This window comes from Ornithodoros turicata, chromosome 4, assembly GCF_037126465.1.
Source record: "Ornithodoros turicata isolate Travis chromosome 4, ASM3712646v1, whole genome shotgun sequence".
In the NCBI taxonomy this organism is placed as follows: Eukaryota; Metazoa; Arthropoda; class Arachnida; order Ixodida; family Argasidae; genus Ornithodoros; species Ornithodoros turicata.
The window spans coordinates 28,291,942-28,436,120 of record NC_088204.1 but is presented as its reverse complement, the minus strand read 5'-3'; the positions used below and the strand labels follow the sequence as shown (position 1 = coordinate 28,436,120).

The following is a 144,179-nucleotide window of genomic DNA, read 5'->3' as shown; positions in this document are numbered from 1 at the left end:
GATAACAAAGCGGAGCGAAAGCAGGAGATTACTTCTACTTTTGATGGGAGCGCCGGGAAAGTCGCGAGTCAGGACCACGACCTACTAGATTATAGCGACCATGTCATACGGACCCCTTCCCAGCTCCGCATTTGGAGGCTAGCGGTGGCACTACTCATCGGCCCGTTTATTGCTCCCTCAATTGGTACGGTACTCTGTACTTTAGCTTACCTTGGTAGTTTTGTACAGGCGGTGGATGTCCAACGAGAGATGCTTCTTTCTAAAGTTGATTATCATCACCATTTTCATAGGAACTGTTGCTGTCGGCTGCTACGGTAATCGCGCGTCCGCTTCTGCGTGTTCAAAATTCAAATTTCCATCGTCCAATCGTAATGCCTCTCGGACCGATGAATAGCGCCCCAAGCGGATTGCGCGGACGGGCTCCCCATTGGGTTTGCCGATTATGACATGATAGCTATAATCTAGTAGGCCGTGGTCAGGGCCAATCAGCGCGCACCTTGGGTGCGAATTAGAGCTTTCTATTAAGCGTTTAAACGTCGACACGTTTAGATGTTTTCTTAAGAAACGCGTTTTGCAGCACGTTTCACAGATTAAAGGTTTTCTTAAAACACGTTTAAACGTGTTCTGTTAGATATACGTTCAACAGCACCAACAGTACGTTATATGTATTTAAACCCACGTTATATGTTTTCCCAGGATACGTTTAAGCGTTTTCGTTTGCATAAACGTACAGCGGCACCTATATCTATATAAACGTTTTCCTAGGAAACGTTTAATCGTTTTCTTTCCTCCTCTAAACACTACAGCTCGCTTTCCTTGAAAGGCAGTGCAGGGTATCGTTAAAGTGGCATGTTACTTTGTCCCGCTCATTTTTGATCATCATAAACTTAATAAAGAACAGCCACAGTGCGGGGCGCATTTTATTCCGTTCCTTGGTGGTTATAAAGAGCGTTCCCACGACCCCGTTCGCAGAGTACACCGAACTCCGCTCCGCGTGCACTCATGGCATTGGGATCGCTGACACTCCAAAAACGGAGCTTTATCTCATCGACGTCGTCCGACAGAATTACAATTCTGGGTGTTATCCTTTTCTCCATCCCAATTTGTTCATAACGGGAAGTGTACGGCTCTTTGCGGGAATTCGCGTCAGTGCATTGTGCCACAAAAGTCGTGCTCACTCCTTTTTTCCCACACCGGCGCGAGAATTATATCATTCGGGACAGTGATTGGTTCTTAACGCGTCATTGGCAAATGTTCCACCACCATCCGGTTTTAGAGTGCAATAGTGGGAACCAGTAGGAAACAGCAGGTTACATGCTTCAGGCTTAAGTAGTCGCTCAAGGTCACAATCTTCCCCGTTGCTCTTTTCACCAAAATCCTACTCGCGTAAAGAAGATAAATACGGAATTTTTAGTATGAACTACCCAAAAGATTCAAACGTCATCACCGCCATTACCAGCTCGACATGTTTCAAACTGCAGTGAAACACGTCGGTTCATAATGAAATGTACGACGAAAATGAACACAAATAAGGGGGGTTGCTGAAATGCCAAGTATGAACTGGAGTAAAAAATACTTATAAGACAGTGAGAAACTGGCGTAGGTGGTATTTAGTGATGGGAACCATGGACGCGCCTGGCATAACGGGGACAACTTCTGTCTCTGTCCCCGTAATGCCTGGTGCGTTCATGTTCCCCATTAATAAAGGTAAGAAGTTGCTTAAATTTGTGATCCGTGTGTGTATCCCTTTCGAAAGGCGTTGCGTTTCGTATTAACAAGACGTTAAAACACTTCACCTTGACATAACGTCCAACCGCTTCATTTTAACGAAACGCTTAAACGTTTCACATTAACGACACGTTTAAACGTTTCGCATTCACAAAACGTTTAAACGTTTCTCATTACACAAAACGTTTAAACGTTTCATAAGGAAGGTTTTCCAGACTATAGGTTAATCTAAACGGCGTATACAACGTTTAAACGGAAACATTTTAAACGAAAATCGGAAAAACGTGTTAGATCCCGAGCTCTAGTGCGAATGCTGGGAAGGAAGAGCAGCTGAGAGGACAACAAGCAATGCGGACGCGTAACCTAGTCTGCGAAATTATAATCAAGGCTCTAAGGTATCAAGAAATTTTGCACGACAGAAACGCAAGAGGAGCAGAAACGTAAATATGAAGGCCGCATCACACCAGCTGCTGAGAGAAGACGAGGTAGTAAATGCATGTCACTGTGTGGAGACATGTGTAGATGCATGAAGTCTGCTGCTCGCAGCGGGCATCGCTTTCAGGTCTCTGTATAAAACGGAATAAGTACGTGTTGTGCAAGTGATGATTTATCATAATGTCTGTATACGTACTACGTGTAAGTAACTTGAGTACAGTTTGAAGAATGAAACGGATCAGTTTTTGAAACGAAGGACGGGTGTGCCGACATTCCCGGCGTTCGGAGCATAGTGTGGACGTGAGGGTCGCGAAAGACGTAAAAGCGGTGAAGGAGTTCCCGGCTTTCACTGATGTAGTGTGGACGTAACATTAGCGTCCGAGATCATCGGCACAACCACGTCCCTCTTGGGAAGCGGCAGCCCCTCGAGTTTGGGAGAATGCATGAGGCGATGCCTTGTAACTTCTTGTAATTCTTTGTAATTGTTGTAATTCTTTCGCATCTGTAGACCGCCTGTTCAGTATTGGGTGTCATGTGTTAAAGAAAAACGCTGCGTCGGCAGTGCCGTCGGACGGCGCGCGAAGTCCCCAATGTTGACGCGCCGTCCGACGGCGCGTCAGCTCCCCGTGGCCCTGCGCCGTCGGACGGCGTTCGAACCTCCCAATGCTTCTGCACAGTTGGCCAACTCATCTACCACCGAACCTCGATCATTGAGCAACGCAATAAAATGTACATCCTCATGGTTCGCAAACACAACCAAAAAAGCTGATTCTAATTCTGAAATCGTTTTTGTGATGCTTCACATTACAGTATATATATTGTAGCTCCTCTAACTATTTCTGTTCCTATACAGCCTTGTGGTTTCGCTAAGTACGCATAAGGAAAGACAGTCAAGGCAACATCTACGCCAATATAATTATCCGCAATAACAAACTCGTCTGTCCTCTCTGCGGCTTTAGGTATTCGCGCAGATTTTCGGCATAGTAGCGGCTTTGTGTACTGCGCCGTAAATGCTTCCTGTCGGACGGCGTTCGAAGCACGTAATGGTTCCACACCGATGGCCAACTCATCTGTCATCCGATGTCGATCACTGAACATCGTAGTGAAATCATCCCCATTGCTACTGTACCAGAGCAATGTAATGTAAAGTACACAAAATGGATTTCAGAATCAGAATCAGTTTCTGTCGTCTTTTTTTGTGAACCACGGATATGTAGATTTCATTACGTTAGTCAGTTTCCGAGATGCGGTGGCAAATGGGTTTGCCGACAGCGCAGAAGCATTGAGGGCTACGAACCCCATCCGATGACGAAGGACCATCGCGTCCCCCCCCCCTCTCCCCGCGCGCACATACCGAAAAATAGAAAAACGTACAGGGTTTTGAAAAAGGGTGGTTCCTGGGAGCTATAAAGCTTTTTCGTAATGCCAGTTCCAACTTCACGCTCTTAGTATTTATTGGGCAGCGAATTCCAACTATGATGTCGAAGTACCGTAAAAAGATCGAGTTACTTTCAAGGGCATTTAGCGCTCTGCCCTGAATACTTTTCACTGTCACCTATTTAGTACTCTACCCTGTCACTCTTTTTTTTTTGACCCGCTACTCCGTAAATTAAATACTTTTTGTGAGTTCCTTGTACAAGGAAACTCATCCTCCCTGAAAGGAAACTCTTCCAAAGAAACTCATACTCCCGAAAACAAAAAAAAGCGTATTAAACGTACTTTTTCATATAGACAAACTCATTCTAGGAGGAGCCGTCGAGTGGCCGGAGGAATGGAAACAAGGGCTAGACAACAACAGTAACTCCTAATTACTGTGAGACTTAAGCTTTGGTGCAATATGGCAGCTGTACTCGGAAGGTTGTCTATCTTTCTTGTAAGCGTTAACCCTGGCGAAAGCATCAGCAAAAAGTCCGCCATTCGTTTTATCTTTCTACCACCTTGTAGCTATGTCGCTTAATTATGACACTTATGCTGGCAGCAACTGAAAACCGCTACTACTGTTCTGGTTAAAAAATAGCCTCGTGTTCGAAACGAGAATATTATTGATCGCAGATATGCGCTTTGTGCGTTAAATTATGTCTTAAATGTGCAACATCTCAAGGTCAATATCAATGTGAAATAGTATATATTTCCTATATATAGTAGGGTACTTTATGCTGCATGTGGATACGTGAGGGAACATAAATAGTGCATTGTCTCGAGACAGGTTCGTCAACAAGATGCTAACGGTAAGGTGTTGCTTAGAGAATTGTACGGTAGCGGCACAGTATTTACGTGACTTTTATTTGGCAGCAATAGCGGTACCGCGGCACTTTTTCAAATATGGAGCGACGCTAGTATTGTGCTACGCTTTCCTGGAGTAGCGGGTAGCAGCACTCCGTTACTTCGGTTTCGCACGGTCTCATCGAAAGCGTTGTTCATAAGTACAACGATGAAGAAGTACACGACAACTTTCAACGCACATCAAGGAATTTTGAATGTTAACAGATTATTGTAAACTAGTTCCGCACGCAATTCAGACTGTTGGTCCGATCGTGCGCGTGCGTCCCCCCCCCCCCCCCTACCCTCCTTGCTATGCTCAACGGCTGCGTGAATGTTCCAATAGTAGATAAAGATCGTGAGCTGTCCAAATTTGTTCCAACTACTCCAAATTTGCTCACAACTGCTCCAGCATTAGAAAGGTGAATTGTTATGCCTTCCGCAAGGTCACAAAGTGCAACCGCAAAGACGTTTAATACCGTTGCAAAAAGGATTGGAGCGCTCTCGCTCTGAGAAAATGCAGAAACAGCAAGTAAACGGACAGTGTATGAAAGTTCAACAGAACACATATGAGAGCAATAGACCTGCCCCTCTACAGGGTTATTCTAGCAAATGTTACACATTTCGATCGCACTGTAAAAACAGAAGACTAGGTTTGACCTACCCGAAACTCTGCAGACTGATAGCCATTTATCTGAAGTTTCATTCTAATTTTTTGTAAGCGTTATGGTCGTGTAGGAAGAAAATGAAAAATAAAGCAAAATCTCGCCATATGCGTTTTCAATGGCCTATCCCCCACAAACACCGCTAGTTTTTCTTGTGTCTGCTTCACATTCACATCACTTCACACAGGTAGCGCTGCCTACAACGACGTGACATGCCGATACTGACGTTGTGCACCAATCCTCTTGTTCCAGTCTTGTTCTGTATGGTGATGTCACCTGTGTGTGGTGAAATGAAAATGAAGTGCATACAGCAGAAAATGGCGGCTTTTGAGTGAGATAGGCCATAGAAAATGCATAGAGTGAAATTTTGCTTGATTTTTAATTTTTCTTCTACAGGGCCATAATGCTCACAAAAAATTCCAACAAAACTTCAGACAAATGGCTACCAGTCTGCAAAGTTTGGTGTTGGGTAAACCCCGTCTTCCATTTTTATGATGCGATCAAAATGTGTAACGTTTGCGAGACTAACCCTGTAGTTGTTGTCCATACTCAGACATATTATTGTGTTTGCCGACCAGCTGACCTGTATTTATACGGTCTGTTCTGCAGGCCAAGCGGACATACTGTCGACGGGATTGTGTAGCTGATTGGCGACTAATTACTTAAATTCATTGATTAACCTGTCAGTATAGGTTTTCGGGCAAATGTGTTACAGCAGAAAACTGAATTCATGTCAGTAATCAATGCTGTGGTGCTGCAACACGGTTTTCTGTCAGAAATACCCGCAGTCTTCAAACTCGAGCTTTTCTCTCAATTTTGTGTCACGGCATTGCTGCACGATTCTTGTGTCTTCCTCATGAAATATATTTCACCGGAAAGCATGGCGAAGACTCATTGGACTCCTATAGAACAGTACAACATTATCGTTTCTTGACGTCCAGCTTGAAACGATAATCGAATAATAGAAGCAAAAAACACTGTTCAATGGCAATGTTACAAGTGACGTTGTGCTGTGCCAACATCAGCTAGATTGAGAAAGCCTGCGCATTATTCTCCTCTCTCTCTTTCAATTAAGAGTCAGAATTCGTCTGCTACTGCGACTCACCGTTCTGTAAATTCAAGAGCCCGTTAATAATTGCAGTTCACCTGCCATATAGCAGACCTAAATATTTAGACAAAAAGTGCGAGACGCTTTCCCAAAACTCAGCTTTGAGAAAGGTTGAGACCGTTTTGCGCTTTATTTCCAAGTTTTTCTATTTTGCGGGGACGTTCAATCTCGCAGACGACGGTGGTTCTTCTCCATAGGCACTACCGCTGATAGCACGTTCGTGATTGGCTACTACTGTGGAAAACACGATCCTCATTGGCTCACTCTTAATTGCTACGTCACGCCGACGAGCGCGCAAGCTTCCTATGTATCTACCTGGTGTTGCCCCCCCCCCCCACCCCCCCGGTGCCTTCCCATAGTTTCTCACTGTCGTCTCTTACATAATGCTGATACACGAAAACAGCGAAAGTCCAAACGATTCCGGACGACGAAATTCCGAACTCCAAACGATTCCCAATCCGCAACACCTGTATTAAATATTTCGCGCGTTCTCCGAAATATTCAGATGTTTGTTTCAGCACGGGTTCGTTCGTTTCACGAGTGCTATAGCAACTGCTGGCATGCGTTAGAGCCCTACCACCTCTGCCAGACGCGGGAGTCTTTTCTTGTGTCGTTTTGTAGCATTTTGTCACTTTTGTCTGTAGATTAACAAAATCAGAGGCGCACAACCAGGAAGCCAGAGAATGTCATTCCGTCCTGCATGCTACGGAACAACGAAAGAAGAAAGCCGTTGTTACGAAGACAACTAAACCTTAGAATCGAGAATTAAAATGTTTGGCAATCAGAGGGTGTGTTGCTTCGAATTCCACTGCTGGTGCCTTCTCTTCAGCTGCCACCAATCAATGGAAATGTTAATTGTGCAAGTATGACAAAAATTAAATTGTCGGCATGGTCCGAGAACCGTGACGCGAAGAACGCCAAGAAGGGCCGGCATCTCATAATATACTTTTCTGCATGGAGCAGACAGTCTAGATATTGTACCAATGTGGCCATCACCTTTTGCTAAAGTAACCATGTCATACCTTTATGTGGGACGTCTGGTTGTAGTCTCAAAATTTATACGCTTTCTTCGTGACGCCTATACGTTTATTCAGGCTCGCACGATATCCTTCATGTTCCGTGCTGAGGGGTGGTTAATTACAACGCTTGCGGCTCGAAATAAGACAGGTTTGGTAGTATTGTGCCAATGGCAGTCGCGGACGTGGATAATTTAGTAAGCATTCCGTAGATACTGGCTTCACAAAACGACGCGCAGTTCGAACGCCATATTTCATTCTCCAGTTTGACAGCTCGTCAGCCTGGGCCTGGGAATACATTTTCAATTTATGAAGTTCTCGCTGACAATGATATGATTTCTACGGTTGAAAATGATCGAACGATATCAAAGAGCAAGGTTCGACGCTGACAAGTGCACCTGCTTCTTTTGTTAAACACCTCGCACAGACACATCGCAGATGCATTCGATACATGTTACAACGACGTCTTGTCGGGAGAGACGATCGAGAGATATGCAAATATTATGTTGAAAGGTGAAGCCTACCTTCTAGATTGCTTTACTTTCTCTTGATTTACGTGCTTGTGAAGGGAAATTATGCGATCAATCAGGAATGGGTAGCACGTTGATATATATATATATATATAGCATCCCCGTGATACGAACACGGCGTCAATCATGAGCCGACACGTCTCAGCGCTGCTGTACGCACACATCATCGTGTTGCTATGTGTTGAGTTTGAAAGAACCTCGGGGCAGACTCCACCACATGGTTCAGATTACTCGGTACTGGGGGTGTTCGATGCCGCAACCCGTAAGTAACGTAGTACGTGAAAAATGACATCCCCCCTCCCCCATTGTTACATACTCAGTAACCATGATAACGATACGATAAGAATGCTTCAGTGCACACTTTCGATGCTCATTTCACGAGAACGGGGAGGCTAAGTTCGTTCGGAGTAGAGACAACCCATCTGTTGGACAGCAGGTAGCGCCGCGCGTTGTCCAGTTGTCCCATAGGCGCGATCCGGTACTTATCTAGACGCATCAAGTTATATCTACACCGAACAACTTCGCCTCCCAGGCAGACTTGTGCCGGTTACGCGAAAAAGTAATTGGTTAGCGTTACTTCAACGCAAAAAGTAATTAATTACCGTTACCAATTACTCTAGTTGAAATGAGTAACTAGGAAATTAGTAATTAGTAATTGAGTAATGAGTACAAAAGTGACTCGTTACTCTGCGTTCACGCAAATTATACCCGTTTCAGTGCCTCAGAAAAGAAGAAAAATCGAAAAAGTTCAAGCACTGTTGAACTTGACCTATCAGCATCGTCAGCTCAATATTTCCTATGCCAAATGCAGCGGAACAGCCACAACACGGTCAGGCCGCGTAGTCAAACCAAGCGAGGGGGTGTACACTTCACTACCCGAAATTTTGGGAAGTGCTGGTAGGGTGACATACGACACTGGCTCTACCTAGGTGCTGCAAGGAGCGGATAGTGCAGTGTAGTGCGTATTGCACGCAGAATATTGTATAGATGTGTGAAACATATGCGTTTCTAGACGCAGTTCGTTCTCCGAAGCAGGGCCGGTGCTAGGGGTGTGCCGGGCCTGAGGCAAATGCACATCGCGGGGCTTGTTTCACTCGATTAAGTGCATACTTGATATTTTTAAAAAAATGTAATCGCTGGTTGAGGGCTTCGTGCGCGGAGTATAAATCGGTCGCCTTACTCGCACCCCCCGCTCTATCGCTGGCCCTGCTCCGAAGCATGTATTTCTTGTCAGTCTTGGGAAGTAACTTAATCACACATAATCACTTACTAAGCAATTAACCAGTCACTGTAACCAATAACTCTTTCTCAGGGAGCAACTTTCCCGTTGAATACCCATCAGCGAAAGGTAATCACGGAAGACCCGACTAGTTTCAGAAACTAGGCGGAAAACAGGGAATTCCAAAGTAACTGTAACTAGATTGGAAGTAGTTTACGTACTTTCGAATTTCATTTTTTTTTCTCTTGTTTGAAAAACTATATAGTAACATCTTCGTAGATTGCGTGTCGCCGAATGGTATCCAACATGAAAGTTGGATGCCCTCTCTCAGAAGCGAAGTTAATTCACAGCAGCTACTGCTTAATAGCCCAGTAAGTAATTACTGGTAACTAAGCTACTTCCCAAGACTGATTTCTATGAATGATGCGAACTTTGAACACTTGGTCACCTACTCTTCCGACGTATCAATATACAATTATCCAGTTAAATTTTTCGATATCCACAATTCATGAAGCATTCTTGGACACTATACGGTCTGCTATGTCGTTTTTATATATTACCATGCAGGCACCTTTATGCCAATGGCCACTCGTTACTGAGAGAGGAACGAGTACGTTTGCCATTTGGGCTTCAACATCCACAAAAAAGGAGAGGTGCAAAACATTCTTTTATTTCGCAGTGACCTGCAAGACGAACATCACGGGCTCGACGCCGCCTCTGAATGTTCGAGTTGACACCGAAATGTTTCTCACGGTAGCGAATGGGACATGCTACAAATTGCTGTGCTTCCCACCAAACGGAATCATCTTTTTTTACAGGTATCCCTATACTTACTATATCCCTTCGTGCCCGCGATAATTGCATTTTGTATTAGACGTAAGGTTTGTGTCTCTATGTGTGTGGCGACGTTTTGCACGTGCGACAGGGTAGGACTGCAGATCATTTCATCTTGGAGGGAATGCGTAGTTTCGTAGTAGTAGTAACACTGTGACGATGGTTATTTTGCACTGAAAAAAGTGCATTGCAGAATTAGCTTGGAAATATTACCGATGCCCGACGGCTCGATAGAATAGAGCATCGTCAATGCGTAAGTATCGTCCTTCCAGACCCCAAGAGTATTGAGGGACCGTGGCTTAAGAAAGACCATTATCATTATTATTATTATTATTTATTCATTTATTTATTGTCGCTTCTACAATACAAAAATGCGGGTGCGGGGTATAAAGGCGCAAGCCTGACAAAGCACCCGCACCCTTGTTCCAGTACAGCGCTAACTATTCATGTCATCTACTGGTATATTGTGCCTCTAACAGAAAAGGACGAATGGAAACATAAGCCGAGGGACAGAAACAGTTCTTGTTACCTGATAGCATTAAGAATTTGCAAACAACAGATGGTTGTAAAGTGATTTCTAAAAGTTATTAACAGAGGTGACACTATTAACAACGCGATCACAATTACTCAAGAAGGTTGGAATAAGATATTTAGATGATGGCGAGCCACAATTGGTTCCTATCGAGGGAACCGTGTAATGCAGATGATTTATGATAACATAACGTGGTTGAATATTAGGAGAAAACGTATTCAACCCAGCTCTCAGCTCGTCGCATATATACGCGCCTAATTCATACATTAAAATTGTATCTATTGTCACGTTACGATTATCTCGGAAAATATTCGGTGTGTGTGCACGTGGAGCTACTTGTGGAATAGAGCGAACAGCCTTTTTCTGAAGTATGTGCTGTTTATCATGGTTAGTCGTAGCTGTGTTCCCAGAGATTAAACAACAACAGTAAAGTCTAGAGTAAATTAGAATGAAGTACATATTTCTTTTTGCCCTACGGTTGTAGGTTGTCTGTACAGACATGCTCAACGTGTAAATTCGAAGAAAGGTTTTCTTGGAACCAAACGCCGAGAAATTTTATTGAACTCACGTTTTCTATGTTGATGGAATTTATTTTAATTGAGAACGCGGGACGAAGCACTTTACTGTTAGCTCTAAATAGATATTATTGTTTTTCTTCATATTTAAAGTTAGTCTATTTCTAGTTAGCAAGGCTGATAGCCCATCGACATATTTACTCCTTCCTGTGGATGCGTGTTTTAATGAATGGGAATTTCAGAATACAGTTATGTCGGCGTACATAATTATATCGGTTGTCCTTGGGACCAATACTATATCATTTATGTACAGTAAGAATGAGTCCGGACCCACTACTGTGCCTTGCGGGACACCGTATTTTATTTCACGAGATTGAGACCTGTATCCATGCAGCCTTATTATTTTTGTAATTATGATGATGATGATGGTTGTTATGATTATTATTTTATTTTTGAATTTCCTTATTTATGTATATTCTAGTGTAACAAATTTGGATTTGGAATATTCCCGCAGTATCTAATACGGAGCACAATAAATACCACACTTTGTGTTGAGTGACGGGTGCAGTGAAGAAAATACATTTTGGGTGGTATACTATGCATTTTACGGGGCATGATAAGATAAAATCATGCACAACTAACTTGACATCTGGTCTGATAGTTTGGCACTATAGGTACTGAATGGAAATGTCGCTCCCGGAGGGCCGCTTGCTACGTATGCATGGGAGTTTGTGCACTTTCGTGCCGGTCATAACTTTCTCACTTTCATTAACCATTTTCGGTGCCCAAGATGCAGTTGGCGCGTTCCACGTAGCGATGCAAAAATGTCGAAATTTTCGGCATTGATAACTATCGCGATCGTATAAAAATAGGCTATAAAATCGATGAACATATCGATATATCGGTATTTTTAAGAGAAGTATGTATCGTTGTTTGAAAAGCCGTCGCGCAATTACTTGAGCAATTCTAAGAGTTTCCCTCGTTTTATTGCCTTCCATGCGTATTACCGCTGAGGCGCGTGATGAGGATGGCTACGGACAATGTGTGTTACGGGGGCCAATACTTCAGCGGGTATTGTGACAAGAAGATTGGGGAATAATTAGTGCAAGAATTTAGGAGAGTGCAGAGGATGTCGCCGTCTTTGGGTCCGCATCAACTAGCCTACCTCTTCCTTCTTTGTTCCTCGTAGAGCGCATGTTTGCGAATACTGAGCCACTACCAACACAACATCCTGGTTTTCGACCGCCGTGTACGTTGCGAGCTCGGTGCACTCGTGCTTCACATTCCAACGCGCTGTTCGGCATGAAATGCAACCCGGAACGTTTCAGAACCTAACAATGTTTTCCCCTCACGTGCATTACATATTTACAGGAAATATAAAACCAAATTAAGAGGGAGACAGGGAGAAAAGACGTCCACCTTGGTTAACAGCTCGTTCACCCGCTCCCCACAAATCCTGAACGCGCGCAGGAGCTGCCGAATTACTGATATTCCTAACAGCACGCATATCGATATCTATATCGATGCAATATCGATATTCATAGCAGTGTGAATATTGATATTTTTTTATCGATAATTATGGATATTTCAAAATCATCGGTAATATCGCAGGCACAAAATACTGATCATTCCATCCCCAATTCCACGCCGATCCAGCGATGCTGCGCGGCCATCGCTGATTATCACTTAAAAGAATCGGAGTTCATTGTGATGGCAGACATACACCAAATCCCAGATATTAGCCTCAAACATCGCCAACACTGCCGCAGTCCGACTACAGACGGCTCTCAAGTTTGTTCTGCGAGCAAAAACCATTTCCACCACCATGGAAGCATGTCGTGAGTGTCCTGCTGCACCGAAGATGATCAAAAATTTAAACCTGGTTTTCAGAAGGACCATGTCAAGTAACTGACCGAGTCTTAGTATAATATGCCGCAATGTATTGCAATTCTGGGAAATACTTCAAAATTTTTTAAACTTAGATATTTTCTAGAAAAATAACTTCAGCTTCTAACAGAGCTAAATTTTGCAGGTGTAAATTCCATCAGGACTACCTCCTAATAAAATAATTCCGAACTCTTTCCTTAGCGATTTAGGTGTAGTAAATTTTAAACTCGTGGACAACCCTCAAAATGCATATTTCATAAGAAAATTTTGAGCGGTGATAACAAGCTAGAAAGACCTGCCTTAGATAGAACTATAGAAGAACACCTCATTTATCTGTGGAGAATAATCAATTACAAAGCTATTTTTTGTTAAACTGAATAAATCTTTTTTTTTTCGGCGGCATGCTTGCAACGTGGGCTTCGTAGCGCGGACACCGAGTATGAGCGCACCTTGCTGCCATATGTTGCGCGGCGAAAACCTGAGCGCTGCAAACATGCTCTGGCACAGTGAAGTATTCTTTTTCTGCACTGCTCTTGGTATTCACGTACAACTTGGTTGATACTTTTATCTTTACGAGTCATTTGCTGATACATCTGAGACACCAGACAGAAGCTTTCTTTCGCAGAGAACACCCATAGTGGATGCTTGTCTACGCCGCATTAGTACGGTGATATTGTTTACTTTGCATGAGGTTTGAAAATGCATACATGTCAGCAAGACAAAGACATGCCGGTCCCTTGTTCTGTATTCCGATGATTAATATTATGATGAAACCGCGGCGACACAGTCGGTCACGAAAGCGTGCGATGGGTCAACACATATGAGAATTCCGTTCTTCTTGATTAGGAAATGATGAAAAGAAAGCGTGGTGTATTTCCAACATGCTGAGAAGAAATTACTGCAACATCCCTGTTTTCGATTTCGATACATTCTTTGTTGCCGGCTCTCTGTCCATAAGCAGGAGAAACGCGTTCCGCTGTGCTGCTTCCCTGCCCCGACGCGATCTCGAACCTGGACTCCCAGCTTTTCGAAATCTCCGCCAGGTGGCTACGGCTTCGCTGGAGTCGCGAATAGGTCCTGCATAGAAACTAGAAAATCATTCTTATTGCCGGCTGCGTTTCCCGTCGGCGCAGGGTGCGGACCACCACCGCTCCTGTGGCTATGTGCGACCGGCACTCGGTGTCGGGATAGCTGGCGATGGTTTTCTCGTCGGTAGCTGGATTTTGAAAACCGTGGGAGTATTACTAGGATTTATGTTAACACGGTTTATTTCGACACGATTTATTTCGGAACGATTTATTTTGGACGGTTTACTTCGGTCACTACCCGAGAAGAGCACGCATAGATTGTTATTTCGGTAGCGAATAACAGTCACTAAAAACATTCCCTCCAACTGGTTAATATATTACTGCATTAAGGACTGTGTTTCTTATTCAAATTACTAGAACTAGACCAGCACAATCTCCACACCAAATTAATGTGGCGCTGCACGTTGCGCATGCATGGAGCCAGCCCCGTACTATACGATTAGCTGATGCGATCAGTGAGTTACACTTGGTTTAAACGATGGTATAGACAGTTGAAATAGGTACAAAAATGGTACTTCCGGCCTGGTTTACCTTTTGTATACATACGCTTTTTATACCTTTTCCTCTGACAGTGTAGAAGCAGCAGTTCGTCAAGTGCAACATTAAAAAGTACTAAACGGTAAATGTTCACGTTGCCCGAAGTGATAAGTCAGAATATTGCTATTATCATTTGTATCCATGTTCATACATGCACATATCACATGTATTAGTTGTTCTTCAAATGTACGGAACAAAAGCAAGTAACACATGTCCGTATTAGCTCTATAGAGACTGTATAGAAAATCAAGCAGGATATTAGCTCGGAGAACTGGTCCACAGTGTACGCTGAAAATGACGTGAGTGCTTCTTATTCTTTGTTCATCAGCAAATTATCAAGCGTATAACGAAAACATTTCCCTGACGTGAGTAAGGTTATCCCTAAGAAAATTAGGAAACCGTGGATAACATCTGAGCTCCATAAACTTATAAAGGAAAAAAAATGGCATGTTCCAAGTCTTTTTGAAGACAAGAGAAAGCGAGAAGTTGCAGCAATTTCGGCGCTTTCGGAATAAAGTAAACGCAGCGTTAAGGAAGGCAAAGATGGACTATTTTTGTAAACTCTTTGGCGATACATCGAAGCGCAGTGATTTACTGTGGAAGAACTTGAACGATATTTTGAACCGAAAGTCATCTCAGCAGAATATCACTGAAATCACTGTTGATGGTGCTACATTATCTGGGAAATCGCTAGCGAATCGGTTTAATAATTTCTTTGTTAATTTAGTTACTGAAGATCCAGCACCTGGTGCGCGAGAGTTTTTAAGGAACTCTGTAAGCGATTCAGCTTTTCTGCACACGACAGACACTGTAGACGTGTGCAGTAACTATTTGTCACTCAGAAACTCAAAAAGCTGCGACATCGATGCTACATATTCGTCCCATTAAGTATGTTATTGATGTAGTTGCCCCAGTTCTGACCTACATTTACAATCTATCACTGCAAAGTGGTGTTTTCCCTAATGAGTTGAATAATGCTAGAGCTTCCATTATATATAAGAGCGGTGACAAAAATGATCCATCTAATTACCCCCCGATATCTGTCCTTCCAGCATTTTCAAAGGGCCTTGAGAGGATTATACTATATACCCGTTTGATGAAATTCTTCAGTAAGCACAATGTAATTAGTGACGAACAGTTTGGTTTTAGGAAACATAGGTCAACGGAAATAGCACTGTTAAAACAAAAAGAAATAATTGTACAGGATCTAGAGAAGAAGATGTTAACCCTCGGGGTATACATTGACTTACGTAAGGCCTTCGACTGTATAAGCCATGATGTCCTGGCTGAAAAACTACACTGGTACGGAACCCGTGGCATCGCGCTAGACCTGGTAAAGCCTTATTTGTCTTCTAGAAAACAGGCTGTAATTCTGAATAACTTTCGATCCGATTTTGGCAACATAAGATCTGGCGTTCCCCAGGGCAGCATTTTGGTTCCTCTGCTTTTTAATATATATATTAATGACATAGTAAACATTGCACCAGTTATTCACAGCTCTGTACAGTTGAACTTCATTATATATGCTGACGATACCACTCTTCTCTGTTCGGGAACTTCAAAAACAGAACTAGAGCTCCTTGCCAATGAGACATTGCGGACACTAAAAACGTGGTGTAACTCCAATACTCTAAAGGTTAACACACATAAGACTAAAACTATGTTATTTCGTTCGTTAAACAAGAAAGTCGATGACGATGTTACGGTTTATTACAATGATACGATACTCGAGAAAGTCTGCTTCTTTAAAAATTTAGGGGTAATTTTCTCCGAGTACCTCACTTGGAATGCACATGTAGACCATGCTGCGAAAAAACTAGCCGCAGTGAATGAGATGTTGTGTAGACACCGGCACACGCTACCAGAAAAGGTGAAACTACAGCTATATAGTTCACTATTCTCTTCTAGATATAACTATTCCTCTTTAGTGTGGTCAACCACAACAAAGAGAAATATACATAAGCTACTGACTTTAAGATCTACTACTACTGACTAAAGATCACTGCGACTGACTGCCAATGTCGGCCGTTCTTCACATATTGCAGATTTATTCAAGCGCTATGGCATAGTTTCTATTACTAACATTTACAATTACAATTTAAAATTAACTTACTCAAGGAGTATTCGCAATGGCAATACGGCCTTCTTGAAATTGTGCAATTTGAGAACATATACACCGCCGTATGAACTACGTCATGAATGATGGCTTGTCCCGCTGTGCAGAACAAATTATGGCAAGCAATTACTTTGTTACACGTCTGCCTCTGTTTTTAACCAATATATTGGTAAATCCCTGAACCCTTTGACTATGAGTAGGTGTAAATTAGCGCAGTACTTTCAAGACCATAATTAATTCTCAATTGACTTATTACTATTGATAAGGTGTGTGATGTATTTATTTCTGTCTGACTTCTCTCCCTTTTTGACTGTATTTATGTTTTAAATGTTTTGGCTTAACTATATTCTTCTATGTAAAATTGTAGCTGTTGTTGTACACTGGGAAAGGAGCCTTGTCAAGCCACTAGGCTTTTTGTTCCTTTTCCATTCGAAAGATAAATAAATTTCATTTAAAAAAATGTATACATTCTAGAATCTGAATCCTGTATAGAAACTGTATAGAGTTTACCAGTTGAAAACCCTATACAGCTTCTGTCTGTTTCCTATGCACAAGATTGACACTAGACACGATGGATAGATTCTCTATAGGTCCTGTATAGAAACTAGAAAATCATTTTCATAAGGGCTGAAAGAGTGAAGGAGCCCGCATGCGCCAGCCGCTAGGGTGTCGCAGAACAGATACACCACTCGCACGTTGCGTAAACGTTTGTCACAAGCTGTACAAGTGAAACTCAGATCAGCAAATAACCTTTCCTGACCTGACCCAAGCAGCACAATGTACGGAACGTTTGTCCCAACATGTACAAGTGAAACTGAGACCAGCAAATAACCTTCCTTGACCTGACCCAAGCAGCACAATGTACTGAAAGTCGAGTGCGATATGGGTGGACCTATGTGTCTGATCAATGTTCTTTAGTTTCACGAGTCTGTTCGAGGCCTTCCACCTACACGTCCACCCCTATTGCACTCGACTTTCAGTTCATTGTGCTGCTTGGCGAAGGATCATGGGAAAAGGATGCCAAAAAGAAGGGCGGGATGTCCTATACAGTTGGGTTACTGACACGACATGGCCTGTTTTATCAACAGGGCTTCTTGAATCACTTTTTTCTGGTATCCTTGACAAAGTTCACCCGAACTGTATTGCCAAAGGTCGCCGTACGCCCATTACACTGCTCCACGTGTTTCGCTATCTCAGAGTTCTTGTCTATTATCACGATAGCCCGACAATGCTTCAGTATCCTAATCACAACATGTCCTAGCTCTCTGCCCTATATTGCGCCGCATGAAAGTGTTACCTTATGTACTGCGTTTTTCTTGCATGCATGTTACTATGTCCTATGAAGCACACTGACTTGAGTTGTTGTTCCTCAGGAAGGGTGTAAAGGAACGCAGTTTGTTGTCTACGCTGTAGACAGCAGGTAGTCCAAAATCGTTCACTTCTTCCCCACGGCATGGGATATCCCATGCGAAACCGACAAAACCAGGAACCTTTCTCCTGAGCTGTGATCCATTTTTCGTGCTTCAGGAATAGACAGTTCCTTGAGCTGCTTCCATATTAAGCCATCCGAATATCCGGCATATTGTAATATTTCGTATTCTTGATGTAGAGATATATAATGTTACTGAATATAATGTTCTAACGATTTTCTGGAGGTTTATGTGAAACACGATTTGGCCAGGCCTTTCTTGAAAATTTCGGGGTGTGAACTGTAAGCACTTAGAAGGGCTTTGGGTTCAGATCTACCGTATGACCAGCACAAGCCATTGTTGGCATATAGGGTTGGATCTAAATACCTAATCTTGCCTTCACCGGGAAGTTTTGATGTGAGCATCAACTCTGGGCACCAAGTATTTGCTATATGTTGCTATGTTGCATGTTGCTATATTCCTCGCTCACCAAATCACTGGAACAAATACAGAACAGGGCTGCACGTTTCATACTAAGTAACTTCCATCGCACGTCGAGTGTGACTTTAATGAAGCAACATTTATCGCTATTGAAGCTTGAAACACGACGAAATATCGCCACCCTCGCAATGTTTCACAAGATCTACTTTCACAACCTTGCACTTAAACGTGAATTAATATCTCCCCCGCATTACACGTCAGCTAGATTAGATCATCTGCATAAAGTCCTTGTCCCGTCTGCTGTGACGAACACGTTCGCCAATTCATTTATCCCCCGCTCATCAGCTGCTTGGAATCACCTTCCCTCAACAATCTGTAACATTACTTCCATCACGCAGTTCCATGTCGCAATAACGGATCATCTCGCTTACCTCACTTAATCATCTTTAGTTCTATTTCGATTTCTTTTGCTTATGTATGTGTACAAGTAGCGTGCTCCTATTGTATTATTGTATTATAACCCACTCCCCTCTGTAGTGTATACCTTGAGGGTAACATAAATAAATAAATAAATAAATATGTAAAGCCCTGTTAGGTACATTCAGATTAAGGACAACTGCTATAGCCCAATGAACGCGTTAACGTACCATTCACGACTCTTGCTTTGAGGGACTTAGCCCCCGAATTGTCCATAGGTTCATCGAGTGCCAACACGCAGAATGAGGCTTGTGCACGTGACGTCATGCGCAGCCTTTCAATGCCTTGGAGCCACGTGACATGGGAAAACATGGGGATGCGTCACAGGCGTCCTACTGTGTGTCAATGAGGCAGCAACGTATGATTTTACAATTTCATCTCGTAATTGCACGTATACCGCAGCAACTTACGGCATGCCCTCCTACTGTGACCTCGGTCGGTAGTGTGTTTCTCATGTCACGTGACCAAATGTGACGTCACTACAGAAGCTGCTGAGCTGCACTTTACTGAGCTGTGGTGCCGATGCGAAACCTATACAGACTCCACCTTGTGTGGAGATCTCCTTTCTGGTTTACCGCTGTTGAATCCAAATACAGCCGTACCCACAGAAGGAGAGTGTCTATTCAGGTCCCTATACTTTAGACTGAAAACTTGACAGATGTTTTTCCATTAGTTATCTCAGCCGGCTGAGCTGGATTGTAGGCTCCAACAAGAAATATAAGTCCTTAATGTCGATGGTAAGAAGGAAGGCTTTTTATTTTTTTACGGTTTCAACAGTTCTTTAGAGCTCTTGAGGGAGGGTTATGTAAGCTTATCTAAGCAGCTCAGCATTTTCACCAAGTAGGATGACTGCACCCGCTGTCATGTACAGTTTTCGCCCCTACTTAGCACATAGTAAGTTCCGAGAACTGTAACTAGTATAAAAGTTAACTTTTGAGTTCATTGCACTTCGAAGCGGTGGCGGAACGAGCATCACGCTTTCTGGGAAGGCAGCCAGTGTATACGAAAGGTTGTCTCTGTGCACGCGATGAGGTAACTATTGAGGATTGTATTTTTACCCGTGTATTTATCCTTATAACTGACAATTGCAGATAGTTTTTACGGCAACTTATTTGTTTCCTGCTTAGTCACGGGAGAATAATATTTTAGCGTCAGACAGAGCGTGGGGAGCAGAATATTCCTGGCCCCAACGAGATCTAGTCATTCTTTGCTAGCTTTGCCTTTCCAGACATGTCTTTCTTTGCTTTTGCTGGGAGGCTGCAACGACGTACCGTTTCTAGAAGAGTGAAGTTTAATGCTGGTGATGGTGGCAGCTTGTCGTAATATGGGCGGACCATGTGATGAAGTGTCTGTCCCCTGGCATCGTAAGAATGAGGAGGTACTCGTAGACAACTGAAGAAAAGAAGCTTGCTACATAGAAGAAAGCTACGTGCGCCTTAACCTTGGAATGTTACACCCTTATTCGGGAGAGAGACCAATTACGTCGCTCCACGGGCAATACGGGGGAGGCGGAAACTGGGCAGCTGCGCAGACAGCTGACCTATGTGTGTAGCATATTAGGAATTGAACACAGTGTACATGGAGATGAAAAGCGAAATTCATTTCCCTTTAGTTGAAGATCACACATACGCATATACCCACGGGGAGAGGCGCAGGATTTTTCCGGTTGTGGTGTGGGGTCCTCACATCCTACTACAGTACCTAAGGTGAATTAAAAATCTGCTTGTGTAACTGTTCTCTCTCCTGATTTCTTGAATATGGGAGGTGTACGCTTTTTCTGACAGTCAGAGAAAATATGGATATCGAATAACTTATAAGCATACAGGGTGCGCCGCGAGAAGCGGAACAGCACTTTCATATATACAACTTGCGTTTTCCTTTCATTAGGCGCGTGCTTACTTGTGATGTGGCCTACTGAGAACAAATATAATTTTCACAGTCCGCGCTGAGTTTACAACAATATTCTATTCATTACTGACAATGTGTCGGTAGCTTAAATTTTAAAGTTGTAGACTGAAGCCTCGAGGTCTCCAGTCCGCAAAATTGGAAACCACAGCGACGTCGCGTCAGTTAAATATGCGCAGGGGTTGCCGATAATACAAATGTATGAAACACGTTTGACAATACTAGTACAGTAATACTCCTCAATCTTCTATCTCAATTTATTTCCATCGTACAATGAGGAAACTTGACAAAAAGGAGCCAGGCTGCTTGACAAAGACATAGGCCCCCGTAATTGCAGTTAACAGCATTACAATTACATATCAGAAATGATTCAATGCAAGATTGCCAGCGCCTATGTTGCATCACATACTGGGTGTTTGCTCTAAGAGCGAAACTGAGACCATAATGCTACTTGAGTAAGAAACAGGTACTGCTTCACTAGTAGCACCTGTGTCGTAGTCAAGTAGCTGAAAAGCAGCACTCGTTTCTCTTGTATCGTTCGCTTTAAATAAAATTTCTTGACGCGTTAGAGCAAACACCATGTATATGCATATATCCATACAGTACACATATTTACCAGCACACTTACACACACAAAGTACAAATAGAAGCCATGCATATTACAAATTAATGACACAGTGCAGAATTAGTTTGAAGTCGGTTAATATATATCGAGATATTGTTTTAGCACGTTGTTGATCACTACTGTAAGTTTTCACCTCAGTTCTATAAGTTATATAAGTCATACATCAAAACTCTACTCATTTCTATATGATGTGCGGAAAGAGGGAATTGCCCCTTTCTGGAATCGCGTGTTGGGTAATGGCGAATGTATTGATGAAGATTGGCGATTTGAAGCTGCGTTTGGAAACGAGTTTGGCACGCGCGTTAGATTCGATAACTTAATGCTGACTGCTATTGGAGAAAAATACAATGCGGAAATAAACAAACGTTCCATAGTTTTCAGTTTGCTGCTATGAGACAGTATCTTGAGATGGCTTATATCTTCTTTTCAGAAACTGCGACTGCCGACCATACAATAAACCCAATTGCGAAATGGAATACCAGTCGAATGAAGCATTCTCCGATTGTTGCAACAAGGTGGAAGTGTGTAATTGAACCCAATCGTCAAGAGGAGTGGGTCACCGAGATAATTCTCTGAATTGATTTCACTGAATAAATGAGCGTCGGACTTGACAGTCTACTGTTCTGTTTGTCTTTGCACTGGCTTCCATACCTTTAAATTGGTGTTGCTCTGGACCAGGCTTATTGTTCAACAGCCTATTGACAACCACCAAGCGCAAACCTAATGCTATGCGTCTTAGAGGTGGACGAGGTTGAGCTGTCCGTCTTCGCGTGGTGCCTTTTCGTGCGGTCTCAGTCAACATACACACCAAGTCCTTACCATTTACACCTGAAAGTCGGGGTTCTGACGCAACACGTACACTTTGTTAGCTGAGAGGCCTAAAGCAACAACAACAACAACAAAAACGAAACACTTCTCAATCGTGCTGGATTGCCTGGGAACTGCATAACGTTTCCGCGCTGTCCCTCCCTCAAAAAGTGCTGTCCTTCTTTTTCAGACGTACCAACCCGTAAGAAGTCACACAGCATGTATTTCCACTCCACGGCTCGCGACTCAGACAATACGACATTGCGTTGTCCAGGAGGTGTACATGCGCTATACCATGCAGCAAGGCACAGTGCACGGGGATCAATTTAGCGGTCAAAATGTTCAAACATCAATAGCTATTAGATACAACGATGTCGTACAGCTGTCTGTCGTTTTCTGCCCATGCCTACACATTTCTATTCCTTTTTCTCTTGGGGTCGAAGAAAACGGTGCCTGTTTTAGCCCAGGCTGGACTCCTGCGTCATGCGTGAACCATGTATACGACGACGGGGATCTAGCTTAGGCAAAATGAATTGCACAGAAGAATGAGTTTGGTCCATTGTACATGCACTTGAGACAGGCTTGAGACCCGTTTCGAGGAAGGAAAGGGGCGAGACGTGCAGCCGCCCCCGTTGCCTTCCCTAAGGGTCTGGACAGCGCAGTGGGCAATAAAGCGACAGCTGGCATAATTGTCGCTCGCACAAAAAAAAAATTCAGTGTGTTGCTCCTATACACTACTGAACAAGAAATAAAGAAAAGACAGAAAGGAAAGACAGAAAGAAGGAAAGAACGAAAGGAGGAACGAATGAATGAATGAATGAAGTTTAGTTTGGCCAAGAATGGTCGCAGGAGCCTTGATGTTGGCGCACTATCAGATTAAGGTGCAAGTAATTCAAACATAGAGTATGCAGCACCACTTTAAAGTGATAAAACGAAAAAAGGCAAGAATGCAATAATCGAATGCACGTAAAGGTGGGAAAGAATGAGCATACATGCACAAGTTGGACGTATAGGGGACATAATAGAACAAAATGATAATTGGGAAAGGGGCACCAAAACTGCAATATTTGAAACAATCCATGAGACAGTGATATGATGAGAAGGAAAGGTCACTAAACTATAAAAGTGACGGCAGCAAGAGCGAAGGGACAGGGACAGACGACAAAAACTGAAGCTAAGGCAAGGAAGATGTAACGTTATGTCTAAATTCAGCCCAAGCAAACAGTGGGCAATTGCCAGAGGCAGGGGCCTGGCAGGCCTTTGGCTAGCAGGTTCTTTGGCCAACAAAGTAAAATTTGAGGTTGGCCAAAGTTTGGCACACCAAAGTTTGGGAAACGATTGGATGCCATGTACGCTACAAACACGTTTGCCAGATTTCTGCCAATGTATTACGTAATTCAAGTTGTTTTCGGGCCAAGCGCAATGTGAAGTTTTCAAAGGTGCATAACGCATCCTGAGGAATGCACTTGCTGTGTTTGGCAAACAACGTCGACATTCAGTGAAAAAATAAATAAAGTTAAGAAATACAGAGCAATGTCCCACACTGGACAATAGCCATTGATTGGGAAGCGTATGGCAAATGTGTGGCAGCAGGTTGCTTGGCCAACATAATAACTTTTTCGATGTATCAACCTTTTGATTCCAATGATTGGCAAAAGCTTGGCAACTATGTATGGTACGCATACCTTGACCAAACTCGTACCAATCCGTAAAATATATCTGATGGAGATAAAGCACCTGGTCAGCAGTTATTAAGATTTACTTGAAAGCATTAGGTGTTTCCAACGTTCGCGTGCTGCTGTCTGCGCAAAGTATTGAGTATTGAACCCCAATTCTCCGAATGTCTCATTTACCCGTACACTTTCTCTTTCCTGATTCTTATGTGACGGTTGCTCACGTGATGCATTGTATTACTGTCTTGTTGTTTTCTGTTTACTTGGTTCTGTAAACCTGTTTTATTGTATCTGTTCTCTTGGGTTATATATACTTGTGTCGCACTTAGTTGTGTAACCTGAAGAAGTGCAGTCTCTTGCACGAAAGTTCTTGTTGAAATAAATCTTAGTTGCTCCTAACCGTTTTTCATGTTACAAAGTATTTAGGTGTAACACTTTTCAAGCAACAGAGTAAACCGACTGGTTTTATAGCTCCGCTCAGGTAATCACACGACAGTCTGTATTACAAACACAGTATTTCACATGAAAGCATGTCAGGAAATTTGTTAGTTATACTTAGCTGTTTGCAGATGCACGGGTTAATTGCAAAGGCGTATCCTCGTCACCGTTACGAACGTTTTACGCCCCACAATACACTTGATGAACGTGTCCCCTACAGTTTGCATTTCAGTATATGGTCCATCCAGTTCGCTAGTTGTGGCCACGGGAGATGCTGAGCCGCATACCCCCCGGTGCCTATGTGAGGCAGGTGGCGTATACGGCACTCACGCTGGCCAGCCCGCTAAAGACGGGTGTCAGTGCCGGTGGCGCGTAAATGCTTGTAGTCAGCCATTCACCTGGCTTCCCACGTCAAGAAAAGTAAACGGCGCACAAATAACAACACACATCAAAACAAACGGAACCCGTATTTTGCTTGTGAATCCAAACCTGGGGAACATATTTGGCCAGTTGTTGGCCGACCAATACATGCCAAGTGTTTTGCCCTTTTGGCAGAAGGAACAAATCCAATTACCAAACTATCTGGCCTAGCCTGGGCCATTTATGGCAACTTTGGCTAGCCAAACTCAGCCCAATTTTGGCCGACATCTGGTGTTCTCGTTGGGCAGACCTGTGTTTGGGCGCACATTGGCCAGCCAAACCTTTGTCAAAGGAACCAATGCCACACTGGTCCCATACTCTTTGGCCAAACTTGGAAAGTGTTTGGCCAGTTTGGCTAGCCAACTTTCTGCCAATGTTGGGCCATATTTGGCATATTGCTTGGGAACATATGATGAAAAAATATCACATGAGGACGAAAAAGTGCTAACCAAATTTGGCAACCTGTGAGTGGGTCATAAGGGCAGGCTTTGTGTACATGAAATGACGGGGGATTGTGAAGGGCACCACAAACATAACGGAAATTCCTGCGGTCTATCAAGAATCGGGAGTCAACAATGGAGTGTGCACACTTGTAAAGGAATGTGGCATCCACAATTTGATGCTGTGATGTTAGGCGGAGGAGTTGACAGTGACAGTATTTTAAGAGACTCGGGTAGTCGAACTATTCAAGGCTAGGGATATCTCAGAGGTAAAACTTGTGAACAAACTGAAGTGCACGTTCCTGAACAGCTTCGAGGCAATTACTCTACTGGCACAAAGCGCAATATGGCACAAAGCGTTCCATGCAACCGATGCATACTCTAGTTTTGGTAAAACGAATGTCTTGTAGAGTTTGACAAAAACAGAGGTAGTGCCAAAAACTTTGCACATTTAAGTTCCGCAACCCAGTGTCCGAAGAGCCAAACAACATACTGCAGCGTCATGGTCATGGAACGTCGGTGTGGTACCAAAGCTGACTCCGAGATGGATGATGATGATGATTAGTACTTAGTAGCCTTGGGCACAGTATTGCCGAAGGCTATCATGCACCAAAATGTTGTAAAAAGTGTCATCAACTATAAATTGAGTGATAACGTTAAAACCAGCACATCAAAAAAATTAACCCAAGCATTCTGTTTTTAAAAATATGGTTTGGGAACAATTAGAAGGCATTTATAAGAGCGGTGTCTCTAATAAAATTATAGACTCTACAAAAGTGTAGAAAAACTTCATCACCGAGAATTAGGGCTGATCTAGGTAGATGATCTTGATAAAACTTACGGAAATGTCGATGACGAAACGGTTCGTACAATGGGCAGGAAATAAGGATGTGTAGTAGAGAGTGGAGTTCTCCAGAGTGTATGCACTCGGGTGGCTCCTCTCTACGAAGAAGAAAACCATGGGTGAGGTAGTCTGTCCAAGTCTAAGCCATGTACGTGTAACCTCGCGTGATCTCTTGTCTAAACTTTGTATGGGGTGTCCTATGCTATTTTTAACCAAGTGAAGTTTGTTGTGTGCCTGTGTGTCCCAGTACTCCTGCTATATCTTGTTTATTTTTTCCTTAAGAAATGGTTTCAAGTCTTTAAAAGGTAGGTTAAACTGTGTCACATCTGCCGAAGGTGCAGATGCGGCAGCTTTGTCTGCAAGCTCGTTGCCTGTTATTTAGTATGGCTGGGCACCCAGCAGATGATAAGAGAAATACCTTTGTTTGCTGTTCTGCTGGCCATGTACTGTGCTCGCTGCACGAGGTGGTCCTTCTGTGGCTGAATATTGTATATGGACTGTAAAGCACTAAGCACTTACAGAATCTATGTATATGACAGATGATTCAGTGCTAAAATGATGGCATAAACCTCTGCGGTGAAGACGGACGTGATGCTCTTTATGCGGTGCGACACTGTACATGAACCGGATACCATCCCCCAAGAAACACTTGTGCTTGTTTTGAACCCTTCTGTATAAATTTCAGTGTGGTTCGGAAAAATACTCTTCAATGCTCAAACTGCTGCTGTAGTATTGGGGAAGGAGTGTGCGTTTGTTGTACTTTTGTAAGGTATCAGCTATATTTTAAGGGTGGTTGTCATGGAGGTACCCATGAACTACGTTCGGCGTTCATGTAACTGTAAGCAGTGAAACCATAGAGTTTAACGTACCTCATCTGAAATTCCCATGCTAAATGATGGGGTAACTGTTGGTTTGTTTCGGAATAGTTGTTTAAAACGTGTGGTCTTAACGCAGGATAAAGAAAGGTGTTGAGGGTAACCTCTTATGCTGAGTGCGTACAAGGTCCACAGAAGACATATTGCTCAAGACCACTCATTTGCTTCCAGACAGAGGCCTTCAACAGCTGTCGTATGGAAAGCCTCCACTACAAGTCGTAGTCTCTGTTGATGCACAGGGTTCAAAGCCTTCAGCACAGATTGGCGTGCAGACCCATGGACAAAACATCCATAATCTAGTCTGGATTGGGCTATGCATATGTACACGCGATGTAGTGTTTCACGATCTGCACCCCAGGATCTGTGTGAGATGATTTAGGTATATTCAAAGCTTTCTTTTAGGTATGACATCCTCAGGAAGTCATCAACCGGTCCTCCCAGTGTTACCTCAGTGTTAAAGTGGGACTCCCGGTCACATCACCTGCACATACTCAAGGTGTCAACCTGAAACACTCGCAGGACCTTGTGAGGACGACTTCGCCTGCACTCACCTGTAGTTTGTACTAATAACCCTGAATAGTGTTTCTTTTTTATTGAATACAAGGCGTTTCATTGAAACCACACACAGTCCCGATAGCTTCTGTTTTCCAATAACTTCCGCAATAAAATCTCTCTAATCCAATACATCCAATACATCTAATACAATCCAATTTAAAAATGACACAGTTTGACAAACAATCCACTGCACACACTGTCATTCTCCAGGAATCCCTGGAGATTCACCATAACTTCGGGAACCACCATGCAATCTACACTGATGGGACTAAAGTAAGCAATGGTGTGGCGGCCGTTGCCCTTGAAGGTGATTCTATTATGACGGCACGCCTGAACACGAACGCCACAGTTTTCACCGCAGAGCTTTACGCGATTCTCCTGGCTCTGCGGCACATTCAACAAAACGACCTTCAAAATTCAGTGATTTATTCCGATTCGCTAAGCTCTGTGCGTGCGCTGCTTTCATGCTATGACAGCAAGAATCACCTCGTCAAGCGAGTACGAGCGCTTGCGACCCAACTTTGTTCCCGAGGCTTTTCAATCTGTCTCTGCTGGGTCCCCAGCCACACTGGGATCCCGGGGAATGAACGAGCCGACCGTGAGGCTCGGCGAGCGTTGGCACAAGAGGAGTCAGCTCTAGGACTACCCTACCAAGACATCCTGCCAGTGTTAAAGAGAGCTGTCTGCACACAGTGGCAGCAGGAGTGGGACATGGAAGAAAATAACAAGCTACACCTCGCACAGCCACACGTTTCTCCCCCGCATCGGACTGAACACATCAACAGATCATCCGAAGTTCTTTACGCGAGATTGAGGATTGGACACACATGGCTCACGCATCACCACCTACTCAGAGGTCAGGATCCGCCAGCTTGTGCGCACTGCGGTGACAGCTTGACTGTCTTGCACGTACTGGCATCCTGCCCTCACTTCGAACACCAACGCCAACAGTATTTCACCGCATTCTACAGATACCATGTCCCACTCCACCCAGCCCTTCTACTGGGTGACACCCCTCTTGTGCCGTTTGATAACGTAATCAAATTTCTGACCACGTGTGGGTTTCTTAGTCAGATGTAGATGATAAGCATTGCTCCGCTTTTATCCATTATCACCGAACTCCTCATGTAAATATCTCATTGTCACACTTGTAGATAGCTTTTAACTGCCATGCTCGCTTGCTATCGTCATCCCCCTCTCTCTTATCCTGGTCCATCAATAATCGCTCATCGCTCATAGGTTTTAACTACCACACTCTCTCTCACATCATCTTTCCCATAATCGTCTCCGACACACTCAGCATAGTTTTGGCGCTCTATGGCCTTTGTTGCCTTTGTGCCATTAAACACATAATCAATCAATGAATCAATCAAAATCTCGCTGTTCGTTTCTAGTACAATCCATAACGGACAACGACGGCAGCGGTTTAAAAAGAAACCAGAGAAATATGAAAGACTCAGAAAAAATCTTGTCACTGGCACTAAGTCCGTGAAACCCATTCCAAAAGGTACTAGAATTATCTTCGGAAGCAACAACAGATACTATTTATTGCTTATAACCGCGACCCTCGGTAAATTCAAGAGTCCTGCTCGCCTGCGACAGAAAACGAAGGGTGAGCTGACCATGTTTCTTTCGATTACGCAAAGCAAAATACTCAAAGTGAGGAACTGATTGAAGTATTAGGTCTCCATCAAAGTCTTTGTTTCATACTCCTTTTGGTTTGAGACATTCAGGTAGGACCTTTGAAAAATCAAAAGCTGTGCGACAGAATCGCGCGTACCAAGAGAAATGCTCAAGGTATCATAGACAGTCATCCGTTTTGGAGGCAGATAATTTTACAGTGGACCAACCTTTATTCAGAAAAAAGTCAATGAGGTCCAGAATCGGCCCAGAAAACAAAACAAATGTGTTTAGGGAGTCTGAGCTGGTAAACTAAACCAGAGTTCGAGGTAACTCGTTACTGTAACTAAGTTCCTTTTTTTGGTAACTTGTAACTTAGCTCGGTACTTTTGCGCCGTGGTAACTTTCAGAGGAACTCGTTTCTTTTTCAGGTAACATTGCCAAAGTAAGTTAAGTTATGTTCTAAGTTACTTTTAATTCGCTTTTCACTCACGTGCACATATTTTCTTGCTTTCTCTACGGTTCTTTCATGGCATTTTTTTGCCATAAAACGTGATATTCAATCAATGACAGTATTTTATTCAGGAAGTAAGAACCGCTGCCATTGAAATGAAGCTGAACCATTGTGCGCCCACAGGGAGCAAGATGCAAAGCGTTCGAATAGACCTCTACCAGAGAAACGTCATTATGATGTTGGAAGGCAGACTGAGACTGAAACCGAAACAAATCGGAAGGAGAGGGCTGGGTTCCACGAACGGCACCTGTTCGCTGCCTCCTATTAAATGAAAAGTAGAACCGAAGGTCGCGTCCCTTTCAGAGACCATTGTAATCCCCTCAAGGCCGTGGCTTTCGAGCGCGACCTTGTTCACTTTTTGCTTCGAGCGTTGTTCAACTCTACCAAATTTGTGGCGCTGTCGAACACTATGACGTCATTTGTTTACAAACAGGGAGAGGTCTATTGTTGGATATAAACGAAGACGATCCAAGCATGTTGCACTCCTCCGCAAGTAACACAAGGTGTAACTCAACTGCTCACTGCTGGAAGTAACTAGTTCTCTTTTTAAGTAGCTCAGTAACTGCGAGTTACATTTCAGGCTGAAGAACATCGTTATTAACTTCGTTACATTTTTCACACGATAACTTAACTCGTAACAAGTTCTTTTTGACGGGTAACTTCTCCAATCTAGGAACTAAACAAAGTAACATTTCTCGTCCCGCAGGCTACCCACAGGGACGGGCACAGGACGTACCTGAATGACTCTTCAGGTACAGTCTGAGAGTGTTATCCTCAGGACGTTCTGGGGCTAACCTCGAAAGACGAGGACAAGATGACACTGTGGGGACATCCTGAGGACCACGTGTGTTCTTCGGGTTAGTAGCAGTGAGGGAACGGGTAGGCAGATCACGCTGTTAACAAGGTTCAGCAGCTGCTGTTCGCGTAGAAGCTTCGCCTGTTTTAAAACCGCGGTTCGCAATAGCTCAGATACCCTGTATACAAACACTCCTCAGTCTGCTGTTTAACCCACCCATTTACTATTTTCTCAGCCGAGAGAGATGAGACAAGTTTGTGAATGTGTTTGTGAAGCGAGAATAGGTGGAACATTGCACCTCCACTGAGTTCCAGAGGTTTTTCCAACAGTGTGTTTACGTACTCTCGTTTGTAGCACGTGGTGTGTACAAGGTCATTTGTGCTTAGGAAATAAATATGTTTTACTGATATTCGGAAGCAGTAGTTTAATTGATCTTCGCCATTCTGAGTCCCGGCAGTGGGCACGTAGCGGGACGAGGGGCTACCGCGATCTCTGGGCTGCATGCATTCTTCACTGCAATACCTCAAAAGACGCACGCAGTATCATCCCAGCTTGATCGCTCGGGTGCCCAAGTTGTGCGTTCATCGCAGGTATGGATTTTGGTTTGCTGGGTCTCCATATCACGCATTTCGCAAATTTGCTGCTAGCAGTCAAACGCGGACGTATAGCAAGTATGCATTCAGCGTCTTTTTTAACACGTTGAAGCGCACTTGTCCTTGTGAGCCTCGCGGCTTGCGTCTCACGTACGCGCTGCGGTGTCTGCTCTTGAGAGGGGGGAGGGGGGGCACCACGCGTACGAATGAAGCAGAAATGGAGTAGGCCAGTTGTGTAGCTCTATAGGACGAACATGTGATTTAGCAAGTGCCCAACATTTCCTTTTACACGTGAGCAGCAGTAAAAATTAAAAAGTCAGAAACCTGAGAAGTGGAGAAGGAGCGTACGCAGAACGGTGCCTGTTTTATTGGTCGTGATTTGCAAAGTAGATGTAGTTCTGTTTACTGGTAGTAGTGCAATTATGTCGTGACACATTGTCTTTGTGTTGTGGATTAACTGACACACTGCTGTGAGCTCGGACAGAGCAAGGCTGGCAGACTTATTCTCGACATGCTTCAGTACAGTTTCAGATCGATTCATGCTGTGAAGGTAGTGTGCCGGCATGTACCGTCGTCTATGTAAAATGCTGTCCATCTTACGAGGGTGGATCAAATATAAACCAGACTTTTGTTGTAGAGCGCGTTCTGTCAATTGGCCCAAGGTGTCGCTTGTGCACGTGCTAGGTAGGCGAGTCAGTCGTCACGTGAGAGTCCGGCCGGTCTCGTTACATTTCTCCAGTAGTCCGCCATACGATGTCTGAGAAAGAGGTACACCCGTCGATTGTGCAGCGTAGTTTCTTCCTCGTGAGGGTGTAAAACCGACAAAATTCTGCACAGATTGATTTCTTGCTACAAATCAAAAAAACATAAATTGAAAGTCTCGTTTATATTCGATCCACCCTCGTATTAGGCTTTCTTTAACTGTATCTTGTTAGCAATGCGCGTGTGAAAAAAGAGATCTTGGTAACAAAAAGTAACAGGACTACACCACTTCCTCAGCGTGGACGCTATTTGCAAGTGTTCACCCATTTCTCCTTTCTCTCGCTAAAGGGAGTACCTGACCACTAATAACGTCAATGCAGACAACAGCAGTATAGCCACGCATTTCCTACTAAAAGTCGTTTCATTGGAGATACACAAAATAGAAGCATTGAGCCGGTTCGCGAACCGGTTCGAGGCTGCGAACAGGTTTGTGAGCCGGTTCGATTTTTGGCGTATCCGAACCGGAAGTGAACCGAAACGAAATCCAAGCAACGCGAACCCGAACCGAACCCGTACTTTTTTGCGGATCGACACCCTGATTTTAACCTCTCTATATTCGAGATTCCCTCAGTGACGATTATTCTCGCAGACGAAACGGGAAGACGTTTACTATTGCAATCCAAACGTAGAACCAATTTAACATTGCACTTTAAATAAGTACCATAATTCTCCCCAAATAATCCCCGTGTATATGGGACCCCTTGTCCAACGAGGAGGGGGGTGTTGAGCAAGATATCCAAGTTTATCGTACCCATCTGGCAACAAATAAAACTGATCACCAAGAAAACGTTGAAGCGCTTGGCGCGGAATTTCGCCGGCGGCGAAGGAATATCAGGCGCAGTAAAAAAGACAGCCATTGCAACGGGGAGAGACATGCTGGATTCCATGGAGGGCTCTGGAAAGAACAATGGAAAGAGCGTCGCAAAACACCTGCAAATATCTTTGGTTCACCATGAGGGTCACACATCCGCTGCGCTCCGGCCATGACGTCAACGAAAGACAAAAAAACAGTCGCAATGGTCACCGCTCTCTCTGACGAGTGACGTGATAATATTCGAACCCCCTTCTGTTCAACATAGAGTGGGAGATACTTCGTACCAACTCTTTTATCCGGTCAATGGGGTAAATGATATAGAGATCGCATTATCTTTTCAAAATTTGCAAAGGGCACACTTGGATCTCTACGGCAACTTCGTGTCTTTGACCGCGCGCATCATTCACGGCGATCGACGAGAAATTGACGACAAAGATGTCGTTTTCCCAATAAATCGTCTGTTGAATGGCATGCTTAAGACGGTACCGTTTATGTGAACAACAAGCTCGTCAGCTCCCACGGGTCGTACGCCTACAGGAGTATTTTTGACGATGAAAGATGAAAGTCACTGAAGAGGTTAGCCAGCTGTAGGGATCGAACCCACATCTTCTGGATTACCGATCCAGGGCTCTACCAATTGAGCTAAGCTAACACGCCTCCCCAGCGACTTTCGGGGTGCGTCATCTGAAGGGACGACAAACCAGCCACTCACTCTCACTCACCCTCCTTTCACTCTTACATTTTTGTGCACTCATACACACATTCATACCACGGAAATCGACGCAGCGGCACCTGTTGAACAAGAGATAAACTGATGTTCTGAGGCTGGAACAAGAGATAAACTGATGTTCTGAGGCTGGAACAACATAGAGGGGACAGACAGGGTTCGATCCCTACAGCTGGCTAACCTCTTCAGTGACTTTCATCTTTCATCGTTGATTTCTTAGGCAATTTGAGGCTTTGTTTGTGTCTGTCCCCTCTATGTTGTTCCAGCCTCAGAACATCAGTTTATCTCTTGTATTTTTGACGTCATGCTTCATTCTAAGCCCCTGGCTCAAGCGACTGTGCACACACCTGGACTCTTTGTCGAGGACGACGAGCATTTAAAAAACGATTACGACGTCTCGTCTCGCGGTCCGAAACAACGCTTCGAAGCGATGATGGGAGGAAACGACTTTTTCGGCGACATCCAATTGAACCCCTACAAATTCCGTCATTACGATCTGTCTCATTTGATGCTCTCCGTGGACGGCCAGCATATGCGAGCCAAGTACGACTTTATAAGGACGACCTCGTCAAAATTCTCTACTTTAACTTCTTGCAAGAACTGGGTGAAAAACAGTTCAGGTGCAGCTACGATGGATTTAAAACGATCGGATTCCTTCTCTACTTCAACTTGGATGTGGACAAGTGTTCTTCTCCTTCGCATTTGAACGAGTGTCGAAAAGGGAAATACAATCTGCAATTACGCTTCACTAAAGCCCTGCCACATGCGGTTACCGTCCTCTTGATTTCCGGGTGTCCCAAGCTCATGTGCATCGACTAGGAGTATACGGCAACCTTCCCATAGAAGAAAAAAATGTACGAGAGCGACATCTTGGAACTCGTGTGCCGGAACCCTGTTGCTTCCTCAATGCTGAGAGGTATTTGCGCTTCCAACGAAGCCTTCGTTTTATGCAAGCCCGGCTATTTAATCATCAATACGGAAGAGCGAAGAAAGCGCGGCCAGCACTGAGTGATCTACCTGAAAAACTACGTGTTCTTCGACAGTCACGGGCTTCCCGCCATCGAAGCAAAACCTTCGAAGACCTTTACTAGTATACGAACTCCGAATTACTGCACGGATACACGGCACGGATACAGGGATTTTCAGCTGTCATCATGAAGACGTGCCACCGTCAGCTTCATGGGTAGCAGCTGCGAGTAACAAAGCCCCCGTACTAAATGGGAAAACAAAAGAAAGCGCAGCATGGTTCCGTATTTTTTTCAAGACTGATTTTCTGGAAAGTGTGTTGCACGTTTATTCTACAGGTTCAAATTTGCGAAGTTAGCAGCAATTGTTTGCGAGTTTCGCAGAACGGCTAATTGCGGCAGCGGCCGAATTCTGACTTTATATGTCGAGGTAATGAAGGAGGGAGTGGGGGTGACAAGCAGGCCTTCTGTATCTAGCTGGCCTTGGCCGCGCTCCCATTCGCCAATCATAGGTGGGCGTCCTCACTCATGAAGACCATCATGAAGACGCCTCACCCTCACCTGAGTGAGGCCAGAGGTGAGTGAGGCCAGACCACGCTGAATGTCCCTCACGAGGACAGTCGTGAGGCATTGTCCCTCATGAGGCCTACAGTGAGGGCCCTCATGAGGCCAGTCGGCGTGAGGCCATCAATACGTGAGGGTACAACGTATTCCGTGAGGCCTTTCGTGAGGAACCTCATGGATGAGGCCATGAGGCCTCTCGTGAGGGACCTCACGGATGAGGTCATAAGGCCTTTCGTGAGGGGCCTCACGGATGAGGTGAACTTCAGGCTCCTCTTTGCTGATGCCAAACACTAACGATAAACCTCACTTGACAGTAACAACTGTTACCAAATTTATCCGAGCACAGGACGAAACCCTATAAACAATTTAATGCAGCGCAGTATCATTAGTACCAACTACCGACGCAGTAGTTCAACGCCGACGTCTCATGTGAACATGGCGGAAAGTTCTTCGAGGCTCATGTGCCTCCTAGTGACATGAAGACACGTCATGCCATGAGGGTATTCAGAGCGAGGGCTCGTGAGGATGAGGGGTCGTGAGGCCATGAGGGCCCTCATGAGGTGAGGACATGTGAGGATGAGGGCCCTCATGAGGTGAAGATACGTGAGGCCATGCAGGTTGTGAATAGCCTCATGAGGTGAAAGCATGTGAGGACGACGATGGCGAGGCCTCTCGGGATCCTCTGCTCTGGATCCTGCTTTGGGGTGAGGTTTGTGAAGGCAAAACTTAAAATGGAATGTGAGGGTGAGGGCGACTGAGGTTTAGTTACTGGTGAGGAAAATTTGGTGAGGGTAACTGAAGCCAATAAAGTCTGTGCCTCGTGAGATGAGTGATGCCGCAGGAAAATGCCCACCTATGTCGCTAACGCCCCTGTAGATTCCATGTGTGAACGGCAGAGAGGTAGGGAATCCACCATGCGGTCCGTTTGTTTTCCATGTTGTTAAGCGATATGGTGTTAAACACCTGCTGTATTTTTGACTGCACTTCGTTGCATTTAGATGTAGTATCACTTTATTTGTTTCCGAAGCACGCACGGCTGCGTCAACGGTGGGAAGACGCAATTAACTTTTACAGCTTCTGGCGAGTCCAAAAGACATTCTGCGGCTAGGGCAGTGTTTGTGTGCTGTGTTTTATGGTGGCTACAGAAATAGTTCAAAAATGGTGCACTGCCAAGGCTCTGATTTCGTCGCGGAAACGAAGAGCGCCTCGGCAAGTCACAGTTTAATGTGTAGTTTTGAGTGACCACGGAGAAGTTCTAATGCCTAATAACACGAGAGTCTCACTATTTACAAGGAACGAGAATCATCATTGTCCGTTCGGATGGCCGTGCCACAGTATCAGGCCCCGTTGCCTGACATTGTAAGAGTCAAGTTCGTACGCATGCTGAGGCACGGTTGTCTTCGTCCCGTCGTTCACGGTAGTTTAGAGCATTGTAGGAGCATGTGAGTACATTTGCCACTTCTATCAGGACACTCGCAGTTCGCCCTAGTAGATGTCTACCATGTGAGACCGTAATCTCAACACAATGGGAAAAATCTTTGCAGCATGCTCACACGAACGAACTTATGCAAGAGCTGAATAGTTCGAACTTGAGCAAACATATTGCGTTCAAATTCCGTTTGTCTGTCGTCGATAAACCAAGATAATTCCCAACGAAATGTGGTATCTTAAATACAGCCCAGTAAACCACCGATGCCCGAAGGACGTCCACATAAACTAACGCTATCCAACTTTGGCGAGATTCAGTTTTCACCATCTCATAACGGGATCACAAAAGCCGTAAAAATCAACTTTTGCGATACAAACGCTTCATATTCAAACTTTCAAAATAAATCGTCTCTGATTGGTCGACAGGCACGACAGACTCAGAGCAGCGAAGGCTAGTTCCCCGCAGGGTGTGGCTCTTTGCGGTGGGCTGGGAACGAGAGAAAAACGAGTCTGGACGAATCGTTTACTGTATTTTTCGCCGGCTATCAGGATTCTGTTGACACTGCAGTTAATGCTTTGTTCTGCTGCTCGCCTGTCAAATTTGAGTATGTCGAACTCTGAATTCGTGTCGTAAGTCACCAAATCATCAGTTCCCGGTTTTGGTTCCAGCTGTGGTGGACACCTGCTATATTATGAACATTGTCGCGGACATCACCATTTTTCCTGCAGGGCTGCCTTGGTTGTGAAATCGTAGAGTTGAAAAGTGACGATCGACGAAAAAGCCCGATACCGATACCTTGTGGATGTGTCGTGTTTGTCCGTCTGTGTGTGTTCCAGCCTCAGAACCGTAGAATCGTGAAATCGGAACCTGCCTGTATACTTTCCTGCCTGTGCTTTTCCCTGTGAGCCTCCGTTCTGATAAATGCAGGGAACAGGTACTGGGCAGACTCTCGAAATGCCTTTCTGCAAATAAGGTGCATATGAATGTGAAGAAACCGTTTGTTTGTTTGTTTGCAAGTAAAAACAATTTTCTCTCGGATGAATACAGCAGAGGTGCCTTCATTTTTTGAAACCAGCATACGATAATCTCAAAGTGTAATGAAATAGGATTCTAATTTCAGGAACATCCACATTGATTCGCGCACCTTCCTAGACAACGATTTGCCATGCAAAAGCTGCAAGAGATGTATCTAGACACAATACTTCAAGCACTTTGTTTTCACTGGTCTCTCAATACCCTAGAACCTAACAATGCCATTATCAAGATCTTAAAACCCATGAAATTTTCTCACAGAAATTTTTGCATATTTTTTATTCGCGTGGATATACAGTGCAAATTCTGGTTATCAGATGTCGGAGCTGAAGAAAACCAAGAGCAATAAGTAACTGAAACCAGAAGCGTGAGAAATGAATGGCACCCTCTGTTGTATTTGTTTGCCTTCCTTTGTCTCCTATAATCTTCACATTCAGAAATCCCCAAGTACGTTTATTAACAGGTCACTCATTATGCTAAGCACCCACGCCAAGAAGAGGTCTAAAAGTTACGGTACCAGCTACTTCATTGCATGCAATGGTACCCTTGCAACTATTTTTACAGCTTATAAATATTGTGCTGAAATATGAAATCGTTATAAAACTTGCATCCTGCGCGACATTACATTAAATGTGCTGCAGTTCTGCAGCTTTGTTTCTCCCTCACGTTCAAGTGAACAGGCAAAAAGAACGCTCCGAGACGTACTCTCACAGAACCATTATTTCGGGGCCATGTCCTCACACTAAATGGTCACGAGCGTGCTTTTGAAAACTATAGCGGCACATAGGGAATCCGACGTTGCATTTGCACCGACCTTCTATTTGGAATAATTAAACGAGACCAAATTACTACATCCACTTCGGATGTAGAACATGTTGTCATCCCTTATAACTGCAAAAATATGATTTCTTCAAGAATAAAAAAATCAGTCCATGGACATGCTATATGCACCGCACCTACCAGAAATTAACCAGTGGTTGCTGAAAATATACTTGTATTTGTGTTTTAAGTGATGTATGGCCCACATTTTCTTTTTGACCAGCTATGCCAGTGTGAGAGCTCCTACGCCAGACTAGCTAATTCCTCCTCTTTGTCCTCCATGCGGTGACATACATGTTACATTACAAGGAAGCTAGCTGGTACTAACAGATCCAATAAGGTGACTTAACATGAACACAATCACAAAGCAGAGTGAATAACAACCACCTTTATTGACTTAGTTTGCTTGGTCGATGGCGACTGAAGGTGGCACATTTCTTTCCTCACAATTTTTTTATTGGTTTGTTCAAGCTAAAAGCAGAAGTCCCCCCCCCCCCCCCATACACTGAGCAGCAGGGCATAACCCTCCATAAGCATCACTTTGCCTCTTTGGCTTTGGCAAGCATGACTTTGACATAAATGGTTTGTGCCGTGATAAAAGGTACTATGACTGTGTTCGCAGTATCATTTAAAAAGTTTGCACCTATAGAGCTAGATTGCAGCCCCCTATTGCGTGCAGATATTCTGGTGCCTGCAGAGCTGTAAGCTGTTCTTCCGTGTGAAAGAAAGCTTGAAGACTGCATACGTTGTGGCTGACTGCCAAAGACATACGGTTGGAGAAGAAATTACTGGACATAAAGCACAGTGAGGCATGCTCCACCCAGGCCAAAAGGAGGTACTATTACTTTGAGCCACCTTCTGTTAATGCAGCGAAAACACCTGTGGGCTGAACACCTGACAGTCTGTGGGCTTTTTTTTCTGTTGTGGGAGTAGGGCACACGAGATCATACTAAATGGTTTCCAAAAGCTGTTACGTCGCATTCTGACATGATCTGAGCCAATATGGTCAGCTGATGCATTGAGATCTACAGAAAATACATGCCAGCGGATTCTGAACATACAATAGGAGAGGGTCTGTCCGTCTGTCCTTGAAATTATGAGATTTGTTCACTTTCCAAATTACTTCAGGTATGTGAAAACAATCATAAATGTTGGCAAAGCTGTTATGAAGCAGCGACTGCGGCTAATCTGTAGAACTGGGCAGAACAGTAGCATGCAAAATTTGTTCAAAGTGTGCTATAGCGTCATACAGATGGGATATGGATGAGCTGACGAAACATTTTTCTTGCGTAAGAACAAATATACCTGTAGGTTCTCAAAATGGAAAAGCAGAGTGTCGATTTTCGCAGGAGACAGCCACAAAGGCATCTTCTTCTTTTTTTTTTTTTTTTTTGCTTCCTAGACGATCTCAACTGACGAACAAGCTGCAGCATATTATGGTGACATTTTTTTGTTTTTCTAAAGAAAAATAAACCTGTAGATTTTCAATATGATATTGGAGAGGACTGGTTATACAAACAAGGGACGATTTCTATTAGACGACCTGTACATTCTATATATGCATCGTCCAAAAAATGCACACAATTTTTTTCAGTGATATTTAAGAGAGTCAAGCTACACCTCTGGCTGGTTTTGGCTTGAATAGCCCAGATTAACAGTTACACAAGCAGATGTATGTCAACATTGAAAAGATGAAGGAAAAAAGGTATTTTAAAATGCCTCACTCAATTTACTACTTTTCATAGCTTACACCTTGACAGGTGTTCCTTATCCTAAAATGGTTTTATTGCCAAAATCCACGATAATGACCGTCATCACATTAACAAGTTTCAATTGCATACCAAGTAATAACAAACATGTGCTTACTTTTTCTGCAATCAAGATGTGAATTAGATCGTTGAGTTTTCAGGCTTCAGTGAAAAATCACTGCTAGTGACTTCACTGCTGAGTGAGTACGTTACTGCTAGTGACAAAACTTGTGATGCCAGTGTCTTTCTCCCCATCCCATGTTATTCCATGAGCAGTTAGCATCACAATCAATGAGCTTGTAATGATGCACTTATGAAGGGTTATTTCATGTGTGCCGATAAACATTCTGCAGTGCTAATTTAAATTGTAGTTTGTGGCTGTGGAGCACGCTCATATTCAGTATGCCATGTGAACTAGGGGAGCATTTTCTGGCATAAACATTAAATGAGTGAAGAGCCCAAAAAATGTAAGCACTGTTCACGTGCATTTGACAACCTGCATTTTTATTACTGAGAGGCTCTCTTTGTAGCAAGAGGGAAAGGGTGCAGGCAATGTGGCACATGTTCAAAAAATGTAGAACCAGGGACACAGAAAAAAATTCACAGCATATGATGATCTCAATCATGTCATTGTGTCCGTGTTTCTCTGTCTCCTGTTCTACGTTTGTTAATCTTTTTGTGTAGTTGCTGGATTTTACTCCAACAGCAGGTGTCAACAATTAGAGAACATCCACAACATGTAAGGCATACATTTCCTCATTGTCCGCATTCCTCATTCAAATAACGTTGAAGAAGTAACCATGCAAAGAAAAAATACAACAGCGAAGCTGGCTTCAGTACACTACAATATGTCACATGTAACAATATATAGTGTACCTCAGTGTTTCCCAAACCGTGTGTCGGGACCCCCATTGAGGCCGCGATTGCCCAAGTAGGGCCCTAAGAGAAAGCATACGAAGTGAGCGCAATATGCGACAAAACCAAGGAACCTATCTCGCTACAACTGCGTTATATTAAAGTTGTTTTACAAAAATGCAAGTTCAGTTCAGTGCACAATCTGGCGGGAAACAAGCTAACTCGCAGCAATGCTTTCAATCAAGTGTGTCGCTGTATTCCTCACTGTATCACGATATCATGACGATACCCTGGACCTACCCAGGCAAAAGTCTGGAGTGGGACCACTTCAAAGTGGCTTATTGGACAGGTCCCACTTTGAATGTGGGACCACATAGTGACTGGGACCAGTTGAAAGTGGAACCAGCTTCACGATGGTCCCACTTGAAGTGGAACCAGTGGAATTGATCCAGTGGTCCCCTCTGCTAAGTGGTCCGGGATCCGGTCACGTAGCAGCTGAGACCACTGAATGCATGACCCAAAATAATGCGTAGAAATGCGCATATTGCTCAAGTAATTACCGTTTATTCTGCTATAAGCATACACTGAGCAGAAAGAAATAATCAATACATCTCTACATGTACATACCACGTAGTATAAATCTGATTACCCACTGTGTCTAGACAAAGCATATGCCCGACTGTGCGATGCACTCACGGACCACAGGGAGCTTTCGTTCGTTGGCCTCCTCACATCTTGTATTTTCGTAGAGAAGATGACACGACACTCCTGTTTTCCATGCAGGTCGCGACATACACCCCATTCCTCTTCACTGCACGTTCGGAACCTTCTTATCCTGTTTCTCTTCAAGCTCCCCCGAAGTTTCTTAAATGAAACATCTAATTAATAGTAATCAAAACATCACAGTCATCACTCATACCTGCAAACATTCGCGACGTGCAGTCCGATTGGCGTTTCACAGTGCGTTCTTACCCCCACGCCGTTTACATCTTCTTGGCGTCAAAATTCTTCCGGGAAATCGACAATGTGTTGCTTGTCATCGCATTGTCTTACACAGCGCACTCAAACACACGTAAATACTGCACAGGAGATACACCATCCTTGCGACGGCTACTGAAGACAAAACCAACCTGCTGCGACGCGTCCAAGTTCCAACTGCCACCTGCCACTCTCGCCTCTCGCCCTCTCTCCTCTCCCTCTCGGCTCTCGCCGTTTGAAGTTCGAATTGCCGTGGCGTCTTCACATTGCATCAGCCTCTGCAATTACCTTTTCTTTTTTTTTTTGTTGTTGTATTTCTAGTAGTATTTAGCTTAATTTTTGTTGTTGTTGAGATGTACTTTTTTACATTTCTCTGGTACTTAATATGTTATGATATTCACATCAGATGAGATTATGCACGAATTGGAGTCACAGGGATACAGCATTCGCAGACGCGCGCACCTGGATAACAGCAATAAAAAGAGATCATGCCTGTGTTAAAATAGATCAGAGTAATAGATCAAACAAAACATGGCAAGTGTGGACAAGATGAAATCTCAAGGGGGGAAGCTGGGAAGGTGCCCAACTTGGAGTCTCAGCGACCATTCTGGGAACCAAACGGTCCTGTGAGGTTCCAGCTGGAACTTCTGGAACCATCTGAGACCAGAGTGGTACCACTGATGTCACCAAAGTGGAACCAGCCACCCCACTTGGTAATCCAGCTGGGACCATCCACATTCAACTGGAACCATTCCGGGACCATCAAACATCCAAGTCGTCCTTATTAGTCATTATAGTCTTTCTTGGAAAAGATACGCGTGAAAATGACGTGCTCTCGTGACTTTTTTATAGAAATTTGTCCAACCTGAGACACACACACACACAAAATAAATGGGAACTGCCCTGCCCCATAAGGAAGTGCATACAAGTACATATGCTTTGCTATGTTCGTGTTGAATTGGCAAAGCATTAGTCATCTCATAACAAAGTGATGAAAGAAACTAGTGAGAAATGCAAAGCCGCAAGCACTGTTGCATGGCCATGGTCACAGTGGGCAATGACGCGTTTCACTTTCCGTACCGCGGACTGACTATGCTCAATGAGTGGTTTGCAGTGTTTACGATTGATGTAGGCCATGGCAACTACCGATGAACTTTGCAGAGTGTGCAATGATATATTTTGTGAACGAGACAAACCTCGATACATTCTCATGTAATTTTGATCCTACAATTAATTGAGGGTTTCAGGTATTTAGGTGTGCACCTCTCTTCTGATATTTAGTGGAAATCACACATTAGTTACGCATCCTCTAAGACTCTTAAAAAATTGTCTTCTTGAAGTGGACACAAAAAATACCTGTCGCAGACAGTACACTGCTGGCATACAAAACCCTCGTACAACGTGCCTTGGGAACGGTTTGGAAACGGTACAAATGACATCATACTGTCCAACAGAGCCACAACTTTGGTACAGTTGAGCTACGCTCAAAGCTAGGGGGGACGAGTTCGCGTCCAAAAGGCACGGTCTTGAGGGGATTACGGTGGCCTGTGAAAGAGCACGCGACTTTCGGTCTTTGTTTTGGTATCAGTCTGTCTACCAACGTCATGATGACATTTATATTCTGTTGAGTTTCTCACATGCTGTCCGGGACATGTATGTAGGTAGGTATGCCGAGAATTTTTTTGTTATTAACCTTTTTTTTTGTAGTTTGAATCCCTTGAAAAACCATTGCACAGCACTAGAACACAAAGGCTACATTATGACCCAGTTTCACCAACCTTTTCGGCATCTAAACTAAGATGAACGGTCATTAAACTATGTGCTTCACTAAAAGAGTTATTATTACTGAAATATTCACCACATCCCCGATGGAAAAAAAGAAGTGTCTGTTAAGCTCAAGAATTGGCAACCCTTGAACTTGGTTCAGTTAACCAGAGTTGGTGAAACCGGGCCTATGTAAGTTACAGAAACATTGATCACATCACAAACCAAAGTTTGTAACAAGAATTGAGTGCTAGCATGAAGTTTTGGCAATTGTGAGTAGCATTTTAACTGCTGCCTATGTAGCTGCAGCATCATTACAACTAATTCAGAAAAAGTAGTACAAAATTTGAGGGTACTCTACTCTATCTTCCTCTGCATGGTACTAAAAAAATGTGATGATTCCAAGAGCTCATCGTCTTGGCCCAGATTCTGTAGCAGATTTATCAGCCATTTGTGTTCCTATTTGTGGTACTGTGGCAAACTAGCCACTCCACCCACATAACATCATTCCTAGGTTACACCACCTCGCAGAAGTTGCGGATGCTGTTCATCAACTTTATTTTGAGATGGACAGGGAGTTTCATTGCCTGGGGCTACTCTACCACATAGCTGCTTGTGGTGTGAGGAAAGAAATAATGTCCCATGGAGTCCAAAATTGCCAAAAGAGCTTTGAGGGCAGGCACTCTTGGGCTCGATTCAGCCATAGGCCAAGCAATTTTAGAGAGAGGGGCAAGAGTTCAGATTATTGAGAGATCCGAAAATGGCAGTTTTGAAAGTTCGGTAGTGTGGGCAATGACAAAAAATATACTCTGGGTCTTCTACAGCACTCCAGTGACAGCATCTGAGGGAGTCAACTTGCCTCATGTGGTAATGACACTGAGCTGTAAATGCCCCATTGAGTCACAGTCCATGAGTCACGGTTCACCATCTTGGCGACACACACACACACACACACATTGGATGGTGATGGGGTGGGCGATTCGCCGCCGCTGAGGCTGCACACTGCACTATTTCGCGTTGGGAGAGGCGGGAAGTGTTTTGTGGCATCCAGAATCCAAGCTCTGGGTCAACATTGCACAGTATAGACGGGAGGAAAATGTCAGTTGTCCATTGACAGGAAGACTATTTATACAATCCATTGATGTGTTGGTGAACGAGATCTGCTTGCCCAGTAACAGTCCTTTGCTATCTTTCATTGTGATTTAATTAAGCACATCCCTCACGTGACGGTATTCACGGCACAATTTTACCTTGCTGAACCACTTTTCGCGGCTCTTATCAAACATAACATTAGCGGTTCTTCGTAGGCTGAGGCCGAGGAAAGCAAGAGACGTTTACATGATGTTTACGTGATTACCGTCGTGACAAATGGTCGACAGAGCAGTTTTGCGGTACGTCTTATATGTTGCTCATCCTGGACATTTTTCACTACCCGATTTCCTGTCCAAAACAGCTACGACTGCATCAATGTCACTTCATCCATGAAATCCTTCATGAGTTTCACGCGCGTGTTAGCACTCCAAGTCGTTACAAGTCTGAAAAATACCTGACGAAATCGTCAGAAGAAACATATGCTTTATTAGAGCTTGCAGTGATTATCCTGTTTATGCAGCACATCCTGCAACACCATACGGACCCGTCGTTACTCCATTTTCTCAAATAGCCTCGTCCCCAATGGTAGCCGAACGGCCGAACCGTTGAAGCGTTGTTTTCCTAGTATTCATACGCGTAGTTATTTACGCCTGTAACTTCATTAAAGTAATGAATAATTGAGAGATACATGCTGAATACGACACATAATTGCATAAAGACTCGTTATTCTGGAGTGTGACCTTCTTAAACACTGATTTTCTCACGTAAAACCATGCTTAAGACTGGACTGCATAGACCCATTGTTATTTATTTTGACAGCGTGAATTTCAAAGAGTTGGATTTTGAAGGGCGGATTTCTTAGTGTGGATTTCAAAAGTTTTATTATTAAGAGTGGGTAACAGGGTACACCCGCCCAGGCAGAATGCCCTCGACGCTCTAGAACCTATAACTGGAAGGAAACCAGAAGGCTTAAATAAAATCTACTTGTGAAGTCTTGCTGTCATGTCAAGAGATACTTTGGGTATGTTGCAGAGACTGTGACAACACTAGATAAAGGAACTGTAGTACGCATATCTCATTTCACCTCATGTACAGTGTTTATGAAGGGTAGGGTTCGGGAATTGAGCTCGAGTTGCGGGCTGTATAATAATTCTTACTTGTATAAGACACAAAGCGTAGAATAACTGGAGAAACATGACGTAAAGTAACCACGAGACCGAGGACATAAAGACAGCCAGTCGATAGCTTGTTGTGGTTGTCTATGTTCCTCTGTCTCGAGGTCACTTTTTGTCACAATTCGTACGCCTCACATGGCCACCACGATTATATTCTGGGTCATATAATACCCCCCTAAATTGTGTGCATGTCGACAATGATTTGTGTGATTTGGTCGACTTTCAAAACAGTGGTAAAAATAGCTCGAAAATCCTTGCAACAACTCCAACACCATCACAGTGAAAAAATGGCTAGGAAGCAAGTGAGCTGGTGAAGACGATGCATAATGTAAAACCCCGAGACTAGGGAGCACAAAGGGGCAGAACACGGAGTTGTGTCTGTCCCTTCATGTTCCCTAGTCTCGGGGCTTACATTATGCACCATCAGAGTGCCCCGAAAAGGCACACTGAACCGGGAATCACGCAAGTTCATGTTCGATATATGACAGCTCACCGGATACCGAAAGTGGTAGCATGCCCAGAATGAAGGGCAGTTATAAAGCATGAGGTAGATGCATAAAGGTGCATAAAGCATAAGGCAGGTTATATTGTTTATTTTGAGATGATGTGACCAAAAAATATTAACATAAAAATGCAGTTTCATGAGGAGAATTCATATTCTATTGCATGGCCACATGACGCCTGTGCGCACTGTGAGTGGTCCCTCAGGTAAACGTCATTCCCTTGGTGCGCTGGGACCAGACATGTACAAAATACTGCGCAAAAGTATTTAAAATAAGATACCACTGAACGTGGCCGTGCAATGAAAGGAATAAACTTCATCCGCCATACATAAGCATATCTTTGGTTTGCAAGGACTTGGTGTCAAGTAATATTTGGATCACTTTGGTGAACTTTCATGAACTCAAGTAAACTTTGGTGATACGTTCTGACTTCTGACCCAAGACGTCGTAGTCCCTCCTGTGCGTCAGCTCGTGTCCTTCAACTTCTGGCGCTCGTTTATTGCTCTGGTGGCCAGGAAAATAAATACCGGGGTTCTCTTGCACCTAATCCCATGGGGATTCACCTGGCAATATGAATCGTAATCGGGTTTTGACCAACGGGCCGGACTATTGACAAGCAAGGCCAAGCGTTGGTCCAGCTTATTGTACAGGAAGATAAATGACGATGCGCGAATTATCAAAAGAGAAAGAAACAGAAAGAAAAAAGGGTAAGTTCCAGTGAACTGAAAACCTGGACACGGCAGCGGAGGTGTGCTGGATACTTGACAAGGAAAGAAAGTATTTTGAGCACTGATTAGCAAACACTGAAAAAGGAATTTTAAATACTTGAAAAATACTTGTAGCAAAAAGTATTGAATAGAGTACCAAAATAACGGAAAAAGTATTTAAAATATTGTATTCTGAGTACGTACTCCAGAGACGTACATGTCTGGCCGGGACTAATTATCTGTTAAGCGTATGGCTTCCAGGCTCGATGCTAGGCATGCTACACTTGTATGAAGTCGACTTTAGAGAGACCATGGCGTTTTAATGCAAGAATGCTTGCTTGTGGAGCCATTTTTGAGTGCTTTATCGACTGCAACTCCAAAAAAGCCCCCGCAGCTTCTGGTCAGAGTCCCTTGAAATTCCCATTACATACTAGATTGGCCCGGAATGGTGCCACATCGGCCCCAGCTCGAACAACCCGGACTCCCAATTCATTGCACTTCGGCTTGAACAAGCACTACTTCGGCACCAACCATAGTCCTGCTCACACTCCCGGTTCACAACAGTTGTGCTGGAACCTGTACTGCTTGGGCGCTAACCGGTGACACTTGGATTTCCAGTTGGCTCGTACTGGTACCCATTTCAATTCCCAGTTCAGTTCATCGCCTGGGAATGCATAGAAATGCATAAAGGTCATGGAAGACGATACAGTGCAATACGGTTACAAGTTTAGTGCCCACCATGTTATCTCGAGTACAGCAGGTGAATGTGCATGACACATAGGGGTAGCCATGAAAAACGAGTAAAATGATGATTGCGTTTTTTTTTATTGCTTGGGAAAACAGTTATTGTTTCTTCCACTTTAGGCAGGACATTGCGGGGGTTTCAGTTTGGTGTCACATATTATTTCTCCATTTCTTTGGCCTTCTGAACATGTCCCAGTTATCGGTTTGAAGTCACGGTCAACTTTGGCGATCTGTTGTATGATACAAAGTTACAAATACACAACAACCAGTAGTTATGTACAACATATCTATTGACACTGGCTACCTCACGCTGTTAATGAAGCGCTTTCCTATTCTTGTCTTCGCTAATCAGTTCTTAGCGAAACACTCTTGTCGTGTTCCACAACAAAACTACGCGTACTTAAAGGGACGGTCGCATTCATTCCAGTCGATTTTATAACTATGGCGTCATCTTATTCCTCGTTGACCAGTGATCCGTACCGAACATAATGGTATCTGTTTCCTGTATGGATTTCTGGATGCGACCGCCACTTTAAGCACTTGGCCGAGCTCGCTCTTCTCTACATGCGTCAGGGTTGCGGAGTTGGAATGATTCTAGAATCATTCATTTTTTATAGAGCCCGGAATGAGATGGTGATGGAACTGCAACCATTAAATTATTATTGGAATGGGAATGGAATCATCTAGGTCATGCACAAGATTCGCGAACAAAAACTTAAAGCGTGCTTCGCCTGCATTACACCTATAGACGCAATGCATAAGGAACGTATAATTTCATTTTGAAGGAGAACGCCGATACTTTTCACTGGTTCGCCACTGGATCCTGTGAGATCTATATACAAGGTATTATGCCGAAAAGGAATTATCCGTATATCTATAAAGGTTTTGTTCCCCCGGCGTATGAAATCTTACACATTGTACTCAATGGGACAGAAGTAGAATTCGCGCTCCATCGTGATTTCACAGTCTTACACATCAAAATATATCCGCTTTAGGTAATTTTCCACTGCAGTTTCACAACTATAGGGGGATCCATGCTTGGAACCAAAAGTGGATATCTTGGTTTTGTAGCGAGCCAATTTTGTTCCCGAGGGCATCAAAGTGCGACTAAAATATGAGACATCGCACTTAAAGAGGGCTTAGCCTAGCGACACTTCCGCATGTATGCAAGCCGACGGTACATTTGAGCACGTGTAAATGGGAGGAGGAATGGGAGGAGGATGTCACGAGTGGGAATATATGGGATGCACGCTGTCGAATTTACGCATTTTCCGTAGACTGTTGGGGGCGTTGCCCTAAATAACAATACGACGCACTTGCTGTGAGAAGAAAGGATATTTCGAGACGAACAGAATGATGTAGATTACTTTCGCGTATCACAACTGTGGGACGAGTTGTGAGGTTCCCAAAATGTACCATATTTTACAAATGAGGCAACTTCGGGATTTTTTTTTCTCCTCAAAGGCAAACGTTAGAGTCGTCAGAACATAGGATGCAATGCTACCCACCCCAGACAATACATGGGAAAAAATTCAGCTGAATATGTCAAATAGTAGTTATGAAGATACATGGCGTCAAACTTCGCAGGAAGCGCAATGGTCGAAATGCCCACATCGGAATGATAATTCATTAAGAAATAACCACCAATTATTTTCAAATACTTTCAGCACCAATATGCCTGCTAGGGACAAGGCTTTAATATATGTTTGAAAGAAAAAAAATGGAGAGGTCGACCGGAAAACCCTGCCTGATTCGGCGTGAAATAACTCAGGTGCGACATCGGCTGTGTTGCACTGCTACACCGCTCTAGACTGTATCCTTCCACAATACCAGTATAATTTAGAGCTATGAAGGAATCAGACAAGTGTCGCTACAAGACCAAGTTGTTTATGAACGGTATACAACGTGACGATCTCTTTGCGCTACACATAAACAACTGGACAGCCCAGCTAAAAAACATGCCGCCGATCACTGTAGTTATCTAATATTTTCTCCGAGCCGGTTCATAGCTAATATTGTGAAAGCGTACAAGTCACTGTAGGCACGCAATTACTCCACCTTAAGCGAGCTGTTTGATCGGTCCGTTTCTGGAAACAGCGCTGATTTGGTACGGTGCACCGGTTTATGTTAGCGTCGTTTTTTTTTATCTCTCTCTTTTTTGTACACAGGTATCGTGAGGGAATCTCACAAATGCGATGTCAGGGAATCTTTCCGTTTACCCGATCAAAACGACTCCAATCAAACGATTTCTTCGTTCTGCGTTGCGCAGAAACTTATAAAAAGTTATTTGAACCTCTAATCATATGATAAGAAGTTGAAAGTTCGATATTTCCTGTCTGCCTCTCTGTTGCTATCGACATCTTGGCTAACGACTCTCTAAGCCTGTCTCAGCGCCAGATTTTTACTCGATTAGTATTACTAGTACACTCCTACCGAACTTCTGAGCAAACCCTGCAAGGCCGATTTGTAATATTAGTGCCTTCGAAGCTGCTAGACACGGACCGGCAGGCTTGGTGATCTCCCGAGTGATTTCAAGCATCTACGGGTGTCCCAGAAAACGGCAGAATTCGGCACGCTCTTCATGTTGGTGGGGTAAAAAAGTGACCTTTACTTGGCAAATTTCCGAGTTGACTTCGCAAAAATTTACATAATATTTAAACTTAGGTTACATGACATGCACATTAGGAGGTGGCAAAAACCAAGTAAGAACAAATGCCGCTGACCACATGATTCTAGGTGGCGTAGTTTTTTTTTATTATAATTTAATGACAAGTTTTCTGGGACACCCGGTATACCAGAAGCAGGCTACCCCAAAGCAGTCGTTTAGCGGCCCGCGTGGTTCCTCCATGGTTCAATGCGGCCCGCAGACACGGATGAGTTCGGCACCACTAATGTACAATAAAAAAAGAACAGAAAGAAAGAATGATCGGATATCGCCATGGTGATGGGAATATTGGGGTAACGTTATCTTAGGCTATTGGCAGTACTTTGTCGAAGGCGAAATACAACGCCACCTCGAGTGTTTGCAAAAATCGCCCAGGGTGCGCTATTTCACGTGCAAAATATGCCGCTAAAATAAGCAGGCAACTGCACAGAATGATGCATGTCTGCGAGCATTTGCTTACAGGAAGGATCAAAAAGCCCGCTTCTGGCAATGTGTTAAGTTTCTGCACAGTTACGCCGCCATGATCGGCTTGAAGTCAAGAAAACATTGACACAACACGATTATATGCGCTCGGTCCCAGTTGCATTCGACGCATTTAAGTCAGTTGAACATAGGGGCATATACCTTACTTAGATGACATACACATTTTGTTCGTGAATGACGCTCCCGCACAGCGCAGGCGCAACGGCTCGGCCATGCACGGTTTAAGCATGCTGTCGCCGAGACAAGTGTATGCCCATCAAGAAAAGAAAAAGAAAAATTGCCTTCGCTTCTCCTAAATAGAGGCATATAACGTCGTTAAACAAAATATACGATTTTACAGCCATTAAGGTACCCATCAAATTTCATACTGGTGGCAACCAAGCTTCCCCGTGGTGCTGCGAGGAAAAATTAAGAAAGAGTGTGAAACATAAAAGTAAACATACATTATATACATACAAAAACATGACGGTCACAGATAAGGTAAAGATGAAAAGGAAATCATCGGCGGGCAGATCACAATGCAATAACGGTACACTACAGCCATAAGAATGTTTGTACATCTTTTTAACGCCATTAGTACAATGTCAGAAAGAGTGTAAGAAACTGATACTAAGAAGAAGAGAGCGTTCGATTTTTCAAAACGCGAACCTCAGGGGAACGCAGTATCTGCAGCTTTGTCTTTTCTGTTGTTAAAGCAGAAATCACCAGAAATGTTCTTCAGCCTCTTTGGCCATGAAAGCACACCTTTATTTTGTAGACGTTTTTATCAAACCCGTCTTGCGCTGCTGGTTATCAGAGGAGAATGCGCGCTGAACTCTGATAATTCCCCTCCCTTTCGAGTTTCATTCGTCATCCCATTTACACGTGCTCAAATGTACAGTCGGCTTTCCTACATGCGGAAGTGTCGATAGACTAAGCCCCCTTTAAGTGTGATGTCTCACATTTTAGTCGCACTTGGATGCCCTCGGGAACAAAATTGGCTAGCTACAAAACCAAGACATTCAGTTTATGTTCCAAACATGGTCCCCCTAATTGTGAAACTGCAGTGGAAAATTGCCTAAAGCGGACACATTTTGATGTATAAGACTGTGAAATCAAGTTGAAGCGAATTCTACTTCTGTCCCATTGAGTACAATGTGTGAGGTTTCAAACGCCGGGGGAACAAAAGCCCTTATAGAAATACGGATAATTCCTTTTCGGCATAATTCCTTGTATAAAGATCTCACAGGATCCAGTGGCGAACCAGTGAAAAGTGTCGGCGTTTTCCGTCAAAATGAAATTATACGTTTCTTATGCATTGCGTCTATGGGTGCAATGCAGGCGAAGCACGCTTTAAGTTTTTGTCCGCAAATCTTGGGCATGGACCCTGTTAGAATCTTCGGTTTGACGTTGTGTCTCACTGCCCCTTTAACCCCCGTCTACGCACCGCACCTGTCCTGCGTCACATGGCCGGCTGCAGAGCGCAACTTACCTTCGCAACGCGTTCTGGTAATAGACGAAGTAATGCGCAGGCGCACCCTTGTACTCGGCACACACACAGGCGGCCGACGGAAGAAGACGTGTTCGAAGGCAATAGAGGCCCTGTTATCAATGCCGATTAATATTTGAACCGAGATCAGCGGTCCCTTAACTTGAATTTAACGCGTAACTCTGCTTCGCTGAAGGGAGTTATTCTCACTGAAACATTCATCACGTCACCAACTAACGTTTGTAAATATAATTGAGTTTTTACTTTAAGTTTTAGCAACCCTTGATCTGGGATCATAGAGCAACAATACACGCAGGGAGACCTCGTGACTGCCGCTGCCTAAAGGGCCCGTACTAAAAAAAAAAAAAAAAAAAAGAACAACGTCAATGCAGTATACAATGCTACTGCTGTTTTCTAGTGCCTGTGATTTCGGACAGGGTTCGAACATGTTCTGGTTCCCTGGTGCAAAAACACAGCAGGGATCCTGGTGTTTCCGGGCGTCTGTTCTCTTGTGTTCCACACCAGGACTCCTGATGTTTGTTGCTGTGTGTGTTGTTTTCTATTCACCAACGTTGCCTTCTTTGCCTGGGCCAATGTGACAACGAGGACAACAACGAAGGGGCACCAGGGTGGCGTGCCACGTGATGCCGCTACTGTACTTTCTTGATTATAAGCGTATGACGCTGTTTGACGATCTAGTGATAATATGACGATGGTGACATTCCTTGAGATGAAGGGAGGGCACAGGCACGAACGAGAAGAACTTCTCGTTCGTTCCTCTTCCAGAAGCTACGTCCCGTTCGTCCCTGTATCCATCCCTGAATCTCAAGGAATATCCTCACCTTCGCCGTATGATAATTTGTGACATTTGTAAATTACGGTTCTCATTGTAATAAAGCCCTGTATTGTACTCTAGTATCTGTACACTCTAACGCTCACGTTATAAAACACTACGTCAGTCAGGTGCGCATACCAGGCATACCCGAAAGAACCAGCATCGTACTGGTAGTAGGCCACGCTGACGTCCACATCAAGAACATCATGCTGGCGTAGTGTGAATATCAGGGGAACCAGACACCACCAGAATCACCCTGCTGTCGCACTAGGAAGCTGAGGTGTGCACATCGCAAACACCATCACAGTCTACTGTTAGGACCAGGAGAACCAGAAACCGCTTGTTCTTTTCAATCGGGGCGCACGGTGAACTGCCTTCTGGAAGAACTCAGAACATACCTAACACAATTTTAGGTGCTTCAGCGCCATTCTGATCCTTGGAACCCGCCTACACGTTTCCTTTGTGCATTTTAAATTTCGTGTAGCACTGCTCAGCTGGCAAGTACCGGACTTCTTACATGTTTCGTTCGTATGTCCTTGTTTATTATTTCTCAACTGAAGGGATGAAATGAGCGCCACCAAGCCATTCCACGAATGCGAATTCACCATAGCCCTCCACTCCCAGGAACTGAAGTGAAAGGAATTAGCACAAATCTCCATTCCTCGGGATGCAATTGGAATGAAATGGGTCACCTAATTCCGCAACCCTGGCATGCATTAAACTTAAATGGAGTTTTCTGCGTACATCGGCTGTCGAACTGGAACAGAGGAAGCAGCTAGTGTGCTGGTTGATGTAGATCCATCAAGTCGCGGTTAAGTTATTAGACAGAGGGACGAGTCTCACTTTCAATCTGTTACCACAGAACGACAACAAAGACAGCGAACACAATTTTTTTTTCAGAGCCCTTTTAACGACTCTTGGAAAACCAGTAAACCAAACTACATTCCACACCTGATTAACTGTGGGGGAGCTAAAACACAATGGTTTGATCTTTTTATGTTTGCGGTCTTGACTACCTGTCTACGTGTACGTAGATGGGTAGAAATCCAGCGAACCGGTAGAATGTAGGAAGGGAGTTGCCTCAGGACAGAAGCCGCCGATATTTCGAACAGAGACTGTTCTTCTTCTGGGCACCGTCCTCATCATTGGCATGGTATTTAAAGGGTTAGGTGTGACGTGTTTAAAGGTTCATGCGAATTGTGGGTCAACAGCCTGGAGGGAAGAAAGGTTCCGTACGGGCTTTTACGGCCGGAGTGAATGCCTGCTTTGTTAGAGTGTGGAGGGGATTATGTGAACGTAGTGATCTAGGCTACAGACCGGTTACAGAAAAATGGAAGGTTCACGAACACGTGGACGAAACGGGACAACAGGCAAGAATTGGCAAGCATAGCGAAAGATAAGGAGGTTAGTGGTCACGTGGGGAAAATTCCAGAACCAACAAAGGTTTTTTTTAATATGTTCTTTTTAATTTTTTTAATATTTTTTTTAATTTTTAAAAAGAAAATATTAAAAAAGACTTTGTTGGTTCTGGAATTTTCCCCACGTAACCACTAACCTCCTTATCTTTCGCTATGCTTGCCAATTCTTGCCTGTTGTCCCGTTTCGTCCACGTGTTCGTGAACCTTCCATTTTTCTGTAACCGGTCTGTAGCCTAGATCACTACGTTCACATAATCCCCTCCACACTCTAACAAAGCAGGCATTCACTCCGGCCGTAAAAGCCCGTACGGAACCTTTCTTCCCTCCAGGCTGTTGACCCACAATTCGCATGAACCTTTAAACACGTCACACCTAACCCTTTAAATACCATGCCAATGATGAGGACGGTGCCCAGAAGAAGAACAGTCTCTGTTCGAAATATCGGCGGCTTCTGTCCTGAGGCAACTCCCTTCCTGTCTACGTGTACATCAGCCTGTCTGTCTGCCTGTCTCCCTTACGACCCCTTCCCGCTGCAGAGCGTTATGGAATATACGACTCCTGCCTCGCAGTTCACTAGACTGTCCTTGTGCCTAAATCTGCACTCTTTTGTACCGGGTGAGAACCAAGCTTATACCTAGATGAGGGCACGACTGTCACCCCATACTTTTCCGCTACCATCTTAAGTTCGTGTGTGGCGCCGTGTACCTATGAAATAGACGCAGTCTTAGAGCTGGCCTCCTCGCTTTTCTGATGACGTCGTATAACCTTTATAATCAAACCTGTGTAACTGCTTGTAGAAGCATGATTCAACAGCATGCGGGCAACATTTTGTTATAGCTACCCTGATCAAGGCGAAACAACGCCCATTGTTGCTGCAGTACCAGAGGAACCAGACACCACCAGAACCACCCTGGTATCCCTTTTTATTCCATAGTAAACTTGGTGGGACCGTTGAAAATGTTTAATATATGAGTATATTTACTATGTCAGTAGTTCACTGCCTACTGCATATTCTCCCACATAATGATTTGCAAACATAACATATATGTACAGTACAGTATAAGTACCGCAGTACAGTTGTTTGAACTAAATTCTCTGTCTCTGGGTTCTGTCAAGGGTGCCTTCGGGCCTATACAGTTTAATTATTTCTTAATTTTTGATTTATTTATTTACGGTGTGCCTCCAGTTCAGACTTGTACACATTACTCGAAAAAGGTAATTGATTACCGTTGTTGTTACTCTGGTGGCTAAAGTTTTTTTTGTTACAAATTACTCAGCCAAAATTGTAATAAAGTAACGGCCAAACAAAGTAACGCGCTACTTTGACCGTTACTTTGGATAATAATAAGTCATATCGCTAATTAACATTCGTGAAATTACACACACCTTGACCCGCTTTGTGAGATTGGAGCTCGACGCCTTCCAAAAGATAGGAGCTCTTCTTTATGTAAACACATTATGGATTTAAAAAACACATTGTTTTCGTGTTTCCCCTCCGTCAATATAAACATTTCCGAGGGGCTGAAGCCATGGCGATAAATCAGGAGAGCTAGCGGAAATGGTAGTACCGAAGAGGAAGGGCAATCGCGACTATGAACTCAGTGTTCTGAGCAACCTCTTTGTGGATCTCTTTCTAAGGCATGGACCCCTGAATTCTTCACAATAAAAGCGTTGAGACGCGCAACCTTCTAACCTGGAAATTCCAGGTGACTCACTATGTAAAGCTTGATCTACTGCACATTGCGGTTGCGGTAGGAAGAGATTAAAGTGTCCTCAGACACTCAAATGCTTGTGCGGAATCATATAACAATGACCCCCCTCATGGCAGTGGAAAGCAAAGCAGTTAGGAAAGGCTGTGACGGAGCCTGTGGGTTGGTTTCGTGTATGAAAAAAGCTTAGTCAAGAAGTCGTCGATTACTCGGTAATCGATTACCCAAAATTGTCATCGGAATACTCTACAGAATATTTACGCTGAAAACTAATCGATTACTCCCAAAATTACTCGAAAAAGATAAATGATAAATTGATGGCTAGTAACGCAATTACTTGTAACGCGTTACATACAAGTCCGGTCTCCATGCAAGAGAAATTAATCTCCATTGTGACGGAGACAGACCGGTAGTTAAGAGGGGATATCACCGAGGAGCCATCTCCGATTCACGACTTTGTCGCATGTAGATGGCGCCACAGAAACATCCGGGTCTCATCAAGGTGAAAGCTCTAATGAATACCCCTGTTACGAGTTTCTCCTCCGCGGGATTGTGTAGTTCCATAAACACGTGTGACCTCCTTGACTATTGAGGTGCAGGGATCTCCCGTCTTGTGTGGGTTGCCAAGGTCAACTGAGCTAAAGGAAAAAAGACAGGTCCGACCAAGGCGAATTCTTCTTCATTGTCTCTTTGTGGACAGCATCTCCTGACTTCTGGGGTTGATGTTATCTTAGCTTCCCTAAGCTTTCCATGTCTGAGTTCTTCGACACCAGCACGCAAAGTCGAAGTGTTACGTTTCGTTCGCCGCGCTTATTTCTTTAAAATTATATTGACCTGCTGATGTTTCTTTGGCTGGGAGTTGCAAAACATTTCGCAGGTAGAAGCTAGGCTTTCGTAAAGCCAAGTGCTGTGTATTCACAGAAAAAAATGTGGTGCATTGATTGATTGATTGATTACATTACCATATAGAATTTCTCCAATCTGCAAAACACACACGCAAGCGAACCTATGCTTGATTAACGATGAAAGGAGAAAGTCACTGAAAAGGTTAGCCAGCTGTAGGACTCGAACCCACATCTTAGTTCTTTCATGTCTATGCTTGATGTTTACGAGTCTCGGGATCCGGACAAAACGTCCCCGGACGAAATGTCCCCGGACGAAATGGTCCCCGGACGAAATGTCCCCAGATGCCGTCCGGTTGCACAGCCGTTGGTACCTCAAATGTGACCAATGTTTTTCATGCTACCATGTGCAGGGTTGATTGATTTAAATCACCGATTTTAATCGCGATTTAAGTCATGAATATTAATCAAGATTTAAATCACCTCCCTTATGTTATGTTTGAATTCGAATAGTAACATAAAACTGGAGACGCTGGGGAAGATGAGACTGAGCCTGGAAATGAACCACAGCCTGAAATATATTATACTTCAGTGACTTTTAGCACAAACAGCGTCACGTGACCCCTTCAGTGGCTCTCTGGCACACTGGCAATCAATTTGGTTACACATGGCGGGTGGTCATTCTACGAGCGTAGAACTTTTCCAGTTATTTCTTTTTCCTATTACTATTCGGTGTAATTCATAATATATAGTTTTCAAATAGATCTCCATTTGCATTAGCTAGTAACTGTTAGCCGCACTGTTAGAAGTCTAGACGCCCTTCTTTGTATGTGCTCAAAAAGTGATTTCGCTACTACGAGGTGGCACACGGAAGCCATGAGGTGAAGCTCTGTCTTAGAAGACAAAAATCAACTCAGTGATTTAATCAATATTCATCATATTTAAATGAAAAAATCTGAATAATTTGATTTTTTAATCCGCCGAACAAGAATGCAGTTGAGGACTGGCAGACGGCTGAGTGACGGCAGCTGGGGACATTTTGTCCGGGGACATTTGAACCCACAGAAGAAAAAGAAAAGGCCATGGCAGTAAAAGAGTCGCAGTCGGTAAATATGTGAGCGATATCGTTGGGTGAGCTCTTGTCCGATGAGCGATTGCCGGCGCCCTGGTGAACTTCATTCCGATAGAAGTTAATTCGCAGGGGCACTACATGCGAAACGAATTGTAAATAGCTGTATTCGAAACGAATATGCGAAATTTTTCTGCTTTTTTTTTTTGTTTGTTTGTTTGGTTTTTCAGCTGAAGAGGGGAGACCACTGGTTATTTTCATATCTTTGTCATTCACGAACAGCACAGCGGAATAGAACAGTGCGGAACAATCACGCATACCAGTAGGACACATATTGAAAAAAAAAAAAAAAAAAAGACCCCAAGCTGGGAGCAACCTCTACATTTTCTGGGCACCTTTTTCATTGGTAGGGAAAGATCTGAAATGGGATAGCGATATGTGCGCGTAAGCTACCCGAAATCTGCGGGTGCTACGAAGATAATTTCGCCATGGTACAACGAAAAATAATGACTTTTTCGATTTTCGGTTTCGGTGAATCTGCGTTTGATGAAACGTTCATTCGACGTTCATTCAGCCTTAGTTGGGCCGTTCTTCTTTTTTAGTGACTCTAGTTCTACTAGCAAGCGGAGGTCATTGTAATAACGTTCTGGAATCTCAGGCTCGCTCTCCCAAATCCCTTCCTACACCAGAGGTGTGGTACATGAAGCTTTTGGGGTTTAGTGAGTCATGGGGAAGTTCCACGCAATGTTCTCCCACAATCGGGTCAATGGCTTCCGGGGCCATAAATACAGTAGCCGTATACAGATCTACCTCTTCCACGCGTTTGCGTTTTTTGCTGTTCTTCAGCTGTTCCGCTGTTCAACAGCTTTTTCTTTTCTTTCTTTTCTTCTTTTTCTTTTTTTTTCTTGAGGCACACAAGGACGGGTATAATTTGCGTTAATGTAGAGTAACGACCGGAGTAACGCATTACTTTTCTACTCGTTACTCAATCACATTTGGAGTCGGGTAATTGGTAACGGTAATCAATTAGCTTTTGCGTAGAAGTAACGGTAACGGTAATCAATTACTTTTGTCGAGTAACGGGCACAAGACTGCTTGAGGGGCCATTTTTTGTCGACCATTTTTTTCTACACCCGTACGCATGGTATCCACCACATGCGAAATCATTATTCAGCATGAAACGGACGTAATCTTTAAATTTCCTTATCAACTTAGCTTATCTTGCTACAATTTACCTAGACGTTTCGTGTCCTCCGTTGCTTTCCATGCTGGAGCAGCGCTCACATTATTTTATGCCCTCTAGTCTAACGTGTGCAGCTTCGACATTATTGAAATGTTTCTCCCTGGTTTTCTTTTAAATAATCAATCAATCAATTATTGAAATGTGTTTGGAAGAAACATCGATGCGATTAGGAATTCGAACGTTGAATTGCATGTTTGATTCGGAATTCAAACAGAATATACGACTACTCGCTTCGGTTGACCTTTCCTTTTTTCCCTTTTTCTTTAATTCATCTTCATATCCCCCCCCCCCCCGTGTTTATTCACACTGTAGCAAAAAGCCGACGTCCAAAGTGAACAATCCCAGGCGCATCAATATTGGATGTGGGATGACGCCGAAATAAATCATGTAAAAATAAATCGTTTAAAAATAAATCTCTTAAATATCAAATTTGCAAAATAAACTCTTCAATATAAATGATGAGAAAATCCACGCTGTCGAAATAAACTCCGAAAAATAAACTTTGAAGAATAAACGCTTCGAAATAAATCTTTTAACATCCATCGTCCCTGATTGGTGGACAGCCGACGGCTCTACATCCGCCGCGGAAAATAGTACCCTCCTCGCGCTTGGGGTAGCCAGGGCTATAACTGTGAACGAGGATTTCGGTACACCGGAAGTAGGTTGTCTGTCTGTATGTGATCCGTGACAAGTTTTGCCAACTTAGTAGGGGGGGCGGGGGGCTGATATCATTCGGAATGACGGATGCCCGGGAGCGTATTATTCAATGAAGTTCTGTTTTAGCAGTGCAAGTAACGCACGACGTCGGTGTAATATAGTCTAATATAGAGCCGACTATCAGGAGAGTTTGGCCATTCTTTGGTATGTTTTCTGATTTTGCGTTTCTCTTTTTCGTGTGCGTGCGCGCTTTCTTGGCCTTTCTTTTACCAGTGCGAATGACCGTCGCCGCGCAATCCGTCCACAGCGCTCAGCTGGCTCAAGGATCAAGAGCATACCTGGGTAAATTACTTCTAAAATGTAATTAAATTACATTACTCATTACTGCAATTGAAACGCAATAAAATTACATTACAATTACTACAAAAAACTAATGACATTACAAAGTCATTACTTTACCATTATTGGCATACATGTTCCCGAGTTTGTGGAAGGCACAAGGGACACACAAGTTGACGAAACTTGCCTTCCCCGAAATTCGAGGAAAAAAATGTATGCTTACAATGTATCAACAGTTAGCTTGTACTCTTCTATTTGTCTCTTCTACATGTCATGCTAGTGTGCCACGTATGACGTATCGTTCCACAATGTAGAGACGAAGGAGACACAATGTATCACGACAACAGGAAGACTGTCAGGAGGATGGGGCCCGCAAACAATGATTCTCCAGTGCTACAAACCGTTGACCTAACAACGTTTGTTTGTGAGTGCCCTGCCTAAGGCAACTGGCTCGTAGAAAGGAATTGACGTTCCATGTGCCGATTGAGTGCGTCACCGTTCATAGTGCCGTTGGAATTCTTTTCGTTTGCCAGTCCCCCAACTCTCTTTCTGCCAAGTGCCAACACAGAACACACACTCGATTCTTTTGTAAAAAGTGATGAGTAATGTCATTAAAATTACAGCCCAAATGTAATTAAATTACATTACAAATTACCTAATGTCAAAAGTAATGCGTTACATTACAAATTACCAGAAAAAGTAATTCATTACTGTAATTTCATTACAGTAATGCTATTACTACCCAGGTATGATCAAGTGTGCGTGTCCTGTATTCATACGCGCATCGTCGTCATCACTTTTAAGCTGGATATTTCTAAATCCTAAGTTGTTATGTAATTGACAGCAATACAAACATGAGTAAGAAACATCATAATAGCATGTTTCGCCGAAAAGAACATCGTGTCGCCCATACGGCTATCACTACTATGATACGGATCATTACCTTCCTAAGCCTAACCATGATTTATTTTAACCGCGTTTATTTTGAGGACGTGTATTTTTAAACGGTTTATTTCAGAAAATGGATTTCGAAGGGTGGAATTTTAAGCGTGGATTTTTTAATGTTTTATTTTAAAAGATTTATTTCGGCGTACAGCCTTGGATGTCCCTCAGGGGACATTTTTTGTGTGCACATTTCTTCCAGCTGATAATTTTTTCAGTGGCATTTTGATTATTTGGGGGGTGGGGGCATTTTTTCCTAAAACCCTGCACCGGAGCAACTAATAACAAAAGCAGTGCCGATTTTCATACTCAGTGCAATTAAAAGCCTGTATGCTTTCAAAGACAGCACCATATAAAAGTAGGATACATGGTCCTTTCACCGAAAAATTGGCGGCCACTGTGCACAGAAAACAAACAAGGGTGATCGACATAGCTGCAGACTTGCCTGCCGGAAAACTTGCATTGCCATACCGATCAGGTCGGAAAAACCCTAGGCAGGGAACAGACTGGGAGATTGCGACACACATACTATCTCCAACAATCGCAAACAGCAGACGCTTTTGTCATTCCCTTACCTAATCTCCCATAAAGAGCTGTTTCAAAGACTTCATAAGAGGGAATGGAACCTTTCAGGAAAGGGAATCTAGGATAGGGTGTTGGATTTACGCTGCTGTGTGGCGGAGGGATTCTTTGTACCCCTTTAGCCCGCGATATGGCGCCACAGGAAGGCGCAAAATGCAGCGCGTTACCAACCTTCACATTTTATCATATATCGAGAGAACAGATAATCGGATGTGGATGATCCCCGTGTTAAAATGCTCTAGAAAGATTTTTGCTTTGCCGCTCCAGGAAAATTTCCGCATAGGTCTCTTAGTTTTTTTATCAGAGCGTGTCAAAGCTTGTGTATCCAATTTTGGTAATTTTTTGTACTTCAATAACGCGTTTAGAAAAATGTCTTGAGAAAAGCAATATTTTTCCTGAAGCGACAAAGCGCATTTCCGAATACTATCAAACAAGACCAGTCTCGTGAAAATCGGTTCAATATTTACCGAAAGAGACTGCAAAGTTTGTCCCATAGAAAATACATGGGGCCGCCGGAGGTGGTATCCCCTCTTAAGTACATTAGTACAGTGCTGAAGAAAGAAGAAGGAAAAACACACAGAGAAAATACACCAACAGCAACAAAGCAATGATCTACAGCAAAGCACAGCTGTTACGCGCTTTTAAACTCAGCAGCTGAGACGCATTGTGGTACTCATTGAAAGAGGTGGAGGTTAACAACTTTACGGACCGTAGTAACTTCGACAGCGATAGTTGATACTCAGCTTATCTTGTCGCCCGTGACCAACAGTGCAGTTGTAATAGCAGAGAGAAGACACAGCTGATCCTTGCTGAGTGGTTCCTGTATCTTCTTCACACACTCCTCCAGTTGGCCTTCACCAGCCAGATTTGTTGAAGACATGATGCTCTCACAAATGGCACTACCTGTCAAAATACCTAATGTTGCACCGTCTCTGTCACATTCCACCAGTTCCTCGAAGGTGTAAGAATCCTCGAACTGCATTCACCTGGAAAGAATATCCATGCTTTCTGTGTCACTTCATTGTAGTTGCAATCACATCGTCAGTCTCACACTGATGAATGCGATTTTAATTGAAGGAGACTCCAGGTCTTGACAAACAGGCAGCAATGGTAGCTATTCTACGAGCACTCCCGATGTGATCCACGCCTTTGGGCTGCCTTTATATTGGCATGGAATATACCTGACATCCTTGAAGAAGGCTCGAGGCTACCACAACTTGCCGGTGACAAGGAGTGGCACCCTTTAGCTGCCACCAGCATTACAGCACAAGAGAAGCGTTGCTGATTTTCCCGCCGCTGCACTTATTACCTTGGAAGTTGTAGGTATTGATCAGTCGCTGTTTGAAAACACATTGCGGTCCCATCTCAGGTTGAACACATCCTTCGGAGCATAACCCTCCAATACCGTTGGAAGTGTCCCTCCTTTCCATCCTACTACAGTCTACGGCGTAGTCTTCACCACACAGCCTGTGGAACGCATTTCTGTTGCGGTGTTTGAAGCGTTCAAACCACCCGTTGTGGAATCCTTCGTGCTCGAGCGTCAGTGCAAGGTTCAGGGCTTCCTCTTTCATAAGTGGGCCGCACACACGGACGTCTGATGCACGAACTTGCCGGAACCATTTGAAAAAGCCATGAAAAGACAAGGAAAAGGCATTTACAATCAACGTCTTTGTACGTGGAAGTACTTCGCTTTTGCTTTTTCATGATTGTTCCACAAAGAATGTCCTCTTCCACCGCCTTTCTCTTCTTCACGATGACGGACACGGTTGCTTCGGAATAGTGCGCTTCATTCTGCTGGCATTTACCTGGCGAAACAATATCTCCTTTTGAAGGAGTATCTGCACCGTTCTAAAATTTCATGAAGTAGCACAGCCAACAATCCTACGGGTGCGTTGCACGACAAAGACGACGAGGACCGAGAATGGCTAAATGGTGGCTTGTATTGCGTTCGAGCTGCCGTGCATTTGTGAGACATTATATCAACATATTATATATCCAGAACTTTTAAACACAGGGAAAGAATCGTCTTAAAGTATGCCCACAATGGATAGCGACACAGCCTACATTGCATTTTAACTGCGAGTAGCAGGGGTTGCACAGCTACCCGGAATGCTTTTCGCGGCTGCTCTTTCAGATGGCATATGCAGTAGTAGAGGAGATATTCATCCTCTACATGAGCCCCGACTGACGCTGACGGTATGCTACGGAGATGCGATGTCGGTGGCCTGTCTCCATGGCCGCGCCGGTAGAACTGAGGCCTGTGCTCCAGGCGCGTGGCCATCTTCGTCGTTGTCCACAGCCCCCTACACAGTCTATACATTCGTGCGCTATCAGGATCTGCTGTTCGAATTAGCAACTCAAGATGATCTTTCGGGTGCTGCCCACAACCTCTTCAGCCGAAACCTTGGAACTTAGACTGCATTTCGGACCTAGGGGAAGATATCAGCGTAGATTGGCTAATTTGGGTGTCCCATTGGTCGGCGTGCCGCCTCAGATCAAGCGGGCCCTTCAGTACGCCTTTCCATAATATCGAGCTATACCATACCATACCATACCATACCATACCATAAAGGTGAGCTTACTTTTTTTAGAGAGATGGTCACGCAAAAGTATAGGATGAGACTGAGAGTCCTACCGTTAGTTAGGTACAAGCTTGGTTCTCTTCCCACGAAGGTATCAGAGAATTCTGGTGTGAATGAGTGCGTAGTGCAGCATAGGGACAGGCTAGTGAACTCTGAGGTAGTCGTATATTCCATACCGCTCTCCTGCAGGAAGTGGTACGATGGGAAATACGCAGATGCCTCAATGTGAGGCTAAGAGAACAAATAAACAAAATTAAGAATAAATACACTTCAGTTTCTCAGCACACCACATGGAGGAGACGTGAGACACGAGGAGACAGAGTCTCCACGTGTGACCACAGCGGAGACTACAGATATACAAAGGGCTAAACCAACCCTGTGTTAGCTCCCCTACGTCCTCCCTGACTGTTTGGCAAGAACAGTGAATTACGTGTGGAATGTGGTTCGACTAAACGGTTTTCCGAGATAGGTTAAATGGGTTCCATAAAAAAGATTTGTAAGCTTTGTTTGTTGTCCTTCTGTAGCAAAAGGTTGGAAGTACGACCCGTTCCTGTGTTCAGAGTCTTCGACTCTGTTTTGTCGTGACTTGATGAACTCGCATTTTCAGTCGGCGCCACCAAGAACACAGACGCCGGGTGCATGAGCACATAGAAAAGAGTTCCATTGCACGATACTTCTCTCTTCGCTTTGCACGTTTAATCACGAGAGGTGGTGTTATGGTAAGAGATCCACACTTACCGCGCATGGTTCGCCCTGTCTGTAGTAGCCGTACTTCTTCCGATTGCCTTGCGTGCCGCAGTAATACTTGCAATCAACGGGATATTTGCTACTGTCGAACTGCAAGTTATATGGCATTCAGTTGTTCTGTACGCATCAATTTCAATTTAAAAAAAATGAAAGAGTGAACGCGTGAATTGTGAAACAGGGGTCAGCCAACTGACCATAACGAACAACAGCAACGACAACTTTTTAAATAATTATTGCCAACTGACCAAGGCGCATGCTTCGCATTCAAGGGTGCTTCATTATCTAAGTATCTGCCACGGCTGCGAAGTCGTCCCAGGATGCCCCCACAAACAGCACGCTGCTATATGATGAGGCAGTGTTTCTTTTTTCTTTTTTTTTGTTCATTAGCCAGGTTTTGTTGGCCAGGCCACACGGTTTGAGATATGCCGACCACGGGTCGCTTTGCGTGCGCACAATTTTGTAAGAAGCGCTTTCAATACATGCATAAAAAAATCGCACTAGAAGTTCGACCATTTGTCATTCGAATGTGACTTACTAGAGACATGTAAGACATCAACATATGTTATTGTGCACCACTGGCGTAGCCACGGGAAAGGGGGGGGGGGGCTTCTAGGGGTACCAGCCCCGAAAAAGTACCTTTGCTAGTGCATCTGGGAGAGAGAAACGACGGGAAATCGTCCTTTCCCATTTAAAGTCCTCATAGAACCCCTCCCGAAATATTTTTCTGGCTACACCACTGTTGTGCTTACTTGCATAAAAAAAAAGCAATCCATATTTCAATGTATGTGCTCGTTTTACGATTTAAAAAAAGTTAATGTTTTCAACGAGGCTTGTCTCCCATTGCGCTATCTCGCATTTGCCCGAAAGCACCTAATTAAAAACGAAATAATGAATTTCAGGTAATTAGTCATCAAGTAGTCACATACTCTTCTGCGAGAGGATGTCCGTATTGTCAAAACCCGACCTGTAAAAGCGGCATCTATAATGCTCTTTAAATGCTAAATATGCTAAAATTAAATTTTTAATAGAATTTGCAAAGAAAAAATTGTACATTGGTGACCACGTTAGAAATGCCGATGTTTCTCGCTATTCGACACAGAGTTCCCGTAAGGAGGTCATGAGCGCCCGGTGGGGCTGGTATTGGTATCATAACCGCAATGCGCAAGTGAGAAACAAATACCGGCATACCGCGTCAGCCATGCTCATGGTCGACAAGTAAAATACTAAGTGTTAGTAGACCGTTGATAACGTCACCGGGAAGATGCCGCGAATATACCTGACTCGGAATTTTATCATTGATTGGGTGCGATAGACACTGTACTCCAGGGGCCATCACTGTCCACTAACATTATGGTCATCTAGCCACCATACTAACATTCACTACTCTGTCCCCTTTAACGGGCCCTACGGGCGATCATAGCGCCGCCGCTTTACAAGTCCTTCGATCAACGTGTGGAACTTAATGACTGCAGCATTGCAGGTACAAACCAAATGCGAATATTGAACATATACATGCGACAATCTGGTTTTCCATTGACTTATTCAAAACGGCATATTGCAATAGCAAGGTTGTACCATGCTTTGCTTCCAGTGACGATCGCTCACCCGAGTGAATTTTGCGAGAGTATGTACAGTGTGTTGGCGCACTGAATAATGAGGCAACGCGACGGAGACACGGACTCAGTATAGGAACGGTATCCGTGTGTCTGCTCTGTCAGTGCCTCCGTCGCAATGGCTCATCATGTTTCAGTGGGTATTGCTGGTGTTTGGGAAACTTCTGCTGTTACGTGCATTTTCGGCACCACTTTGTAGAAGACAGTACAACGGAGGAACAGAGGTGACAATGTGTAACGGAAGCGCCAGAGAAGAACGTGTGAAACACGAGCGTCGCGACGTCGTGAGCGTCGCGAGTGTGGCGACGTCGTCCTGACCAGGAAAGGTTTAAAAGACTTCCCCCCGCGAAAAGGCAATATCGGATTCTGGTGTATTCCATCGTGATGGGCATACGACAATGAGCTCCGATAGGTGATTACATTCCGCTGCTGTCCACTTGTGAGGTAACATATGAAATGACTGAAGCCAGGGCGGTCCTTTGCGCACCAGGTAGTGTTCCATTGACATACAGGGCCTATTATTCGACTTTACATGAGGGAGGAGGATTCTCCATTGTTTCCCTTTCACGAATTTACTACTAAAAGTAAGGTTTCTGGGGATTTGAACTTCTCCCCCCACCCCACCCCACCTGGCTACGCCATTGGGTGTGTTCAGTGACTGCGTCGCGCTATGCATAAACGATTGGTGTCCGCCACAACGGGAGACAGCTAGCCCACTAAACGGGAGGCCGCGTACTCACATGCGGCAAAAGCGCGCTGTAACGCGCATGCGGAGCAGAAGATTGTTGCCGCAGTTCGGGAGAAGCCGCCTAAGCGTTCCGCTTTCCTTAACCGTGGAATGCACGATTTTTAGCGGCGTTCGCGCATCTTCATCCAGTCGGGTGGTCAGAAGCGTCGGAGGTCCTTCACGCAGGGGGGGAGCGGGCGAGCCCTAACCTAACCCAACCCAACCCAATCCACGACCATCTCAATAATACACGACCATAACACTCGCCCTTTCGCCTATGGGACTTCCGTCCGCGGCTCGAGGAGTGGAAGTGACGTATTTATTCGCGGAGCGCCCATGGGGGGCGCCACTTGCCGTACCCAGAAGAGCGCCTGTTCTAGCTCAGCTGTGTGCAATATGAGTGGTCCTTGTTGTTAATTCTTCGTGCGTAGATGTCTGTGTATTGCCGCAGGTTCTCTGTACATGTAGAGCTAAGAGTTGTGAAACTAATTACTCAGAAATGGACTGTGCTCTAAAGCGTAAGGTGGCGCGTAAAACTGTAAAGCTCACTCGCTATGTGCTGTACAGGGTGGGTGCTATAAAAGGTCAGTCACATTTTCGGTCGCGACACTATATCTACGTGAGAGACAGGCTTCCGTTACCACAGAGTAAATAATTTGTGTCAGAGAAACTTACGAAAAAATCGTGGTTGCCATGCACGGCGTAAAAAAAAAATACGACCACGCAAACTTTCGTCTTCGTGCATTTCCTATGCGCTATACCGATGGATTGAGACGAAAGTTTGCGTGGCGGTATTTATTTTGTTACACAGTGCTTGGTAACCACAATTTTTTCCGAGGTTTCTCTGTCAGTGGGAGGAATGGCGGCGTATAAATGTAGGAAGGAAACTGTCATGTTATGACAAGTGTTTATGTATTGTACATTTAACCACTCATTTCCTTAGCTTTCACCAGCGTATCATGTCAAGCCGTGTTGTATTAATCTGGAACATCTTTATTTTAGTAGCTAGAGCAGCTGTTACGCAGTGAGAACATAGCCTGTGTATGTTTGTCTTTTCCACTGTGTCCCTTGGTTTTCCTCCCTGATGCTACACATGTTAGGGATAGGTTTTGGAACCGGTAGTTCCAGCCAAGTGAGAATTGCTTTTCAGGGGATTATCACGCTGGCAGATGAAACATATGGTTTAAAGGATTTAGTGGACAGGAACTGCGTAGCTTCACACAAAAACTACTACAACGAAGTAAGAGTGGTTTCAAATCTAGCTGTCTTGTGTTATTGACGTGATCACACAAGATGTAGTATCCACTATGATCCTTTATATGGGGGTACGTGCAGTGCAATCAACAGATGCTGTTTACAAGTTTGTGTTTCCTACTGTGTTGAAATGGGGTAGTTTGTATCTGGACTATTTGGGATATCGGCATAGCTGACCTTTAACGTGCGCCGAAAGGCACATGGTAGTGATCGGAGGAATGGCATCAACATTTACCAGTTGGGATTGTGGGATTAGTGTTTCCACAAAAAGGGCAGATGTTTTTTGAAGAAAGCAACATGCTCCTATATGGACCTGGATTAGTCTTATTCTGTTTGTCGTCACCCAGGGGTGCAGATCCAAATTACACACGTGTATTTGCTTTCAAGACGTGACTCTGACGACATTTGCAGCCCGACCTTCTTTACGATAGCGTATTCTCAATATCAGTCGCTAGTGCCCAGGGTCGAAACCGGAACTGAACCGTAACCTAAAACAGAAAAAAAAACGTTATTTTTTGCCGAACCGAACCGTATACGTCTTTTTCTCTTCTTTTCAACGTCCTGGAACTGAACCGAAAAAATATGATGCGGTAACCGGTTCGCCATGCGGTAAAAACGCCAATACCTTCCCACTCGACTGCCGCGCACCAGTTCTCTGCATCGCTCGGAATCTTGCCGAATTCATAGAGCGAGAAATTGATAAACCAAGAAGTGGTGAGTCCAAGCACCTCCTACAGCCTCACCTCCAAGAGGTTCACGACATCCCTGTACATTATTGTGACTCGAGGCGTTAAAAGAGAGAGAGAGAGAGAGAGAGATGTGCTACACGACAGCTACACTTTGCATTGTTGCCTGGGCTGCTTCCCAGCGTCGCAGTGTAAAGGCGACGCAAATTTTAATAGTTCACAGTCACATCCACAAGCAACGCAGACGGCTACCGACCACGGGAAAGAGGTCGGCGTGTGGTCCAGAACATGGAGGAAGGAAACATAGGATCGGCCTCTCGCCCTCTTTTCAACAGGGAGCAGCATGCCAGCCTGCGCATGGGACTCTGAGATACTCCTATCTACCACGTGAGCGCTTTTTTCTGTATTTTTCTTTAGAAACTGGTGATAGCATTTTGTAATGGAGTTCAATGGTATGCGGTACGCCATTTCCCAGCACTTTTCGGTACAGTAAAGGATGATCTGCTGTGAACTGGATGATTCTTTGTACCTATGAAGTGCAGAGCTGAGGGAGTAAGAGGAAGGAAGGAGGAGCAAGCCATCGCCGGAACCTGATATTACCTCTCACATGTGGTACACTGATGAGCACAGCACACGTAAACCGTTCTCTGTTACCGTTATTTTGGTTGCGCTGAACCCGAATCCAAACCGAACCGATAACCTTGAACTGGAACTTGAACCGAACCCAAAAAAATAACGGTTCCGAGCCCTGGTGGTAATCTCGATGAAAATTGTGAAGACGGAATATTACTGCAGCAGAGGCGCCATATAACAAATATTTTTTCTCCTTTTCTGCACTTGTAAAGTGCAATTTGAATGCTAGATAACCCAGAGAAGTTGTAAGTAATGCAATAACCGCAGCTCTGAATTATGTAAGGTCTCGGCTCATTTCTAGAGTCTAGTCAAGAGTCACACGTGCCTTGCGGCACTTGCGAAATGTGGGGGGGGGGGCGTCGCCCCTACTTTTTGGTAAGGGGAGTGGGGTTGCCCCATCTTCCGACGCCCACGCAGGTGGTAGACGAAGATTGCATCACGCTCTTGTTGTCTTTGGCCACCCACGCAGTCTGCTACACGTTGACGGCGTCGTCAGCGTCGACAACCTGAGGGCCGCGGAAACCGCATGCGATAGTGGCTGCTGGGTGGTACGCACTCTTTTTAGCCGCCTAGCGGCAGCCCGCAGCCGGTTTCCGCCCATGTGTACTGCGGCGTTCGATAAAATGCGCGTACACCGTACCGCATGCGGGGCATTACCCTTTACAAGATACTACAGGTTTTCCCGTTGTATTTAATCCTTATACCGCGGAATTTAATCTTTATACCGTGTAATTTAGTCCTTATGTCGTTACTTTTAATCCTTATGCCGCCACTTTTAATCCTCATACCGTGGAACTTAATCCGTCTTCTGTTGAATTTAATCCTTGTGTTGCCAATTTTAATCCTTATGCCATGTATTTTAATCCTAACTTGTCGGGTTATCTTTGCATTACTCTTTTCACTACACTGCGACAGTGTGGGACTACCTGTATGATTTATGACCTATTTTGACTATTTCCTCGTTTACGGCTATAAATTGACTTTTTATGACTATGCCTACTCTATGCAGTACTATTGGATACTATGGGACTACTTGCATAATTTACAACCTATTATGACTATTTCCTTGTTTAGTCGTTCTCCTTGTTTAGTTAGTAGTTATGGTACTTCTCCAGTGGGTTCCAGCCCATTGTGGTGTCGTGGGGAACGAGCAGGCCCACAGCGCCTCAGAAGCAGCACTGTCGTATCGGAAACGGGCCAGTATTGTTCTGCTGAGAGGAGACCGCCGTTCCATTCTGCGACGCCTCGTGACACCCCTGGCTTCCCGCCAATGGACAACCGACATTCTCCACCATCTATGTTGAGCAGAGTTGATCCAACGCTCGCTTTCCGCATGCCACGAAACACCTCTAGTCAAGATCCTGCATTAATCCACCGAATGCGCATCGATGTGGCCTTTACAGCTCAGTGGCGTTGCCGCTTGAGATAAGTTGACTCCAGTGCCGTGTATGCCAAAGGGAGTCTGGCCATTAGGAGGAGCCTAAAAAAGAGGCTCGACCTGGCAATCAAATTCAGCGTTTTTCATTGGCTGCTGTTTTCTATGCGGGCCGCCACGACACCAAAATTTTCCCGAAAATGGCGACGTAGCTTGGAACGACGAAGCGAGGATTTCATGACCAATTTTTTCCACAACAATTATCTTGCAAATCACAGTTAAATTACGCTCCAGTGTCAATGTTTGCCTGAAAATAACTTGTTTCGTCGTCCTTGTTAGGCCTAGTAATGACAGCAATCATAGGCAAATATCGAGAAAAACGCTATGGATTGCCAAAAATTTGCATTTTATGACATAGTTTTATTCATGTACGCACCTTTGCCCATTCTCGATTCAATCACATAGTGTTTTATAGTTAAAATACGTATAATACAGGCAGTCTGTTACAACTAGCGGTTCTACCGACCAATCAGTTCTGCTAGCATGCACTTCTGCCTTCTGCTATTCTGCGTCTTCCCGACATGCCCCTCTCCATCCAGATGGCGCCGTTAAAAGTGGACGCAAAATCCATAATGTTGCTTGGTCGTCAGGGAATATCCTATTCAATCCAATCCAATCCAGTTTCCCGAAAATGTCAGCACCCAGTGTATACAGATAATCTATAGCTTGGATAGCCTGGGATTAATAGCGAACTGTATTTTGCCTCGTGATTGGCCAGAGAGCTCAAAAAGTGAGTGGAGCTCCAGGTATAGGCAGGTCCCATTAATGGCCAGACTCCCTTTGGCATGCACGGCATTGGTTGTCTCTCTCACCTGCTGCCACTGTGGTGCTCTTGAGGATCTGGAGCACATTCTTCTTCATTGCCCCCACTACCAACCTTCCCGAACCGCACTCTCCGAGTCTCTTCCTCAGCTCGCCCCCCTCCTTATCGAAATTGCTTGGTCCCTGGCCCAATCCAGCCCAGCAACGATCTGTGCTCAAAGCTCTTTTGACATTTCTGGACACCATCGGACTTCGATCGTTATTGTGAAGGGGCTCATTATTTTATTCCCCACATCACCATCAGCAATGGGGTAGAGTACCGCCCCTGGCGATGAACCTCCCCACTCTCCAAAGTCAAAATAAAGTTGTTGTTTGTTCCTTGTTTATGGCTGTAAATTGATATAAACAAAATACAGAAACCGACACTGAAGATTTTTTCTCTAAGTTTAATTTGTACAAGCTTTCGCGTGGAGGTCCACGCTTCCTCAGGTTCGTACCTGAGGAAGCGTGGACCTCCACGCGAAAGCTTGTACAAATTAAACTTAAAGAAAAATCTTCAGTGTCGGTTTCTGTATTTCGTTTCTGTGATCTACAGGACTTGACTCCCCTCTCCGTATACGGCTGTAAATTGACTAAAAAATGTAAACTGACTGTAAAATGACTATGCCTACACTATGCACTACAATGGGATAGTGTGGGACTACCTGCATAATTTATTACCTCTTTTGACTGTACGCTCTGTAAGCGCGCGGGGTCACCGCGCATGACGCAGGAGTGACGTTTCAAGGACGCCTTTGATTGGCTGGACGAAACATGTGCTCGCTCCTAAAAGGTAAACAATGCAGCGTCTAGCCGAAGCTGAACTGTAAAACAGCGAATGCGGCTCTGATATCGACATCAAAAGTGTTTTTTTTTTTCTTTTTGTGATGATCTTGGCTGTATGAACAAACGTGAAAAGAAAGTTGAACGTAGGAAACGCGCTTAAGCGTGAATTCCTGGAGGTCTGTATTAGTTCGAATGCGCGTGCTTCATTCAGAGATCGTTCATACAGCGTCAGGGTTACGCTGTCAACCTATGAACGGATGTAGTGTGCTTTGTGTGAATGCCCCAACGGAAATGAGAAATGTAGTCATACAGCACGCTGCATTGCCGTTTGCTGCCATCAAGTACGTGTCAAAAACTAACGTACCGCAACAGTAGAAACGCCGCCCCAACAGTACCATACCACTAGACATGAGGAGTGTGTTTAAGTGTGTTTTTAAAAAGGCCAAATTTAGTAATCGAACTTGAACACCTTTTCGTTACTTCTACGCATTTTCCATGTTACACTGAAAGCACTACTCTGTGCGTCACCCGGATGTCAAGCGAAATATTCCCTTTTGTCGCAGCAATGCATCATGTGTGTACAAATGCTTCAATGACCGAAACAAGCGGGACATCCTTGTCCCGCTTGGGAAGGGGTAGCATACTGTGCCTCGGGTTTGGGCGGTTTGCGGGCACGCAGGAAGCGATGTGAGGTCCTGAACGGTATGTGGGTAAACTATCCAAACCCTATCAGACAGGACTGATGTCCAGCACCGAAATGTGACCTCGAAGTATATAGAAAGTAACTCGTTACTTTTAAAAGTCCCGAAGATGGTGCCTCGGTACTGCGGCGTCAAAGTAAAGACTACAAACAACTCTGGTAGCTGTATCCTGCCAGTCGCGACGGTCGACTGCCTTCTCCCACCGCCGACGTTCCCGTTTGTCTTTTGGAACAGGGAAGACCGATACTTCATCCAATTGTCCATGGCACGTATTTATCACAACACGAAATCCACAACACGTATTTACCATTTTGTCGCTTAAAGACGAGGTTTACGTTGTCGTAAAACACGACAAACTGACAGCGTGAAAGCGACCGATCCGTCTTGTTTACCTTTTTCGCTGCTCGCACGTGGTGCAATGGGCTTCTCCACCAATAGGAGCTCGCCACATCACCGCGCGCGTCACTCCACTCTCTCCCCCTCCTCTTCTGCACAGAAACTCACTTACAAAGCGTATTTCCTCGTTTACTGCCATACACTGACGTTTTTGGGACTATGACTGCTCAATGCACTACTATATGATAGTATCAGGCTACCTGCATAATTTATTACCTGTTTTGACTAATTCCATGTTTACAGCCATACACTGAGCTTTTTGTGTCTATGACTCCTCAATGCACTACTATGTGATAGTATGAGACTACCTGCATAATTTATGACCTGTTACGACTATTTCCTTGTTTACGGTTATAAATTGACTTTTATGACTATGCCTACTCTATGCAGTACTATGGGCTGCTATGGGACTACTTGAATAATTTATTACCTATTATGACTATTTCCTTGTTTATGGCTATAAACTGGCTTTTTATGACTATACCTACTCTATGCACTACTATGCGACAGTGTGGGACTGCCTGTATGATTTATGACCTGTTTTGACTATTTCCTCACTTACAGTCATTCACTGACTTTTTGTGACTATGACTGCTCAATGCACTACTATGTGATAGTATGGGACTACCTGCATAATTTATGACCTGTTATGTGTATTTTCCGTTTACAGCCATAAATTGACTATTTCGTGACTATGCCTACTCTATGCACAACCATGGGATAGTATGGGACTACCTGCATGATTTATGGCCTGATATGACAATATCCTTGTTCATGGATATAAGTTCACTTTTTGTGACAATGTCTACTCTATGCACTACTATGGGATGGTATGGGACTACCTGCATGATTTATGACCTATTATGACTATTTCCTTGTTTATGGGTATAAATTGACTTTTTTTGGACTGTACCTACCACATGCACTACTATGGAATGGTATAGGGATACCTGCACGATTTATGACTTGTTTTCACTATTTCCTCGTTTACAGCCATAAATTGACCTTTTTGCGACTATGCCTACTCTATGCACTACCATAGGATCAACAACAACAACTTTATTTTGACTTTGGAGAGTGGAGAGGTCCATCGCCAGAGGCGATGCTCTACCCTATTGCTGGTGGGAATGTGAGGAATAAAATAACGAGCCCCTTCACAATAACGATCGAAGTCCGATGGTGTCCAGAAATGTCAAAAGAGCTTTGAGCGCAGAGCGTTGCTGGGCTGGATTGGGCCAGGGACCAAGCAATTTCGATAGGGAGACGGGGCGAGAGTCCAGCTGACGAAGAGACTCAGAGAGTGCGGTTCGGGAAGATTGCTATCGGGAAGAAGAATATGCACCAGATCCTCAAGAGCACCACAGTGGCAGCAGGTGGGAGAGTCAACTTGTCTCAAGCGGTAACGCCACTGAGCTGTAAAGGCCACATCGAGGCGCATCCGGTGGATTAATGCAGCACCTTGACGAGAGGTGTTTCGTGGCATGCAGAAAGCGAGCGTTGGATCAACTCTGCTCAACATAGAGGGGGGAGAATGTCGGTTGTCCATTGGCGGGAAGCCAGGGGTGTCACGAGGCGTCGAAGAATGGAACGGCGGTCTCCTCTCAGCAGAACAATACTGGTCCGTTTCCGATACGAGTGCTGCTTCTGCAGCGCCGTCGGCCTGCTCGTTCCCCACGACACCACAAGGGGCTGGAACCCACTGGAGAACTAGCCTGTGGCCTGCTGCTTAGATAGTGTCGTAAGCCATTAACACACATAGGTGGGCATTTTGGTGAAACCTCACTCGCCCTCACCCTCACGGCCCTCACGGGAACATGCCCTCACTCGCCCTCACCCTCACCGCCCTCACGAGCACATGCCCTCACTCGCCCTCGCCCTCACGGCCCTCACAGACACATGGCCTCAATCGCCCTCACCCTCACGGCCCTCACAGACACATGCCCTCAATCGCCCTCACCCTCACCGCCCTCACGAGCACAGGCCCTCACTCGCCCTCACCCTCACGGCACTCACAAACGCAAGCCCTGAGGGTCTTACCCTCATAATGTCTCCTGTGAGTGCACTCATGAGGTTGTGTCCCTCATGACACCTCCTGTGAGTGCACTCATGATGTCTGAGGGGCGCCAGGTCTCTGTGAGTGAAGTCACTGGTGAGGCCTGAGGTATGTGAGGTCAGTATGAGGGCATTCAGAAATGGGGTCAAATGACGCATGACGTGCTTCCAGCGACACAACCACTGGCTGTGTACACTTGAAAGGGCTGGTGTGCCCGTTTTTACCAATTTCGTCTATGTTGCGCTGGGAACACAGCAAAGCGTCATGAGCTGACTGATTGGTTGGCGATATGGTTCCAGCGACCCAACTACAGGCAGAGTGCACTTTAAAAGGCTGGTGTGCACGTTTTTACCAATTTCGTCTATGTTGCGCTGGTAACACAGCAAAGCGTCCTGAGCTGACTGATTACTTGGTGATATGGTTCCAGTGACCGAACTTCCGGCAAGGTGCACTTGAAAGGGCTGGTGTGCCCGTTTTTAGCAATATCGTCTACGTCGCGCTGGAAACACAGCGAAGCGTCCTGAGCTGACTGATTACTTGGCGATATGGTTCCAGCGACCCAACTACCGGCAGGGTGCACTTTGAAGGGCTGGTGTGCCCGTTTTGAGCAATTTCGTCTACGTCGCGCTGGGAACACAGCAAAGCCTCCTGAGCTGACTGATTACTTCGTGATATGGTTCCAGCGACACAACTACCGAGAGCGTGCGCTTTAACGGGCAGGTGCGCCGGTTTTTAGCAATTTCGTCTATGTCGCGCTGGGAACACAACAAAGCCCAGTACACTTGGCTGTGTTCCCAGCGCGACGTAGACCAAATTGCTAAAAACGTGCACTTCAATCCTTTAAAGTGCACCCTGCACGTAGTTGGATCGCTGGAACCATGTCACCAAGTAATCAGTCAGCCAAGACGCGTTGCTCTTTCCCAGCGCGACATATACGAAACTGCTAAAAACGGGCACACCAGCCCTTTAAAGTGCACACTGCGTGTAGGTGGGTCGATGGAACCATATCACCAAGTAATCAATCAGCTCAGGAGGCTTTGCTGTGTTCCCAGCGCGACATAGACGAAATTGGTAAAAACGTGCAGACCAGCCCTTTAAAGTGCACCCTGCCTGTAGTCGAGTCGCTTGAACCATATCACCAAGTAATTAGTCGGCTCAGGACGCGTGGCTGTGTGCCCAGAGCGACGTAGACGAAATTGCTAAAAACGGGCACACCAGCCCTTTAAAGTGCACCCTGCCGGTAGGTGGGTCGCTGGAACCATATCATGAAGTAATCAGTCAGCTCAGGAGGCTTTGTTGTGTTCCAAGCGCGACGTAGATGAAATTGCTAAAAACGTGCACTCGGGCCCCTTAAAGGTCAGCTATGCCGATATCCCAAATAGTCGAAACGGTTGTGATATTCTGAAAGCCCACATCCAGCTCTCCCCAAAATACACCTTCATTCTCTCAGTTCGGTACAGTACCATGTCAAAAAAATAGGTAATTCATTCCGAAACACACATGGGCGCAGCCATTTTTATGACGTAGATGCGCCCGAACGGGCATTGTGACGTGTACGCGCCTTCGTACTTGTCAGTGGATTTCAGCTACGGCTTCTCGCGGCTTCACGTATCTGTGCTTGAAGATGGCGGACAGCCGGGTTCCACCGTTTCGCGATAAGTAAACAGTGCAGCAGCTGCGAACTCATTCGCGAAGCAACCTCTGTGCGATGTTGTGACTGGAATTCGTCGTTTGTGTTTTGTGAGCACGTACAATTTGTATCAAGTCGCGTCTGCGTTAGCCCCTTTACAGCACTTGCCCATTGTAGAGGCTGACGTTTCGACAGCCGTGTCAGCAAGAAAATGCCGACAGCGTTTTATTACTGCAGGAAAACTGTGCTATGTATTTGAGAAACCGCATACTGCTATGGGACAAGTTTTACGTACGATTTATCAATGTGCAACAGCGTCGACGATGGTATGTAACGACGGAAGACGTAAAACGAAATACAAATCACGTTTTAAACATTTTGTGGGATTCTGTGCATTTTCCAGAAGCTCTCTTTGAATCACGCACTCCCATGTCACGCTGCGTTGTGTGGTACGCTGCAAACTACTGCATTTTATGTCTAACATCTGGATATTGTTTGTAATGAACACCGTCGCACAAAAACATGCACACGAAAGCTCCAGTAGCCATGTGGTTGCACACTATGCAGACGCAAAAGAAGTACCAGAGCACATATTGCCACTTAGAAATGTGGTGTCTGAAGAGTTAGGGCATAGCATAGATCCTAGAAATCAGGTGCACCTTATCCTTCTGTAGAGTGCTCTTTCAATTCACAACTCAGCCCATGGGGTGTAAAAGTATTAAAGGGAATTATGTGACTTGTCGTCGTGGGTGACATCACTGGCCAGCCTCGGGATTAATTCCGTGCTCAGGAATTATTGTACAAATCACTTTGTATGTAGGACGTGATAAGCAATATGTAAGTTGCAACCTTGTCTGCAGCATTCTCGATTGCCTCTTACCTTTACAGTTCGAGACACGTTACCAAACCATTTGCAAAGGGCACTCTTAGAGGGGCCGTGTAACTTGAGTTTTTAGTTTATAACATTTATAAAAATTTAAGTATACAATATGTAATATGAAATTTATATAAAATCAAAAATAACATTTATAAAAAGAATTTATAAAAATAAATAAAAAGGCTTCATGGAAGCAATCCGTTAGCATACCCATTGCACATGAAGCACAATTATATATGCTTGGACATCATCTAATTAATCTTCTGAACCATATGTGTGGCTGCATACGAAATTTTTTATGCGCATCCTCTACCTTCCTATTCCTACATGTGCACACAAATAACACTGCATATATGTGAAGTGGCAAAAAGCAACGCTAGACTCTACCATCATTGTGCCCCTTTAACTTTTCCACATTTATGTCTGGTGAACAGGGAATATCTCACTAGAAAAGAAGACATTTGTGCATTGTTTGGCAAGCAAATAAATATATTTATTTACATTTTCCATAAATCAACAATGTTGCGACCTGCTGCAAATATTAATGTCAACAAGTAAAGTACTTACAAATTATTCCTATGTGCTCAAATGCAGATATGACAATTCTGTATTTGTACCTCAGCACAGTATAGTTTCAAAATTAACAAACTGCACAGCATCAGCAATCTTAAAGTATCTGGAGAGGGGAATCACATAAAGCTCCAATAATAGACTGTGCAAACAAAGCTAAAAAAAAAAAAACAAAGTACTTCAAGTAAAATCTGAATAATCGGTTGCCGTTGTGATATGTACTACTATGCACAGTTCATGAATGGAACATGTTACCTCATTGCATTGCCTCCATGTGAGCACTAGAACAAGCAGCTTTTTAGGTCGCTCTTTCCGTGTTTTTCTATTGTCTTTTTTTGTTTTCTGTTTTTGCATTAGCAAGCATGGCCATAGTGAATCACAAGCAACCAAGGACAGGATGAGACATCTACAATGCGACTGCTAGCTCTAAACTGATATATTTATTAGCAGACTCTGGAATATACACACATATGCTGCTAAGAAAATGACAATTTAACCAATAGAATAACAGACAAGAAAAAGGGTTATATATCTTCCCCTCTCCTCATTCTATTTCACAGGCAGCCCTAGTATCATTCTGAGTGTGTCCGTGCGTTCCCTTTGAGATAACGTATCTCTGACAGAAGCAAATCCAACAGCGGACTGCTTACGGATGCAACTATCTTGGATTTCTCTAACCACTTGTTATTTAACCGCTGCCTTGAGCTGTGTGTTCTGGAAATTTAGGCAGCATCCAGAGTCCCTGCAATGTGTTGCCATGTTTCTCGAGGGTCTGTGTTTCACTATGGCTCTCAGACACAAACTACCCCATTTCAGCACAGCAGAAAACACAGATTTGTAAATAGCATCTGTTGATTGCACTGTACATACCCCCCACATAAAGGATCATAATGGATACTACATCTTGTGCGATAATGTCAGGAACACAAAAAATATAGATTTTAAACCACTCTTACGTCGTAGTAGTAGTATTTGTGTGAAGCTGCGCAATTCCTGTCCTGCAAATAATTTAAACCATATGTTTCATCTGCCAGCGTGATGATCCCCTGAAAAGCAATTCACACTTGGCGGGAACTACCGGTTCTGAAACCTATCCCTGACATGTGTAGCCATCAGGGAGGAAACCCAAGGGCTGCGGTGCAAAAGACAAACACACACGGGCTATGTTCTCTCTGTGTATCAGCTGCTGTGGCTAGGTTTCTATTCACGCTTAATGACCGTAGCAGTAATGCATGAAGACCACTGCTAAGTTGTGTTGAGAAACACCACTTTATGTTTGCCATGTCTAAATGAAACGTACCTGACCTGATCCAAATTAACCGTTCTGAGTCTGGAACACACAAAGAGAAAAACGCAACACACGCCACAACATTAACAGATAGCAAATGAGCTGTAGCGAGCTCCACCTTGGGACAAAGTCAACAAGTAATTCACCAAAAGTCAATGAGCGCCTGAAATGCAACATCTCCAGTGGCGTAGCCCGACATCAAAGGTAGGGGGGGGGGGGGGGGCTCGATACGAAAACTCCCCCCCCCCCGCTGATCCTGTGTCGACAACACACACGTACTTGTGCACTTCAAACTGAGGATTAAAAAAGGGAACGAAAATAGTTGATTTAGACGTTCACAGTACGATAACATGTATAGGCTGTCATGACCAATGAAGTGGTGTCACGAGATTGGAAGTATTTTGAAAAGCTCATACTTTGAAAACCATTCAAGAATGCTTCTTAGATAGACGCCATGAACTGAAAGAACTTTCGCGATAGTCACACTGATCCGCCCCACCCCCCATATATTATGTTCTCGGATGTGCACGATTTGTGTGGGTCGGTCCGTAGAAGGTAGGGGGGCTCGAGCCCCCCCTAGCCCCCCCCCCCCCCCCGTGGCTACACCACTGAACATCTCTGACTGGTAGCGGGATGGCCCACGTTCAATTCCTGGTGCTATCACTGACTGGCTTTTTCATGAATTATTTGTTGGAAGTTTCGATGTGCTTGAGAACCATTCGTCAACCATTGTATCGTGATGAGGTGATGAGGGTTTGTCATCCCAAAGAGACTCCCTTTCTGGCATGTGTCCTTATGGATGCTCATCACTGCAGAAAAAATGAAAGAAAGAAAGGAAAAGCATTTAATGACAAGAAATGGATAGTCGCATTTACTGCATAATGATTGTGCACAACAGAAATAATACTTTTGCACAGAAGGCTGTACTTCTTGATGTCTAACATCAAGTTACAAAATTCCAGAATATATGACATGTTGTAAGGTAGAGAATAATTAGGGTTATTGAGTTGTCGAGTTGAGTTGAGGGGGCAGTTGTACCCCCTTTTTATTTTATTATATATTATTATATAATTATCTTTATGTCTGTACCACCCCTCGCTCTCTACATTACAACATGTTTTATATATTCTGGGATTTTGTAACTTCATGTTAGACATTAACAAGAGCAGCCTTGTGCACGAAAGTCTCGTCTCATTAAAATTTAGATGCTCTCAACAGTCTTCTTTCTGTTGTGAATCTCTATCGCAGCATACCTGCACATTGCTGTTCTACGTACTGTGACTTTGCAGTAAGAGCATGGACTTTGAGTAAAAAGACTACACAGCACTGCTCAGGTATTTTTGCCTATCGAACAGTATGTATGTATGCAGTATGCACACAGTATTTGTGCACCGGACCCGCTAAAAATGTAGTGAATGTGGCATTGCCCACGGTAATGCACCAAGTTGAACACAATTATTGTAGAATCCAGGTATTTTAGCTTACATGTCAAGCCAGTACCACACCAGTATCCAGTGTGAAGTTGTGACAAATAAATAGTTTCCATTTTTCTTAGCTCTCAGAAAACAGACAGTGAATTAATAAGAGTAGACAATGTTAACATGAATTCTGGGCTATTCTTCAGTTGAAGATTCACAGATAGTAAATGCACCTTCCTCAATGGACGTTGATGACACTGAAAATTCGAAAATGTTATCAGAGGCGACATCAGCTTCGGTGTGTCAAAGGATTGTATGTCCAACAGTAATCCAGCTAACAGTAACAAAAATGTGCAAAAGACAAATTAACTGAACTAATGTAACGTACCTTCTATATCAGACAGTAAAGCTTGTAACACCCCATCCACAGGAACCAGTGTCCAGACACAAACGTGCTTGAACTGGGAGATAGCAGCTAATCGGAATGGCGACCTTTGTTTTCCACCCTGGAAGCACAGGTTGTAACTTTGAGGGCAGATTTAAAAGTGGTGTCAAAATGTCTGCATGCGAGTGCACATGAAAAGTTGAACATAGATGAATACTCAAATTATAACATCACATTGTCATACCTGTTGGTGGACGTGGACTGCAACTAACGTGTCAGCAATTTCTTCATGACTAGATGCAAGCCAGATCATGCCTCATTTCCGCCTTCAGCGTGCACCTGTGATAATTCAGAAGTTAGATTATCAATAGTACTATTGTGTTGTTAATCGTGGTTATATCAGAGTAAGCGCAGTAGGACAGCTGCACAATCGATTCATTAAGCTTGCTATTTTTTATATCTGAACCTCGACTTACCATTTTTTGCTCTCGTTTTTTGCCTTGATCCTCCGTGGCACGTTCAAAATGTTATGCGTCGGGCACCTCAGATTTTCATCAGACGATTTCGTGCCGAGATTCCAAATTGCCTCTGGAGTCGCGCGTAACCTATGATAACATTCGTGGACGAAATCCTTGCAGTGGAAATTAGCAGGCACCATTGTCAGCCAAGACCTTCGCACTGCTTGGTCTTCTGGCAGCTTATAATAGGTAACACTTGAATGCTCCGATGAATTGTTCTAACAGCGTAGCACTCTCGCATCTTCGACAACTTCGCCGTGGCATATTTGCGAATCATATCGCTCCAGCCCATAAAAGGCAAGGTGAGAACAAGGAAGTGCACTTTCCAAACGACGCTGTGCCAAAAAAAAAAACATTCACATGCTTTGTTTCCGGCTTAGCAACAACATAACAGCTGTTCGCTTATGTACGCTGCACAGAGGAGGAAACGAAAGAAGCCAAGCAAAGAGTCCATGCCAAGCCAAAGACAGATAAACCGAGAGCAGTGACGTCCGCGCGCCCGTGCGCAGGGTTTGCCGACGGTCTGACGGCCGGGCGTGGGAACTAAAAAAACTGTTTTCTAAAAAACTACGAACAGTTGGAGCAAGATATTTCGCACACATATTCAGTGTTCGGTAATGAACACACAGCGTGAGTATCGCTCAGTTCTGCGGCACTTCAAAATCGGCATATCTGACCTTTAAAGTGCACCATGCCTGTAGTTGGGTCGCTGGAACCATATCACCAAGTAATCAGTCAACTCAGGACACGTGGGTGTGTTCCCAGCGCGACGTAGACGAAATTGCTAAAAACGGGCACACCAGCCCTTTAAAGTGCACCATGCCGGTAGTTGGGTGGCTGGAACCATGTCACCAAGTAATCAGTCAGCCAAGACGCTTTGCTCTGTTCTCAGCGCGACATATACGAAACTGCTAAAAACGGGCACGCCAGCCCTTTAAAGTGCACTCTGCGTGTAGGTGGGTCGCTGGAACCATATCACCAATTAATCCGTCAGTTCAGGGCGCTTGGCTGTGCTCCCAGCGCGACGTAGACGAAATTGCTAAAAACGGTAACACCAGCCCTTCAAAGTGCACTCTGCCGGTAGCTGGAATTTGCCCACGTGTCGTAAGCGTCATTTAACCTTATTTCTGAATGCACTCATACTGACCTCACACCCCTCAGGCCTCACCGGTGACTTCACTCACACAGACCTGGCGCCCCTCAGACCTCATGAGTGCACTTACAGGAGGTCTCATGAGGGGCAAAACCTCATGAGTGCACTCACAGGAGACCTCATGAGGGTAAAGACCTCATGAGTGCACTCACGGATGGCCTGATCGCGGGCTTGCCCTCACTCACCCTCACCTCAAAGGCGTGAGGTGAGTGTGAGGGGCACTCATGAGGGCCCTCATGAGTGCGTTCGCCCAGCTATGTTAACACATCTGTGGCTAGGGGTGCGGATGGGTCGCGTATACCGGAATTTTCAATTGCTTGAAGTGCAGATAGCGCACTACCATGGGATAGTGTGGAACTACCTGCATGACTTATGAACTGATATGACTTCTTCCTTGTTTATGGCTATAAAATGTCTTTTTGTGGCTATGCTTACTCTATGCACTGCCATAGGATGGTATGAGACTACCTGTATGATGTATGACCTGTTATGACTATTTCCTTGTTTATAACTATAAATTGACTTTTTGTGACAATTACAGCTCTACGCACTACAGTGGGATGGTAGGAAGGGAATTGCCTCAGGACAGAAGCCGACGATATTTCGAACAGAGACTGTTCTTCTTCTGGGCACCGTCCTCATCATTGGCATGGTATGGGATGGTATGGTATAGGACTTCCTGCATGGTTTATGACACGTTCTGACTATTTCCTTCCTTACGGCTATAATGTGACTTTTTATGACTAGGACTACTCTATGCACTGCAATAGGGTAGTATGAGACTACCTGCATCATATATGACATGTTGTGACTATTTCCTGCCTTACACCTTCATATGGACTTTTGAAGACTATGACTACTGCATGCACTACTGTGGGACGGCATGGGCCCGCCTGCATATATGTCACATGTTTTGACTATCTCCTTATTGATGGCTCTAAATTGAGTTATATGACTATGCCTCCTCCGTGCACTACTATGGGGTGTTATGGGAATACTGGCATGATTTATCGCCTGTTCTGACTATTTCCTCGTTTACACCCTTCAATTGACTGTTTGTGACTATGCCTACTCTATGCACTGCTATCAGATGGTGCTGGACCACCTGCGTGATTTATTACCTGTTTTCGACTATTTCCTTGTTTATAACTATAAAATGACTTTTTATTACTATGGCTACTCCAAGCTCTACTATTCGATGGTATGGGACTGCCTGCATGATTTACGACCTGTTTTGAATACTTCCTCGTTTACACCCATAAATTGCCTTTTTTGTGACTATGCGTACCCTATGCACTGCCATGAGATGGTGTGGGACTACCTGCGTGATGTATGGGCTGTACTGACTATTTTCGTTTTCATAACTCTAAAATGACTTTTTGTTACTGCTGCTACGCACTGCTATGCTACTGCTCTATGCACTACAATTAGATGGGATGTGACTACCTGCATGATTTGACTGAATCCGTAAACAAGGGTTGAGCACAGCTTGTGTATTATGTTCATAATAAATTTCCTTTAACAACAATGAAATAGTCATAACAGGTTATAGATCACGCAGGTGCTCCCATACAATGGTATAGTAGTGCACTTACCAGCGATAGTCAATTTATAGCTGCAAACGAGGAAATAGTCATAAATGGTCATAAGACATACAGGTAGTCCCGTATCATCTCATTGTGGTGCATACAATAGTCCTCGTCACAAAAAATCAATTTATAAGCCTAAACGAAGAAATAGTCATAACTGGCTATAAATCATGCCAGTGGTCCTATACCATCCTGTAGTAGCACATAGAGTAGGTATAGTCATAAAAAGTCAATTTAGAGCCATAAACAAGGAAACAGTCATATCAGGTCATAAACCATGCAGGTAGTCCCATACTATCCCATGGTAGTGCACAGAGTGGGCATATTTACAAAAAGTCAATTTATGGCTGTAAACGAGGAAGTAGTCAAAACAAGTCACAAATCGTGCAGGTGGTCCATCTCATCCCATGCATAGAGTAGGCATAGTAATAAAAAACAATTTATACCCATAAACAAGAAAATAGTCATATCAGGTCATAAATCATGTAGGTAGTCCCATACTATCCCATGGTAGTGCATTGAGTAGGCATATGCACAAAAAAGTCAATTTATGGCTGTAAAGGACGACATAGTCCAAACGGGTCATAAATCGTGCACGTACTCCTATACCATCCCATAGTACTGGATAGAGTAAGCTTAGTCATAAAAAGTCAATTTATACCCGTAAAGAAGGAAATACTCATAATAAGTCATAAATTATGCAGGCAGTCCCGTACTATCACATAGTAGTGCATTGAGCAGGGATAGTCACAAAAAAGTCAGTGTATGCTTGTAAACGAAGATATAGTCAAAATACGTCATAAATCATACAGGTAGTCCCACACTGTCGCATTGTAGTGAAAAAAGTAGTGAAAAGGTAACTCGAGAATTTAGGATTAAATTCCACGGCATAAGATTGAAACTGGTAGCACGAGGATTAAATTCAACAGAAGAAGGATTAAATCCCACGGTATAAGGATTAAATGTGGCGGCATAAGGATTAAATCCAGCAAAACAATGATTAAAAGTGGCGGCATGAGGATTAAATTCTACGGTATAAGGATTAATTTCCGCGGTATAAGGATTAAATACGGCAGGAAAACCTGTAGATAGAAATAGACTTCAACAGGGAAGAAAGTGCTCGAAGTGAACAGATTATCCAACAAAAGGTGTTCCCGGCGAACACCTTGAGTTCACCGGAACACCTCTTGTAGGACGATCCGGCTCAAGCTTTTGGATTCCGTAGGAGCTCGGTTCTCGGTGTGAGGCGACTCGTTGTTCCATTTCACCAATTACCTCCAGTAATGGCCTGTTTCACGACGTTAGGCAGCACCAGGGTGTCGGAGCGAACCGAAAACCAGAACCGATAACCGCAAAAAAACGCTATTTTGGAGCGAACCGGAACGGAATCGAAACCGAAGGAGGGAAACCGAAAAATTTATTTAACGGTTTTCGGTCCAAGAAAAACTTCGCCGGTTTGAACTACAAGTAGGCGAATGAAACTGACGTCGCGTGTTCTGAAGTCATGTCATGGATACTGTACGAGGGTTTTAAAAAAATACGAGGGTTACGGTTACGGTGGAACGTATGTCGGTATGACCCTTAGGCTCCCTGTGTAACATTTTATCGTTCGCGCACATAGACTTAGAGGTACATGTGACCGGTTGTGACTCTACCAATGTGCCGTAGTGTTCGTTTTCATTTTATCCGCCCAAGCCCTTCTCTCTGGTTACGTTCCCTTTAAGAGGAAACACACTCAAATAAACAGCGACCCAAGCAGGCTGCGTAACGGCTTCTCTATCGGTAATGTCGCGCAACGAGTCCCTTGTTTGAGAGCAGCAAAGTTGAAGCAGCGAAGTTGAGCAGCGCGTACGAAGTGGTGCCTCTTTTGTGGACAGGACACGAAGAAAAAAAAAAGAAAACGGAGTCGTCGAGCGCGTTTGTGAGTGCTCGATTTGCGTCGTACTCGTGCGGTGGTGCTTGCTGGCTAGCTTGCTGGCAGCAGCAACAGGCATTCGGATGGGACGCGATCGCACCAATCCAGCAAGAAAGTACTTTACGTATGACGTCACGACAAACAAGTCCGTCTGTATCATGCGCTTCAAGAAAGGGGAAAGCCTATTTGAACAGACAGTCACCTACCGGAGCCAGGAGCTACCAATTTCTCAGCTGCCTATTAATATTAAATACCATGTATGCGGAATAAACGGGTTTACATTTTGCAACATTGATTTTTTTTTTCTGGGAATGAATATGCCCACCAGAAGCGGAACCGATTAAAACCGGTATGAACCGTTATTTCTTTGCTCCGGAGCAGAACCGGTACCGGACCGTTTATGATAGAACCGGAACGAAAACCGGAACGAAAAACGTTTCGGTTCGACACCCTGGGCAGCACTCCAAACCGTATTCTGCAGCGCCATTTGTGGTTGTGTAGCCAGATATTTTTCCCTACCTAGGCATTTATCACCTACATGCGGCTCGAAAGAGTCGCGGCGCAAGGATTTCCACAGAAGAAATGACGTTCCCGGTACGGCGGTAAGGCATGGAACACGCCGTACGCGCCCGTCTAGAGGTTTTCTCGCTCAATTTAATCCAATGGTCACTCAATTTAATCCTGTGGTCACTCATTTTAATCACATGGTCAATGAAATTAATCACATGGTCACTGAATTTAACCCTATGGGCAACCAAATTAATCCAGTGGTCAGCCAATTTAATCCGACCCACATTATTGCATCTGGCGCCTTTCGAATCAGTATAACCCAGTAATTTATGACTACTGCTGCACGATAAGGAGATAAATTGCGAGTACTTGGTCATTTATTACATAGGTATTGCATCATGAGTTATGACTACGCGAGACGTTATGAGCTTTTCATGACTATAACCTATATTATAGTTCATGACTGGACTATTTCGGACCACCCTTGTTGGAAATGGTACACTGACATGAATTATGACTATGCGGGACTTTATGGGGTTTCATGACTATAACCTATTTTGTAGACTATAACTGGACTATTTCGGGTTAACCTCATTGCAGAGAGTATAATACCATGAACTATGACTACGTGGGATTTTATGGGCTTTTTATGACTATAACCTACATTATAGACTATGACTGAACCGTTTCGGACTACTCTTGTTGGAAATTGAATAATGTCATGACTTATGAGTATGTGGGAATTTGAGCTTTTTATGACTATAACCTACATGATAGACTATGACCGGACTATTTCGGACCACCCTTGTCGGAAATAGTATGATGAGGTGAATTACAACTATGCGAGACTTCATGAGCTTTTGATGAATATAACCTGAATTATAGACTATAACTGAACTATTTTGAGTAACCTCATTGCAGAGAGTGTAATACCATGATCTATGACTATGTGGGATTTTACACACTTTTCATGACTGAAACCCGCATTGTCTACTACGACTGAACTATTTTGGACTACTCTTGTTGGAAATTATAGACTGTCTAGAATGTTATAGAATTATAGACTTTCGCAGGTTAAACTGCTTGGTGCTCCTCCCTCTGTACCTATAACACTTCTTGTATTTGTAGTTTGGACTGTCATACAGGGCTCGCCCTCACAGTCCTGTTCTGTTCTATGTATGTAGTAGAAAACGATGAAGATCAATAAATTAATAAATACATAAATAAAAATTGAATAATGCCATGACTTATGACTACGCAGGATTTTTATGAGCTTTTTATGACTATAACCTACATTGTAGAGTTTAACTGGACTATTTCGGACTATCCTTGTCGGAAATGGTATAATGACATGAATTATGACTATGCGGGACTTTATGAGCTTTTCATAACTATAACCTACATTATAGGCCATGACTGGACTATTTCGAAACACCCTTGTCGGAAATGGTATAATGACATAAATTATGACTATGCGGGACTCTATGAGCCTTTCATATAACCTACATTATAGACTATGAGTGGGCTATTTCGGACACTACCCTTGTCGGAAATGGCATAATGACATGAATATGACTATGCGGAAATTCATGAGCTTTTCACGACTATAACCTACATCATAGACTATAACTGGACTATTTCGGAGTAACCTCATTGCAGAGTGTAATACCATGATCTATGACTATGTGGGATTTTACGCGGTTTTCATGACTAAAACCTGCGTTGTATACTATGACTGAACTATTGCAGACTACTCTTGTTGGAAATTGAATAATGTCATGACTTATGACTACGCGTGATTTTTATGAGCTTTTTATGACTATAACCTACATTGTAGAGTTTAACTGGACTATTTCGGACTATCCTTGTCGGAAATGGTATAATGACATGAATTATGACCATGCGGGACTTTATGAGCTTTTCATGATGATAACCTACATTATAGGCCATGACTGGACTATTTCGGACCACCCTTGTCGGAAATGGTATAATGACATGAATTATGACTCTGCGGGACTCTGTGAGCCTTTCATATAACCTACATTATAGACTATGACTGGGCTATTTCGGACACTACCCTTGTCGAAAATGGTATAATGACATGAATATGACTATGCAGAACTTCATGAGCTTTTCATGACGATAACCTACATCATAGACTATAACTGGACTATTTCGGAGTAACCTCATTGCAGAGTGTTATACCATGATCTATGACTATGTGGGATTTTACACGCTTTTCATGACTAAAACCTGCATTGTATACTCTGACTGAACTATTGCAGACTACTCTTGTTGGAAATTGAATAATGTCATGACTTATGACTATGCGGGACTTCATGCGCCTCTCATGATGATAACCTAGATCATAGACCATGACTGGACTATTTCAGACACTACCCTTGTCGGTAATGGTATAATGACATGAATTATGACTATCCGGGACTTTATGAGCTTTTCATGACTATAACCTACATTATAGGCTATAACTGGAGTAACCCCATTGCAGAGAGTACAATACCATGATCTATGACTATGTGGGGTTTTGTGAGGTTTCATGACTAAAACCTGCATTGTACACTATGACTGAACTATTTCGGACTACTCTCGCTGGAAATTGAATATTGTCATGACTTATTACTATGCAGGATTTTATGACCTTTTATGACTATAACCTACATTGTAGACTATGACTGGACTATTTCAAACTACTCTTGTCGGAAATGGTATAAGGACATAAATTATGATTATGCCATACTTAATTAGCTTTTCATGACTATAACCTGCATTATGAACTATATCTGGATTATTTCGGAGTAGCCTCATTGCAGAGTACCATGATCTATGATTATATGGGATTTTATGAGCGTGTCACGACTAAAATCTGCAATGTATACTATGACTGAACTCTTTCAGACTACTCTTGTTGGAAATTGAATACTGTCATGACTTATGACTGTTTGGGGATTGTATGTGTTTTCATGACTATAACCTGCATTATAGACTATCACCGGATCAGTTCGGGCTCCCTTTGTTGGAAATGGTCTAATGCCATGACCTGTTGCTATTTCAGCATTTTATGAGCTTTTTATGACTATAATCTGTAATATGGGATATGAGTGCACGGTTTATCAGTGTGCCGGTTATGACGAGGGCAGTGCTGTGTTCCGTTTAATGGACCATATTCATCAAACTGTCAATAGCCCAACAGTTACATGCCATATGGTTGCACCATTTGCAGTTAGGGTAGTTCAAATTAGTCTTGTGGTAGTCATTAACATAGGCTATGATCATGAAAAGCTCATCAGATACCAAGTAGTGATGTCATGACATTACACCATTTCCAAAAAGGGCAGTGCGAAACCGTCCGCTCATAGTCCATATAATAGATTATGGTCATAAAAAGCTCATAAAATGCTCAAAAAGCAATAGGTCATGGCATTACACTATTTCCAACATTGGGAGCCCGAACTGCTCTCGTGATAGTCTATAATGAAGGTTATAGTCATGAAAAGCTCATAGAATTCCCAAATAGTCACAAGTCATGACAGTATTCAATTTTCAACAAGAGTAGTCCGAAATAGCTCAGTCATAGTATACAATCATGGTATTATACTCTATCCAATGCGTTACTCTGAAATAGAGCACTGCAAGGGCCTAATTTTCATGCCCGGCCGCTGCGGCCCGCACCCGACCCGGGCCCGACCTCTTCTATAGATTTGCAGCCCGGGCCCATCCCGTACCCGACTGTTTCCATGCTCAGGCTCGGTCCCAGCCCGCCTCTGCTATATGTGTTCTCGAGGCCCGGAAGCGTATTTAGATTTACTAACGAGCACAACGCAGCCAGGAAAAGGACGCAGCTAATAGGTGGACAGTGAGAAGTACACTCGAACGGATCGGCTGTGTTTCTCTGCCGGCAAGCCGCTGTGTGCTTAGTGTTTACTTGCTTGGGAAGGCAGCGTGCAGTGGCGCGTGGCAAATATGTATGTATGATGCGGTTCAAGAGGGATTCATCTCCGTTCTATTGCGAATGCATCGGTGTTAGTTGCCCTGTCTCGAACTCTCAGCGAACGAAATATGCCAGAACGCCTAACCTAACTGACCCTCGTGCCGGACTCTCAGCAAGCCCGCCACACCAATCATCCCCAAATGTGTGTAAGTGCACATGTGAAATCCAGACCCATTACACGAAATAAGCATGATCACATATAAAAAAGTGATAGTTTTCAGATGAAAATATCATGATATCCCATAACCAATGGAGAAAAAGAGTGACATGAAAATTCAGCTGTCTTGTCCCCTGAAATATGTTCGCGTACATGGCCGACCATGGCGGGCATTGCCAAGCCCTTACCCAGTGGCTGAAATCCGAGCCCGGCCCAGGCCCGCGTAAAAAAGGCAAAGCCCGGCTCACGGGCCGGGCCGCACTCGGGATTTCGGGTAAGGCCGGGCCCGTGAAGTTCTCTACTCTGAAATAGTCCAGTTATAGTCATGAAATTCATGAAGTCTCGCATAGTCATAATTCATGTCATTATACCATTTCCGACAAGGGTAGTCCGAAATAGTCCAGTTATAGTCTAATGTAGGTTATAGTCCTCAAAAGCTCATAAAGCCCCGCATAATCATAATTCATGTCATTATACCATTTCCGACAAGGTTAGTCCGAAATAGTCCAGTCATAGTCTATAATGTAGGTTATAGTCATCAAAAGCTCATAAAATCCCGCATAGTTATAAGTCATGACATTGCTCAATTTCCAAAAAGAGTAGTCCGAAATAGTGCAGTCGCAGTATGCAATGCAGGTTTGAGTCATGAAAAGCCCATAAAATCCCACATAGTCATAGATCATGGTATTATACTCTGCAATGAGGTTACTCCGAAATAGTCCAGTTATAGTCTATAATGTAGGTTATAGTCATGAAAAGCTAATAAAATCCCGCATAGTCATAACTCATAACGCAATGCCAATGTAATAAATGACCAAGTACTCGCAATTTATCTCCTTATCGTGCAGCAGTAGTCATAAATTGCTGGGTTATACTGCCTCCAATGGGGCAGATGCAATGATATGGGACAGAGTAAATTGGCTGACCACTGGATTAATTTAGTTGACCATAGGATTACATTGAAAGGCCATAGGATTAAATTCAGTGACCATTGGATTAATTTCAGTGACTATGGGATCAAAATGAGTGACCACAGGATTAAATTGAGTGACCATTGGATTAAATTGAGCGAGAAAATCTGTAGTAAGGGGGCTCTACACTAGAGGCAGGCAGTTGGCGCTGCGGTCGTCGGACGAAACTTTAGTGCAGCAGGCCCATGGGGTAGTGTATCGCCCCTGGCGATGAAACTCCCCACTTATCATCATTCAAATAGCGTTGTTGTTGTTACTCTTACGTTTTATCTTAAAAATTGGGAAGGGTTATTTTCTAAACAACCATCATAGCATGAATAACATGACAACAGTCAAGGCATTCCATTATGATAACACAATAGTTCGGGACAGCTACATTCAAAACCACTGCAAGCCCTGATTTGTGACGGCAGTTGGGGCGGACACCAATATACTATAGGGCAGGATTTATTTGCTTCACATCAAGATACCAAGTCGTGACAGCTTGTACCGAGTTTGTTTGAGAATGTGTACAAGACACTCGCATTCCATCGCTGTCTGTGCAAAATTAAATGTTTGGAACACGAAAGCATGGTGGTGGTGCTCAAGAAAGGGCTCGCTGTTGTCGGCCGAAAGCATGTCACCTCGAGAACATGCAAGGTGCACCAATACTGAAACAGTGGAGCACAACTGATTTTGGGAAGGTTACGTGCTTGTGAGAACCGATCAGACTGTATTTTGCACCCTTGTTATCACCACTTGGGCACTCAGTGGGGTTTATGTACTTCAACTAGCATTGCCGGGAGCAATTCCTACTATTCTGGCTCACAGTATATTGTACTCAAACAACCATGCGTGGCTTACACGTTCTTCTTCTTTTACTTCTTTGTACTCGAAGCAGGCATATATTGGTTTAGCGGTTTGTACGTCGACGGAACCTACAAGTCGAATAGAGGGTGAGAAAGGTAGACGTGCACAGAACTACAACTTTGCGCTCAATTCAATTGTAACAGCTATATTGCTGAGAAATACTATGACAATAAATGATAGTGGGGGACTTGACATCCCGAGGCAAATCATCCACCGATGCCGCAGCGGTCGGTCGGCCGCGGGATTCATTTCGTCCGCGTGAGGTGTCTGTTAAAGTGCATCAAAATTTCAGCACACTGTACTTAGCGTCCCTCGCAGACCTCATCCCATCGTCATTTATGTAGTTGTTGTTGCTGTCCCTCGCAGAAGACGGCGTGTCTAAACAATTCATGCCAAGTTGCTATCATCCACGGTTGGGTTCAAACCCTTAAACTTGGGATCAGTAGGAGAAGTACGTGCACAGACACCTATACACGTCTATTACTCCGCAGGTCAGTATGTTTGCGTGAAGGGCGACAGTACAGAGGGAGAAACAACAGAATGGAGGAGAACCGCCACAATAACTGCGAAAAATGTTATAAAATAATAAAAATTACAGGGTGTTAGGTAGTCAATTAATTAATTAATTGAAAGACTAGCGTTTCAAAATAGGACAATCTGAATCTCCTGCGAGCAGGAAATATTACATCGTTCTGTCATATGAAATATTTTTCTTCAATTATTATGCAATTGAAACTACAGTAGGCGTGTACATTCCAATCATGTTATGTTGTAGCTGTCATAGCTTTTAGCACAATGTACGCATCGCAATCGGCACAACATTTCCTTTCCACCAAGTTAGAGAGCGAGGGCATATTAGAATGTGTAGAAATGTCGTTGTCAGTTTATAAGTCAATTGCATATCCGGTTAGCTTATTCTCAAAAGTTATTCAAAATACCTCACCGACGAAAGCCAGCAAAATGGCAGCCAAGAGCAGCGGCACCGACAACTTCATCTTGAAAACACGATGCACGCGAAACCTGTGCACGCTGGCTGAGTGTGTCAATGTAACGTGTGCGATATAGACCAATTCACTTTAAATATCGTCATCTGAATTGCAATTGGTTTCATTTTTTTATGTATAAATTGTACTTATCATAGATACCACTCTCTCACGAAGCTCCTTGAAGGTCAGGGCGCCCGAATATATGTTGCTTGCGGTTTTTGTATTTTACAATATCATAGGTGAAGTAATATGGTTAGCCACATACGCGGGATCTTCCATGACAGCTGATGGCTGCCTGTGTGACCCGTGACATTATCACTACAAATAATTATACCTTTGCTACCAAGCTGTCTTCCCCGAAATTGCATTCTCAGCGAGCCCAGAGCAGCCACGTGTTTGAAGGTCGACGCACGCACACATGTTGTAATTAAAGCGTGATGCTCCGAGCAGCATTTTCTGGTTGTCCTATTGGTGAAGTAATATGTCAATTCACACATGCAAACTCTGCATATATTGGACAACTTGATGTTCGTTCCCTGAAATGATTGGGTATTGTGCAGACTGATTGAAACCTTGCAGCTTTTGCTTTATTTGTCCACAACTCAGGACGTGTAGGAAGAAGTGACTGGTGTGGAAATTGTGCAAAACTCCCCACTTTTTTCTTGTTATTACTGTGAATATCGTTGCATTCGATTAAAATGTTGCAACCTTCTTTCACATTTGGCACAATATGAATATGAATTTCGGTATGACTCAAACCTCTCTATCGCTTGGCTCGACCACCGCCGATTTTCAAGAAGAAGGGAAAAACTCTTTCCAATGACGTAAACATCCGCCACCTGTAATATTTTTATTTTTATTGATTTATCTTTTTTGAAACCGCATGAAACCTACGTCCACAAAGCAGCTCAAAACGCCGGCGCCACGCAGAAAAGTGGAATGCGCTCTACCGCGCGTGGAGCGAGTACGGCTTTATATGCGTGAAAAATTCAAACGGAACTCTCTTTAGGTGGTTTGACAGTTGGGGGTTTTGGTTGACCGTTTCTCTACCTCGTAAAACTTTACGACTCAGCGCTGTGCAGACCCCGTATGCGTAGGAGGAGGGGCTCGTGTATCGTTCTCAACAGCAACATCTTTATTAGTAATGATGTTGTTTCATGATGATGGGGAGTTTCATCGCCAGGGGCGATACTCTCCGCTTTGGCTCTGCGCTAATCAACATGTTTCTGGCTCAGGATGGGGCTATGATCAGCGCTCCAGTCTTGCAGTCCACACAGCCTACATGCATGCGACTGCGCTTCACAGCCTTTCAGTCCTACACGGGATTTCCACAACATCGTTAAATACCCTTCGATGCATGTTTGCTCGTAGCCTTCGTCACTGCCTTGGAGTTCCAAGTATGACTGATACACGGCAGATTCTCTCTGAAGCTGGAGAACTCGCGAACGTGAACGCGAAACAGCTCGGCACTTGATGCACTTGACAACAGTAATGAACACTCGAAGATGAAAGTGCTGGAACGAAGATGCGTTAATCTATGTGAAAAGTGATTTGTACGTGTCTGAATTTAAGGACACAAGTCTCAAGCTAATTCCTGTCTCAAGAAGAGACTACAATGATATTCCTTCAATCTATACCGACTAGCTCCACTTTTAGTGTCCCCTGTAAAATAATGGAGCGCATCATATACTAGCACGTTGTTAACCATCATCTCGACTCTATCGACTTATTTTTTTAGATTCCAGCATGGCTTTGGAAAAGGGTGCTCAGGCGAAACCAGCGTAGTGGATTCCGTTCACGACATTTAAACTGTATTGATTCCAGGGTCCACATAGATGCTTTTTTTTATTTTACAAAGGGTTTTGACACTGCTCTTCATGCTTTCTTGTTGGCCCAACTATCATTTAAATTTGATCCTGCTACCATTAGCCGGATATGCCGTTTCTTAAAGGTCAGCTCCGGGGAAAATTCATTGCAACAGATCACAACAAATGCGAGCAGGCACAAAGCTTGGTGGCTACTGAATCTACCTCCAAAATAGTGTGACCAAAAACCCTGTATTTACGGAGAAATCGATTTCTTGGTTTGCCGTCCGATCATCCGCTCAAACCAGTGACGTCACGATCATCTTTCGCTTTGCCTCTTCTTTGCCTGTTTACGTGCTCGCGGTTTCGCAATCGCCAGCAATCATCAGGCTGAAAGCGAAATCGAGAATCGACCGTACACAAGCACCACGAACACCGTTCTTGTCGTCTAAATTTGATCACCGTCGTTTTCCTTCGGCTGGTCAGTACACAAAACTTCGTCTAAGGTGTCATCTCGTGAGAGATGCGGTGTATGAGAATTGTGGGAATGCCGTGCTCCTCGCCGTACGTAACTTAATTAAGCAAGATGTACATGTACAACTTCCGACCTACATCCAGCTGAAGTTGGCAGGGAGTTGGCAGAGCCAGACAGATGACGCTGCCAATGTCAACTCGCAACCGACATCCCACAGATGTTGATAATGTCGGCTTGATGATCACAGAAACCATCGACACGAGGCCGACAATGCCAACTTGCAATCAACATCCCACTGAAGTTGGCAATGTCGGATCGATGTTGACCGAAGCCAGTGACATGACGTTGCAATGGCTTTCGATCGACCTACTTGGTGTCCCGCGCCAAAAGCAGTGGGAAACACATCCGTTACGTTGATCTGGAGTTAATATTCTAAGCAATTTCCTGACTTGAGCCTTTTTTGTATGTGTGCCAATTAAACTGAGACACGTCACCTCCACCACTTTGATTCCGAGACGAGCAGGGCTGTTGAATTTGCGGAAGCTCCTAAGGCATGAAATATGTGGAGCGCTATGGCGGGCTAGCCCGCCATAGGAGCGCCGAGGAGGAAGACGGGGAGCGCGAGGAGTTTAGGCTTCCTTTTTAGAGCTCGGAAATACAGAGGATGGTTTGACTGACTGACTGTCTGAGTTTGTTTCCCTTGTTGCATTGAAGACACTTTGCAATTGGCGCAGCCGACAGGATCAGTATGTGGGTGGAACTCGAAATAACACCACAGGAGCCAGAGGGCCTGCAGTTCACACGGTGCCGACTACAAGACGACGAAACGGTGGATCTACCGACGTCCGTAAGCACAACAGAATTCGTTAACTTCATATCGAACAAGTGTAACACCAGTGTTGAGAACCTCCGGAAGAAGACTTCCATAAAGGTCAATATGTCTATATCTGACTACAACATGTACATCAATTACCCCTCGAAATGGTGCACAAGCAGCGCTACGGCCACATCAGAGATTGGGAATGCCTTACTTCAATTCTTAGATGTCCAGCGAAAAGTTTTTAGTGAGATCGTAGGAGCAGCTAGTACCAGTAAACCACGGTTCGAACTAGTCAAGCCGGATCCGTACGGGACGACATCTAGCCCTGAAGCATGGATAACGTTCTACAAATACGCATGTGAAAAGAACCACTGGGTGAATGATGACGACAATATAAAGAACACGCGTTTTTTTCTCACCGGAATTGCAAAAAAGTGGCATGAGCTACGGATCACTCAATCTCAACAAGCCTGGCAAACCTGGAGGGCGAACTTTCTTCGATCATTTCGTGAAAACCCAGTTGAAAGCTGGGACAAAGCTATCTTTTTCAAGTACAAGGGAGGTCCACTCATTCAGTACTTTTATGAAAAGAGAAGGCTGTTGCACGTTGCTGAACCCATGATGCCAGAGTCGTCTGTCATTTCGCTGATCGTGCATGGCATTCCGAAAGAGCTTAAAAACAAGTGCAAGTCCAGGGGCCAACAGCTGTTCAAAATCTCCTTGACGGATTTCAGAACGTGCCAGTTGACCAGCGCAAGTGGGTGTCGACATCAGCCAACTTCGACGGAATAAAGACACGTAAGATGGAAGAACGGACGTCACAACGAGGACCTGGTGTCACTGCAATGCAGCTTTCCCTTCCGAAACGTAACACAGTGAACGTTGTAATCGGCCACTCTCCTACCTGTGATGAGCAGTCAATAGCAGACGGCAACACTTTAAACTAATAAACGAGGGTCAACAGTCGCACCCTACGACTCCAAGCGAGACTGTTTATTTACTCCGTTCAAACATTCTCTTCATTTCTTTGCTAGTAGATGGAAGAGAACTGAATGCGTTGGTTGATAGTGGTGCATCTATTACAGCTATTAATCAAGCTGTGGTTGATAGCTCACGTATTGCAAGAGGAAAAGCAGTTCAAGTGCAAGGATATGACGGACGGAAAACGTCTTACGACACTTGGATTGAAACTGTTATACAGTACCAAATCAACAGGTTAGAGTACAAGCTCTGGTGATACCAAACATTCAGTACCACATGCTCCTCGCCCGTCCTGATACGATAAGGTTGCGTTTGAATATATACTGGAACGATAATGTTTCGACAGATACGACACTCAATAACGTGGAGCCAGCGGCATCACGATTGGTTACGAAGCCTGTTACGCTACGAAACGAAGTTAACCATCGAAAATGAAACGAGTACGAAACAATGTCAGAAATAAAACGTTGTTTGCTCGCATATAACTAGTCTAACGTTGTTTCTGTAGTTACGATTGCCAACACACGAATAAAAATACAAAATTATGTTGGCTGAACATCGGTCATAAATCGGTAGCCTGTCAAAATGACATCGGCAGCATGTCGGCAGCATGGCGAAGTGACATCGGGCCAATATCCTGACTCGACATTGGCCCAACTCTGGGCGATATTGCGAAGTATATGTTGGGTTGATGTCCATGGTGTCGGCAGGAGCACATCGGGCCGTTGTCGGCTCGACATCGGGGTGCTGCTTGTGACGGCCGACTTGGACTCCAAAAGTCGCTGAAAAGGAATGCGGCACCTGCCTGGTTCGACGACGACAAAGAGGATAGCACCAAAGGACCGGAGTTATAGGTAAGTGTATACGTAGGAATATGGTGAACTTTAGTAGGAACTCGCACTATGGCTTGCACACAGTATGAACCCTATAGTCCGCGGTTGTATGTAAAACTACGCAGTTTCTCAGAGAAGTTGGGTGCGAAATTATATGAGTTTGAAGAAACCTGAGCTTGGGCACAGAGAAGACGAAGCAGCCACAGCAGCTGAAATCAGCAACATCTTGAGGGTTCCCGTTTTGAGATGCTCTATGTCTGTCTTCACTTCTGTTTGATCACGCTCAGCCTTTTCCCAACCTTGGAACTGTCCCATATCCCACTTGCATGGCAGCATTATTGTTCCTCTCTTAAAGCCGGAGTGTGTCCGTGAGAGCTGTGTGTCCTAGTTGTAATGTAAGGTTATCACGTGCCACAGATTCCATTGTGTTCTAGTCCTATGAAGTTGAATCCAGCAACCAGCAGTCCTTCAAAGGGTTCTCGAGTACCTTGACCAGCAAGGGATGACAGTCAGCTTGCTCATCACAGATATGCACAATTAGGCAAAGTCATCCATGAAAACCATTCATTCATCTGTGAATCCTTGCTTCGACGTGCTGTACGTTGCAAGAGGTAATAAGGCACATTCCCTTTCTAGTCTACACCGCCATAGCACACATGTGCAGTCCAGCTGATGTATGTTGTTTGCCAACATATTTCCTCTTAGAAGGGGTACATTTGGGGGCGAGCTTTGCTGTTAACATTATTGATCACAATTGTAGCTTAAATATGTAGATGCTTTTTGCACGTTTTTTAGCTCTGTTAGCCATAACCGGTATAATTATAATCTCTGCTTCTCCGTGCTCAGGCCGCAGGGAAAATATACATGCAGCTGCACTGGTGAAGCAATGTCCAGCGCAACAAAAATGGTGCCACAGCATTGTAGACCAACTCTACTGGTCTGCATGAACATGCATGATAATGGGAAGTTGGTCCTGGTAAAATGGCTAACGATATTATCATGGATATTTGGACCATGGTGTTGCTTTACATATTCATGAGAATCAAGTTCGTTATCCAAGATGTGGCCGTCGAGACATTGGAGAGCAGCTTTGGCTTCATGAAGGTGATTTACAATATTTTACACGGCAGGGATTACTAAGCAATTGTCCTGCATTCCTCACTTACAGAGACTGAAACATTCGAACAGCAGAGGGAGGGGGGACAGTGAATACAGCTCCCCTTCTGAAGGACATCGTGTCATTGTGTGCACTACAAGTTTCCTTGCCTCAATACTGTTCCTCAGTCATGTATCTAACATATCAGAGCGCCACCTCTATACCCTATCTGTGTGCCACATATTGTATCTACACTGGTTGTGACGCACGCGGGAAAACTACTGAAACATGAAATTGCATTATTCCTTTACAGCACAGGCCGGTTGTGTCTGCTTTAGGCTATCTGGTGGCTGTTCATGATACCCTGGCCAGAAGCAAGAGACTACACAAGCTCCCACAAGAGATACAGTAAAATGAGTCACTAGAACACTGAGAACTCTGCAAAGCAAGTGGACAACAGATGGGCTTCAGTGAACGTATACAAGCAGTCTCATACCTAAGATTTTTCGTTTTCGCGACCTCAATCATCATTAATCGGTGGCTTCTGTAGAAGCGTAGGAGTGGGGAAACAAACACAAGTCTTCTGTGCACACGGTAAACGATAGTCCAGGCTCTTTAGCCATTTGAACTGTATGAAGTGTCAGGGAAGGATTAAAGGGGATGGGACGCTTTCATAGATGTGGTTTGTTACATCATGGGCACATGTTTTCCACACCATAGTAGTGTTTTTTTTTGTTACATGTAATACTTCGCGAGATAAAAACCGTCGAACAGATGCCCTACTAAAGCACAGATGCAACAGACCTCATAGCTACAACCAATTACATTGGTAGCTGTCAGGGCTGCGACATTCGGTATTCACGGTGCACATTTTATACACTTCTATTCCCATCTTGGTTGTAAAACATATGTAGGAAAGGATGACTCCAATGCAGGACGAGTGTTTAATCCAACACGAACGAGCAACTGTACACGAGCTCGAGCTCTGACGATTAACGAAGCTGTACGCTGGTGGGGTCAGGTGGTCCTCATCCTCTTCGCAATTTCTTATATTCCCGCGGCGGAGATATGGCGAGCATCTGGCTAGATCTCCAGTTTGTGCAGAAGCTGTACTGGTCGCCGTAGGACAGATCCACTAGGGAGCATGACTTTACATGCACGGATGACGCCGTCACGTCCTGGCCGAATCTCTGTGACGCGTGCAAGAGGCCACATGCTGAGAGGTTTAGAAGAAAGGAGTACCAGTTCGCCCACCTGAAATGGCACGGTGGAACTGTACTGGAAGCGATGGGCAGACGGTAGCTCGGACATTTATTCGCGAGTCCATCTGTGCCAAAATTCGTCGAGCAAGGTTTGTCGAAGCTGCACCCTTTCAAGGAGCGATGAGCGCGTATCATTAGCCACGCTGCCTGTGTCTGAACAGTCCGGTAGAACAGTTAATCGTTTTCCCACAAGAAAGTGAGAGGGACACAGAGGAGAAAAATCCCTGGGGTCGTCGGATATGTACATTAGAGGCCTAGAGTTGATTATGGCTTCGATTTCGGTGAGGACGGTGGTAATCTGTTCGAAGGATAGGCACGTTCGACCGAGGGACTTGCGCAAGGCGTCCTTCACCGAGCTCACGAGGCGCTGGGCCTCACGAGGGGGTGAAGCTCTGCCATGTCTTGTGACGCCCGTTTCAATGTGCGGAAGTTGTCCGAGTACACTTTGCACGGAATTGACCTTCGTGCAACGAAGAGTCTAAATGCCTGGAGGAAGTCGGCAGCGCCCATGCATGAAGCCAGTTCCAAATGTATGGCGCGTGTAGTAGCACAGGTGAACAAGGTATGTACGATTTCAGACTCGAACTTGGCTGATCCGTGCAGTAATAGATGGGACCGGCAAAATCAATACCGGTAACGTAGAAAGGCGCAGTTTGGGAGGAACGATCGGACGGAAGAGGAGCCGTTCGTTGGTGCAAATTGGAGCTACCAAATCGTCGACACGTGACACACGTATAGATGACTCTCTTCACTGTTTGACGTCCCCTTAGTACCCACAACCGTTCTCGTAGTTGAGCAAGAGTGCCCTGCACCCCAGCATGGTGCTGTTGAATGTGGATATGTGTCACCAGGACCCTAGTAAAATAGTGCCTGCCAGGTAGAATTATGGGATATATCGAAGATTTGTCCATGGTCGCTGAAGACCAGTCGGGTTTTGAGTCGAAGAAGACCGTCAGAATCTGAGAAAATCTCGAAAGTCTTGAGAGAGTCGTGTTTTTCAGGATGCAGACCGAAAGTCCTGCAACGCTTCTAGTTGCACGGCATTATACCAATAGTGTTCCGCTATTTGTTGTTCGTCAAGTGATAGGGAGAGAGGTCGCCGGTCTGGGGCGCTAGGCGACCTTTGGCAACGTGGAACAAAACGGAAAATCCACGCCGTTACGGTTATGACACGCATGTAGCTACTGTAGTCAAGGAGAGTTAGTAAAGGCTGAGAGGATACGTGAGTGTGCAGGACCGAGATCTCTTCAGGACATGAGCAAAGAGGCTCTTGACTCATGAGCCGAATGAGGAAGGCTCCGGAGGCCAGAGGGCAGGAGGTTGATGAAGCCATTGAGGTCCAGAGAGCCACGCATGGTTTCGCAGAAGCTGGGTGGCTGTAATTCCTCGCGATAGCAAATCAGCAGGGTTCTGATGCCCGGGACAATGCCGACATAGGTCTGGAGGTACGTAACGCTTGACCTCTATGACGCGATTGCTGACAAATGGTGGGAGATTTGTTGGCGTTGTCCGAACCCACGGTAGAGCAATCATGGAATCGGTCCAGACGTGACATTGAGAGCGGGGTATGTTAAAAACTTCGGGATTTCTGAACACCAACTTTGCCATGCGGTTGAGTGTTTCGGTCCAAGATGTGTATCCCATGAGGCCTTTTCCTACCATAGGCGCTGGAAAAGAATCTTGGCAGGTATAGTGGATGGTACCAAGAATCCAAATGGGTCAAATATGCGAGAGACGGCGCGCAAGACTTGTCGCTTTGTGCACGGGCTAGACTTCAGGAACTCGGATACGGAAGACAGAGCACAGCATAGGTCATCGGTCGTGGTGTGCCAAGTAACTCCTAAGACGTTAACAGAAAGTGTCGTAGCACGGCTTAAACCTTGCTCTTCGAACTGTTTCTGAAGTGCAGGTTCGTTGGTGAGCCACTTGCGAACTGGTAGACTTGCCTTATCGAAAATTTGAATAGTTTCTTTGAACAACTGCTGAGTTTGAGGGTAGTCATCTGCTCCAGTAACATCGACATAGAAGTTATCTCTCAGCTTGCTGGTTGTCCAAGGGTATTCCAAGGCTAGAGACTGTAGGTGATGTTGAATTGTGGCGGCCAGAAGGAAACTGCTGCATGTGGCGCCGAACGGCACTCTTGTCATGCGCCATACTTCAAGAGGAGGGAGATCTCCGTCTACTGTAGGTGCCACCTTATACCAGAAGAAGCGAAGGTAATCCCGGTCTTGATTGTCGAGGAAGATCTGGAGGAAAGCCTTCTCTATGTCCGCAACGATGGCGACCCTTTTAGAGCGGAAGCTGGGCAGAAGCCGCAACATGCCCGGATTGAGGTTGGGTCCTGAGGCGAGGAGATCGTTTAAGGATTGGGATCCTGGTCCCTTTGAGCTAATGTCAAAGACAATCCTCACTTTTGTAGTCTCCCGATCTTCGCGTATTACGGCGTGGTGGGGCATGTAATACGCTTGAGAGACGAGGGACGAAGGGTTTACCCGTTCTGCATGGTCTAGGTTAATATATTGTCGAATAGTTCTGTCATATGCCTCGAGAAGGGCTTTGCTTTGACGGAGTTTCCTTGTTAGGACGTTAAGTCGTTTCAGCGCCAGCGACTGGATATCAGCCAGAGTCTTGTTGCTCCCCTTCCATGGAAGACGAACAGTGTATCGTTGTTCGGACAACCGGATTGTCGTCGCGAATTGCTGAAGCTGCAAATGCCGTAGTTGCTCTGTCTTTCAAAAAACGATCATAGAAGGCTAACATTCCGAGGAATGACTGTAAGGTCTCTTTCGACGTTGGCTCAGGAGCTTTCAGTAGTGCCCGTATTTTTGCATCTGTCGGCCGCACGCCCGAACCTGTGATGTTATGTCCTAAGAATTCCACTTCGGTACGTGCAAATTTGCACTTTGTTTTCTTAAGTCTCAGTCCGGACTGTTCCAGTCTTGCCAGTACTGTTTCCAGACGTCGATTGTGCTGTTGTTGGTCTGCTCCACTGATAATGATGTCGTCTAGGTAGACTGCGATGCCGTCAATGCCAGCTAGAAGCTTCTCGACAAACCTCTGAAATATAGCAGGAGCTGCTGCTATTCCAAATGGTAACCGCTTGACTTTGTACAGGCCTTTCACGGTATTGATGGTCAACTGCTGTGCGGTTGTCTCTGTCACTCTCAACTGTTGATAGGCCTGTGTCATGTCCAACGTGGAAAAGAGCGTGCCTCCTTGCAGTTTGCTCATCACCTCGTCTGGCGTAGGCAGTGGATAATCCGCCTTCATCGCTGCTGCATTAATTGTGCTCCGATAGTCCCCACATAGTCGTATGGTGTTGTCCTTCTTCCGAACGCACACCACCGGAGTTGCCCACTCGGAATGCTGCACCGGCTCGATGATCCCCTGCTGTTCTAGGCATTGTAGTTCTGCGCATACGGCTTCCCGTAGGGCAAATGGCACAGGCCTTGCCCTGCAGAATTTCGGCGTTGCTCTATCCTGAAGCTGGATGTCTACCCGATCGCCTCTGTGGCCTTGGATGTCCTTTCCAAATACCTCTTTGTGTTCCTCGAGTATTCGTTCTAGGCAGTCGCGGTTGACATAGTTGATTCCGCTTACTTCGATAAACCAATTTCTGCCAAGCAGACTTGCTCCTGATCCCCTTATTACTAATAGCGGCAACATGCACTTCTTCCTCCTGGACTGGACCACGACAGTTGTGGATCCCAAGATGTCGAGCCCTTCACCCGACCATGTTTTGAGCTGTACTGTTCCCGGAGCTAGTGGGGGCGGCTTCTCTGGCCACGTGTTTTTGTACATTTCCTCGGCAATGAGTGAGCAAGCCGCGCCAGAGTCCACTTCGAACTGTACTGGCTTGTCGTTAACGAGTAACGTTGTTAAGAACTTGGAGTTCGATACCTTCTGCGCGACATGGTACAGATCATCCAGTGATGTTGCTCCATCCTCGTCTTCTGTCAACAGGTTGGTGTCGCTTTTGCCAGCTGCTTTTTTCTTACGACACGCGGCTTCAATATGGCCCACCTTCTTGCAGAATCTACATCGGGCATTCTTGTACTTGCAGTCTCTTGCAAAGTGTGCCCCTTCACAACGGTAGCAACTAACTTTGCGTTGGTTTTTCCTTGTCCTATTGCCGTCTTTCTGTTGGAGCTTTACCTTGTGTACTTCTTCCTGAGATGCTTTCACGCCATGTTGCTCAGCCGCTGCACTTTCTGCCCGCAACGCAAAATCCAGTGCTTTGCTGAACGTTAGGTCCCTTTCCGCAAATAGTCGTTGTTGCAGATTGCTATCCTTTATGCCACAGACAAATCTATCTCTGAGCATAATATCAAGCGGAAGCATCGTGGACGAAGTCGCCGGTGACGTAGCGGTGCCAGCACCTGTTGATGACGCCGCTGTTTCCACCGCTGTTCCTGTCGGAGTGGACGCAGCACCGAAGTTACAGTCAGCTGCAAGTTTACGCAGTGCTGTTACGTAGGTATTAATGGATTCCCCAGCTTGTTGATCTCTCCTTTGGAATTTGCATCTGCTGAAAACCTCGGAGGGTTGCGGGTCGTAGTGCTTCCGGAGCAGTTCCACAATCTCCTGGTACGTGGCGTCATGCAAGCTCCGAGGAGCGAGCAAAGCTCGAATCGTCGCAAACGTCTGGGGTCCGCATCTTGTAAGCAGTTGGGCCCTTTTTTTAATAGGGTCTGTGATTCCTTGCGCTTCGAAGAAGAACGTCAAGCGTTCCGCCCATGTGGCCCAGTCGGTACCTTGAAACTGTTCTGAATATGCCTCAGTTGCTGCCATCCTGCTTCCGTCTCGTCGCCAGTGTTAGATCCGAGTTTCCGTGAGTTCCTGATGGCTTATAAGCATAAGCGAACACCGATGTCCATGGATTACCTTTTATTAGTAGTCCCCTGCGTACAGACAGTACCGGCTTGGCCAGCGCACTATTCTCTTTGTCGCGCGCCCATCGTCGTCGTCTTCGGACCGCGCTTACATAACCCATGTGATAACAAAGAACTTGACACATAAACAACCCAATACATAACAAGGATCCTCTTGGGGGGGGGGGGGGAGGTCTGGCGTGGCAAGATATATCCTCAATCCCATGATATTCAACATCCCAAAACCGTCGCAACTCCTGACTTATGGTAACGTCTGTCGCCTGTACATATAATGCATGAGCCACTTGGGCATGAGGTTCGTGGTTCGACGGAGTAGGGCCCTGTTGGACCCAGCCGAAGATAGTTTCCACGGCGACTAGACCTTTGCAAAGCTTGCGAACCTTTCCTGTTACGACGCTCCAGTAGTAGACGCATCCTATAAGGAGTGAAATTCCTGGTATTTCGAGGCGGTGAACAGTGTCGTCTGCCAATGTCATGTTGGATTGGGAGAGTTCCTTGATGAGATTTCCATCGGGAACTGGGAGACTTCCCATGCACAAATCCTCAATCTCGAGTGCTCCGAGCTCTAAAGACTGCGCGCTTAAAGGCGATGTCAAGGCAACCTTGACACGACGTCATAAGTTTTCGTTGTTGGCGCGACGTCCCAAAGCAAATATAATGAGCTCTTCGTAGCCCGAAATAGAACAGTGGAGTTTGGCAGAGACATCCTTTTGGATGAAGGTGCGTTGGTTGCCCCCATCAAGAAGTATGCGTATGAGTCTTCTTCAGGATGATGGCCTGGCAGATGCCGTTGCTCGTGCGGTCTCCAGTAAAATGACTGAGCTAGGATTGACGGTAGAAACATTGATGGAAGCGCGGTCAGTGAGGGCTGCCATATCCTGAGAAGACACTGTCAGCTGGTCAGTAAGTGGTATGGCAGAACGTGGAGATATCAGATTCTGTTCTACGGAAGACACGTTTGCGGCCTGCGGAGTCCTGCAGCATAAAGCGGTTAAGTGTTTACCAGAGCAGTTGCTAGAGGACAGATTTCTAGCGGTTCGGCAATCCTTTGCAAGGTGCTTGTATTTGCCGCATTTGAAGCAACAGCCGGCTTGTTTCAATTTAGTAATCTTTTGGTCAGGGGTTAGGAATATAGTGCAGGTGGAAATGGAATGCTGTTGTGAACCGCACAGTATACATCTTTGTATTCCTTTGTTCTGATGTGTGCGTTCTGTGGTTGCTGTAAGAGCGGCGGCTGAGGCGTTTCTGTGAGAATGTACAGGAGGCAGAGCTAGCGCTGAACTACCAGAATCCTTGCGTCGAACTACCATCCTTTCTCTTTTTCAATTTCTCGTCGAAGAATGGCAAGTAAGGATATGAGGGTGGCAGACTCAACTAGAGTAGAAATGTCGTGATGTAATTCCGAGGAAGATGCTGCTTGTGGGGTATCCTCGTTAGCCTGATGTGATTCCGAGGAAGATGTCGCTTGTGTGTTATCTTCATTGGCCCCTATTTGTCGGCGGTAATATTCAAGTTCCACATCCGGAGGAAGTTTGCGTAGCAAAGCCGTGACGAGTACAATGCTGTAGGACCTTTCCGGTACTCGAAGGCTTTTCAAGTTTCGCATCCGTACTGTAACTGTGTTGTATAACATGCGAAGTTTCGCCACGTCGTCGGAAGATCGCACCACTGGAAGATCAAGAAGATGACTCATGTGCTCTGATATCGGACGATCGGGATTTCCAAACTGCTGCTCTAGAATTTGGATGGCCGTAGGATAATTCTCCACAATGAGATCAAGACCTTTAATTGCGAGGTCTGCCTTCCCTTTGCCTCAAATACTGGAATCTTGCATTAACTGATAAGGTTGGATTCTGATGAACTCCAGAACTGAATTGGCCCCAGAAGGACTGCCAGGATGACAGTTCCCCAGTAAAGGGTTCAATTTGGAGCTTTGGTAATCGTGGCACGTTAGTGGACAATTGTAATGCCGTGTTGCTTTGGATTAGCGGTTGGCAAGCGTTGTTAGTCGTTGGAAGACTCGTGTTCGAAAGATGGCGGTTCGCCCTGAGGGTAGCATCGGCAATAAGCTCGAGATACTAGTCACATCCTTCCGCTTCGGTATCGATTTCGTCATCGTCCACAAGGGCTGCAATCTGGCTATCCATACCTGCGAGTATAGCTGCCTTGCCGGTGAGAAGAGGAAGCTTGAGCTCTAGATCTTGTGGAGAGGGGCTTGTCGAATTCAGGATGTCCTTGATCTCGTCGGTTAGTCTTTTGATCCTGGCGCGGACAGGGGTCCGTTGTCGTTTTAAGCGGTCCATGATTGGAGAATGCTTTCGTCCAGAAGAGAAGAGGTGTGTATGCCTCCCGGGTTTCGGCACCAAAATGTAGGAAAGGATAACTCCGATGCAGAACGAGTGTTTAATCCAACACGAACGAGCAACTGTACACGAGCCCGAGCTCTGACGATTAACGAAGCTGTACGTAGGTGGGGTCAGGTGATCCTCATCCTCTTCGCAATTTCTTCAATTGGTATTCATCATTGGTATTCATCGCAATTCAACATATATTGGTACAAAGAAGCTTCTTTTACGTTTATGTGGGATAATGGTGTTGCAGCCCCTCATTGATTAGTGAGGTATGACCTCATTTTGGCTATAAGACTGACCAAAGAACACCACGCGGCACCAAAGATTTGTCCATCTTGCGGTGTCTTTGTTCACCCGTGGTGGGCATTATGCAGGTCAGTCAAGCAGTTCGATGGTCTCTGTTTATGGCAATAAAATTATACGTTACGTGTAAAACTACAGTATCTGTGGAATATGTGGGCTGGTAGCAACTGAAAAGTGAACTAGTACCAGTTCAAGCTGGAATGGTAGGAATTGGAAGTGAAGTGGTGCAAGTTCGAAGTGGACCAGTTTACATGTTTGGGGGAAGTTGCGGTTTCGGTACCAGGACAGGTTAATATGAAGATTGCAAGACGAAGTATGAAAACAATCAGAAAGTAACTTTATTAGTAGAAAAAATCATATTTCAATTTTTGGTAAAGTTCGTTAGTATTAACGAACGTTATTATGGAATTGTTATATTTATATTTTGTGCGTTCCTGCTCCCGCGATGAATGATGCATGACGCATGTACGTGTACTGTGCAACGGTAGCTTGCTTAGCAGTACGCCTGAACAGCGATATTTGCTCGTTATGTTCTTCGCGTCATGTGTGACATAGGCGTTGGTTGTATAATCTATAGGACTTGTCTGTAAGTTACGACAGTGCGACAGTACAGTGAGCGCCAGCGGCCGGGTGTCATAGGATTGCAGCTCGACTACAACTGCGGAGACCGCTTTATCGTGAGTACTATGCTGAAGTGCTGTTTCTTTGTGCACCATTTAGAAATATTAGTTCTACTAGAATCTCTTCTCTTTGTTCCGCGTCACATTCGTGGCACCTGCAAGTACATACCGTTTTACGAGTAACATCCGGTTTATGCTAACGTCACCAGCAACTTTTTTTCCTTCCTTCCTTTTTTCTTTCATTGTCGTGTTTTAGACCCTTCACACACGGATGTTCTCGAACTAGCGTAGCGCGCCAGAGCAGCACTCATTGCCCCCGAAAGCCGCCGAATCTCTTAGTTGAAAGGCCCAGCTACAGCACAACGGAGACGTTGAGAGATGCGCGTGCTTTCTGGGGCCATGACTGCTCAAATTGAGTGGCTCTCCAGGCGCACACTACCATTAGATGTTGCATTTGAATGCATATTTACTTGTGCCTTTTCAACTTTCCAGAAGCCTGAAGCTGCTGGGGCTCAAAGGAAAATATCGATCCATCGTGTGCTATAAAAAATCTCAAATACTTTGTTGAACGTTTCAAGATGCCCACAAGGCAGTCAATTAGCAAGGGACCAATCAACCATGAAATATTATATATTCCATGTAACTCTGTATTTCCTCTACTGCTATAATTTAATTACGTTATAGTTACGCTACACGCACATTAGAGTATGCGTAATGTTTGACTACAAATAAAACGCAATTTTGCATTGCAGTTCTTTGGATCTGCCTTTGCTGGCAACAGCGATCCTGGAAAGGGGCACGGGTTACCTACCAGTCGGGCTGGTACAAGCTAAACTCTGTCCGAACAGTTACCATTCCAAGTGAATCCACTTCAACCGGTCCGAACTCAACAATGAGGCTTGCAACCAGTTCCAGTCGAGACTGGGACCGGTTAGAAACCAGTTGGGCAAACTGGTACTATTTGAGACTTGGGACCGGCCAGTTCCGGTGCAACCGGACCAGTTCAACTGGGACTGGGTGAACTGTGTTATCGAACAGGAACCAGTTTGATGAACTTGTGCCAGTTGGCCCAACTGGTTTCTGGCTGGTCCCAGTCCCAACTGGCACGAGTTGGCCCAACTGGTTTCTAATCGGTCCCAGTCTCAACAGGGGCAGAGCGAACTGTGTTATCGAACAGGGACCAGTTGTCCCACCTGGTACCAGTTGAGCTGGGACTGGTTGAACTGGTCCCTGTTCGATAACACAGTTCAACTGGTACCAGTTCAAAAAAATATCTTCGCCAGTTAGCCGCAGGCCGGCAACGCGACAGCATAATTGCACGGATCCTGGGAGCACAGGCGGTATCAACAACGTGTGTTGGCATTGGCAGACCATCCCACAAATAGAAAAAAAAACGAAAAAAAAACGATGCAATCAAGAAGTGTACGTCGATCGAGCAGACGCTCCCGGCCACCATCTCTTGCCTACATTCCCGTATGCTCCGTGGAGAGGGAGGGATGTCTTGAAGAACACTGATACCCATACGTCAGCGGTACAGACCGGACACCATTCTAGCAGCCAAATGAAGAACTGAAGGGCGATTTCCAAAAGTAAAGGAAATCTGAGTGATGAGCTTGCCGACATTGCACAGCGTATGGACCAGGTAGCCCCACTTCAGAAGTATGAAACACTCAAAGCAATCCTGAACCCAATTACATATTTGCTTTTGCTAGGACAACTAAGAAGGGTGGGTATAAGCTAGGCAGTTACAACCTGTTTCCACAAAAGACACTCAGATTAATTAGCAATTACCCGTCAGAGAGATAGCTTTTCCAGATTACTAGAACACGGCTACCTGATCTAAATAACAAGAAGAATTCATACACCTGTGATCAGTGTTTCCCACACCCTGCTACCAATCAAAAGTTCTAAAAACGTGTGACTCCCCAAACCTGTTCAAAATTCCTGGATTGTCTTCACTGGACACTGCCGCTGTCCCTCTTTTCAAGTTCACAAGCTGTTCTCTGATCCTGACTTCCAGTTCGTGAAGAACTGACTGAGGTAACTTCAGCATGTTTCCCCAACACGCATGGCCGCAGCTTTTATGAACAGTGATCAATAGTGAACTTACTGACAGTAATATGAAATGCTGTGTTTCGATAGGTTATTTCGATATATATAGACTGTAGAGAGATGCTCCCCTCTTCGTTCATTCCAAACCGCACTATCAGACGCAACCCCACTTGCCACCAAGTCACTGAGTAGTGCCTCAGAGTAAGGGCAGTCAAGGGAATCAGCCATGAGTAGCACCGTGAACGCACCAGTATTTTTTTGAAGTGAAGACGTGTTAGCTTGGGATTTACTTATTCCTCCTTTTGTTACGTAGTACTTCATTACTTTCCCAATCTCTGTACAGTACCTTCAGTAACTGCTGCCATGACGGGTAATTTCTTCAGTCTAGTAGAGAGATGCAAACTTCAGCAAATACTTCCACGACAAAGGCGTGTGTAAGCACCACTCCAGATATCTACCACCATACCCCAGATAGTTTAAATAGGAACTAGGACTTCCAACTGTGATTTTTTACTTTGGAGATATCTGCTATTCTGTTTAGCTGTTCTAGAGGTGTCAAAACTGCTCAGGAAATGGGTTCTTTGAATTTTTCTTAGTTATTCACTTATTTAATCAAGGAACGTGATCAAGGAAAGGCACATTCGCTAGCAAATATGTCAAACGTATATCCCTGCTTCTTTGACTTTATGAGTACTTAAAAATTGAAATACTACTAAATGTGTTAGCCTTGTACTGCTTTAGTCATTGAGGATGAGGAGATGTTGCCCAGTAAACCACAAACATCCCCGCGATGTCCGTGCAATATCGTGAAAAATATATTTGGATATCCCAGGGCTTATTTCAGAGAGCCCGTAGACGTCACATGTACGTCCGGGAAACTTAATTTGTCCCACGGTTCTCCCCATTCCAGTAACGTCGCACTGACGTCACCATAGGATATTTGGATATTCCCAGGGTAAGGTTAAATCCCTGAGCTTGTGTCAAGGTCTGATGAGCTCTGTACGGAACGGTGCCATACCCCACCCCCTAATTGGGCTGTAGGGCAACCGGGGGGGAACCCAATTGAACATCCCACAATACATCAAGAAAATTCTTTCCCGGAACGCAGTACTGCAAGCAATACTGCCCCGCGACCGCAACACGGCCAACCAAAGCAGACCGCCTTAACCAAGGTGCTCTCACCCTAGAAGAGCAGGCTCCCTTTTGGCCCCATATGAAGGAAGACCAGAGGAAATGTATACAGCATATACTGAAATACAAGATGTTGATGGCACGTTCGTTAAGTGCATTGGGGCGTGAAACATTTGCAACGGTGATGGGATGCGACTTTGCAAATAACCTGTCTATGTGCAGTGTCAATTGTAAGAGTTGCAACTAGCAACTAGGCTTTAGGCACAATCAGGCAAACCGTGACAACGTACCTCATGCGAAACAGTTTATGTATCATTGACACAGAGAGATAGGATGCCCGTAATAATGTATTCACAGAGTTGTTTCGGGTGGGATCCACTTTCAAGTAAGGCGTTTTTGTCTTCCTTGGTTCCAAAACTGCATAGAAGGCTTACAAAATTGCATAAAATGTTGTGCATCGGATGACTATTACGGCAGGTGTAGATTCCCAATAAACCATAAGTGTCCCTGGGATGACTGCAAGACATCCTTACCAGGATATGTGGACTACCTGTGGACGTCCACAATCCTCCCGATGATGTCAGAGTGGACATCCCATGGATGTTAACATAAGCATTCATATCATGTCACTGGGATGTCTTTCAGAGACATGATCTGGTACCTTGTTGGGACGTTTTTTATGTTATGCTAGGTGTATATACTTTGAGCAATACCATGATGCAAATATGTGGTTCAGCTTCAACGTTTATTGGTGCACTGACTAAGTACAGTGAGACTGCTTTTCATAAAAATACTCTCGACTAGAATGAATCAAAAGTAAGATAGGAAACTACAATAGTACCACAGCAGCGAGGAGTTTATACATATGCTGGGCTTATAAGCATTTTTAGCAGAATGGAGACAAAAATATGCAGGTCGTGTAGAGAACAAGCTTAAGCGACATGATACTACATACCATGTAACCAGAGTAGCAGAGGCACTGCCATGGTAACACACGTTTATGGATGTGTTCCCTATTGACGAGTGATATCAGGTTTGATGTGATTGGGGACACTGTCTTGATGCTCATGTTAGCACGTGGAGCTGCTCCGATACTAATATTAACAGAGCTGTTCAGGCTCATGTTAACACTAGAGCCTCTCTGACGCTGATGCCTACATGAGTGCTGCCTTAATGCTGATGTGGCACAGTAGTTGCATTGATGCTGGTTATGGCAATCTTGAAAATGCTGCTGTGTGGCCAGAAACGGCAAGCTATTCATTGCCCCTCCCCGTCGCTGTCTACATGCTTTCTGAAATGTTCTGGGAAGTAAGCTGATCATGTCTGGAGGAGATGAGAACCCGCAAAAACCCACGCGAAACACTAGATATAGCCGCAAGAAATCACTTTATTCACCACTCACGAGTACGTACCTCTGAAAGCATCCCCATTCATCATCAACACACCTGAGCATTCGTCTCACGCAGGCACAACATTCGCAATGATCGGACGATGAAAAACAATGAAAAAAAGCACATAGATGCTCACATCCGGTCCAATTTGTCTTTCTCAAAGCATTTGCAAATCTTGTAATGACGTGCATGAGTCTCCGCCACATTAAACACAATGATTGGGTCTTTCTTCCTGGTGCACGTTGCGCCATACACGCCTAATCTGCAAGAAATATCTTTTCAGAAAACACGATGACAGCATAGACATGTGCAGTAGGTGTCAAGACATATACACACCGTCTGCACAAAGTCGCTCACAGTTTCATCTTGCGTTCCACCTCCCTGTCGTTGGTCAGATTGCCTGCAAATGGAGTGAAGTCTACAGTGACAATGCATGGCACAGCCGAACATATTATTTCACAGTTATTATTGATTACACAACTTGCACGGCGAAAATCCTGATGGCGAAGAGCGATTTTGGCTTCAGATACAGGGCCGCTTCCTCACTTGACATTTCAAACGAGCCTGACTAGTCTGCTGTGGGTTGGCAGAAACATTTCCCCTTACGGGCTCTTTCTCAGGCGGGTTGCTAGAACAACAGCATAAACTGGGAACGACAGTACAAACCCTCTAATAGCTGCAAACTTAGCGGAACAATAATACGCTCGAGATCATGCGTACCACTCGCCGCGATGAGAAACGTCCGTTAGAGCCAAAGCAAAGCGAACCAGCGCCAAGCAAAGAAAACTGCGCATGGTGAACAGGCAAGGACGCGGGAGTTCGTGTTGGCATGCAGCCAATGCAGCCATCGCGGCCCACGAAGCAAAAATAGGAAACTGTACACAATCTTTTTTGTCATTTTAAACTGAAAAATATTGTATCGGGCACGTGCCTGGTATTATGCATATCTAGTTCCACTGAAGTGACACTCACCCCAGATTACGTCCAGAGCAGAATGTCAAAATACAATCCTCAGGATGTCATGCAATTGACAACCTTTGTGACACTACCTATGGATGTCCTAATGATGTCTAAATTGGACAAGGACGTATGGACCAGATGAGGACGTCCATGGGCTTTTTATGGTTTATTGGGTTGGGACAAAAACAAGCAAATCTTCTAACCCTGATTTCAAGCATAATTCCCTGAATGACACTGACTTATATGTGTGATATTCACTGTTCTGTTCCTGAAGCACATAGTACAGTAGAGCTTAGCCTATGACAATAAAATGACAGCAAGCTTTTGTGTTATTCGCAATATTCAGAAGAAAAAAAGGAACCGCAATAACTTTCAAGCAGGAATCAACTGTGTGCTCCACAGATGCGCGGATGTGCTTTCTCGTAAATGCTCATTCATGTTAACATTTGAGATCATGTCAGATGTAGAACAGCTAAGCTATGGAGAATTACACGACGATGAAACCGACATTGGGAACGCAACCAACACAGCATGTACTAGAGCACACCTGCACTGACTTTACATTGGGTGGCCAATCTGCAATTTAATCACGTTCGTCCGCAGAACTATAACCCTTTCCTAGAAGCCTTGATGAAAAACGTACTTTACACAATGTGCAAGGGAGCTACATCCATAAATCTAATGCAGTGGAGCACACCGTTTGGTTTCCAAGCAAACGAATATTGCATTCTAGCCAATTCGCGATTTTTTTCAACCTGACGCCACCTCGCGGGAAGCCACGCAAGCTTCCAAACCGGGTTCAAAGTTGGAGGCGGGAATGTCGCTGTAAAAGTCTGACCATGCGGGTTTCTCCACGGCGCACACGAAGCTCGAAAGAGTTCTGCATTGTTCCACAGTGCACCTCAGCGAGGTGGAAACACGAAAACTTGTCGTTTCATCACTTCCCTCATGAAAACGAAAGGTGCCAAAGTGACCCAAGTCGCCGTACCAACCGCCAGAAAGCATGGGTACAGAAACTTCGCATCGGGAAACGTGTGACTAAGCACATGCTCGTTTGCTCCAAACATTTCGACTGTGGCGACTACTTCTTGCCAGCTAAGCCACATATGTGTTTACAAAAGTACGTTATATTGCACGGCATCGAAGTCCGAAGTTTACAACGCGCCAGGTCGTGCAATGCAGCGACAGAACCATCATTCATTGACGCTCGTTTTGTTTATAAAAAACAGGGCATCCAACGAAAACTAGACGACTGAAGAGGTCAGCCGTGCCAAGCGTAAACCTTCCCAAGACGTCGACCTTTGACGCTTGTCAGGCAGAAAGGGCTGCAGCACTTGGTGCCGAGAGACACCGCCGAGTGGAGCAAAGGAAGCAGGGAAAGGGCCGAGACAATACGGTACGCGGCTCTCTGTAGCATGTTCAGAGAATTTGTCATTATTACAAACGTTGTATGACAACATGGAGCTCACGCGTATTGATGTGGGAGTTGAATTTCCGAAGCGCTTGTTCCTAAGATGTAGGTTCGTCCATGTGCAGTGCTTGCTGCCAGCGTCACTTCCACACTGTGGTGCTGTACTAAATGTCGTCGGCAGTTATCAATCACTTCACCTTCTATAGGTTCATCACACCATGCATGCAGGCTGTGCTGAGGGCATCACATCAGATGATGGAGATCAGGCAATACAACATTCTGCCAATGAAACTGAAGTGGCAGAGCTGCTGGCTGACCTAGCAAACCGCATTCCCAGTCACAGACAAAGTAAGGAACCGCTCATCACAGAAGACAAGGGCATTCAGGTCACGTCAGGGGATCTCGGCACGAAATTTCTCTCTACACTGACTGACATAAACATTGTGTCGTTCACCGGGCTCCCTTCTATGGATCTCCTTGACGCATTGGTAACTTGCTACGAAAATGTTGCTCCACTTTCTGGAAGGCACCACCTCACAGCAAAGGAGAGAGTAGTCCTAACAATGATGAAGTTGAAGCACAACATGTCGTTCACATTCCTAAGTGGCCTGTTTGGATGCTCCTCTTCGACATGCTCCATCATTGTAACACAAACTGTCAAGACCTTGGCAAGGATACTGTCATCAGTCGTCGTGCTTCCAGCTAAGGAGGAAATCTTAAGAAACATGCCCAAGCAGTTCTAGAACCAACAAAGAACCAAAATGTTCGAATTGTTCTGGACTGCACCGAGGTACCCGTATCTCAACCCAAGTGCCTGAACTGTGCAATCAATGTATATTCTTACTACAACAAAGCATTCACATGTAAATACATGATTGGTGTCACACCTGGCGGAATTATTGCACATGTTTCCAAGGGATATGGGGGTCGAGCTTCAAATAAACGAATTTTTGAAGAAAGCGGCCTAGTTGACCAGCTTATCCCGTTTAAGGACGCCGTTATGGTTGACAGAGGTTTCCTAATAGACTCTGTTTGTGAAGCAAACTTTATACCCGTTATAAGGCCCCCTTTCAAGAGGAAACAATGTCAGCTGCCAAAAAATGCAGCTCTTGAAACTCAGACTATCGCCGCTGCTAGAGTGCATGTGGAGCGCGCGATACAACGAATGAAGATTTTTAAAATACTTTCAAAAAAGGTACTGTGGAGCACAGTACCTATTCTTGATGATATTGTGATAATCACAGCAGCGGTGACTAACTTGTCTGCTCCAATTTTTTCATCATGCAGGTTCCTTTAACGCTTTTTCCTAGAGTACTGTCAGCCTGAGTGCAATATAGGTTTTAGTTTATACATGTGGAGATCTGCCAATGTGCAATAACGTTGATGTTAATCTTACACATGCCAATGAAAGGACAGAAAACAGATGACCATAGACAAGTTCAAGCTAGCAACACACTTGCTTGGACACATGCAACGAAGTGGTGGGTGCCCGCAGCTCCTTCACTATGAAGACCACCATCCCAGGATTCGTTCACACTAATACATTTCATTCGTATCCTGCAAAGGGGGCCTCTGTAGCGAAAGAGCTGCTGGCGCTCACTGCTGGATTGCCTGTGTCCTTTGCAAGTTTGGACTTCTGCATGTCTCACTCTGTCATTTTCGTTCATTGCCATGTTTGATTTTTTAGAGTTAGCTGCTCTCATTAAGTATACATCTCTTCCCACTCAGTACCTGCATTTGTTTTTCATCACAGCATCACTAAGCTATGCTCCTTCATACTATCTCACAACGTGTTACTCTTCTTTCTCTCCAACACAAGCAACAAGTTACGTCACTGATCAATAATATCACTAAAATGCTCAGGAGGCCTATAATGGCCTAGGGGCCTTCATGTGTGCACACTATCAAGCTTTCCTTACCGATGTTGCTCCACAGCACAATCCGGACAGGACCTCCGCAGAAGATTCGCCAAGTGGGCCAAAGTTTCATAAGGCAAAGGAGAAGAAGCATCTCTGGTCACGTGGCACATCATGCCCAGGGGCACGGTGTCATACATTTGCTTTGAGGCCTTTTTCTTCGTTGACCACTCGCTCTCAATGTCAGTACAGCTGAGGTCTCGCAGAGAAGCAAGTCCATTCCTGAAGCAATACATTACGATATTCAAGTAGCTTGTATTACAACAGCGTGAACACAGGGATTCTTGGAGTAAAGTACCGTCAGACGACATGAAATAAACACATGAAAAGAACACATGCGATAATCTTACTAAACAGCGTAAGAAATAAAAAAGAGCAGTGCACGCACTGGCATAACGCGGTTAACCCCTTATGCGCAGGAGTGGGCATCCTCACTGCACTTTCTGGGCATGTTCACCAAAACGACGTGCACACAAAGCATCCCGGCGCAGCAGACAGTCAGAGTACTGAGAAGCACAAATAAATTGTTGCTAAGAAAGACTGCTGCACGAAAAACCAGATGTGACGATGAAATACCTTGAGAACAGCACTGGTAAAAAGAAACAAACAAACAAAAAAGCATGGCCCGCGACCACAGATACCTTTACACTCACCGATAGCAGTGGAGGAGCAGTGCGCTCACATGCTTGCACTTCTCAGATAGTCCCGCGGTGCACGAACAAGAAGATCTGAGGACCCTTAGTGATTCTTCGCCTGCGGAATCCTCGAAAGAAAGGCACACCTCGACGCTGTGTGGATTCTCATGTATGCCCGCGGTTCGCAGGCAAAGCGCAATTACGTAGACGTCGTTGCCGTCCCTGCCTTTTACGCCAACCAGCAGAAGGTGCCGTGCTGCTAGCAAGCGTTCTGCTTCGACAAAGCACCGCGATTCGACCCCGCAATTGAGAAATCTCAACACGGCAGATAGAGGTAACATTGCGTCGGCCCCGCTTCCAGCCGCCATCTTGGAAGGTGACACTTGCGCCACCAGTGGTCGTAGAAAACGCGAATATATGTAGTCACAATCATGGCTAGTCGCAAAGCCAGTCAAAATGGAAGAAATGTACGTGCACTTTCGCGAGAAAGAATTTGCCACGGTAGTTGTTGTTGGCGCGAGCTGCGACTAGCAACCTTCTGGCTGACCTTTCCTGTCAAAATAAATAGATCCCCTCCCCCCTCCCCTGCTATCCGCCACCTGTGAGATGCCTTCCCTAGTCATGATAATCATTGGGAGTAGATGTACATGTAAGGTGATTCAGGCTATTTGTGGGGCTACATGATCACCGTGCCGGAGGGTAGGATTGCAATTAATTCGACCGCATGGAGCCGTATCCTCACCAAAACTAGTCCACGTAGATCACTTTGTCTAAAATCGATGTCGCGTTTATCACGTGTGGTTGTATGTTTACTATTGTCAGCTACATGAAAGATTCCACATATCTTCTTCACAAACAGATGCATCTGACAAATGAATACAAAACTATACGCTCAAACTCAAACTCAGCAACACTATACATGCAGCCAACACATACAACAAGGACATATTGACTTCAGGCAACAGTAGCATTTCCTAAGGTGGCTCCCGCTGTGTGCAACTTTAATGGCCACTTACTTGGTAGGCTAACTTTATTCGTCTGCGCTGAATTTAGTCTCCAAAATGAGTGGTTTTGGTCATTTTGGAGACTAAATTAATTGCTATATAAATTAATCCATTAAAGGAGTAAGTGCACGGGGCTAAATGAATGTCACAGAGTAGGGGCTGCATTTCACGCTCTTTTCTAAGAGTCCTAGGGAAAAAAATCATGCGCATGAATCGTAGTGCATCATGTGCATGAATGTGAAATTACTGTGAAGTAAAGCGACGGTGATATGTCGAGTGATGTAAAATCTCGCAACATGCATAGGGTCAAATTTCGCAGGAAAGAACCTCTAACTTTTCTTTTTTTTCTCTGTGTGGGTGGAAAATTGCTAAGTTAGCTAAATTATAGCCTTATTCCATCAAATTCACGAAGAGCATAAATTACGTAGACTCTTGTATTCATGACACCATTTGCTAAGTTCAGTGGCTATTTGCAGCATTGGTGAGTAAATTTCAGCGTTAGGGAACTAAAATGAGGAGACTAACTAGGAGAAATAAGAGGAGAAATAACTCTAGGGGACTACAAGCTGCAACTACTCCCCGTTTCACTCATTTTTTTCTTGCAGTGTGCTTGGGTGGCAAGTATCGGACTACTTACATGTTTCAGTAATATTACCGTGTGTATTCTTTCCGGAATTGAAGGAACAAAATGGGAGCTCCGAAGCCATTGGGATGGGTATTGACCATGGCTAATAGGAATTGAAAGGAATGGAATTAACGCATATTTCCATTCCTCGGAGTGGGATTTCAATGGAATGGGCCACCTAATTCTGCAACCCTGGCAGCGTTTAGCAAACGGTTTCCTATTTTGTAGTTCACGGCATAGAGTTTGTTATTTACCCTGTTTCCTTTCACCCTGTTTGAACTTCTTCAAACGCGTCAAACAAATCAGGGTCCCGAGAAAGATATTTTTGTTCTTGAACGCTGTAGGTGATAGAAGAGAGCTCCTGACCAGCCTGTTCGGGGCGGATAATTTCTGTATATAATGGTTGTAATTTAGTTCTTATACGATTGAAACTTAAGCAGATAAATGCAAGAAATGCAACAGCGGAGCTTTCTACTATTTATTTTACTGTTTCTGGACGCTGGCTGTATTCGTCACTTGCGTCTACAGGTAAATGTAAGAAACAGACAAATGCTAGACCCAAAAAAGCTATCTTTCCTACTGCATTTCAATCTGTAAATGTCGCAATACATAAAGTTTTAGCTCAACATACAGTGTCCGTCTCAACTGTGGCCAGAATTATAAAAAAGATCAGGAATTCATTTTTCAGTGGTTCGGTACTGAAAATTTGAAAGTTTATGAATATTCTTTGTAAGGGGGCTACTTTATGGTCACACGAGTGATCTTCTGGAGCGTTGCCCTAATTAATTTTCCCAAATGAACTACAATCCCAAAATTCGCGGTCACCCCCCCCCCACCCCCCACCCCCCCGCCGGCGCACTCCGTCACTATACTCAGCCGCTATGCGGGAAGCGGCCTTACAGGATGTGATTTCAATGGGAGACAGCGTTTCTGCCAATTAACAGCAAAACAGAATAAAATGTTTAGGATGTCATCGTCTAATAGAGAAGAACAGCATGTAAAGAACACCTGGAGACATGAAAGCCGCCAGCAGAATATAAGCCTAGTGCACCCTGGCGAAATGAATTTTAATGCATTGCGCCTATGGGGATTCCATCGATTTTTGCACATCGCCCATGTTTAGACTACGATTTTTCGACAAAGGCAGTCAAATTCTGGAAATTTCATCGCCTATTTTCGTTCAGTACGGCCTCCAGGTCACATACCAGCCACGGCACGATGTGTGAGTGTTAATCCTGATGCACCCAATACCTTCAAAGTTGCGACTCAGACAGGGTGCCCCTCCTAGGCGCTCGACGGACGAAGTCCCAGTATTATCGTAGTACGCATGCGCTGAGACTGTACGGCCGGTCTGAAGGAGTTCGAAACGAGAACGGTCATTTTTTTTTCAGAACTCGAAGTGGCTGACAGAACAGACAACTTTATTTTGAGTGAGTAATGTACAAAACATACCGTTTTGTATTTTGTATCGCTTTTATATTAAACTACAGTATACAACTTGATAAAACTGTCCATTTCGAGTGCCGTTTTGGAAGTGATTCTGTCAAACGCGACCTTTCAGGGTGCAACAGGAGAACCAGATACGGGGTTCAAACCCCGTGATATTACTTTCACGTATACATATTACATAATCAGCTTAGGATATCTTTATTATCATCGTTATACCAAATGATATTAAGCCCCGAACTTGATGAAATTCGCCATTTGGCCGTTTTGGAAGCGATTTTATCAAACGCGACCTCTCATGGTGCAACAGGGGAACAAGATACGGCGTTCAAACCCCGTGATCTTACTTTCACATATACATACTACAAAATCAGCATATGACATCTTTAATATTATTGTCCAATGATATTAAGCCCCCAAGGTGATGAAATTGGCCACTTGGCCATTTCGAGTGCCGTTTTGGAAGCGATTTTGTCAAACGCGACCTCTCACGGTGCAACAGGGGGACAAGGTACGGTTCAGACCCCGTGATCTTACTTTCACATATACATATTACAAAATTAGCATAGGACATCTTTAATATTATTTTAATATCAAATGATATTAAGCCCCGAAGTTGATGAAATAGGCCATTTAGCCATTTCGAGTGCCATTTTGGAAGCGATTTTGTAAAACGGGCCCTCTCAGGGTGCAACAGGGGAACAAGATACGGGGTTCAAGCCCCGTGATCTTACTTTCACATGTACATACTACAAAATCAGCTTAGGACGCTTTTTGCTTAGCGAGTGTCGCTTTGGAAGCAGTTTCTTCAGACGCGACCTTTCCACGTACGCCCTGGCACCAGGATTAAAGGGGCTTTGCACGTTTTAAAGGGCTCGATCTGCTGCCGAACGTTGCGGTAGCCATTGTTACAATCCCAGTACAAGCCGTTCATAGTATCTTTTTTGCACCATGATACATATCATTTGAGTCATTGCAAAGGACCCTGCTGCCGCCTTTTCCAAATTTTGCGGTGGTTTCCGATGCAATCACAGGAGAGGGGCATAACATAAGCCGTCGCGTCTTTATATGTGTGTAAAATGTCTGCCACCATGATTAAAGGGGTTTTTGTCCGTTTTTAAGGGCTCTGCTGTAGCCTTTTATGGAGCTTGCGACCGCATCCGTTATAATCCCAGTAGAATGGCAATAGCATAAGCCGTTGCGTATACTTATATGACTTTGGAACTATGATACAAGGGGTATCGACTGTTTTAAAGGGCTCTGCTGCCGCATTTTTCGTATTTTGCGGTAGTCTCTGTTACAATCCCAGTAGAAGGGCATAGCACAAGCCATTGATGACATGTCATCAGCAGCATGATACAAGGGGTCTCACCCGTTCTGAAGGGCTATGCTGCATCCTTTTCCGATATTTGCGGTCGCCTGTGTTATGAATGATCTCGGTAGAATGACATAGTATAAGTTGTTGATAATGTGTCTTTGGCAGCATGACACAAGGGGTTTTGCTCGTTTAAGAGGGCTCTGCTGCCACGCTTTCCGAGTTCAATCCACCAATCCACTGATAACTTTCTTTCTTTCGCTCCATGATACAGGGAGTATCGCCCGTTTTATAAGGCCTTGCTCCCGCCATATCCAAATTTTGCGGTGCCCTCTTGCGCAATTCCGGTAGAAATGCATAGCATAAGCCGTCATGAATATGCCCTTGGTACCATGATACAAGGGGTTTCGTACGTTTTAAAAGGCTCTGCTGCTGCCTTTTCCGAATTTTGTGGTCACTTCTGTTGCGATCCCTGTAGAAGAGCATCATAAGCCGTTGATAATATCTGTTTGGAACCATGATTAAAGAGGTTTCGCCCGTTCTAAAGGGCTCTGCTGCGGTCTTTTACGAATTTTGCGGTGGCCTGCGTTACAATCCCAGTGGGAAGGGCAATAGCGTAAGCCGTCTCGAATATGCATTTGGCACCATGATACAAAGGGTTTTGCCCGTTTTACAGGGCTCTGCCGGCGCCTTTTCCAAATTTTGCGGTCACCACTGTTAAAATCCCAGTACAAGGGCCTAGTATAAGTCGTTGATAATGGCTTCGCTATGCAGAATACAACAGTGACCCTTTGTCGTGTATTCCTTGGTTGCCCCTGCCATCATCGGGGTTGCAGAAAGGTTACTTTTCACTTTTCTCAAAGAAGTTGGCAAGTGATGCAATGTTTCAGAAGGATACTGTGGGTCATTTCTTGCAGGTCGACGTGTAAGCGAATCATGGACTTCTTTATGTGTGCTGCACTTCGAGAAAATTTTGTTGATTACCATGAACAGTGAAATTCAAACGGCTTCGTAACGGATATGTATTTTCATCTATGATGTCTTTTCCTCAGACTTTAGCACCAGTGCTCGTAGGTGTCTGTTGCTGTGTAAATGTTCGGACTGCCGGCGATTTGTCGTGCAAGTTCACTTTTGTGCCCCGTATCTTGAGAAGTTTTTTTTCCTTGCCATATCGTCGCGGCTCTCTCATGCTGAATTCAAACGGAAGTTATCAGCTTTTAGTCCGTTGCGCAACTCGTATCAGCAGCGAAGAGGAACGACAATTTCGTCTTTGTCATTGTTGTTGCGGGTGGCACTATCATCAATGAGCATAGAAGCCATGCAAGATGCGGTACCCGGCTGATAAGATGTCTGCGTGATTTCGAGTGGAGCGAACCACAATGTGGTATATCTATATGGATATATATCTATGGGTATATGCATTGGTGGCCAAGCTGTATCGGGAAATCTCATGAATTACAGGGGAGTGGTTAGAAAAATTCAGAGGGAGTGTACACCTCCCTGGGGGGTGGGGGTAATAACCCTGGAAAGGACCGCAATTATAGCAAAGTACCTTAGCGTAAACAGCTGAGCGGTATAGTTATTAGGCATTCGCATGTACAATTCGTCAATGAATCACTTGACACACCAACAGAAACAAATGAGCTTTTTTTCCTAATGAGACATTGAAAATTTGAAAGGCGTTGCAAGTTCTTCGTACATAGTTCTTCACGAACGATTATCCCAACGTTCAGGAGCACTGAAATTGTCGGTTTACACACTGTATTGTTGATTTTGCTTGCATTTTCAACGTGAAAAAGAAAAAAATCAGGGGAAAAGAAATCATTAAAAATTTTCACACAATGACCCTCGTATATAACTACTACATCTATTTTTTTTCTCTCTCTCTGCACCTCTCTGTGCTCAGTATATAGTTTTTCGCGCATGATATCCGGAGAGGCTGCTGCTATGCTGTAAGCCCATAAACTTAGTGTAATAATTAAGATGATGTCATTCTCTGCACTTGTCTCCACTATTACTCCTCAATTATCATATTACTTACAGTGTAGTTTACCAAAATGCACGTTCAGACCAGATCGCTATAACTACTTGTTGAGGCTCATGAGTCACAAGAACTGCTCGAATGTGAATGTACTTCCTAACGTCGACAGAAGCAGCACTACATCGATCAAGGGTAAAAACAATGCGTGAAAACCTGGTTTCATTCCGAATTCTTCATTATTGGTGTGTGCGTGTGGGTGGGGTGGGGGGTGGGGCAGCTTTATTCTATTTAGTGGTCAAGAGCCCTCGGGACACAGAATAGCTGACTGCAAGCCATGCACATGCGGCACGCGTGTGTGAGAGCCCTGATTGCCCTGATCTAAGCATTGCTTCAACTTAAGCGAGAAATAAATAATCGAGGGCGCGTAGCACTTGTTTAGCGTTATCTCCAAATCTGGTATTTAGTTCTGCTCGCTAAAATCTCTGGTTCAAAGAAGTCGCGTTTGGTCAAATCACTGCCACTCGCAGACGCCACCATTCGCATCTCCACAGCACTCGCAGACACCAAATTGTCCATATCGTCCATTTCATTTATTAATAACTCTGGATATAAACGTGATATCGAATATGTCATCACTTAATTACGTAGTCTGTATATCCATGTTTAATAGCTATGAGTCCGCGGCCTATACCTGTTTCCCTTGCTAGAGCCTGCGAAGTAGCGTTTGATCAAATCGTTCATTTTCAAGCGACCAAAGAACAAACAGGAGACAAGATTACACACAAGTCGCTCTGTTGTTGTTTCGTGTTTGTTCTTTGGTCGCTTGTGGATTTACACCAACCAGCCCAATCTATATACTTAAGACATTTTGCGAAATCGTCGCCCAAGTGACACTCACTGGCGCCAATTTGTCAGCTACCTCTATTTTAGCTCGTAACAACTCTTGATACCAACTTGATACTGACGGTATCATCATAAAATTACGTAGTCTGTGTATCGTCTGCGGACCGTATCCGCTGTCCTTGCTGCACTCTTAGAACTCGCATTTAGTCAATTTATCGTCCAGACGACTATCACATCCGCCAACCTGCCATTTTGATCCGGCAATCTCCCGATATCTGGAAAGTCTCATGCTCGTTCCCACAGTTGTACGTCACGTCTTATTCTTTATCTTACGCGAAAGCTCCCGGGCGTGTTATCCGTGTTGTTATCAGGTCAGGGCGCGAAAAGGGAATTTTTCGCCTCAGATATGTTCTCCTCTCCCTGCCCAGATCTGTTCCTCCTCACGTACTCACGCACCGCCCTGTAAACTTAGCTTCATTGCGTAGTCCTGTGCTATCAGGTCAAGCCGGGTTTCAGAGGGGGTGTCCCTGAATGCTGCTCTTGATTTGGAAAGACAGAAGTCCGTCCCAATGAGAACATCGGTTTCCTTTGGTGCGCTGACGCCATTGCCATTTTTGAAAAAAAAAATGGTCGAACTGAGTGATAACCCACAAGAAAATGGCCTCGAAAAAAAATAATAAAAATAAGATTTGGACACCACTTTTGCCGCTCCCACAGGAAAGCGCTTTCCCCTTGCATTTCCAAACGAGGGAAATCAACTGCTTGTTCTCCCTGGCATTTATGGGCAAGGAAAGAGCGCATTTCTCGGGGAGCCACAAAAGCGCCTCCAAATACGCTTTGTTCCTTCGGGGCCATTTCCTCTCGCATTCTCACTCAATTCGACCTTATTCCTGAAAATGACAACGGCGCCAGCGCATCAAAGGCAACGTATATTGTCATTGGGAGCTGGGACGAGCTTCTACCTTTCGTAGAAATGTAGAAAATCCAGCCAACCGGTAAGGAAATGTGAAGGGAAGTTGAACAGAGATTGTTCTTCTTCTGGGCACCGTCCTCATATTGGCATGGTATGTAAAGGGTTCGGGATGACACGTTGAGCGTTCACGGGTATTGCCGGTCAACAGCCTGAAGGGTAGAAAGGATCCATTCAATCTTCCACGACAGAGGTGAACGGACTTCGTGCGTAAACCAATTTGTTAGAGTGTGGAAGGGGATTATGTGAATGAAGGTACCTTTGAATGAGGATGCATGCAATGTTAAATGCCACCTCATTACTCCCTTGAGAGGTCGGAATGTCCCGAGGTCCCAAGAGATGAGTCCAGCCTTACGAGCCATCGCCCACGTTCAGAGGGAAGCTCCACGAGGACCTCAGAGATGGGATCTGTGTATACGAGCGGTATACAAAGTCGATCGCATGGACGGAAAAACAGAAGTGATCCCGAATGTTGTTCACAACGACTCTTCGGGGGAGAGAAGAATGGAAGAACAGACGAGAGAAGAGAAGAATGGAAGGCAGCAACCCGCAGGGATTTTGCAGGAAAAGCGCGTGCAGGTATCGGTTTATATACAATGACAGAAAAGCCGAAAGTAGCCCGGACAGAAGACACAATAATACGTTCCGGACATAATTTGCCTGTGCGACCGGGACAACCCAAACATGCGTGACGCGAACAAGGTGTGTTTGTTGGAAAGGATTGCAATCACCAACCCTACACTGTAAACTTTTTCACACCTTTAAAGGTGTGCGCTATGAACATTCAACCTGGTTGAGTAACATTGCATCTCCAGGATGATATTTTACAAAATTTGCAAAGCATTACTAAAGATCAAGTGTCAGTGCAAATCTTGCTTTCATTATGTCTTGGATATCGTAGGTACGAGCTAATGCATATATGCATCGCTATCGCTATCGCAATACTGTTGAACAATGTTGAGATGTTGCAAGACTGAATTTTTGGAGGACAGACAACACCCGAGTAAAGAAAATTTGTGCGAAACCGTGCTCCATTATGATGTTACCAAAATTACACCTAAAAAGGCGTGCGCCATGCACGTCGTTACACCTTTAAAGGTGTGAAAAGATTTAGAGTGTAGCTAAGACACCAACAGCGTTCATCCGACTCCTTGAGCGGCTCACCGACTTCGGATCGATGTCACGGCGAGCCACGCTTGCAATGCCCTATCATCATCTTCCTGGATGCTCACCAAGACGCCCTTCGTTTCTCCCACGAACAGAAGCCAATGGCAGCGCCCCCGGCCACTAGCTGGCCCAACCTGGAACAATAGCCCTCCTTCCAAGCCACTGGATGATTCCACCGCAAGACAGAGGAAGCAGTCACAGATACAGCGGCCGCAATCAGCAAGCTCAAAGACAGCCGAACTTCGAATTCTACCAATCTCCAAGACAGCGTTCACGCACTAACGCTGTCCGTGGAGAGCCCGCAACAACCAGGGGCTTGGTAACGACTTCAACCCAGGAGGACCAGAAACCCCTCTGGAACCTGTGTAAACTACCAATGTAACCGGCCTGGCCACACCATGTGCCAGTCTCCCCACCTCTATCCGGCCCAGGGACACGGTTAACTGAGAATGTGGGAGCCTAATGCTCTAGCAGCACTCTGAGTGGAGCAGCACCATCGTGCTCGTCACAATAGACGTGTTCAGAAAATCCCAGACTGCTTAGCGTCGCTTTGAACTGTGGGAATTTACTAATACGAAAGAAACGGGTGACCTCCAAAGTGTTCCGATTTCTCCCCTACCGGTCCATTGTCCACGACGTGTCAAGGTCAGCGAAAGCGGAATGTGAAGGATTAGTCTTCGACCCCCCGCTCAGCAAGTGCCCAGGATGCAATGCGCAAAGAGCACTGGGATTTTCTGAACTCGTCTATTGCACGTTTTCTCGTTGTTCTGTTTATCTGCGCGTGCAGAATGGCATGGTTGTTATGGGGGGGGGGGATATGTTTATTAAGAAAAAGAAAGGAAATGGGTTGTTATGGGTTATTGCTGACGTTCTTGCTTTTGTTCTTGCTGATTAAATCGTTTGGACTACACCGCCAGCTCCAAGTTACTTCACCAGAAGCGGTTCCGTCGGTGATATCCTCCACATGTTAAACCCATGTCCCATGGCCCGTGTCGACGGCTACAGATTCGGAACAATCCTGGTCACCGGAGTATCGCTGAACGTCGTGTCAAGGACCTTCGCATCCAGTCTTGGACAGAAAATGCAACTGTCCAGCATTGTGATGTGTGGAAACAACGGCCACCTCACAGCTGCCGCAGCTGAACTTGAATGAGACTTGACAATTGGTCGAGTATCGACCCGTGCGTGCTTCACACTGCTTCAGGACTTCCCCTACGACGTTCCAGAATGGTTGCATTTTTGTAGGGACGTCATTTCATTGTGGTCTTTCCAAAACGAATCACAGCGTAATCCCATTCAATCGAAATCTTCTAATAATTCTAATTCTAACTGACGCTGATCCCGTTAAAGTCATGTGTCTTTCAATTAGGGAGAACGCCCGGTAATTGAAAGTGCGTAAAGGTTTATTCGAACGAGATGACTGCGCGGCGCCTCACTCCCGAGTACGGTACGATCCAGAAGCGCCCGAGCGCACGCCGACGGGCGCGCTGCTGGCATGTCAGGGACGTGCCTTTTTATTAAGTGTTCAGTTCCTTTCAGACGACCATTACTTATGAAGGCAATGCTTGTGCCAGATGAAAGGGGAACAACGAACGAACCACCATAATAGTGTGCGCGAACGAGCGGAACGAGGCTGTCGTATGCAGCCGACAGATACGGAAGCCGCTGCTTGAGACTGTGCAGTGCTAGCTGATGTGTTGTGAGTAGCAGGTATTTCCAGTTGCAGCACCCCTGTACAGGTGTCCTTTGTGCCATAAATTACCAAGGCACTGAGCTGATCCGATATTAGTGAGAGCGCACAGGAAGCATTGAGACTCAAGCAAGTCTGTGTTGCGGCGTTGAATGAAGCTAGTCTGAGCAGCTGTGAAAAAAAAAAAAAAAAAGTACTGACATAATGCAATTGATATTACATAAATCGCAAGCAAGTGGTAGGTTGGAACTGCAGTGTGTTGTCATGTGCACTTGCTTCTCATGTTATGTACGGATGTTACATATGTTACTCATGTCACTGCTGATGTAATACAACTGTGCTGAGGAATACACACTTTGACTTACTGTTTGGTCCAGCTACAACTAAATCTACAGTAGAAAACGAAAATAAGAAGTGTAAAATAAGGATTTCATGGTCCGGGAAACGAAAACGGCAACTGCGAGGGAGCGCCTCAAGGTACTCCTGTCAATGGCTCAGTATCATAATTACCGTAGTAGTTTTAATTCAGTTGGTGCCCACGTAACCTCGAACTCATGTGATGCAGAAAGTCAAAAGCTTATACCTGTCATTGCGTAACGAGTGCGAATGTCCATCAATGTGTGTGTGTGAGAGAGAGAGAGAGAGATTTATTTTATTGATCCATCAGGGTGTGTACAAGTTATTTTGTAGGACCGCTGGGCGAACCTGTATTGCGGTCCCGCAAATCTGATGTAATGCTAAATGTGCATACAAATTAAATATATAGATGAGCAAAACAAAAGTAACAACATTGTAAGTACAGTCCTACATGAAGAAACAGTGTCAGTCACGACAAAAATATGTTAGCTCACATCTTGCTTGAGAGCATATTTCTAAAAATATGAAGGCTAGTCGCTTTTTTAACCTCAGATGCAAGTTGATTCTAATTTTTGCCTGCGAAATATCTAAATGAATGTAAACCATAATTAGAACGTGGACGAGGAAGTTGCATACAATAATCATTATTCCTTAACGTATATGGGCCTGTGCAATAACTAATCGAGATTAATGAGGATTTAACCATGTCTTGAAGAAGTTTATACATCAAGAGAAGACACTTGTACTCGAGTAATGAGAAAACATCTTTAACATTAAGAAATTGAAAGGCGAAGGTAATTGAGTCAAATGGTGAAAGACCCATTATAATTCTCAAAGCTTTTTTCTGAAGCAGATACAGCGGCGTAAGATTTGATTTGTATGTAATACCATATGCTTCGATACAATAAGAGATATGACTATGGATGAGAGCGAAATAAGCATTTAACGATACACTGATAGGAACTAAATATTTTAGGCGGGACAACGCAAACAACCCTTGTGAGATTTTTTTTTGGAACGAAATTTATATGAGGTTGAAATGTTAAACACGGGTCTAGATATAACCCTAAGAATTTTACTGTATCTACTGCTTGTAGCCGAGTGCCACAGTAGCTAATGTCAAGATTTTGATTAGCAATCCTCCTCTGCCTGGGGTGAAAGACCATATAACACGACTTTTTAAAATTAACTTTCAGCTTATTTGTCGCCATCCATTGGGAAAGCCTGTTAAGAACTAGGTTTGCCTTTTCAAAAATTTCATTTATTGACATGCCATCAACAAATATGTTTGTGTCGTCCGCATATAATATGGTAGTGGTTGAAAGTACCTCAACGAGATCGTTGACATACACTAGGAACAAGAATGGGCCCAGAATAGAGCTTTGTGGTACGCCACACGTAACATTTTTTAAAGATGAGTAATCATTATCAATTATGACATACTGTTTTCTACCCGTTAAATAATTTCGCAAAAAGTCGAGCGGAGGACGACGAATTCCATAGCACTCAAGCTTCTTCAATAAAAAATTGTATGATCAATTAGGTCGAATGCTTTTGTTAGATCGATGAAGATACCCAGGGTTAGAATTTTGTTATCAATGTTTTGTTTCAGGTATTCAACTATATCCACCAAAGCAATTTCTGTAGACTTCTTTTTTGTGAAGCCATACTGTGAAATCGAGAGCAAATTTTCTCGCATAAAGAATTCTTGAAGCCTGGTTAGAATGGTTTTCTCAACAATCTTACTAAAAATTGAGAGCAACGATATTGGACGAAAATTGTCAACTAGTAACTTGTCACCCATCTTAAAAACAGGAGTGACCTTTGCAATTTTCAACTGCCCAGGAAACACACCTTCCGCGAACATGTGATTGATCAACTTTGTTAGTGGACTGGAGCGTAGGTGTTTATACCTTTTCACAATAGAAACCGGAATACCATCATCTCCAGCAGATCTTGTATCTTTTAGGTTTTTAATTATGTTTTCTAATTCCATGGCGTTCCATTTAATTCCATGGTGTTCCATAATTCCATGGTGTTTTCTAATTCAATGTGCTTGGAATATGCATTGGTTTGATACTGAAAGCAAAAGAAAGCAATACCAGTTTACTTCAACGCTACGTCATCGTTATCCCGTGAACGTAAGCAGCCCGGGATTACATTAGAAAGGTACGTTTATCTTACCTCCATATCTTCTCCACAAGGAGTCTCCGGGAGTCACAAAAAGGCGGTCGGCACAGCATCGGCTTTTAGCGACATTTTCTTTTCTTCCTTGTCAGTGGCACACTTACTCTTGCTTTGAAGATGTCACTGCGCCGTACTATGTACGCGTCGTCTCAGAACCGCATCGAACACACACGAGACACCGTTTTTAGTTTTAGCCCACGGTTGACAGCGCGCAATCGTAGGTTGCCGCTTTCGATCCGTACATCGTCGTGTTGGGGATGGTAAAACGAAATGTTCGGATTCCTCATTGAGGTATTCTTGCAGTAAAGCGCACTGCACACATTATCATCCAGCAACCTTGACAAAAAGAAAAAATGCCGCGTACAGTAATTAGGAATATTTTGAGGCTTCGGAAGCAGCACACAAGCAAACAGAAACACTAGCCTGGGCACCATCCGGGATCTGTCAAACAATCAATAAGCTGGATCTCCCTATAACGTAACTGGTAGCTGTTGTTGCGAGCTGACTTTTGTGTTGAGAATGCGCTGTGAATAATCGAAAATTAATTTTCTCGATCACAATGCCGACTTTTTGCGGCATAATTTGGCGGCTAATAATGCGGCTAACATTTCAAGCTACGGGTAATCGAACGGTGATATCTCCCAAAGCGAGGGGGGGGGGGGTATCTATTTATTGAAAGGAGTTTATTGAAGCGAGTTGCTGCATGCTACTATCCCTTTAAGCGGTGTTCGCACCATACCGTTCCAATGTGTCCGTCAGCGTTGCGTCCGTCCGCGAACCGATGCAAGCCCCTACGGCAGCGTCGCAAAGTTGCGGGTGTGCACTGGAAACTCATGCGTCCGTCACACACAGACGCTGACGGACGAACGCGTTGAAACGCAATAGTGCAGACCGCAACATACTCGCAGTCGGCAAAGCAAGTTGGCATCGCTGTTTTAAGGGGCTCAAAACCTTTCGTGTTGCCAATACATCGAATGAAAATGGGTTGCTTACAGCCGATACATCCTTGAATTTGGCATAGATCGAGAAGTTACCCGTCAGAAAGAACTCGTTACGAGTTAAGTTACCGTGTGAAAAATGTAGCTCAGTTAATAACGAAGTTCTTCAGCTTGAAATGTAACTCGCAGTTACTGAGTTACTTAAAAAAAGAACGAGTTACTTCCAAGTTACTTCGTATACAAAATAGCATTACGCAGGTGCTGCGCGCGTGAGCAGTTTGAGTTGCCTGCCGAGGAGTGCTTAGATCGTTTCGTTTATGTTCAACAACAGACCTCTCCCTGTATGTAGACAAATGACGTCATACCCAGTAAACCAGAAATATCCCAGGGACGTCCCAGAAAAGTCGCCCACGTCACCTATGTCCAGGAGGCCCACCAGACGTTATTTGGACGTCCACAATGTGACGTTGAAAATCGTCGGACATTGTATCTCCCAGGGACATCTGCAGGATGTAAAAGGAATTGCCCCACCGCGTGGCATTTTGCGCACATATCTGGGACACGTGATGCTCACTGGAGTGACGTTAGCAAAGCGAGATACATTTTGGTTTTAGACCTTTATTTGCAGACTAATCACATCATGGAAGATAGTTTGAATTAAAAACACTATATTTGTGAGAAAGTTACAAGCGTAGTTCACCCCGCTGTATACTTACTGAACGTGCTCCTACAACTGTACGTCATTTCAGTATGTGCTCCATCTAGTACGCCAAACGAGGCCACCACAGGCCTCCGTAGGTCTCTTACTCGATACCACATATGTGTGTAAGTCCGAGTGCAAGCGGTTTCCCATACCCACAATGGGATACGCAGGTCTCGTGGCGTTGCTGTATACAGTGGTTGCATACCGTTCTCAAATAAAGGGTGTCGATTATTTATCCAAAAATATTTCTAAAACGTGGACAGATAACAAAATCTGAATAATAATGCATAGTGCTCAGCATACAAGCTAATTTGATATGACGGTAAATGTCCCATTCACATTCAGATATCCAACGGAGACGTTCATAGGACGTCTCCCGGACTGCAAAATAAGGAAGAAAGTCTGTTCCCAGGGACGTCGTACGGACGTAAGCGGGACGTTCGCGAACATCTCTGGGGTATCCAAATGTCAAATTCAGTTCTTCCCCAGGATATCGTTGGGACATATTCCGTTTACTGGGTAGCGTTCGACAGCGTCACAAATTTGGTAGAGTTGAATTACGCTCGAAGCTAGAGGTGAACAAAGTCGCGCCCGAAAGCCACGGTCTTGAGGGGATTACGATGATGCTTGAAAGGGACGCGACATTCGGTCCTACTTTTCTTTCGATGGGAGGTAGAGAACAAGTGCCCGTTCGTGGAACCCAGCCCTCTCCTTCCGATTTGTTTCGGTTTCAGTATGTCTACCAACGCCATGATGACGATTCTCTGGTAGAGGTCTATTCGAACGCTCTGCATCTTACTTCCTGTGGGCACAATGGTTCAGCTTCATTTTAATGGCAGCGGTTCTGACTTCCTGAATAGAATACTGTCATTGATTTAATATCACGTTTTATGGCAAACAATGCCATGAAGGAACAAGTGAGAAAGCAAGAAAATATGTGGACGTGAGTTCACCTGTCGTGCTAGCACGTAAGAGAGATGGACCATGGTCTTCAGGACCTTGCGTCGCTGAAAACGTCTATGACTGATATAGAACAAGCCGTACAACATATGTCAGACAAGTATGATCAGATACTGGGTCAGCTGTCAGGTCACGACAAAGAGATAAAGTCCCTAAAGCATCGGGTCGAAGCACTTGAAAAGCAGGCAGGCGGATAAATACGACGAAATATAACAAGTAAAACATGAAATAAATAACCTCGAGCAATACAGTCGCCGGAACATAATCGAGGTTCATGGGCTTCTCTACGAGGAAAGAGAGAATCTCCTGGAGAGAGTAGACAAATTAGGACAAGTCTTGGGTGCTCCCAGCCTTACTGCTGTGTCAGTAGACGCCATCTACAGAGTCCCATCGCGATCAGGAAAAGTGCCTGCCGTCCTTGTTAAGTTTAGCAGGCGTGATACACGTGACCTTTGGATGCAGAAAAAGAAGTCACTGAGAACGCAAAAATTCGAAGATTGTGAGATATTTATAGATGAGAATCTAACCGCGTCAAACAGAAGGTTTTTCAATGACGTCAGAAAACAAGCCAAAGAAATGCGATACCAGTTCTTGTGGCACAAATATGGTATTACGTACGTTAGAAAAACCGGTTTGTCACCCGTGATTAGGATTGCTCGCATTAGTGACATGGGCAAGATTAAGTAAAAAAATATTGTCTTTTTTTTACCTTTGGTGTTATTATTATTATTTTTTTCTAGAAATGGATGGAAACGTGTCACTTCCTCTTAGTAGTGTTGTCGACAACATATCTAGAAAATGTTTCAATCTTTTCCACGTCAATATACAGTCACTCAAAAATAAAGTTTCTGAGCTTGAAATTCTGTTTGACAATGTACAAGATATCTTCGACATCGTCATGTTTACGGAGACATGGGGTAGAAATCCTGAAGATACGTTTACTCTAGAGGGCTATGAAACCTTCTTTCTAAATCGTACAAATAAAAAGGGTGGGGGTGTGAGTATGCTGGTAAAGAACACCATTTCATGTACAATACTAAGTGAATACACTGTCATGTGCAATGATTTCGAGTTGTTAACGGCACGCTCGTCAAATCGCATCTGTAGTGTTTGTTATCGGCCTCCCGGAACGAGTACTGTAGAATTTTTTCGTTGCCTTGAGCAGCTTCTGTCATTTGTAATAGAGCAAAAATGTACATGGTATCTCGGAGGTGATTTTAACATAGACCTATTGCAAAATTCCTCCCATAGCCAGGACTTCCAGTCTATACTCGCTACTTACGGTTTTTCCAACACCATATGGTTGCCTACGCGCATAACAAGGTCAACATCGAGTCTGTTAGATTTGTTTCTTACAAATACTAATATTGTATCAAAGTCTGGAGCCATAGACACGTCTATAAGTGACCATCTTCCAATATTACTTTCTCTTAAGTACAGCGTTACGAGACAAAAAGAACACTACGCTTTCCAATCTCTCAGTGAAGATAGTATTAGACGATTTGTTGACATCGTCGCGGGTACAGACTGGGACATTGTTTTCAATACAGATCAACCTAATGAAGCCTACAGCTCTTTTTTCAACAAGTTACTTGAGGTATACCACTCCTGCTTCCCTATGGCTACGAAAACATTGCGCAAAACCTATAGGAAGCCATGGATGACAACTAGTTTAATTAAAATTATACGGGAAAGAGACAAATTATATTAAGATAAATGTTTTTGAAAGATAGAACTGAAATCAATCACACTACATATAAGAATTTTAGGAATTACGCCACGGCGGCAATTAGACGTGCTAAGAAAGGTTATTACGTGAGACTTTTCACTGACGAATCGAGAAGCAATATGTGGAGTGCCATAAACAAACTGCGGGGAAATGGTACAGGTCATGGCTCCATCCACGGTGTTGTCCATGATAATACCATTTTAACAGGACAAGATATGGTTGAAGGCGTAAACGCGTACTTTGCGAATCAATTTCCACCATCTTATCAATCAACACCAACAAGAATGCATCCAGCACGTAGCAACTTACAGTCATTATTTTTCTCTCCGGTTGATGCTAATGAAGTGTCCTCAACTATTGTTTCTCTCAGAAGGAGCAAGAGCTTGGATGTTTTCAACATGCAAATAGCGCCAATAAAAAGCGTACACACACACACACAAATAGAGATACGATGATGAGATGGGGCTGATGCCGGCCAGCAGGCTGGGCGCTGCCCCAGTGCCACTTGTACGTGATGAGAGATGATGATGATTATGATAAGGGGTCCGGTAATCAAAGCAGGGTGGAGAGGCCTGTTGATGACAAGAAGTCCCAGAGGTGACGCAGACCTTGGCGTGTATGAGCTGGACTGGACCATGGGCCCAGCACCTTGCCTATGGTAAAGGGGCGATGATCGATCGCATGCAGTTCGTGCTGCAATATCGCACGCTCCCGCTGGTAGTCCGGGCAGTCCATAAGTAGGTGGTGCAGGTCTGCACGCACACTGCATGCTGCACAAAGGTCCGAGGGCGCACGGCCAAGACGCTGCCTCATAACTGGTGTAAATGCAACATTCAGCCGCATGCGGTGAAGCAGGGATGCGTAGTGTCGCGGAAGGCGATGAGGAAGCGACAGTGAAAGAGAAGGATCCACTGCGTGGAGCAGAGAGTAGGGTGTAATGTCATGCAGCCACTGTGATCTTGTCTTGTCTGCAGAGAGAGCACGGACGAGGGCCTGACGATCACCTTTGGGCAAGATGATAGAGTGGGCTGAAGCTATATGATGACCCCGCAGGGCCGCCCGGTCGGCCTCTTCATTGCCGGGTACGCCGACATGACCAGGTACCCACTGTAATACTACGCAGTGGCCCAGGTCTAGCAGCTCCTTGTAAGTTTCAAGCACGTCAGCAACAATGGACGCGAGAGGACCTCGAATGCCCATTGTTGCCAGGCATAGCGAGCCACATAGCACCCTGCTTATCGCACATTTTCAATCTCTGTTTCGAGCACGGAGTGTACCCAGCTGAAATGCAGATAGTCAAACTTTGTCTGATACATAAAGGGGGGGGGGGGGGGACACGCAGGTCATGTCCAACTACCGACCGATAAGCATTTTACCGGTACTGTCTAAGGTGCTTGAAAAGATAATATATATAAGAATGATCACTTTTGTTGATCGTCACTCTGTCTTAACGCCAGCACAATATGGGTATCGAAAATTAAAATCCACTGAAACAGCGCTTTTAAAAGTGAAGGAAATAGTAGCAAAAGGAATTGAAAACAACCAGTTCTGACTAGGGATTATAGCCGATTATTCCAAAGCCTTCGACTCGATAGATCACAAAATTTATTTTACTAAGTAAGCTTTCTTCCTACGGCATACGCGGACTTCCTTTAATGCTGTTAACGTCATATCTTAGCTGTTAGCTACAGTGCGTAGTTTGACAAGAAGTCATCTTTCAAGCCCGTGAAATCCGGAGTTCCACAAGGCAGCTTGTTGGGCCCCTTCTCTTTAACCTGTACGTAAATGATATTGTAGACGTGTGCTCACAGACAAAGTTTGTAATGTATGCGGACGACACCAGCATGTTCTTCACGGGTAGAGACATCAGAGGTGTTGTTGAGAAAGCTAATGCAGTACTTCTAAAGCTTTCTGAATGGTCAGATGCAAACCGTCTGCGACTTAATCCAGCCAAAACCAAGGCAATCATTTTCAGATCTCGCAACCGAAGCTTCCAATTAACAAATGATATACCTTTATGTGTCGAAAAAGGTGAAGTAGTTGAAAAGGTTAAACTCCTAGGAGTGTATTTTACCGCCTTTTTAACTTGGGATGCTCACATTCAACATGTTCGGGCAAAGGCGTGCTCCAGCCTTGGACTAATATTTAAGTACAAATTCATCTTGCCAGCCAACATTTTGACATTGTGATATCGTACGCTAATTGAACCGCATTTCAACTACTGTCTAAATGTTTGGGGCACATCCTCGAAACACTCACTCTCCAAACTCTTACTGGTTCAGAAAAAAATTTTAAGGCTTTTAGAAAACTTACCTTATAGACATACAACGTTAGGCTTGTTCACAAAACATTATATACCAAAAATTCACAAGTTGTATAACTACAGACTTGCTCTAGGATATAAGGAAGCCATTAGAGAAAATGACAACGAGTTTCTAGACATGGCAAATTTCAAACGCCTGAGCCACGTCTATAGCTACCGCAATCCTTGTAGATACTCTTTTCTTCAATGTAGGACTTCTTATGGCTTTCAAACTTTGCAGTACAATCTAAGTAAGCTGATAAATACATTTGACAATGACCTTACCAAAATATCCAAGTGTGAATTGTTAGGCTATTTTTTGGGCATTAGAATAATGTTTTTGGCCGCTTCTTGTCATGTTGAGCCGAATGCAATACTTCCTGCTTCTTGCTTTACTCATTAATCTTTTTAGTTGCAGTGCGAAAACTTTTTGAGTTGATTAAGTAACGAGAGTGTATGTTACAAATCATTATACTTATGATGTTTGTATTATCAAGTATTATCAGTGTCACGTATTGTGCCTTCAGCTGTATATATGCATTGTCTTTGCTGATGGCGGGTGACTGAGGCCTCTGTCAAGTCCCTTAGAGACTTTTTTGCCTCAGCCTCCCCTTCACTTGTTTTCTGTGAAGAAATAAATGAAATGAAATGGGGATCTTGTGTCCACTGCAGGAAAATAAATGCTAGAACAAAAAAGGACGTCAGCCCATGAAAGTAATTGTGGACCATTATATGAAGATGGTAGAGGCTGTCGCGACACCGGACGCAACAGCGGCGAGCGCAGCTAGAGCCTTCATGGAGAACGTTGTCATCCGCAATGGAGACCCAGAGCGATTCATTACAGATAGGGTAAGAAACTTTGTCGCGGAAATGATAGATGAATTTTCCCACTTAACAAATACGAACCACGCCTGCACCGCGGCACAGCATTCTCAGAGCAATGGTCAGTGCGAGCGTTCATCACTAGCTATCAGCATTAAGGGACCTCTTACGACACACTCAGGCTTCCCCTATAGTGCGCTAGGGATATCCTGACCTTACGGTACGAAAATACACCAAAATAGTGGCATGACAGCAGCTGAAGCTTTGAAGAGACAGAAGTCTCCTTAGCAAACTGTGAGCACTTATATGACTAGTGGACAGCGAGTGAACAGTGACCAAGTGCACCTGTATTTTCTGCATACGCTCGTTCACTGTCGTGCTTTTTTGTTATAGTAACTACAAGGCCGACCCAGCCTCACTGACATTTCTTTTCATCCCGTAAGAGACATGTGCCTTTCGTAGGCGAGCACACTCGTCCCGTACGCGCTCTCATTCGCTTGACCGGTAATGTTGCTCGTTGGAGCTATTCTCACCATACCAGAGGCGCAAGAAAGGACGACGCAAGAAGCGTAATCAAGGACAAGGAGCATGGCTTTCCATGGCTAGAGTACTGTTTCCCGCACACAGCTTGCTGTGTCAATAAACTTTCGCTACCAGCTTTTCGCGTGACGTAGCTGCTAAATATTACTCTACGTTCACACTAAAGCAGCGAACGCCGCGAAAGCCGTGAACGACGCAGAGGCCGGTCAGATCGTCACGTTCACACAGCAATCCATGAATCCGGCGGAGGCCACGAATGCTTTAAAAGCCGAGTGAAAGTCGCCGTCTTGCCATGTATTTCATCCTATTCGCCGCGCAAAACAACGAGGATCGCCATCTTGTGGGACGGTTGTTGCCAACTATAGTGATCATGTTTGCAGAGCCACACAGTTGTGCCAATAAAAGGCCGCGCATGTGCCAGGAGCGGAAGTTCACGGAGTCATAAACGCGTGAAACATGGCACACGACGGTCCATTCGAGAAGCTGCTGTCTTGATGTACTTCGGCGTTGACTGGGACCTGTTGACAGCGACTGGTAAGGCTGTCACATTGGTGACGAGCTTGAGGGCCAAGAACTCGATGCTGTGCGCTGATTCGTCTGTTGCTTGTTGGCAGATTACATATCGCCCGGGATGCCACCGTACGGAAAACTTGAACCGTTTGACGAAGGCGCAGATTAGTCAGTGTACCGTGAACGAGCTGAGCAGTTTTCTTCGGCAAACGATGTACCTGCCGATAAGAAGAGAGCAGTATTTTTAAGTTGCTGCGGTGCAAATACTTACTAAATCCTCTGAAGTCTTAGCTCCCGCTAAGCCAGCAGAGGCAAAGGTTCACAGCGTTGGAAACGATCTTCAGTACGTTAGATGTGCACTTCGCGCCGAATCCTTCGGAAGTACTAGCTCGTTTTAAATTCAACTCCCGTGTACGCCGCGAAGCGGAGTAAGTGAGCGAATTCATTGCGTCGCTGAAACGTCTTATGGAGGGCTGCTAATACGGCAGTTTCCAAAATACTATGCTTCGGGACCGGATTGTATGCGGCATCAACGACTTCCGAATGCAAACTCGTCTTCTCGAAGCTCCAGACATTACGTTCGATATTGATGTGAAGAGGGTGATAGACATTGAAACAGCGAAGAACGATTCTAGGGGAATAACGAAGGCAGAAGTGCCCGCTCAGGCTGCGTGTGCCATTAAGATAGCACAGCCTGTACAGGACACTTGCTACCGTTGTAACGGGAAGCATTCGTCTGATCGCTGCCGATTTTCTGGCGCGGCTTGATACAGCTGTAAAAAAAGAGGATATTTAGCGAGGATGTGCCCGTCAGCGTGTGACAATAGTAAAGGGGAGAGACGAAACGAAAGACGTATAGTTATGGAACTGGAGATAAAGGCGCGTCGGCGCAACAAGCTTGACACGAAAAAGGTTCATAATGTCGATGATAGCGACGAGTCGACGGATGATGTTGTTTATGCCATGTGGTCAACGTCAGCCCAGGACAGAGTGGATGCATTCGTGGTTGAGCTGGCAATTGACGGGAAGCCGATAAAAATGGAACTGGACACGGGGGCCAGTATAAGCGTCATGGGCGAAGATCCTTTTCGTAGACAGCATCCAAAACTAAGGACCGAAGGTTCCCGCGTCCTGCTCCGAAGCTATTCAGGAGAGCTCGTATCAGTGGAAGGCAAACGTTTGGCAAGATACCGCGACAGGGATTTGCCGTTATTCATTGTGAATGGCAAGGGTCCTACGTTGTTAGGTCGGACATGGATGAAGGAACTCCTAGTGCCTTTGCCCCAGTGGGAACAAGTTAGCGCAATGTCGGTGCAAGACGTAGTACCGCGACACGCGGCATTGTTCAAGGGTGAACTGGGAGAGTGTACAAGCGAAGATTTTCACTCGTTTCACTCAGTAACTCGTTACTGTAACTAAGTTCCTTTTTTTGGTAACTTGTAACTTAACTCGGTACTTTGGCGACGTGGTAACTTTCAGAGAAACTCTTTCCTTTTTCAGGTAACTTTGCCAAAGTAACTTAAGTTAAGTTCCAAGTTACTTTAACTCGCTTTCCACTCATGTCCACATATTTTCTTGCTTTCTCTCCGGTTCCTTCATGGCATTTTTTGCTATAAAATAAATCAATGATAGTATTTTATTCGTGAAGTAAGAACCGCTGCCATTGAAATGAAGCTGTAAGTAAGATGCAAAGCGGTAGAATAGACCTCTGCCAGAGAAACGTCATCATGACATTGGTAGACAGACTGAAACCAAAACAAATCGGAGGGAGAGGGCTGGGTTCCACGAACGGGCACTTGTTCGCTGCCTCCCATTGAAAGAAAAGCAGGACCGAGGGTCGCGTCCCTTTAAGGGACCATATCGTCATCCCCTCAAGACCGTGGCTTTCGGGCGCGACCTTGTTCACCTCCAGCTTCGAGCGTAGTTCAGTCCTACCAAATTTGTGGTGCTGTCGAACACTATGACGTCATTTGTTTACAAACAGGGAGAGGTGTATGGTTGGACATAAACGAAAACGATCTAAGCGTGTTGCACTCCTCCGCAGGCAACTCAAGGTCTAACTCAACTGCTCACGCGCGCTGCACCT

General features: G+C 44.6%; 4 protein-coding genes and 1 long non-coding RNA gene across 5 annotated transcripts; 2 read left to right on the top strand and 3 right to left on the bottom strand.

Annotated features, from left to right (window-relative positions):
- The first annotated feature begins 7,847 nt into the window (after positions 1-7,847).
- Positions 7,848-21,944, top strand: LOC135391387 (uncharacterized). The gene is made up of 3 exons (XR_010421917.1): positions 7,848-8,003; positions 9,640-9,778; positions 21,757-21,944. It is a non-coding gene; the product is annotated as an uncharacterized LOC135391387 (long non-coding RNA).
- A 25,697-nt stretch (positions 21,945-47,641) lies between these two features.
- Positions 47,642-95,137, bottom strand: LOC135392882 (uncharacterized). Its single transcript, XM_064623547.1, has 4 exons — positions 95,028-95,137; positions 94,079-94,152; positions 65,152-65,250; positions 47,642-47,809 (listed from the first exon to the last, which is right to left on the bottom strand). Exons 1-4 carry the CDS (start codon positions 95,077-95,079, stop codon positions 47,696-47,698), a joined length of 339 nt encoding a protein of 112 aa, XP_064479617.1. The 5' UTR covers positions 95,080-95,137; the 3' UTR covers positions 47,642-47,695.
- Positions 95,138-103,997: 8,860 nt separating this feature from the next.
- LOC135392245 (uncharacterized) lies at positions 103,998-104,798 on the bottom strand. Its single transcript, XM_064622964.1, has one exon. It carries the CDS (start codon positions 104,796-104,798, stop codon positions 103,998-104,000), a length of 801 nt encoding a protein of 266 aa, XP_064479034.1.
- A 160-nt stretch (positions 104,799-104,958) lies between these two features.
- On the bottom strand, positions 104,959-107,133 carry LOC135392244 (uncharacterized protein K02A2.6-like). The gene has a single exon (XM_064622963.1). It carries the CDS (start codon positions 107,131-107,133, stop codon positions 104,959-104,961), a length of 2,175 nt encoding a protein of 724 aa, XP_064479033.1.
- Positions 107,134-142,954: 35,821 nt separating this feature from the next.
- LOC135392243 (uncharacterized) lies at positions 142,955-143,512 on the top strand. The gene has a single exon (XM_064622962.1). The coding sequence runs from the start codon at positions 142,955-142,957 to the stop codon at positions 143,510-143,512; it is 558 nt and encodes a 185-aa protein (XP_064479032.1).
- The last annotated feature ends 667 nt before the right edge of the window (positions 143,513-144,179 follow it).

Excerpts from the sequence above, each read along its gene's own strand:
- LOC135392244 (XM_064622963.1), bottom strand. The coding sequence starts at position 107,133 with ATGGCAGCAACTGAGGCATATTCAGAACAGTTTCAAGGTACCGACTGG.
- LOC135392882 (XM_064623547.1), bottom strand. The coding sequence starts at position 95,079 with ATGAAGTTGTCGGTGCCGCTGCTCTTGGCTGCCATTTTGCTGGCTTTC. Across the intron at positions 94,153-95,027 it reads CATTTTGCTGGCTTTCGTCG|GTTCCGTCGACGTACAAACC; the intron begins GTGAGGTATTTT and ends TTCGACTTGTAG. Across the intron at positions 65,251-94,078 it reads AAGTAAAAGAAGAAGAACGT|TTCGACAGTAGCAAATATCC; the intron begins GTAAGCCACGCA and ends TATAACTTGCAG.
- LOC135392245 (XM_064622964.1), bottom strand. The coding sequence starts at position 104,798 with ATGCCCCACCACGCCGTAATACGCGAAGATCGGGAGACTACAAAAGTG.
- LOC135392243 (XM_064622962.1), top strand. The coding sequence starts at position 142,955 with ATGGAACTGGAGATAAAGGCGCGTCGGCGCAACAAGCTTGACACGAAA.